At 37.3% G+C, this 144,179-nt stretch overlaps 1 protein-coding gene across 2 annotated transcripts; it reads right to left on the reverse strand.

Annotated features, from left to right (window-relative positions):
* Positions 1-5,277: 5,277 nt before the first annotated feature.
* On the reverse strand, positions 5,278-111,305 carry LOC131039801 (GDSL esterase/lipase At5g45910). Of its 2 annotated transcripts, XM_057972639.2 has the most exons (8): positions 110,861-111,297; positions 110,316-110,766; positions 109,940-110,190; positions 16,957-17,197; positions 16,660-16,872; positions 6,183-6,331; positions 5,735-5,999; positions 5,278-5,618 (listed from the first exon to the last, which is right to left on the reverse strand). In XM_057972639.2, the coding sequence occupies exons 1-8, from the start codon at positions 110,999-111,001 to the stop codon at positions 5,392-5,394; spliced, it is 1,938 nt and encodes a 645-aa protein (XP_057828622.2). In that variant the 5' UTR covers positions 111,002-111,297; the 3' UTR covers positions 5,278-5,391. The 2 variants fall into 2 exon arrangements, with proteins under 2 accessions (XP_057828622.2, XP_057828620.2); XM_057972637.2 differs by lacking the exons at positions 5,278-5,618; positions 5,735-5,999; positions 6,183-6,331; positions 16,660-16,872; positions 16,957-17,197 and adding an exon at positions 108,195-109,697 and having other exon boundaries at positions 110,861-111,305.
* Between the last annotated feature and the right edge of the window lie 32,874 nt (positions 111,306-144,179).

Below are 144,179 nucleotides of genomic sequence, written 5' to 3' on the forward strand. Positions count from 1 at the left end.
AACTTTGATGGGGCTGCACAAGTCAGTAGAAGCTTGGCAAGGGCAGGTTTTGTAATTAAGGATGAGAAAGGAGATTTAATTAAGTGTGGAGCTCAAAGGTTAAGGAGGAGCACAAATAATAAGGCTGAAGCTCATGCTGCACTTTTAGTTGTCAGATTGGCCAGGAGTTTAGGGATTAGGAATATGCATTTGGAGAGAGATTCTCTAATAATAATTCATGCCATTATGAATGGAGATATCAAAGCTTGGCATGTGTAGGGCTATATCTCTTTGATCATTGAAGATTTGAAATCTTTTGACAATTTTAAGGTGAGCCACATTCAAAGAGAAGGTAATCACACTGCAGACAAATTATCAAAATGGGCTCTATCCTTTGAATAGGAAGGGGACTCAAGGTTGGAATATTTACAAGGCACTCTTAATTTAGATGTGATGTAAGTGTCGTGAGTTAATTTTTTTTGACAAAATGTTTGTTTCGTGGTGCTCTTAAGATGATTCCCTCTTGAAGTGGTATATCATGCTTTTAATGTGAAAGCGTGGTAGCTGAATGGTGTACTTTTAATGATATGAAAAGGACATTTTATTGCGAATGTGCACTTATTCTTGAAGTGGCGGGTTTTTTGTTTATCCCTCTTTTTTAAATGATGGCGGGTGTACAAGGATTTTCAGGTCACTTCAATCCAATTTCATATTTCAGTAAGGCAATGAATTTCGAACGTGTGAAGGATGTTAGCAGCGCATGTTTTAAGTTATTAAGGACGATCTTATTTAAGATGACAGATTTTTTAGGCTCGACGGATAGATTCATAATCTTTCTTTTTAATGATATTTAAGTCCCTGATGTCCTTTCTTTTCAGACGAAGTTGCTTTGAAAAAAAAAATTGTCGCTCTCTCTAGTTTGAGCGAAGGTGAGTTGTTTGAGTTGTGTGTTTTTTAACCCATGGGAGTGAATTTTACAGTCAACACGAAGAAACAACATAAAGGTTTCAAGGGGCCAGTTAGCAAAGAAATAATGCAAGGACTTCTTCATTTCAAGGAAGATGAGGTGGTTAATGCAGCTCTAGGGGTTTTGAGGCCTTTGTTTATGAAAAATAGGACGTGGTGGAGAGTCAATCTTGATGTAATATCCATGATTATTGCCTGGGGTTTGAAATTGGGGGAAGACACTGAGGTTGTAAAGTGGGCTACCACATCAATATTTGAAGATGAGATGCTTGAAGGATTGGGTTCCATTCTGGAGTGGTTTGTTCCAGGAGTAGGGATGGATTATTCAGAAGGTTTCAAGGATGTTAAGGATGAAAATGAGTTTGGCATTGTTTCCTTTGCTAGGTGGGTATGAAAGGTTGACAAAGATGCATATGAGCTGGAAACAATACAAGCCTGGGAGAGGCTCAAGGAAGTGATTTGGCGTCATGAGAGAGAGGAGAATGACTTGACTCGAGCTTGGCCGCGAGAGGTTCACAAAAGAGGTCGATCCAAAAATTGGGGCAGGCGATGGGGAGGGGTTAGATATGTTGAAAGAGCTCGTGTTGTGAAGGATGCCAAGCAGCGGTTTTATGCAGGATAATAAGTTATGTCTGGCAACGGTCTTCTTTTTTGTCTTATGTAATAGATGTTTTTATATGCTAATTTGTAAGGAGTTGGCGTAGGTCTGTTCTTTTTAGATGGTCTATAGATTAAGTTTGTGATGGTTCTTATGTTGACGGCTGGTTTTTTGTAGCTTATCCTTTTTTCAGGGTGGTCCTATCATGGTTGTATAACAATGTTATAGGTTTGTTAAGGTTATGGTGGTTTCCTTTTGAAGGCGGTTGTTTGTTTTAGTTTCTTATATTGGGTTGTTTTGGAGATTTGGAAGCCCAGATTTCTACTATATGTAAACACTTACTTTATTTTTCTTAAATAAAATACAATATTATTATCGAAAAAAAAATTGCGAAAATAATAATATCAATATGGAATTTAAATATTTTGCAGAAATTATTTTTTTGATAAAAAAATAATCGTACCGTATGTCCAAATGGGTAGAAATTTTTCTCCAAGGTTCGAAAAATCACTTTTCACTCAAAATTCACGGAAATGACCTCCTAGACTCAATGGTGAGGTCAAAATCGTCATAGAATGCCCCAAAAATGTGTAACTCCCCAAATCTAAAAAATGAATGCTCCAAAATGTCTCCACAAAGACTACTCAATAAAGCCCCAATGGCTTTGATACCATGTAAGAATTTGTCAAATATAGCCAAGATGTAGAGCACAATGAATAGCACGAGAGAGACAATAGATTTGATAAGAATAAATTGTATTCTTATCGAGATACAAATGTATCAACTGGATCATTATATACAATGTAGATGAGTTTTCTTATAAAGGCAAGACCATATGGATATGTGAGCACACAATCGTGACATATGGCTCAATGAGAAACAAGGGTAGATAGAGGTAGGTAGGAGAAATAATAAAATATTCCACAAAAGGTGGATCACCCACCAAAGGTGGCATGTAACAACAAGATAAGACCACAAAAGGTGGAATTTCTCCTACATACATCATCTCTATGTGCACACTTCTCTAAGTATATCATATCCAAACTACTATGAAATGCATTACCTTAAATCAACTTAAGTGTAATTATGAGACATAATTTACACCAACACAACCTCTCCCAACACAAATATAACCTTCTTATCTTGAGGCAAGATACAAGCTAAGATGACATTTTTTCAAGACTAGAGAATTTCCATTGAGGGCACTTCTTGTTCAATCATAGAGCTAAAGTGTCTATCTCCTTTGCATTTAATCTCCATGCTATTAGCATTTAATTTAGGATTCAATAACCTTTAAGTATTATCATTAAATTAGTTTGGACTTATCATGCTAATGCGTAAGCATATTGTTGCATTAACCTAGGCAACACTTATTGAAAGAAAGTTTATTTTCCTTTACAGTATGATTGTTACATCGAGAAGCGTAACCTACTATGGCTCATGGGTTGGAGTGGAATGTAACCATGTTAACAAAAAAAAAAAAAAAATATAATATATTCTAACCAAAAAGATTTAGTTAATAAATTTAAATTTAGAAATTAAAAATAATTATATATTTTTAATTTTTTAAAATCCTAAATTCATATATTATTTATCACAATAAAGAACAATTTGTATCATATACCCAAGGGCGGGCCTTGATCCCATGAACAAAAAGAACTAGGCCATTACTATCCAAATAGAACCATCAAATAACACCAAAAACAACGAAAAAAATAGATTGGCCAAACAACTACTCAATCAACCTAATAACTAATTAACATAAAATGATAGGAACATAAACATTCCTGACTTATTCCAAAATATAGCCTAATAGTAGATATAACCATTGAGCCATGCAGACCATTATAATAAAAAACATAATTAAACCCATAGCTTAAGAAGTCCTCCATAAAGCCTCTAACAAAAAAAAACCACTTAGTCACGTTGGCCATAACAACAAAGGTATTTGAACCCTTAAACAAGAGAAACAACAGTGAATCTTGGGAGCAATGATCAAGTCCCAGTTCTCTTTCAACGTAGTGAGAAACTCCTTCCATCCAATTTTGGCCACCTTATTCTTGTTTTGTCTAGAAACCTTGTCCTCTAGGGCCTTTCCATTTTTCTTAAATTATTTTTTGATCTTAACCTGCCCAAACACAATGTCCATAATTACTTTTTTTCATAATGCCTGATGGTAATTATGGCATTCCTCATTTCTTTAAACTTGTGTTTCATATTAGCACCTTCGATCTTAGAATCCAAATCTACCATTCTGAAATGTAAATCAGTAATTTGAGTTTTTAGACGAGCAATAGTTTCACTAGTCGAATACAGAGCATTCAAAACATTTAAGTTCTCCTCTATTTTATTCCTTGCATCCTCAACCTGGCCCATTTCAGAACCATTTCCCATATCCTCTTTACCAACAATGTCTTCATCCTCAACAAAGTTATTACCCTCCACCTCAATCTCCTCCTCTTCCACCTCTTGTTCAATACACTCTTCAATGTAAGCTTCTTCACTGTTTTCGTTCTTCACAGTGATAAACTCTTCTTTCTCTTGAACAGTTATCTTGCCTTTGACATATTTCCCCTTCTCTTAGAGGCAGCCATAGCCAAATGGGCTGACCTGTAAGGCCTCGATTAGGAAGAACCAGAAATCCCCATACTTTTTCCAAACTCACCACCTTTATTCTCGCGCTCATGGTCATCAATAATGTTAATGGTGAAACCTTTACTTTTGGTTCCCTTAACATCTATTTTTCTCATTGTCGAAGAACCCGATAGAAAAGGAGAGGGTTTTTGTTTTCCAAGAGTAACTTTTGGTAATTCATTTTCAAGGGGAGCAGAAGCAACCACTGTTTCTTTTTGGTTTTTTTATTTTTATTTTTGTTCTTTTCTTTTTTTCCACATGAAGATTGAGCTCTATCCAAGGAATGGATCTTGCTATCTAAAAGCTCAATTCTAACAAAACTACGCTGAGGAGGCAGATGATTATCATGCATGATAATGGCAAGGTTTCCATGTGGTATAATGACGAGCATGCATTTATACAAAGCAATAATGAGGCCCTGGTGCAAAGGAGGGTAAGCACCTTTCTCAAGACTTGTTGAAGGGGCGAAAATAGATTAAAAGGAATATTAATTCTTTCATTGTTCCTAATATGATTAAAGATAGGGACTATTAAGAGTGAAATAGCACGACATGAGGACTCACCAGAGCATAAGGCAAGGTTAAATTGAGCTTGTCATAAGCATTCTAAAATTTTTCCAACCTCTCCCCATCTTCAAAAAACTTATCTATAAATTTCTAATATCGTCTAGAACTCTTTTCGACCACCCTTATTAGATTTTTATTTTTTTATTTATTTTAAAATAATTTAAAACAAACAATAATATAAATTAAAAATAAATTTTAAGTGATATATTCTCTATAAAAATAATATATCAAATTTTTGTACAACAAATATTTAAATTTTATTAACTAGCATAGATATCTTGAATACATCTATCTAAAATACGTCAAGAGATATTAGTCTCAAAGCACCTATATTGAAATTATTATTAAAAATAAATAAGCACCTTGGAACTGATATCTATCGTTGTATTTTAGATAGAGATGTATTTAAGATATCTATTCTGGTCTTTATATAAAGACATTTAGATTATTTTGGATAAATAACTGTCACAAAAAAAATTGCTTGACAAATCAACCATCAGTTTTAGACCCTAGATAAAATATCAAATAATTTTCATACTAAATTCAATAGTTTTATAAGAATTAAATAAATTAAAAATCTTGTTTGATATTGAGAAGCCTTTTAAAAAACCTGTGACAACTTTGTACATCGTACATTGAATAAAATAGCTAACAATTCTTAAAAACTGAATAAAATGGTGGGCTTGTGAATTCCCCATCTATGAATTTTGAAGCAATTTTTCCATATGCAGCCTCTGTTAAATGAATTCCATCCCAATTAAAATATCTTTGAGGATTAGGGCATGATCCTACTCCAACACCACACATGCGTAGTGGGCTGAAATTGTAGAGTCCACCATATCCACAACAAGTTTGGAGAACAGGTGATTGTAACCCTGCACAATTCAAATTCCCAGTTCAATTATTGAAGTAACATCAAAATACAAAGTTATGTGCAATGAGCAAGCCAAAGAACATGAATAGTTTGAATAAGAAATTCCATCTTCCTTACCATTAGACCATGGATCCTTCAAAATTGAAATGGCTGCATTATAATAATCTGCAAAGACTATTGAAACATCTGGATGCTTTCTTTGCAGTGCATCTACCATTTGTTTCAAGATCATGTTGCTTCTCTGTGAGAATTCATTGTAGTACTTCAAACATCCCATATCATCCAACTCATCATCTATTACAGAAAGATAGGAAGGTGAACAACCAATAGGTAAATTATTTTGAATTAAAATCTTCTTCGCACCCCCTTCAATGATCAATATCTGAAAATTAAAACATAAAATCCCATCACATCAATCAATTGAAATGAAGATCTTGTAACTGAAAATTGAAAAGCATATACTATATATTACATTTAAAAAAAATTGGTTTTAAATCAAAAACAGCACATACAAGAAAATTTAAAAGAAAAAATTTAACATTAACTGAACAAATTTTATTCTGACCTCGAGTGCTTTTCGAATTTTATTAATTACTGGAACAATGAAGGTTTGCACTTCAGCTATGGATCTTCCTTGTGAAAAAGGATAGTTATAATCGTTTCCACCAATCTCTCCCATTACAAACATTGCATTTGCAAAGTGTTTATCACATTCTGCATTCAAACAATAAAATAATTAAAACAAACTACTCTCTTACAATAAAAAAGAGAATTTTAATTGAGATTTAGAAATGTCTAGACTGAAGCTCTTCTACGAATCATGCTACCAATCAAGGGTACAGAAATATTGGTGTTAGTAAGACTAAACAAATAAACCAAAAAAGCTTAAAAGCTTAAAAAACACGAGTCATTGATAAATGACAAATTAGGCTGCATCATCTTAAATCAAATTTAGTAATCTATCTAACTCTGATAATAATCTACAGCTATTATTAAAGCATCTAAATCCCTCAATAAAAGTCTATAAATATGCACTAATGATTAAAAAACTTAAATCCTTTTGGTAAACCAGACAAATAGGCAAATGAATTATTAGCATTTTAAAATTTACTTATGTAATAGAATGTGTTCAATTATAATTATGTTAAATCCTGGTATGATTAGTAGTTGTGAAAACAATCAAAGTTTATTTAAATGAAATTTAATTAAAAGTTCTTTTTTTAATTTCTTAGTTTATAAGATCAAATATTTGATATATTTTATTTAGAGAAATAAGCAGTTCCATTATGGCTTGTTGTAGCCAGGCAAATGACTGGTTCAGCTGAGCCTTACTGCTCCTCTGACTGCTATAGTGGCTATTATGTTTTTTTAGTCTTTTTTATGCTAAAGCAAGTCTTTGGCTCTCAAGTCCTTGGTGTTCTGGTTTTTAGTCTCTACATTCTTTGCCTCTTCTCTTGGCAACGCTATATTTTTTGCAGCTTGCCTCTTCTCTTGGCAACGCTATATTTTCTGCAGCTTGCCTCTTCTCTCACTGCTTCTATGGCCCCTATTCCTATAGGGATGTTGCAGCAGTACAAAGCAATGGAACTGTGCCTTACTCAAGACAGGATTAACTCTGCTACAGCAGCTTGGTAAAGCTTTGATAGTTCTCGTGTGGTTAAACACTAGAATGATATCGCTTTGAATGAAATGTCCTATGAGGAATTGACAGAGCAAATTAATTTCTTTTTTATAAAGGGTAAAGGTGTGTTTCTGACAGGCCCTAAATCTTTTTACAAGTAAAGAATGGATAAAACCATTAAGCTCCAAAGTTTGTCAGATGCATTGGTGGGAAAGTTTACAAGCATTTAGCCCTCTTATCAGATCTACAGAAAATTGGGTAGACTGTGAATGGAAGCCAAAGGTTAAAGACTCAATGGACATCTCTTTATATGGGAGGGCTTCTTCCTCACAACTTTTTCTGACCCGAAGGATAAAAACTTAATTTTTCACTCTGGACCTTGGTTCATGGGATCATGTTGATTATATCTTGATCACCAGTCAGTTGATTTTGATCTAATAGAAGAAACTAATACTTGGATGTCAGTTTGAGTAAGAATGCCCTTCGTTTCTCAACTGAAAATAAACAAAGACCAGTAGAGTTAAGACAGCATGAAGCCATATTGTTTCAAAGAGCTATGACTACTTGCAATAGCCCTACCCATAAAATCATTAAGGTAAATTTTCTTCCTAGTTGTTCACCCTTTTTTGATTGCCAATCCCGGACGCGAGGTAATCATAGGACTTCTAGTACATGTCTCATCCAAACAATCTTCTTTTTATCCTTAACTTTGGAAGGCAAGTTGAGAAAATGCTAAATCCCACACATTGGGCTCAATACATCAGACAAGCCCTCACGAATGATATTCCACTCCCTACAAGCCTCCTCTCAAACCTTCCCATCTTCAATGGTCTCTAAATAAGGAACACTATTAAAATTTTCTCCAGATTTAATACTAAACAAACAAAATGCCACCTCAATCCCACTCACCAAGGGAAACTATTCATTGAGGATAACTGAGCTCCTTTTTTCTCTTTTTCTCCAAAACTTTTGCTTCCTTCTATTGCTTAGGCAAGCAGCAGCAAAGAGGCCAAATTTATGACACACTTGGTACACAAACATGGAATCCTTATAAACAATATGTTGCACCCAATCACCCAATTTAGAGGGCAACTTAATTTTAGAAGGAAGCTCCTTACCCACATATATATATTCACATAGAATCTAGAAAACAGTAGGAATTCTGTATATTTGGTCACCATATCAAAAGCTGAAATGAACAATAGAGTTAGCAATACCCAACAACATGTCCTACTCCCTATGTTCCAATAGCAAGCCCAAGATCCCTATATTCCAATAGAAAGCCCAAGAGCCTAACCCAAAGGAGGACCTTGTTAGAACATTCCTTCTTGGGATCAAAACCTGGTTTCCATTTTTTAAGAGTCTTGACTTACCCAAAAAGCCATGGGTCATCTAAGAGAGCACAATATTTATGGTTCAAAACAGAGATAAAAAAGAAGCCATTTATCATAGCCAATGTCCCAATTTCGCCAAATAGTTTCCATTTGTAAGCCCAAATTTTTTAGAACATCAATGTTTTCCTAGCTCCTATAAACTTTCCAATGAGAGAACTCTCTTTCTTAGAGGACGACCTTACTACAATTGAATCTAAAACCCTAAGAAAAAAGCCCTTGCCATCCCCAACAGTATCAAAGATGAGGAATGACCAAGAATGGAATACGAATTACCTCTAATAGTATCAAGCCATGATTTCCTCAAAGGTATACCATTAATAAGGTCTAGAGACACCTCAAAAAAAATTTGCCTTGACCATTCTTCTCGACCTCAATACACTAATTGCCAAAACTAAAAGAGCTTATATATTTTATGATTATTAAATATTATGCATGTATGTATAATTTTAATTATCAATTATCAATTTGGAATGTAAATAATTATCAAATTTAAGGGATTTGTTTTGACTGGCTTAAAGTGGGATTTCGAAAGGGATATCATTAAAGCCTAGAAAACAAAATAATAACATAGTTGTAAACCAATAGCAACATCCACAACAAGACCACCTCACAAGGGGGAAGAAAACCATCTAACACAAAAAGTACAATTAAAACAAAAGATATGCTCGCTCAAGACAGCTTGAAGCCATAACACTCTACAGAGCTCTAAACATTACCAACATCCCAACCCACAAAATCATTGGAGATAAATTACTTCATATCTATTCTTCCTTGTGTTGTGACGTTCTCACACATTGCCCCATTGCAAATGGGGCCTCTCACTTTTTCGCTTTCTAGGCTAGCTTAGCCGTTGGTAGTTGTCGAGTCTTTGCTATTAGCCTCTTACATATAGTCGCTCAAAGATCGATCAAGTCTCTCTCTTTAGGATGAAGTGAGGTAGAACACTATCTTTGCCCTCCAAAGCTTCTAATGGTTAGCATTCTAAGATTAGACTCCAAGGTGAAGATCCCTTTGTCCCTAAATGTAATGTCCCCACTCTAGCAGATTGACCAAGTATATGTGCGTTAGCCTAGCTCTACATGGTCCCGAGGGCTAACGAAGGGTTTAAAGGGATCCTGGAGTGTTTTGGCCTAGTCATTTCCAGTTTGGGCCAAAACGAAGTTGATTTACTTAGTTTCAGGCATACTTACTATTTTTAGTAAGTCAGCAGGACACAACGGGGGCTAGTTTTGGTGATTGGATTTGATACTCCTTGGCGAGAGCTTTCCGACCAGCTATCACTCACGCTATTCGGAGTCCGATTGCTAATATATTTTAATGCCTGAAGTTTTATTAAAGTAACATTTAATTTAATTGTAAAATATTAAAGTGTTACTTTAATATTTATTTTATGGAGATATGTGTAAATCAAAGGGGCAACCAAGGGAGACATAAGTGAATATTTTAATATGTTTTATATTGAACATGTTTTATCCCACATTGCTTGAGTGAGTTGGGTCGCCCCTTGGAGAAAGAATAAAAGGGAGCTTTTGTGGCTTCATTGGGCGTGTGGAATATGAGAAGAATTTGGTGTGTGAGTTGCAGATCCGTTCTTGGCATTAGAGGACGTCTATCCTCTCTTGTGACATTCTAGACGTCATTCCCTTGGGGTTTGACCTTTGGAATCCTTTGCTATCAGCTTCATTTACAGGCAGATTGGGTGCTTTTCCAGCTACAAGCAGCAGCATTATTTGGTTGCATTTCCAACTACAGGCCGCGACACTATTCATGCGAGTACTATTCACGCGACACTATTCACGCGGGCACTATTCACGCAGCACTATTCATGTTACTGTAGCAGCAGAATTAGAAACTTTGGTTGGAACATTATGTCAAAATGCTGGAGTATTTAGTGAGTTGAAAATAACCTGCTATGTATTTGATTTTTGTTAATTCTGGAAATAATATTATAACAGCAGTAGTTCAATTTCCAGCTTGCCTATTATTGTAAATTCTTTTTAGTTCATGTTATGTGGTTTCATACCTATGCAAAGACTTAAAAACAAAAAAAAACATTGAAACATTAAACGGAGGAATAAGGAGTTGGCTGCAAACTGTTTGACTAAATTCCTATCAGCAGTGGGGTTAGTTTTTGGGCATTCTAGGGTTTCCATTACACTAAACAATTCCAATCACCATGACTAAGGATGATACTCATGAGTTAAAAGGTATGTAGGAAAGATTGAAATTATCAAAATCTCTTGGCTTAGGTCAATTAGGGTTTGAAGAGAACATGAGAAATGTAAATGAAGGTTTGTCTCATGTGCATTGAACACTTAGTGCAAATAAACTTTTGGTGGCTGATTTGGTGAAAGGGGTTTTGACAATTAAAGATGAAGTTTTGAATCATGATTTGCCTTAAAAATGAAAACGTGATAAAATCTTGACAAAATTGGAAAACAAATGGATTGCAAAGGTCCCCTAATCTGGTCGATCATGCTTGCAAAGCCACCTAAATTAGCCAATCGAGTGGAGAGGTGCAAAAGGAGTTGATTTGGCCGATCAAATTCAAAAGTTGCAAAGACATTCAAATTGACCGATCATGGTGTAGAGTTGCAAAGGTGGCTTAGAAATCCGCTTGAGTGTTGGGTGGCAAAGCTCCCTTCAAAAACCGTCTTCTAGCAAATATGGCAAAGGTCATTCAAAAATCCGCCATCATGATCATGTGGCAAAGCTCACTCAAAATGCCGCCACTAGCAAATGTTGCAAAGATCCTTCAAATTGTCGCCAAGAGAAAGAGTAGCAAAGGTGCCTTTAAATGCCACCCAAGAGCAAAACTTGCAAAGGGGTCTCAAAAGGCCGCCATGATGTCAAGAAGTAAAGGTGCTCTAAAAATCCGCCTAAGTCATTGAATTGCAAAGAACTCCAAAAATCCGCCTAAGAGAAAAACTTGCAAAGGAGTTGTCAAAAGCCGCCATGATGAAGACTTGCAAAGGGGTCTCAAAAATCCGCCATGATGATCAAGTTGCAAAGCTCCCTTGAAAAGCCGCCCAAGTAAAGACTTGAAAAGGTCTCTTAAAAATCCAATCAAGTGTTGAGTTGCAAAGCTATCTCCGAAAGCCAATTCCAGACAAGACTTGCAAAGAGACCCCAAAATACCACCCAAGTCAAGGAGTGCAAAGCAACCTCATAATCTTGCCAAAGCTAGTTCAAAGCTAAGTGAATTTGCCATACATCGCATCAGACCTCACAAACGTAAAATCAGATCTAAGCCATAAAGTTAGACCTCAAAAGGTGGAATGAAATCTCCAAATATGTGACTCGAGGCCTTGGAGCACTTCAAAATCAGATATGGGAATGAAAGATAGAATCACCATTTTATCATCGTTTTGAAGATATACCAAATTGTAGATTTGTGAAATCTATCCATGTGTGTTTAATACCATCCTTGTTTATTTTGCAGGTGACAAAGGATGAAGATACGAACTGCAAACAACATCAAGAACAATTCAAAAGCATGGAAGAAGATTCAAGACATTGTAAAGATGAAAAAGACTTCAAACATACCAATCATCGCAACACGACGAAGTCAGGACCTTGGAGCTTGAAGAAAAGATAACATAGATAATGATGAAGGAAAGTTTTACAATCTTGAATTCCCTTCGAGAATCCAAGAACCAAAGTCAGTACAATGAGGAAGTCAAATCCAACCAGATGCATAATTCATCAAGTATATCATGAACAAGGGAGGATCAATCAAGGTCATCACATAGTCTACATCAAACATGATCAAGGAAACAGATAGTTTCAAAAGAGTTAATCAAAGTTTGTTAGATCATAATGATGCTTCTCATCATCATCACACTGAGCAAACTGGATAATGTTGATTATCAAGAGATATTGTTCAACATTCCTTCATGATGACATATCAAGTCTACAAGCAAGTTGAGATGGCATCCTAATCATCATTCCACGAATTAGAGGCATTCCACGTCACCATGTCTAGATGCAATGCACCAAGTTCATCCATGGGGACACAAACTCCAATGTACCTACCTTCACTGTCTATTGGTCAAATATTCAAGAGGAGACATGTGTCCAAATATTGTAATTATTTCATTGGCCAAAATAAGAGTTTGTTGTAACAAACCCTAATTAGGGTTTTCATTTTGTAATCTTGGCCATTGATTGTGGATCAATCTAAGCCTTTGAATTGTAATGAGCTCTCTATATAAGGCTCAAACTTCTCATTTGTGAATAGACAATAATAGAGGTTAATAGTGAATAGTAGTTAGCAATTTGAATAGAAGTTAGATTAGGAGAAAGCAAAGATTGTTGCTAAAATCTTGTTGTAAAGAGCATATGATTTCATTGAAGCTATGGTGAATTAATGTGTTATTTCAACAAGTTGCATGGTCTCTACTCAATTCATTTGTTTCCATGTTGATTCGATGAATGAAAGGAATTGTGAGTGATTAATGATGAAATTCATATATCCATACCACTAGCAATTTGCTGATTGTAAATTTGCCTTGTGTGGTCAACTAGAATATTTGAATGAGCTTAAGTTCAATTGTTATCCAATCATTGATATGCATTCAATTAATGGTGTCTATGCTTGATAATGATTTGAAAATCATCTAATTTCCTTAGAAGATTGCACTAAGCCTTGTAGAGTTGTTCGTTGATGGCGAAGCAAAGCTTAGTTGAATTTGACCTAATCATTCATCATCTCTTTCATTCTTAGGAGTAGCGTCGTCTTCCTAAACCCTATGTCTTTTGCCATTTTTTATTCTCCACGCAAGTAGATAGAATCTAAGTTCTGGCAGTTCAAGTATTCAATTATTCAACGTAAGGCCCCTTGATGAAACAACAATCACAATGACTAACTGTGCTTGTCTACACGTCGTGACCCAACATTTATGTACCTTGGAGTTATCTCAAGTGATCCTGGTGCCAATCTTTAGCATTTGAGAGACTTTGATCAAGAGAGGATAAGATACTTTTGGGTATTTTATTTTGTGTTCACATGTGCCTAAAAAACACATCAACACCTTGTTTAATTGTCAATTTTGAAACAAAAGAATACATAAGACTCCTAGTAAACTTCTAATTCAATTCTACCTTCCTTTTTCCTTGATTATAGAAGGTGAGACGGCAAGAATTTGAATTCCAAACAAGGGGATGATGACATAATCTTCCTAGATCTCACCAACCAAGCCCTCACTAAAAATTGTCCACTCCCTATAATCCTCCTCTAAAATTCTCACATCTAAATGAGACTTGCTAATGGTCTCAAAAACAGGAACATTATTAAAATTTTCTCTAGAATTAATCCTATCCAAAGGGGCAATTCTCATCATCATAACTCATCATGGGTGTTGTTTGTAATTAGGGCTGGCGGATTCCAATTGCCTTGGGCAACATTGGAATCCGCCTAAGGGGGCCAGCCCCTTCTCCAACATATAGGGTCAGGCCCCATACCTCTCAGCTCCACCTAAAAGGTCCCCACGCTACACCCAAACCCAACACGCCACCATGATAGGGCCGACCCTATCCATTTCGCTTAAAAGGAATTAAATAAATTAATATGTTTAAATTGCAAAGAAGGCCGACATGATTAGAAGTATTGCAACTCCTATAAATAAAGCATATACTTCACATAACATTCATCCATTCAGTTTTGCAAGAAGATGCGAAATATATTCTAAGGAAGCGAAATATATATTCAAGGCAGTTGATAACTGCGAACTACATTAATAGGAGACAGCGAACTTCATCAAAGGCAGCAGATCACCACCAAGATATAGAGAACTCCATTGAAGGCTCAAACAAACCCTATAGAAGGACTGGGAACTAGTTGAAAGGTGCAGCTACCCTTGTTACGCACAGCAAGTCAGATTAGAAGGACTGCAAATCATGATCTCCATCAGGAAACTAATTGTGTAGACTTCTATGTCATCTTCCTTGTGACTGCAACATCTATACTCCAGATAAGTGTGTAATTATCAGTTGAATTCAAAACCATAATCAGATCTAAGGATCTTTTCTGGCTGGGTTTTTCCTCCTAGGAGGTTTTCCCAGGGTAACTGTGCTTTGTCTTTATGCATTCATTTCCTTTACTATGCTTAAATCTGGAAAACAATAAATCTAATTAACCTAGTTAGAAACTAATTCTGATTTTCTGAGTTTTATCCAATCTGAAAGTACTAAAACTAACAATGGGCTCATTTGACTAAAGATGAAACGACTCCTCTTTTTCTTTTTTCCTTCAATAAATTTGCCTCCTATTGATTGGAATAGCAGCAGCAGCACAGCTAAAGTTATGGTACTTTAGGCACACAAAAGAAGAATCCATACAATCTATTGCACCCAATCTCCCAATTTAGAGTACAACAAGACCAACCAACAAAGGAAGCTCCTTATCTACATCAACATTCATATAAAGTTTGGAAAACAACAAACATTTTCTATATTTGCTTGCCACATCAAAAGTTATGAGATAACCAAAAATGTAAGCAATACCCATCAAGACCTCCTCCCTATATTCCAATGACAAGCCTAGAAGCCTAACCCAAACAAGGACCTTGTTAATGCTCTCCTTCTCAAGATCGAAACCTGATTTCCATTTCTTAAAGAAGAACCCTGATTTACCATAAAACCACAAACCATTCTAAAGGGTCACGACTCAGAACACAATCTTCATGGTTTGAAAAGGAGATAAAAAAGAAGCCATGCATGTCAAGACCTGTACTTAGCCATAGAGTTTCCATTTTCATTGAGCCCATTTTTTAAAAACATCAATGTTTAACCTAACTCCTAAAATTTTTCCAATAAGTGGGCTCTCCAATCTAAAAGACAACCTTTCAACAATTGAATAAGAACCCTAAAAATAATATTATTTTCGTTCCCATCTAAAACCAAAGCTACGGACTAAGTAGGTAAGAAGCAAGATTTACAATAATAGCATCAACCTAGGATTTTCTCAAAGGTCACCCACTCAAAAGACCAATTCTGTTGGAGAAGCCCCAAGACACCTAGCTTGAACCATTTAACCCAACCTCAACACTCCAAGCACTAGTGCTGCCAAAACCTTGCAATGCAACATCCCTTGCCTTCAAACAAGAGCATCAAAATTGCCACCTCTATCCTTGTTGGAGCACAGCATCTCTACCACCACGTAAGGGGAAAGAGGAACCCCACACCTTGTTGCATATCCAACACAACTTGCAACCCACAACCAAAGCTTGTGAAACAGCCAACAATAGATGAACGACTAGAAACACTCTTAAACACATGAGGGGGTAAGAAATCCACATCTCAACCCTTGTCTCACATCATCCAAGGCTACAAGTCCCTTCTAAACAAGAATGACAATGGAAGCCTTGACACTCGAGAGAGCACACCTTCTCAGCAAGCTCATCCTGACTTGAAAACAAATCTAAGTAGTTTTTACAAGCTTCCATCTCGAGATCGATAAATCTTTCTTCCCCGTCATCCAATGAACCTTTCCACTCATCTACATCCTTCTCATCTACATCTGCCTAGCCATTGCCTTGTTCTTCCTCTTTGACTACAACGTCTTGGTCATCCCCATTCAAAAGACCAGCACAAGGAAGCTTACCACTCAATGCCATTTTTAAAATCATTGTAAATTTGAAAGATTTTTTAAATGCACTTATTATTATAATTATTTCTCTTGATACAACTAAAAAAAATATGACCACTTTATTAAAAAAATATATAAAAGAAACTTAGAAACTAACTGTTCAATTTTTGACTAGGAAACTCATTTTTCTAATTTTAAATGAAAAAAAATTTTAAAAAAACTTATTGTATTTCTTAAGTAAATCCTTTACATGGCTTTAAAGTTTAAACTAATATTTGGTATAATTTTAAAAAAACTTTAGCTGTTGCCAATCTATGTGTCAACCTATAACTTGCTGCAGTTTTATGTCTTACCTAGCAGTTTGTATTCTGATGGTCTTTGACTGTTACCAGTATTTGGTAATCTTTTACGAAGCTTAATTGAATTAAAAAATGCATACCTTTAAAACGTGAACAATAAACTTTCTTGTAGTGCAAGAACCAATGTACTTGTGTATCCAAGGAAAATTGTGGGAAAAGTGCTCCAATTCTTCTTCTTTTAAAGAAAGATGGGCTTAGAGCTGTAGCTCCTGCAACTGCAAAATTTGCACCACCACTAAAATCTGCAGTGTTTCGTAGAAAAGGATTTAACCATGGTTGACCAAGAGCTTCAGCTGTAAAGCACCACGAAATTTAGCATTAGCAGATTTAGTTTGGAAATACAAACTAGTAGATTTGAGAAAAATCAAGTTGCATACCAATAAAGTCAATAATTAATCGCCCATCTGAACAACGACCAGTTGGATAACCCAATGTTTCACCATATGGAAAGCGGCCGATTAGTTGACCAGGTGCTGAAATCAACAGATTTCCTGTGTCTGCCAAGGAGTCTCCAAAACTATAAATTGCACACTTACAATCTCCCAATCGAATTTGTGAGGAGATCCACAAGACAAACAATATAAATCTTATTAACTTCATTCTTGCACCACTCTCAACCTGCAAGGTTCACCACTCTCAAATTGTAAATTTTTGTTTTGGAAAGATAGTACCACACAGTTAAAATTTTCATGTTTAATTGCTCTTGCTGCACCTAATTGTGTAATTGACTGTGTACTGGGTTATACACAATTTATATCTTTATTCTGTAACAAAAATTCTTTTTCAACGAAAGCTTCTTTTTCAATAAAAGCTTCTTTTTCATCAAAAAAAGATAGAAAAAAAGCAAATAGTTTGTCAACATAAAAATTTAACTCATAAAACATGTAATTGTTTTTATTCATCAAATATATATAACATAAAAATATACATATATAAATCTAATGGTTAAAATTGTAGTTCAAAAGCAAAATTTTATTTTTATGCATGTAGAGTTCCTCTTTTACATAATAAATAAATTTCTAATATAATATATATTTTTATTTTAAAGTTAACAAGTGGTTTAAAGAAGGGGATGACCCCACAACACAGCGGTTAGCTGCAAGCCTCCTACATGGGAGGTCTCGGGTTCAAGTTTTCTCGAGGCCCATGTGTCCCACACATAGGTAATGGAGAGATAAGGCGATGCCTGGGTGTGGAAGACAGAATGGCACAAGGAGATACAAGGGTGTTATTGCTGAACAAACATGAGGATGAGGCCCCTCAAAAATGTGGTCTCACTGGTTCATAGCTCCAGTCAAAAGCGAATACCGCTTCGGCTGTGATAGATCAAAAATAAAAACAAGTGGTTTAAAGAAGTGTGTTAAATTTATATCTTAATAAATTAAAAAAAATTAATTTAATACAAAAATTACAATTCACATTTTATTTCAAGATTACCTTTAATCAGTTAAATCCCCTTCCTAATTAAAAAATCATATTGAACAAGATCATTGTCCAATTGTAAAAACCATATCCAAACTATTAGAAGAACAATAAAAGCAGCATATAACTCCAACATAATGTACCATGCATAAAAAATTTAAGATTTTTTTTAAACAAAGATGACAATAACAAGTTAAATATAAAGGTGGTTTTAAATTATTCATTTGTTTTACCTCTCTCTTTGCTTTTATGCCATAAAATCTGTGTTGACTCTTGTGGATTTGCTATATAATTTTACTCTTGTAGCATTGCTGTCTGAAGTGATCAAATGTCAATATTATCATTGGTCAGACAACAAAAATTTTAGCATCCAAATTTTAAATTCAAAAAAGAAATGATAGGAATCATGCCACTGACATATGTGTGATCCACGTCTGAGGCATAATTTGAATGTAGCTAGTTACTATTTGTTCCAGCAATGCTTACTGGTTATATTTATAAAAGACTTTTAGTTTTCAATATCAGAAGGGGTTAAAGAAACAGACCTCAACACTACGTAAAAATATGAATTAGAAGACCAGAAATAGTCATTGCAATTGCAACAAATTGAGAACAGTAATCAAATCTCACAAATATTACTTTGAGTTCATTTTGCATGGATCTTAAAACCTATTCCAAATCAGGGTATCCTGGCCAAGACAAAAAGGGTTTGGCTTTATTTTCCTCCAATTTCTTTTACCATTAAGGCATAAATAGAAGTTAATTAGTTTAAATTTTAAATGCATTTCTATATTCTACATAAATTGAATACATATTAAAATCAAACTGTCGGACAAATGCAGAGTATTTGAAGTCCATATCCTGAAGGAGTGTGTGTTTACCATTGCACCAGTAGCAAACAAAATATTTTAGAAGTCATAAATGAGTCCTGATAAATAGAAATCCTAGGCAACTTCAAAATGCTCAAAACACAAACAAATTAATCTCTGCATATATTTGTGTTAAATTAAGTTGGAACTAAGTGCAAAATTCCAAGAGATGTGAATTAAAAATGTTGAGAAATGTAATGTCCCCACTTTGAAATAGAATTTAATAATAAATGATAATAATAAAATTAAAACATTAAAAATTAAATTAAAATATAAAATAATATAATTAAATATGATTAATTAAAAATTAATTAAGTTAATGAAAAGTCAAAAGTCATGAAAGGAAAAGTTGTGACTCCCTCAACATTGAGATATAAAAGGGAGAAGAGAACCTCATTTGAGAGGGGATAATTTGGAAATGAGAAGTGCAGATCTGATTTAAATAATAAGTGCACATCTGATTATGAAAGGCTGTGTCCCTTTCAAAGGGTAGAAATAATGAAGAGTTGCACTCTTTCCAAAGGGCATACATGATGAAGAGGTGTGACCTCTCCCAGAAATGGAGGGATATAAAGGGGAATAAATCGCTGAGGAAAAATCACGTCTGGACTTCAGTCTGAATATACACTGCTCTAATCACTAGCCATTGGTTGACATCCACTGCATACGAACAACCATAGCCACGTTGGAAGCAAAATCATGGAAGGAGGGAAGCATACCCAGCATATCCAGGATACACCACCAGCAAGTAATCGGTTCACCCTAAACCATAGTAAATACTTCATGAATAATGTCGTAGAATTCGAATCATACCGCAAGATAAATTTAAATAGAATAGCCGGTAAATAACAGAGATACATTCTAAATTAACAGAGATGCATTTATAATCAAAGTTGCAGAGATACATTCAGAATTAGCATAATAGAGATGCACCCAGAATTGTAATGACACTTCCAGAGACAGAGATACATTCAAGATTATATTATAATAGCGATATATTAGTGATGTTAAATAACAAATTACCATAAGATTGTAGAGATACACTCAGAATTAAAACAGAGGAAATAGAGATTGCTTCAGAGGAAATTTACAGAGCTAGGGATCATTGAGGCATTTCAGAGCAGAGTTGAATGCCAAGATTCCAAGAGGAATCCAGAGAGAGAGATTCATAGGGAATCTCTTAGAGACAATATATATATTGTAAAGATTAACCATATGCATATGTTAGAGCTAGAGAGGCTTGAGCAGGGGTGGGATCTCTGCCAAGCTTTGAGAGCATTAATGATTTCACTCATTAATAGAGATCCCAAATAGAGACCTTAGGAGGACGACATCTTGGATTGCTCCTAACTGAGAAGTGTTTCTCAATAGAGGGTTGGGTCAATCCAGGTAAAGGTCCAACTAAGTATTGTATCCTTTTTATAGATAACAATAAATTAGTTTAACATTATTTGTTAAATATGTAGAATAACGTATCGCATTCTTTCTTGTATAATTGCACAAATAAATATATATGTTTAATTACCTTTCATATTGTTTGTATACTAACGTTTGTTTGCAGGACTTGGATGCCAAATAATCCAATCGCCAACTGGGAACATTACAAGAAATGGTTTGCAATGGTTTATAATTAAAATAGTAAATAAGAGATGAGTGGGAACATGGTGTTGAATCATCAACGAGCAGAAACAGTCAGGAGGATGAAGATGGGGAAGACAACCATGAAGATGGAATTGATTTTGAGTAGGGAGAAGTGGAGGATGAGTAAAATGGTTCCTTGGATAAGGAGGAAGAGAAAAGACTTAGTGATCTCTGGTTTGAGGTCTCTATCAAAGAAACTCCGAGCATTTTCTGCAGTGGAGACATTGTCATATCCCCTAGGAACCATGTTAATAATTTTGCATGACCATAGTCCCGATGTAATTTGGGCTAGGGGAGGAGTTCTGGACCTTTTTATATGGACATGTGTGTCTGTGTGCCAATTGTGAACTTGATGCTAATATTATTGAATATAATTGTTGTCTTTGTTATGCTATATGTAATTTAATGCATTTATTTTGTTTAGACTAACTCGGACTAATAATGTGTGGGTGGACTTGTGTGAGGTTTGTCGTTGGTTGCAGGCCCAGGAGTGCAATATGAAATAGATTTTGTGGTTTTGTCATTGAAGGACAGGTAGTTCAGTGTCATCCTTGTATCAAGGTCTTTGGTTAACCCTTGCAATCATTCAGATTTTCACAATCCAGTTAAATTGAAACTTGCAATTTATTTAATAATCTCTTTAGGAAGATTAGCGAGTCTAGCAAGAATTGTTTGAGCTATTGTAAAATACTAAGACCCTAGACATTTATTTAATCACTATGGATTAGTCATTACTGATTATGTCTATAACGTCTTAACTATGTCTTTGTTAAATAAAGATGTTAAATAATAAATTTACCAAAGAATAATTCAATGAATTTAATATATAATAAATATATTAAGTGATGAATAACAATAAAATATAAATATAAACATAAATAAATAAATAGAAACATGTGTAAATAATTAAATATATAACTTGCCGGTAAAGGGTGTGAATAAAAATAATAGTTGATAAATGGTCAACTATTGAGTGCATAAGGGAAGGAAGAAATAAAGCAAGCAAAGGAAAAGATATTAAGGAAAATGCATGCACAGGTAGGAAGGGCACGAGAGAAAAATAAATTTTGGAGAAGCTATGCAAGACAGGAGAGTAAATAAGCATGGCTGAAGGCATGGGAGAGATGAATGGAGGACAAGAGGAGCACTTTGCCATTAAAAACGTTATGGCATTCATGCCTGTAAAGACTGGTATTGTCAGAAAAGGAAGAACTAAATTGTTAGGCAAGCTTAAAACTCTGCGACCTATTATGATTGAGATCATTAGTATCCATTTTGTGCTGGGAAGGAGAAAAACATGTGGGATTGCAGCCAAGGTGAAGAACCAAGAAGAAAGTTGCAGGTTTAGACACTGGGAAAAACCATAGGACTTCATTAATCCAGGTCATTTCTTTTAATTGAATTCCTATTTTCTATTATGGTTCAATGAACAAAATTTCAATATCAGTAATTAGGATTTTGTTGTGACTACCAAGTGTTGTGGGTTTGTGTATTCAACTTAAAAAAAAATCTTAGATTCCCTATTGTTGATGTGTTTTTCATGCACATGCGAACACAGAATAAAATACCAAGGTATCTTATCCTCTCTTGAACAAAGTTTCCCCGAATGCTGAAGATTTCGCCTAAGGATCAATCGAGGCAACTCTAAGGTTCTGGTATGTAGGTTCTCTACCTGTGGATAAGCTTTGTTGGTGTGATGTGATTATGCTGGAATCACAAGGGGACTTATGTTTGATGGCCTGAGTGTTTAATCTGTTGGAACTTGAATCCTATCTACTGGCTGGAAGATAAAGAAATATCAAAAGATACAGGGCTCAGAAAGTCTACTCTAAGACTAGAATGCGAGAAGATGGATGAATGACTAGTTGGAGTCCTATTGGGCTAGTTCTCACCATCAGGCTGAACAATTCAACACCAACTCAGTGCGATCTTCTAAGGGATGCTTCGAATATGTTCAAATCATACACTGATCACCATTCAAGATAATGCATGAACAATAGACGTGTAACGACTTGATATTAAGTTCATTCTATGCTAGTTGACCACGCAAGGCGCACTTACAATCAGCAAGGGGCTAGTGGTTTGGACTAGGCGGATTCCACGCGAGTGCATTCAATAACTTCCTTCATTCAATCTAATTATCTATCATCTAAAATGAAGATTTGACAAGAGACCATGCAAATTGCAAAGAAACAACACATTTCACCATATCTTCAATGAAAATGGAGTCTTTTTACAACCAAGGCAACAATTTCTTGCCTTCTCTTGCTAATCTACTCTATTGCTATTCTATTCACTATTCTAGCTACTAACTCTTAGCTCCTAGCTATTAACCCTTACAAATGAAGAGCCAGAGCCTTATATAGGGAGCTCTTTACAATTTGATGGCTCTGATTGATTGAGAATGAATGGCTAGGATTACAAGATAGAAACCCTAATTAGGGTTTGTTACAACAAACTCCTTTAGCCAATAAGAAAATTGCATTCCATGAATGTGAGCCAATAGATGTCACGGGTAGGTGCCTCAAAGTTTGTGCCATCACTGGTGAGTCAGGTACATTGAATCTGGTCATGCTGAGGTGGACTTATCTGACTAGAGGAATAGTGATTGGGATGCCACCTTGTCTTGCGTTTGTGCTTTGGTTGATCTTCCTTCATCCTTGTTGTACTTAATGAATGATGTAACCCCTTGGCTCCCATATGTTTGATGAAGCCTTTTTATGGTCAGATCACTCCTTAGTAGCCTACTTCGCCTTGAAATGCTTACAGGATCTTTCTTCTGATATCATGTGATCTCTTTGAGGATAGTTTGCTCTATTGCTTGCGACCCTTTGAACACTTGAAGTCTTCCAACGCTTTCCTTTGAACATATTTGGAAGTGGATTAGCATGTCTTTGCCTTTTGAAGTGATGGGATGTAAAAATGTGAAGGATTTTGTCCTAAAACTAGAATTTCGCTCCTGACCCTTTCAAAGGATCCAGAGCGAAATTCTTGATAAACCTCTTTTGCTTCCATGTTTAGGCTACAAACCTTGTTCCTTGAGCGAAGAGTGGTGTATTTTTACCTTGCAAAGAAGAGTGGAGTTGAAAAGATGAAGAGTCAAGCCTAGAGTTGAAATTTCGCTCCTGACTCTTCCAAAGGGTCCAGAGCGAAATTTCACAAAACTACTTTTTCTCTCAATTTTGTGCCAAGTCAAGTGTGGACCAAGATGAATTAGGATTGGAGATGTCTTTGGGCATAACTTTGGGTCGCTAAAAATCAACAAATGTGAAAGAATTAAGCAAAATCAAGGATTTTGCTCCTGACCCTTCCAAAGGGTCTAGAGCGAAAATCCTAAAACCTATTCCATCCTCCAAAGTTTGTGTCAAGACAAGCCTAGGCCAAGGTGAGAGAGGTTGGGAGATGCCCCTAGGATTGTCCTGGAATGGGTTTTGGCCATCGAAGATGAAGATTTTAGGCTAGGACAAGGATTTCGCTCCTGACCCTTCCAAAGGGTCTAGGGCGAAATCCTAAATAGGTCCTGTCCCTGGCCATGGTTTTTAGCGAAATTCTCCTTTTTAGCCATTTTGAAGTCAAGCAAGTGTTGTCATGTTGAGAGATAGATCCAAAGGTGAGAATCAAGTAAGAACAAAGTGAGAGGAATGGAGTTGAATGAGGGAAAACAAGCAAGAAATGAATTTCGCTTCTGACCCTTCCAAAGGGTCCAGGGCGAAATTCTTCAAACCACCTATTTTTCGCTTGATTGAAGCCAGAACTTTGATCCCTATGGCATGATTGGAAGAAAAGTGATGTATTATTGCCTTGCAAGATAGCCTTGCAAGATAGATTGGAGTGAGGGAAATGAAATATCAAGTGAAAAACTTGAATTTCGCTCCTGACCCTTCCAAAGGGTCCAAAGCGAAATTCTCAAAATGTCATTTTTCCTTCAAGTTTGTGCTAGGCCACGACAGTGATCAAGGTGAATTGGACTTAAAGATGGCCATAGGCATGTGTTTGAATAGGTTACAAGTCCAAGAGGTAAGGATTTTGAGCTAAAGAATGAATTTCGCTCCTGACCCTTCCAAAGGGTCCAGGGTGAAATCCTTTGAAAGTCCTATTTTTCACCTTGTTTGAGCTAGGCAAAGGGCTAGTTGTGAGATTATGATGAGAAGAGGTTTGAAGGCTAGACCTAAGATTATGAAATGATGAAATGAGGTCTAAATTGGCCAAGAATGCAAATTTCGCTCCTGAACCTTCCAAAGGGTCCAGAGCGAAATTCTTATAGGGCCTGTCCTTGGGGAGAATCTTGAGTAAACTCCATTTTGATGTCTTCTTGTTAATGATTTAAGGTAGAAAATGCTATGTTAGAATGAATTTATTATGTGTCCTTAATCATCTTATGGTTTGTTTTGCAGATGAAAGAAGACCAGGCTAGGACAAGGATGACCTCTTCCAGTCCATCATCATCAAGGACGTTCCACATGCAAAAAGGGAGGATTCAATGTGCTTTGAAGCGTTGGAATACTAGGGGTGTTCACGGAGTTCAAGTTAGCCTCAAGACCTCATTCTACCACAAGATGACAAAGAAAGGCTTCGCCAGCACTTCAAGGCAAGGTATGCTACCGGAGAAGGAAGACTTGACGATAAGAAAGCCTCATCAAGCACTTGGGAGTAAAAGAGGTACATCATTCATCAAATTGAGACAGAAAGGAGATCAACCAAGACAGACATCAGACAAGGTGGCATCCCAGTCATTGCTCCTCCAGTCGGATTGGTCCACCTCAGCGTGTCCAGATTTAATGTACCTGACTCATCGAGGACAGCACAAACTTCAAGGCACCTACCCCTGCTTCCTATTGGTCCTCGCTCCGGGAATGTAATTTTCTAATTGGCTAGAGGAAGTTTGTTGTAACAAACCCTAATTAGGGTTTCTATCTTGTGATCCTAGCCATTGGTTCTAAGTCAATCCGAGTCGTTCGTTTGTAAAGGGTTCTTTATATAAAGCCCTGGCTCCTCATTTGTAAAGGTTAATAGTTAATAGTTAGCTAATAGTGAATAGTCAGAGAGTAGGAAATAGTTAGAGTAGAGTAGAAAGAGAAGGCAAAGATTGTTGCCAAGATGTTGTTGCAAAAGACTTGTAAACTTCATTGAAGAAATGGTGAATTCTATGGGTTGATTCAACAATTTGCATGGTCTCTATACTTCTCAAATTTGATTTCAAGTTATTAGGTGAATGGAAGAAATTTGTATGATCAACGGTGAAATTCATATATCCATACTACTAGCGGTTTGTTGATTGCAGACTTGCCTTGCGTAGTCAACTGGAATCATTCAGCTTAAGCTTAACTTCAATTATCGCTTCTTCATTGATATAGATCAACCTGACGATGTCCATGCTTGTAGCGGTGATCTAAACATCATAAAGCTTTCCTTAGAAGATCGCACTAATCTTGTGGAGATGATCCTAGGATGTCAAAGCAAGACTTAGTTAGAATTTCATCAAAGGTCATTCATTGCTCTTACGTTCTTAGTGTTAGAAATAGATCCCGTTCCAACCCTTATCCTTTTTTCTTTTTTCAAAATCAAAGGCCAATGAAATTCCACGTTCCAATAATATCCAAAGCAAATCAGACGTTCAGGTCATCGAAAGTATGTCCCCTTGTGATTCCAGCAAAATCACATCGTACCGCAAAGAGCTTATCCTCACGTAGAGAACCTACATATCAGAACCTTGGAGTTACTCTGACTGACCCTTCGGTGAGATCTTCAGCAATCAGGAAACTTTGTTCAAGAGAGGATAAGATACTCAAGGTATTTTATTCTGTGTTCGCACGTGCATAAAAAACACATCAACACCTATGTGGGCCAATGTCTGTACCATCATTAGGGGGGTTCCTTTACTATGTAATATTCATTGATGACTTCTCCAGGAAGACCTGGATCTATTTTCTTAAACGTAAAGAATCGGAAGAGATTCTCAAGAGATTTAAGGAATTCAAATCTCTCTCTAAAAACTCTTCCGAAAGGAAAATAAAAACCTTAAGGACTGATAATGGGAGGGAATACACCTCAGACATTTTTAGAGAATTTTGTAAAGATGTTGGGATTAAGAGGGAGTTCACTGTCCCCTACAACCCCCAACAAAATGGGGTTGCTGAAAGGAAAAAATAGAACCATTGTAGAAGCAGCCAAAGCCATGCTTCTTGACCAAAACTTAGAAACTCATCTTTGGGCAGAAGCCTCCAACACTGTTGTATACATACAAAATAGATGCCCTCGTTCCCACATTGAAGATAAAACTCCTGAAGAAGTTTTCACAGGTATAAAACCTAATATCACTCACTTCAGGATATTCGAATGCCCTATTTATATTCATATACCTAAAGAGAAAAGAACAAAACTAGAACCTTCTGGAAGAAAAGGAATCTTTGTTGGGTATAGTGAAACTTCTAAAGCCTATAGGGTATTTGTACCTGGACATAGTAATATTGAACTTAGTAGAGATGTAATATTTGAAGAAGACATAGCTTTCAATAGGGGTAGATACTCTATTGAGTCAGAAACTTATGCTCCATCTTCAGACCTAGAAAAGGATCCTGTTCCTAAGGTTCAGAGGGAGTATTCAGAAGAGAATGAGAATGAAGTTCAAATTCCACACCAGGAAAACCCTAAGAAAAGAACACTATGGGTTCACAAAACAGTGGAAGATGCAAGGAACTTTGTAGCTCCTTCAGGGACCTTTAGAGAAAGTAAGAGGCCCCAAAGATTCACTAGCTATGTAGCCTTAATGAATGATCTCTCCAAATCAGAACCTTCTAATGTATCAGAAGCACTTAAACATCAAGTATGGAAAGATGCCATGTCAGAGGAATATCAATCCATCTTAAACAATGATGTTTGGGAAATTGTTCCTAGACCAAAAGGAAAATCCGTTGTTTCATCCAAGTGGCTATTCAAAATCAAACATGTTGTAGATGGTAGCATAGAGAAACATAAAGCCAGATTTGTAGCCAGAGGGTTCTCACAGAAAGAGGGAATAGACTATGATGAGACTTTCGCTCCAGTTGCTAGATACACCTCAGTCAGAGCAGTACTAGCCATTGCAGCAACCAAAGGATGGATGTAAAGACTGCTTTCTTGAATGGGAAAATTGAGGAGGAAGTCTATTTAGAGCAACCAGAAGGGTTTGAGATCCACAATGCAGAATCACGTGTGCAGATTAAAGAAAGCCCTATATGGACTGAAACAAGCCCCCAGGGCCTGGTATGAAAGAATTGACAGCTACCTCATGGGATTGGGATTCTCAAAGAATGATGCAAATCCAAATCTATACTTCAAACAAATCAAAGGTGATATGTTGATATTGATCTTGTATGTTGATGATCTTTTGATTATAGGAGAAGATCACCTTATTGATCAATGTAAGAAAGAGTAAGGCCTTGAGAAGGAGTTTGATATGAAGGACTTAGGCCTTCTACATTACTTCCTTGGATTAGAAGTTTGGCAAAACTCTGACAATATTGTGCTTAATCAAGGGAAGTACACCTTAGACATATTGAAGAGATTTGGCATGATGAACTGCAGACCGATGACTTCTCCCATGGAAACTAATCTTCACAAACTAAAGGAGGCAGCAGCAGATTCCCCATTGGTAGATCCTACGCTCTACAGATAGATGATTGGTTCATTAATGTATCTAGTCAATACTAGACCTGATATCTGTTATCCAGTAAATGCCTTGAGTCAATTCATATGTGAACCTAAGGAGATTCATCTTATGGCACTAAAACATATAATGAGATACCTTCAAGGCACTCTCAACTATGGACTCAAGTATGAGAATATTGATTTGAATCTTCACGCGTTCACTGATTCGGATTGGGCTGGAAGTGTGACTGACAGGAAAAGCACCTCAGGGTGCTGCTTCAGCTTGGGTTCAGCCATGATGTCTTGGATTGGCAGGAAACAGTCTTCAGTAGCTCAAAGCTCTACAGAAGCTGAATATATCGCAGCTTCCATGGTTGTACGAGAAGCTGTATGGCTACGGAAGTTACTTGTGGGATTATTCGGAGAACCAATGAAGCCTACTATAATTCATTGTGACAATCAGAGTTGCATAAAACTCTCTTTGAACCCTGTATTTCATGATCGATCCAAACACATTGAGATCCCTTATCACTATGTGAGAGATATGGTGGACAGGAATGTGATTCAGTTACAGTATATCAGTACAGGAGACCAGATAGCAGACATACTGACCAAACCTCTTGCCAGAGTAAAAGTTGAACACTTCAGAAAAGGTCTTGGTATGATTGAGTTATAATCAGTTTTTGTAATCTGTACTAATATATGAGATGTTTAATGTGTAAACTTCTTTTGTTGTGTTATGGCTTTATAGGCTTCACCCCTGTGTACAATTCTAAAAGGTGACGATCTTTTAGACTATTGTTGTGACCTTTTCACACATCGCCCCATTGCTTACGGGGACCCCCTCTTTGCCAGCTTCTTGCATTGTTAGGTTAGGGTTTTGGCTGCTTAGTGGGCAATTTTGCATTTTCTGTGCCCGAGTCTCGGAATTTTGATCATGCCTAGTTCCGTCTAGGGTTTTTGAAGTGTTAGGATCAATTTGCAAAAGATGATATTTTAATGATCCTAAGTTTTGTCTAAGTGTAGACCTATTTGAATGTTAACGTGTTTTTAAACACGCGCATCAAGTGATTTTAAAGTGTCAAGGTATTCACAGACCTTTTGGAGTTGTTTTCTCCGTCCTAAGGTATTATTTAAGTTGGTTTCGCACTTTATTCCAATATTTTCCTAGTGTTTTGCTCATATTTTTGGAAAATTAGTATAAGTCCAGTCAAATTTAAAGTCGTTGAGTGATCTTGAGTGGTTAAAATGATAAAATCCTAAGGGAAATCCTTATTCCAAGGGTTAAAGGGTCAAAATCCATGCTAGAGGTGTTTTTCCCCTCACATTCCAGACTACCCAACCCATTCCCCCACTCAAAATCCATACTACACATGGGTTTCCCCTGGAATCCATACTGGCTACTAATTTCCCCCACTGTTAATCCACACCTGGGTCGAATTTCCCTTGGAAGTGTTAAAATTTGGCTAAGTGTCAGGATTTATCCAGACTGCCATCGATTTTCCCCTGGGAGTGCGGACTGGAGTGCGGACTAGAGTGCAAGGATAATTCCATGCCTGGGTCGATTTTCCACCAAGATTTTTGTGACAACTAAGTGAGGATTTTTATCCAGACAGGGATCGATTTTCCCCAGAGCATCTTTTGTAAGGATTTTTGTTCGGATTTTCATCCAGACAGGGATCGATTTTCCACTAGGAACATTATGAAGAGTTTTGAGTCCGGATTTTCATCCAGACTGAGGTCGAATTTCCACTAGGGAGGTATTTTTCCAAGTTAAGTGAGTTTTGAGAGTGGATTTTTGTCCCCACACACATCAAATTTCCCCTGGGGGATGATTCTTGCAAAATGGCTGCATTTTTGTCTAGATTTTTGTCCAAACTCACATCGAATTTCCCTTGGGAGGGTTTTTATGTGCATTTTGACGAAATTGAGCATGGATTTTTATCCAAGCATGGGTCGAATTTCCCTTATGGGGCAAATTTTGACACAAGTGATTTTCGAAGGGATTTTTCAATCCCAGCTGATAGCGATTTTCCCCTGGAGGCTTATTTTGGATTTAATTTGTGATATTTTAATAAATAAAGCCCCATTTAAATGCTTTTAAATAATTATTAATGATTATTTAAAATTTAAAAGCAAAATTTAATAATTTGCAATAATTATTAAATGTTTGAACCTTCTAAAAGCAAGTTAGGGTTTCACCAAGCAAGTATTTATACAAGCGTTTTATCCCACATTGCTTGTGTGGTGAAAGAGAGAGGTGAAAGCAAGTATATGAGAGGAACTTCAGCATTATTTTATTATTATTTCTGCCAAGTGTCTCCATGAAAGCGATTTTTTTCTCCAAGTTGGGCAAATTTTTTAGCAAGGCATTTTTGTGAAGTGTGGGATTGAGGATTTATTTTCCTCCATTTTTTCCAACTTGCTGATCTATTCCTCTTGGCTGCCATTAAAGACCAGTTTCAGATTTTCGATTTTGCTAAGTCTGGCGATTTTTTCCAAATTTAGCATTTTTTGGTGAAAGTTGGCAATTTCATGTTTGGAGACTTGGGCGATTTTTCCTCCACCATTTTTGCTTGTTGTTCAGACCTTCATTGCTGCAGATTGCTGCCATTAACAACATTTTTCAGAATTCTGAAAATTTTGATTTTTTGTTAAGGCAGGCAAATTTTTGTGTTTGGGGTATCCAACCCCAACTTAGACGATTTTTTCCAAATTGCTGCCATCCTTCATTGTTGCAAATCAAGGCTGCCATTGACATCAATTTTCAGAATTCCATTTTGGCGCTAGACTTTGAAAAATTTCGATTTTCCCTGGAAGGTGTTTTGTGCCACATTTTGATGATTTTCATGCATGCTTGGTGGCTGCCATCATTTCCAGCCTGCTGATTCGCTTCAGATCTGAGGTTTGCTTCAAATTTTGACCTCCATTAATGGCTGCCATTAATTTTCAGACTTAAGTTTTTATTGCCCAGCCAATTTCAACTTAAACATTTAGCATTTGGAGATGTTTTATGGAGTTTTCTGTGGATTTTTTAGACCATTTTATCGCTGTTGCAAGTTTGAAACTCCATTGTTAGGCGATTGTCCTCAGAAATTTTCATTTCCAGACACCTAACCAATTTTGGCGAATTTGCTTGGGGCTGTATCCTTAGCAATTTTTCATCATTTTCAGGGATTTAAACCACTTTGCAAGGTTCTGGTAAGAAGTATCCGATTTTTAGACTTGTCCTCAGAAAACTAATTTTTACCAGCCATACTTACATTTCAGAAAATGATTGTTTTCATCAATAAAACTGATTTTTATTGATTTTATGCACATTTTGAAGATTGCAACATGTTTTGAAAGTTTGATTTTCAGGTTGTCTTCAGAATTTTTTGACCTCCATTGTTGACTGCGGAAGGTGTCTTCAGACATTCATTGTGTGAAAACACAATCTTTCACACCTTTCCTAAGTCATCATCAATCCGGTATACTCCTTTGCATTTTACCTTGCATATTTTCTAAGCATAAGGAGGTATAAATGAATTTTATGGAAGGCTTCCATGCCTTAGTGTTGTCACACTTTGAACGTAATTGCTAAAATTTACCAAGTGTATGGATTAGTTTCCCGACTCCATGCTCTAAATTAGCTAAATCTTTAGAAAGTTAGGAATTTTATTACAAGTATTATTTATTTTCCTGAGTCTAACTTCGAGCTTCGTAAAGGTACGATGTCAAAGTCAGGATACAAGGAAAGAAAAGAACTGTTGAAGACGCTGGAGACTGGATTTTATCCAGAGTTTAAGATTTCATCCAGATGGAAGGAGATCGTTGATACAAACATGCATTTCCTGGACTTCGACCAGATGCAGCGTCGGATGTTCGGAGTCAGAGATCAGGTTCCTTCTCCAGCATATGCGAATATTATGAAGAGTGGCATTTTCCATGCCGCTGGATTTCCACAATCCATACAGTGCAGTGAGTTTATCCTGGAATGTGCATGATGTTACGATCCGCTCACGAGAATGATTAAGAGTCCTAAGGGCGTTGTCATCGCCTACCTTGCTGAGGATGCCATGGCTGAGATGTTCGGAATTCCATGCGGAACAGACATGAAGGATGTGACCAAGGAGGACTATGCAGACAGATACACGAAGAAGATGGGTGTATGTAAGAATTTGATTAACAAAGAGTGGATGATTGAGCCTAGGTCTCATCATTCCAAGGCTCCCAAGACACTTATGTGCATAGATTTTAAGGAGGAATATAGTGATTTGATATTCCTACTCAACAAAGTGATGGGGATGCCGCAGGGAGCAATATTTCATGGATGAATGTTCTACTTCATCCAGGATTGTCTTAGAGGAACACTAGTGAATTCGTGCAAGATCATAAGTGACAACCTAGATTTCCAGCTGAAAAATGTAGAGCGGTCCAAGTCATTCGCCATGACTTCTTACCTGGTGTACCTGCTTGCACGATTTGTTTCATACAAAGGATTAATATTCAAAGGTGAAGTCGGGAATGGGCAAGGACAATTTAAGAGTTATGAATGCTACCCCTAGCTGAACATGCATAGAATTGAAGATTATAAGAGAGTGAATGATGCATTCACTATGTACATCACACGGATGCTGCAAGGCGAAATCCACAGAAGATTGTCCAAGGAGGCAACAGAGTTAATAGAAAGATATGGATCGTGGTATATACAATTCCCCACTTTCACATACCTCAGGATTCATGGGTTTCAATCTGAACCCACAGACTTCCTAGGTATCCAACCCACAGAATGATATTGTTGGAAGTGGTAAGACAGCTTCTAGAGTTCGATGTTATCCAGAGCGAAAAGCACAGGACAGGAATGAAATTCCCTATTTCAGTTGGAAAGACGTCGGAGGTTTGCCAATCCGCCATAGCCGTCAGCACTGCAGGTGAGGAGATTGCATTCTACAAATTTGCAACATACAAGAAAAGAGAAAGATTCGATCCAGAAAGGTGGTCGGAAGGATCAAGGGAGAGAAGTTCACTCATAAGGTTGACATAGAGGATTATTGGGCTAACTTGATGGACGAACAAGCAGTGAAGAGAAGAATGTGGTCAAGAATGTCAGTGGATTTCATAAGGAAGTGTGGACTTTTCCTCATTCCTAATCAGGTATTAGATGATAGAGATCATACACACCCACATTATGAGAATGAAATGAAGAAGCCAATCCTATTGCCAAATTGGTCAGAGTCAGAAGCGATTGACCTGAATGTATTGATGAGAGAGGTCTTGAATTTCTCCCGCACATGGGTGGATATGCAGATGAACAGATTAGTTGACACGGGTGTTCCCTTCACTTATGAAAGGATGAAGCCGAAAGAATGTACTTCTGAGGATGATCAGAGGACTGTCAGTGATATCAGGATTCATGCAAACGAAGAGAATCAAGCTCCCAAGAGAAGGAAGAACACGCCTGGAGAAGTCAAGGCCAGAGGGAAGAAGATTGAGGAGGTGAAGAAGAAACAGAAGACTATCACTCCACTTATCATTCCTTCACCCCCTCCCAGTGTCTCATCAATCGAAGTGATTAAGTAACATAACAGAATAAGGAGACTCAGCAGTGTTCCAACACAGTGATACTACCAGAGAATATTCAAGAGTTCCATGCCACAGCGACATCTGCACCTCCTGATGAGAATAATGATCAGCCGGAATCCCCTACTGTCCTTTTGGAAGTTAGCTTGGGAAATGAAGTATATGATTGGACTAGGAATAATCCTGATGATAATGATGATGTTATTTCGGCATTGAAAGGACTTGATCGAGAAGTATGTCTTGATGATGGTATGGAAATGGCCGCTATTCCTGAATGGCTGAGGAGAAGCATGGAGAAAAGTAAACAAATGATAGAGGTACAGCCTATTGATGATATAGATGACTACCTAGCTAGGAGTGCTAAGAAGAAGGAGCCCAAGAGAGCGGAGATTTTATCACACATAGCTAGAGATGAGACAGGAATGCGGATTGCACAGATTGTTGTTCCTAGAGCCAGCAGACATTGCTACTCCTATGGATTTCCAGATCACTTCAGTCGCCCTTGGTCGTCCATCCGCAGGGCAGGAATTTCAGGAGATTGGTGACAACCTCCAAGCAATCAATGCGAGGTTAGACACAGCGCTTGCGGAGAATGAAAGGTACAGAGAAGAAAATATTAGACTCGGAGAGTATACTGCAGGGACAAGGCGTGGAGATCCCACCCTTATTTCCCCTATTGCAGTTGACCATGGAATACATTCACACTGCGAGGTAGCGAGACGTACACACTCAGAGGTGGAAAAGTGGATTGAGAGCACAAGAAAGCAGGCAGATGATTTCCTTACTCAATTTGTCCATACATATGATAAGACAACACTCGTATTCAGAATCCAGTATTTGGAGGGATTTGGGAAGAATTCTGGCCTATTCAAGACAAGACTATTCCACGCCTCTTGGCATTGAAGAAGGTTCCTAATTCCACCTTGGTCAACGAGAACATTGTGCACAGTGGAGACATATATGATTTCCATGGCTGGTATTGTGCGTTAGCCTTGAAGAAATCAGCTTATGAGAACGCCCAATCGAGTTGTATGGAGATGGAAGGATTAATTTAGGACATTCAGATGAAGATCCTTGCCTCGATTGAGGAATTATTGGGTGTTGATGTTAGTGATGCTAGTGGTTTACACTTAGCCGAATTAAGAGACAAGATGAAATTTATGTATTTTTGTCAGTTGGACTCTTTGAAGAAGAGTCAGATTGATGACTTGGTCTTTTTGTTGATTCATGTTCATAATTCGCAAAAGCTCATGCCTGAATGGTAGAACACTTTGAATGCTTGCTCGAATTCATTGGATGTGATTGACTTACAGCAGAATACCTTGCCTAGCATTTCAATGGAGGAGTTAGATTCAGTATTGGCTAGATTCTTGGAGTATGCTAGGAGAGAGAGAGATGCAAGGAGGAATCTTCTAGAAGATTCCCTATTTGATGTCTAGGTATCTTTTCATTGGGCCATATGTTGGTGGCGCCATTTTTTATGTAACCCTAATTAGGGCAATTCTAAGGTTTTGTTGGCATGATCTCGACCGTTGATCTTAGATCAATCTGGGCCATCCATTTTAGTAAGAGACTCTATATATGCCCCCTTGTCTCTCATTTGTAAGAGAGAGTCTTTGTAGAATTGTTGGTATATGCTACAGCTATTTGAATCCTAATCATTGTTCAATTGTTGGTGATTTTGCTCTTCAAATGTTGTATTTGCATTCATGGTTCTCAATTCCTCCAAGTTATATTAGAATTTAGATTAGAATTTATTTTCATGTATGTTAGATTGAGTGAAAGATTTGTTGAATTCATTTGTGTGGAATCCTTAATCCATACCACTAGCCTCTTGCCGCTGGTAAGTGTGCCTTGTGCGGTCAACTGGAATTTGAGTAAGCATAACTTCAACTATTATGCGTCCGTTGACAATCATCAACTTGGATGGTGTCTACATTTGATGGTAATAGTCTGAAAATCATTAAGTATACCTTAGATGATTGCACTAAGCTTGTGTCAATACCTGATTGTGAGACCTTGCCTGGTTTGATTCCACTAGATCCATTCATCATTTCCTACATTCCTAGGATTAGAATAGATTTCTTGAACCCTATTCTTTTTCCCCCTTTTTTAGTAAGAAGTAAATCAAGAGCCACATTGATAAATCTTAAGTTGTCAGCACACCTATTCCGCATCACTCATGATAATCCAAACATTTGTGTAAGCCCCCAAGTGAAACACAGCAATTCACATCAACCACTGAACTTACCCACTTGTCAAGACCTGACATGTAGAAACCTTGGAATCATTTTAGTTGATCTCATTCTTAGCATCTGAGGTGATTTTGTTCAAGAGAGGGTAAATTACCTTGGTAATTTATTCTGTATTGTTATGTGCATAAAAAACACATCAACTATGAACACTTGTATTAAACATTATGAGGTGACGATCTTGTAATGTTGATATCATGCTGACTTGATATCACTCTAACTCATGGATGTGCCAAGATGTGTTATGGTAGACATTATGTGACGTAATGTCGGTGCACATGCCATAACCTGGATATAAGGGAATTCAACATTCTTAAGTATTTTATATCCAAGGTATCACATGTTATGTGATACTGATATCACGTGTTATGCAATACTAATATCGCGGGTTACATGATATCTATATCACGAGATGATGTGATATATTCCTGTGTCACTCATTATGTGATGTTTCATGTCACGGGCATATGTGATATGATCCTTTGTATTATGTAGTCATATAATACATTTTATTATGAGAAATATGATGCTTATTTTCATAGGTCTATAGTTATCTTCCCTAGCTAAGAGGGAGTGTTGAAACTTAGTAGCTTCGGTAAGATAAATGATTGAATGAGAGACTTCATTTATCTCTCATTCAATCATCTACCTTATCGATATAACTACAATATAAGTATAGACCTCATGATTAAATAAATGAACTTGTTATAATCATCTTATATGCATAATCGATAATATTACTCATGTTGTGATCAGACCAGAATTATAACTACCATAGCTATCATATGATAGCATCAATTGATGCTATCATATGATAACTATAATAGTTATCATTCTAAAACACATGTTAATACCGAATCATTTAATTCATTGATTATGTTTGATTTATCCCGATCACTTATCGGGTAACTATATGTTGCCCCGATTATTAATAATAATCGGCATAAACATGTTAATTGGTGTGACCAATAGTTATCGGTGTAACACACGATAAACAGAAAAGACGTGACCGATGGTTATCAGCACAACACATGGTAATGTGTTTACATTAAACTGAAGCGGTGTCTATGCACCGATCAAGACATGTCTTGATCGGGCATGTCTAAAAGACATGTCCGATCAAGGCATGCCTTGATCAGTGAAGCATAGACTATAAGTATATGCAAATGAAGTGCTGAAGTGATATCGAAATTATTAATGTTATCCTCAGCAACCTATGACATAAGAAGCACAAAATATCAGTAAAGAGAATAATAATATATATAACTTCAGACTTGAACATAAATTTGAATATCATTTACACATCTCCTCTGCTAATAATTTCCAACAAATCAGACTCAACATCATCAAATTCGGATACTTTTACTTTTTACTCTGCAACAATCACTTCTCCCCTAGCCACTGGGGATTCTGAATCTTCAATCACAACAATATCTTTTCTCTCTGATCCTTCTTTTGCTTCTTAGATTCCAAAGTACTAGTACGCACAGTCTCTTTCCTTTTTCTCTTTCTAAAGGAAGAACCCTCCTTAGTTGAATCGGTAGCCGAGGATACTGAACCAATACTCCACATATCCATAAATCATTTGAAATAAGCATTACAAGCATCTTCTCTTTTATCCAATCCATTAAGATATCGAAAGATTTTCCTAGCAATCGGGACTCAGATTCCTGTATCATATTCTCCTTAGTCGGAAGGGATCCCAAACAATACATAGCCAAACACACAAGCAACGAACCAAACTGGCAGCGGTAACCTTACTCTTTTGTCATTCTGATATTTTCTGAGAGTTGATTCTTTAACAATTCACACAAATCGAACACAGCATCTTCCTTAGAAATCATGTGTGCAACATAAACTGCAATTGCCAAAATAGAACCTTCCCTATTACTCAAATAAATCTTATAGGATATTCCATATGCAACACACCTCACAATAGGATTAATTATTTTGTCGATCAACACTCTCTAATCACCCGTCACACTGGTTAGGGTTTCAACCTCCTTGTTCTTTACTCTCTTCTTAACCGGTACACTCCCACTGTCCCACAGGCCAGTAATAGCCGAAATAATGTCCTTTGTGATTGGATGGGGTTTATCCAACACAATACATTCATTCCACACATGACTCAAAATTAACCTGATTACATCCTCATTGTCAAACCACGGAAACTCAATCCATAAATCCATTCCTTTGTGATTTAACTCTTTTGACCTTCTGCAAATCTGCTTCACTTAGACTCCTTTCTATTTTTCTAATCTTCTTTGTGTCAAATTCATCTAGCCGTACCTTTTCCATCAACCGAAAGCTTTCGCTACTTGATTCTCTGACAATCATCTTCGATTCCATGCTTGCTCTACTTTTCTACTCTTCACTCTTTAATAGCTGCTCCTTCTCTTCAAACAATTCTTCTTCACATAATGATGAAAATGATCTCAAATTCCTAGATTTTACTTACCAATTCCTTCTAGGGTTTTACCGCCAAAAAGTGTCTTATCGATGACGTCAGCACAAACCTTGAATTACCAAATAGCATCTCTAAAACAGTCATGTTGGATCGACAACATGAACCAACTCAGGAGAGGGGACCAAAAGATTTTTCTTCAAAAACTCCCCCTGAACCAAAGCAATAAGCTCAGTTACCGAAGGAAGAGGTGCAGGCTCAAGATTCCGACACACCAGGCTTGCTCTCATTATTCACCTCCTTTCTCTAAACCATGACATCCTTCTTCTTTGATTCATTAGTCTTCACCGCATTCTTTTCAGTAGACTTCTTCATACCACCTTCATTTCTGCATTGATTAGCATAATGTCCGGATTTCTTGCACTTGTAACTATTGATGTTCCTTTATACTGAATTTGTTGAATGTGTTCTAGATCTGTAGTAATTAGCCTTGTGACCATAACAATTGCATGTATAACAATATCCATGAAAGTTACTATTCACCTTATTTGCTCCAACCAGATTATGATTCTGACTCATACCATGATTTCTACAGTAATTTTCTTTGTGACCAAAATTTTTGCAATTGTAACATTGAATGCTTCTACAGTTTGCAGCCTTATGACCAAATTTATTGATGTAGACGTATAAAAATGGCCATATTCCTAAATGAATATTTTATGTTCATTCCTCTATTTAATTAAATCCAATTTAATTAAATCACCCACATTCCTCTATTTAATTAAATCACCCACATTCCTCTATTTAATTAAATAAATTATTCTATTTATTTATTTAAATTCACTCAACCCCTTTTACCATTTAATGGGATAAATCATTTTATTCAATTAAATCCCTTTTCTCCCATTTTAATTAAATTCACATTTAATAGTTTACCCCAAATTGAATAAATCTAATTTATTCAATTTCCCAATTTGCAACCAAATTGAAATAAATTAACTTTATTTTAATTAAATTCTTTTTTCCTCATCCACTTGCAAAATCCTACATCTCCCACTTGCATACTAAACCCTATTCCTAATTTCTTCTAGAATTCATCTAATCCAAATCAATTAACCCTAAACCCATTCATTATCCCTTTTCCCTAAATTTGAGAAGGTCACTTCTCAAATTTGGAGTAAAGTCTTCAAAAGGCATTAAAGCCTTTATCCATTCAACAAGCCAACTTGTTAAATCGCCCCCCCCCAAATTTGGAAGGACTCTTACAAATTTGTCCCCAAAGTCTTTAAAACCATTAATGGTTAACTAACCCTTAGTGGCATGGTTAGAGACTCTTTGACTAACTTAACCTCCATCTAACCCAAGGGTCTCATCAAGCATTTATTGCTTTGACCATGGTTATTCCTTTATCCTTTGCACAAGAGTTTACCTCTTGGGTAAAAGCTTTATCCAATGGATAACCTTAACCTAACCTTAACCCTTACCCCCTAAGGTAACCATGAGGTCTTCTCAAGCATTTAATGCTTCTTACATCTCCTCTCAACCAACCTTATGTTGCCAATTGTCACCATTTCATTGGTGAAAATTGTAAACATGGATTGATCAACTTTCAAACTTGACCCTTGATTAGCTCTTTCAATCCTGGCCATCCATTGCCCTATTTTTGCTATAAATAGAGCTCTCATTTCTCCATTTTAAGATCCATGCAAGCTCTTAGTATCACACTTATGCTCAATTTTAACACATCTAGTCTCTCTTTGCAATAGGAATTAGCCTAATAAACATTTTAGACTACTTCTTTTATCATTAGACTAAATCATATAACTAGTATATCATGTTAGGATAGTATTACTACTAATCTTGTCATCTTATAATCTAGTTTATTGCATTTGTAGAATCATGCATAGATAGGATGCATTCTCATGGTGAAATCAATCAAAAGCATCCCTCGTTCTTGCATTTGTCATCCCTAAACCACTTTGCTCAGTGATCTGAGAGCAAAGACATTGGTTTGAGGGCCTTGTGAGATAGAGAACCATGGAACCAACCTTGGGAAGTTGAGTCATCCTTCATGACTCCATAGCTTGCACCAAGAAGTCCTGTGGGTGTGTGGACAAGTCTCTTTGGGCTTCACGTTTCGCATTTTACGTTTCATTGACCCGCTTTTCTCGCATACATTTCTAACACCCACCGTAGAGCTTTACCCCATTAATCAAATCGGTTTTCAAAAATAAACACTTTTGCAGGTACGCGGGAAACAGGAATCAACGCATGGGGAACATCCCTTAGCGCATCTGGTCAACATTCTAGCGCATCCCGTACACTGTTTAGCGCGTGAGGGTTATACTCTAGCGCGTGAAGTCCTTAACTTAGCGCATCACCATCACTAATCTTTTCCTGTAGGTTTCGGCGCCGAAGAAAAACAGAGCAACGCATCCGGAAAACAGCTTAGCGCATCGGGTCTGTCTGATAGCGCATCACAGTCATACTGTAGCGCGTGCAGTCTGTTCCGTAGCGCATCACAGAGGGAAAACAAAAATAAAATTGTAACTGAACTTAAATTTAGACTTGTAGAAGTCCACAAAATCCAAGATTTTTCTAACTGTCTGATTGATATTTTGCAGGATTTTGACAATTTCTTGCAGGTGGAACTTAGTTTTATTTGTAAAATTACAAGCAGTTTAAATTTTTACTTAGTTAAGTTAGTTAAAATTTAGAGTCTTTTTAATTCTGGTTGGATAAAATTGAACACACCTTATTTTGGGCTATAAAAAGAACCACAAAAACAATCTTTTATTTTTGCAAGCAAGGACTAAAAAGAACCTGACCATCCTTTGGTGCATAAAAGGATCAATTTTAATTTTTTTTTTTACAAGGAAAAAGAACCACACTTAAAATTTTTGTTCGCAAATCAAAAAGAGAAGATCTTCCCCTTTTGATCGATTTCTTTTGTTGACCAAGCATCGAAGTTTTGCTTTGTTGACCAAATTCTTTTCCTAAGTTAGAAAATCATTGTTGTGAAGGAAATAAAAGGAACACCATGTTTTTCGTGGAGCAACATCTCCATGTAGATCTTAGAAAATCATTGACTTGAAAAGTAAAAAGAACTTTGTTTGCCTTGTCTCGGAAGTAGAAGGTATATGCTCTCCCCTTAACAAGGTGATCAAAAAGCCAAACTACTCTTATGCTTTCAGTCATACAGCATTTAAATCCTTTAGCAGGCCTGCCTTCCCGAGGGGTTGAAAAACTCTTAAAGCCATTTTTGGCCGGTGTGAAGGGAACGACCTAAGTGGGAAACAACTTTGAAGCCAAGTGTTCCAACCCACTATAATTAAATGTGTAAAGCGACGAAAGTCCTTTTCAACGGTTGCGCGCAGTGATTAGCCTTCCCCCAGTATCCTTGAGATACGTAAAGCCTTTGTTCTAAAGGTTGGGAATCCTCCTGAGGGAGTTTATCACTGATGGCCGAATAAGAAGCTTGATTAAGAATGTTAGCATAGAAACTTTGAGCCGAGTCAGTAACCAAACATTTGTAATATCATAGTGCAAGGGTGGGGAAGAATCCGCCCCCAAGATCGCTCACCATATATCTCCCAAGATAACTACTCAATTGTGAAGCAATTCACTTTGAGTTAATTTCTGGCAAAAGGCAAAAAAACGGGCGCCCTCTAGGGGTGACACGGCTGTTTGAGCTGACGGAGTATCGAGACTAGTGGGCTATGATATTGCTTATGACCTTTGAATAAAGAGTCTTTTTGAAATGCATGTTGTATCTAAACCTGTTGAAACATTGGGGATTTGAACACACCCTCGCCAAACATACACTTATTGTTTAGATTAGGCAAAACAGTTGTCTCTTTGGTGCTGTGCTTTCATTGGTTACTTCAGAAAATCATCTATCAGCATTTAAAACTTAAGGCAAAACACCAAAAATTGCAGAAACAATCAAGTCAGGGCAGTTCAGCGTGTAAGAGCAACATCTTAGCGCGTGGCAACCATATTTTAGCGCATCAAAACTTATCCTTAGCACGTAAAGTATTAACAGTGGCGCTTCACCGAAATTTAAAATCAGCAGTAACAGTTAGCGCGTTCTGAAAACATCTTAGCGCGTCAAAGCATCAGCTTAGCACGTGGAAGTCAACCTTTAGCACGTAGAGTATAAAAATTGGCGCATCAGTGGCTCATATTAGCGCATGATATTTTGAAACCAAAGCTAAAACAAATTAACTATCAGTAGCAGTTAGCATGTAGAATGGGGCAGCATAGCGCGTGGGGTCTTTTCCTTAGCGCTTTGAGAAAATTTTGTAGCGCATAGAGTCTCTATCTCAGCACGTGGTCAAAACCAGAAAAACAAGGGGCAAAACAGAGGTAAATTTGGAAAATTTTGAAAACACTTTCAGAAACCTCCTTTCATCAGCCTAAACTTCGTCAAATCAAAATACCAAAAACAGAGTATAAAAAGCTATTTCCAAAGCAAGTTTCCCATCAAACAAAAGTTGTCCAACATCTAAAAATTGGTCACACGATAAACATATCCTATCAAAATCAGGAAGCATCATCACAAGTGGCAAATAGGTCCTTTTTATCTCACGGATTTTTTACCCCAAAACACACTTGTTTAAAACTCCAAGTTGTCAAATCAAGTTTCCATATCGGGAAAGCTCTATTCCATATCATTTGACGCACTTTGTCGTGAGGGGACATCTAAACCTTCACTTTGATAAAGTAAAACTTAAGTTTCCAAAACAAGATAACTGAATCCAAAACAACTCAAAGGAAACCATTGATCGCTTGTGCATGACTAATCCTCGTATTCTGAGAAGAAAGAATATTTATCGTAACACTAAGTTGAAGAAACAACAACCGAGTTCTTCGAAAATTGCGAAAAGAAATAAATTTTTATACATCAATCGTCAACTCTTCATATCTCATTGAACATTCCTTCGTCATGTACGATTATATATTCAGAACAAATCAAACGAATTTGACAAGGAACCTTTGAAGACTAGAGCATTCTGTCAAAAATCTGCGTTCAACCAACAAATAAATCGTGGAGGAAAGATCAATCCAGCATTCTTTCCCGACGAATGCATCACTTACAACATCCCCCAATTTGAACCAACAACTCCTGAACAAAACATTGAAGAAGAGTTCATTCCTTTTGTCACAGAAAGCTTCTACTAAATGTCTGTTGTTACTCGCTCTCAACAAAACAAACAAAGCAGAAATGCAATCAGAATCCAGCATGAATCAGAGATTATCAAATCCTTTCGAGCATCTGAATCTAGAGGATGCCGAAATTTCTGAAGAACTTCTTCAAGAATGTCAAGAAAGTGCTTCATTTCAAAAACTTGTGGAAAGACTCATGGAAAATGACAAGGAAAAATACTTGCTCGTGCTCACAAGCAAAGGGGTTAAACTTCCTGAAGACTTTGACACAAACATGTTTAGAACAAAATCTCAACATTACAAATATCAAGAACAGCAATGAGAAGGAGAAGCACGTGACCCTAAGCAAGACATCCCTGAGCAAAACATACCTGAACAAAATACACCAGGACAAAACATCCCTAAGCAACACATCCCCGAGCAAAACATGTCGTTCCATACACCATTTCAACCTAGGATTAATGCAAGGGAAGAAATCTTCCCTCGGCAAAATAATGCGCCTTTGATTGCCCTTACTCAACAAATGCAAATGTTACAAAGACAAATGCAAGACATGCAACAAGGGACACCAATACGGTATTCATTAAATGAAATTTGTCCTTATCCGTTTGACAAAAGATTGAACATGATGCCTTTTCCTCCAAACTCAGACGTTCCCAAATTTGACAAGTACGATGGGAAAAGCAATCCCCGTGATCATGTTCGAGAATTCTGCACTATGAGTCTTGAATTTTCTCATGATGACACCTATTTGATGAGGTTATTCCCAAGAAGCTTAGGAGGACAAACAATGGAATGGTTATCCAAAATCACACCTTCTGTCAAATCATTTGATGAACTAGTCAACAAATTCATAACTCAATATTCCTATAACATTCAACATGTTATCACCATGCTAGACGTCTGTAACACCAAACAGAAAAACAATGAAACATTCATGGTATTCCTTCAACGTTGGCGGCGTATGGTTTCACGATATCCTCGAGATATCCCTGAAAAAGAGAAAATGGAAATTTTCATTGACAACTTGAATGGTGAGATGAGTTACAGGCTCAAACTCCAATGCATACCAACTTTCGCTAAATTGATTGAGAATGGCATTCAAGTAGAAGAAGCATGTGTCAAGAAAGGAATGCTAAAATTCTTCAAAGAAGGAACAAGTTCATCAAATTACAATAACCAAAACAACAACAACTTGGAGAAATCCAGATTCTGGACCAGAAACAAAAACAATGGAAACGAAGGAGGTAATGAATCACATGATCCAAAATCTAAGCAGCCTGTGCTCGCATTATCAAGAAATCCTCAAACTACAAAGAATCCCAAAGGTGCTAACCCAGACACTAACACTTACGCACCGAATACCAATCAAGGTCAACCCAACACCAACAACACCAACAATGTTCAAAACAATCACACAAATCGAGGACCTAATAACAATTCACGAGGTAACACCAACAATTTTCAAAAACGTGTCTACACACCACTGGGACAATCACTGGAGTCAGCATTCAGAGAACTCCTGGCAAACAAAATTATCTCTTTACCAACAATCAGCAACTATGAACCACAAATCAAACCACCTTAGTGGAATGACTCGCACTTTTGTGATTTTCATCGCAACAAAGGTCATCAAACAAATGATTGCATGAGACTGAAAAACATTGTTCAGGACATGATTGATAGAGCTGATTTAACGATGGATGGTCTCAAGACAAATGGTGACCATGGAGCCTTTAAGAATCCTCTTCCAAACTACAACAAAGATGGAACTTCAACCTTAAGCGATACACATGGGGCTCGTATCAATCACATCTACAATAACACCATCAATCATATCAACTTGTAATACAACTCAAGTTTTAAATCATATCAACTTGTAATACAACTCAAGTTTCAAATCATATCAACTTGTAACACAACTCAAGTTCCATATCAGCTTGTAACACAACTCAATCTCCACAATTCATATCCAACACATTCATATCCAAAACTTGAAAACTTTGAACAAATTTAAATCAAGTTCCACATCATATCAAAATCACATCAAATCTATATCAACTTGAAACATCGCAAGTCAAATCAAGTTATCTCAGAACTCATATTGGAAACACTCATCACATCAATGACAGCAGACACAAAGACTAGCAAAAATACACTTATCCTAGCAGACTTGACATCAACCTACAAACTTTTCTCATTCACAAATCCCACTTTACCAACAAGTTTTTCTATATGCGCTAAATCATCCTATCTGCGCGCTAAACTGCTTTTCATGCGCTAACTTGTTTTCTCCACGCGCCACCCGATCAACCCTATGCGCTAGAAAAACCCTACGCACTATCCTTTTCTTTGAATGCACCCTATAAAATACCCTCCATGCTAAGAACCCCTATGCGCTAATCTATCTCCTCCACGCGCTACGAACTTAACCCTATGCGCTAGGTCACACTTACGCGCTATCTTGACCTACCCATGCGACCCCCTAGAAGCCCTATGCGCTAGGTTTATTCTATGCGCTACCCGTTTTGCCCTCTGTGCTACCCTGTACACCCGGTGCGCTAACCTAATCTGACGTGCTACCCTAACCTAACTATGCACTAGCCTAAAATTTTCGGATGCTACCCTATTCGCTAAACCCTGCGCGCTACGAAATTTTTTCGTATGCGCTATGTTTTTGACCCAGCGCACTAAAACGTAAAACCCGCACGAAAATTTCAAAAAATTACCCAAAACAACAAAATCAAAAATCAAAAAAAGGTCAAAAAGGTTGACTTACCGGTGGTCCATATGCAGCAGGCCTCCGATACCTCCGCACGCGCTTGAATCGATGAGTAGAATACGGAATCGACATGTTGACTTCCCTCCAAATGTCACTCTCTCCAAAGTCCACAAGCACAAATGAAACAAAAAGGAATTACTTTTTCCTTTTTATAGGGTAAATTGAAATTAGGGTTCCGTGGAGGAATGAGAAAATCGCTCGTGGTGTCTCATGCAAACCTACCCAACATCATTATCAGGAGATAAATCAAATTAATGCATTTCACATAAGACCAAAATTTAAAATGCTATTATCCAAATCAAATCAAATTTTCAAAAAATTTTGATTCATCTCCCGAGGGGGGCATTATCAACATCATTTCTATCGAATCTGGGGCATCGAGTATCAAAACTGGGGCATAACATATCTCAAAACGACATAAAAATTGATCATAACTAAATCACGACGACACATCATTTTCTTTGAATCAACATGTGCACACACGTCACTTCGAAGAGGGGCAAAATGTAGACATATAAAAATGACCATATTCCTAAATGAATATTTTATGTTCATTCCTCTATTTAATTAAATCCAATTTAATTAAATCACCCACATTCCTCTATTTAATTAAATAAATTATTCTATTTATTTATTTAAATTCACTCAACCCTTTTTACCATTTAATGGGATAAATCATTTTATTCAATTAAATCCCTTTTCTCCCATTTTAATTAAATTCACATTTAATAGTTTACCCCAAATTGAATAAATCTAATTTATTCAATTTCCCAATTTGCAACCAAATTGAAATAAATTAACTTTATTTTAATTAAATTCTTTTTTCCTCATCCACTTGCAAAATCCTACATCTCCCACTTGCATACTAAACCCTATTCCTAATTTCTTCTAGAATTCATCTAATCCAAATCAATTAAACCTAAACCCATTCATTATCCCTTTTCCCTAAATTTGAGAAGGTCACTTCTCAAATTTGGAGTAAAGTCTTCAAAAGGCATTAAAGCCTTTATCCATTCAACAAGCCAACTTGTTAAAACCCCCCCCCCAAAATTTGGAAGGACTCTTACAAATTTGTCCCCAAAGTCTTTAAAACCATTAATGGTTAACTAACCCTTAGTGGCATGGTTAGAGACTTTTTGACTAACTTAACCTCCATCTAACCCAAGGGTCTCATCAAGCATTTATTGCTTTGACCATGGTTATTCCTTTATCCTTTGCACAAGAGTTTATCTCTTGGGTAAAAGCTTTATCCAATGGATAACCTTAACCTAACCTTAACCCTTAACCCTTACCCCTTAAGGTAACCATGAAGTCTTCTCAAGCATTTAATGCTTCTTACATCTCCTCTCAACCAACCTTATGTTGCCAATTGTCACCATTTCATTAGTGAAAATTGTAAACATGGATTGATCAACTTTCAAACTTGACCCTTGATTAACTCTTTCAATCCTGACCATCCATTGCCCTATTTTTGCTATAAATAGAGCTCTCATTTCTCCATTTTAGGATCCATGCAAGCTCTTAGTATCACACTTATGCTCAATTTTAACACATCTAGTCTCTCTTTGCAATAGGAATTAGCCTAATAAACATTTTAGACTACTTTTATCATTAGACTAAATCATATAACTAGTATATCATGTTAGGATAGTATTACTACTAATCTTGTCATCTTATAATCTAGTTTATTGCATTTGTAGAATCATACATAGATAGGATGCATTCTCATGGTGAAATCAATCAAAAGCATCCCTTGTTCTTGCATTTGTCATCCCTAAACCACTTTGCTCAATGATCTGAGAGCAAAGACATTGGTTTGAGGGACCTTGTGAGATAGAGAACCATGGAACCAACCTTGGGAAGTTGAGTCATCCTTCATGATTCCATAGCTTGCACCAAGAAGTCCTGTGGGTGTGTGGACAAGTCTCTTTGGGCTTCACGTTTCACATTTTAAGTTTCATTGACCCGCTTTTCCTGCATACAATTGCATTGAAAACAATAACCATTAAATGATGGATGTCTTTGTGTATTTGGTTGACGAACCGATAGTCTCCTTGCAATAGATCTATGATTTCGGGTTTTGCTTGCATCTTCTGATTTCTTCTTTGCTTCCACCTTAACTTCTTTGCTTTTGTCTTTGTCATTCTGATTTGAACATTCATCGGTCTAAAATCCATGTCCAATCTTGTCTAAATGAGCTTTCTGCATGTTAATTAAATCTTCCAAAAGTTTGCTACTTTCAAGAACTTTACTTTCTATCTTCAACTTCTTCACTTCTTGTTCCAGCTTCTCACTCTTTTGTCTTCAGCATAATTGATACTTTCAGGGTTTCCTCTATCTTGTGCTTCTCCTCAATCTTCTGCATCAAATCTTTAACGGTTTCATTCATCTGCTTCAACTAATTATTAACTTCCTTATGTCTCAACTTGAACTTCCAAATCTATTCTCTCAGCTTCTGCACACATTCATTCGCTACCTTCACATTCTCTTTCAATTCTTCATTCTTAGATTCCACACTTTCTAGATCTTCAAGAGCTATCTTCAATTCCTCATCTAGATGGTATTTTTCAATCATATACTCATCGGTGCCATGATTCAACCAACAAGGATCGCCCTCAAGCAGTTAAGCTATCAAGCAAGGGACCAAGCTCTGATGGCAATTGAGGAATTGGTTAAATGGACCAGAATACAGAGATGGGGGGTGAATTAGTATTCCATACTTTCAGAACTTTTACAGATATATTAACCTTAACAATTAACCTCATCAACATGAAATAGCAAATGCTGAATAAACAAATAACACAACCACAAATTGAACACTAAAATTTATAAATGGAAAACTCAAATGGGAAAAACCACGGAGAGTGTTAGTTGTCAAGATAATATAAGTAGTTATATGGTATTTACAAAATGGGGTGGCTCGCTATCAGATTACAAGCAACTCACTGTCGGAATGCTCACTGCAATAGAAATAATTGAACTGAGGAAAATTGCATCTTCTAATGCATGACGTCAGTTCCAAATTAAGCTCAAATAACAACTCAAAAACTCACAACAGATCATAAGGGATCACTGTACCACTATCCACAATCGCCTGCAGCAAGTCCGGTAAGGGATCACTACACCACTGTGTCTGCAGTCTGCTAACCAACTACTTGCAGCAAGTCCAGTAAAGGATTATTGCAATACACCGAGATAATATGTCGGCCAAGCACAAATGCTTTACACAATAATATGTTATTTGGATCAACATGTTATCCACGACATGCCTCGACCAAAAATAGGATGAACAAGTCAGCCTTCACCAATCTTCTACACGTTTCCTTCATATACTTCATTTATCGAAACGTACGCCTTAATAACTGAAACAAAACAAGGATCTACCAAACCCATAGACTCGAACCCATAAGCACAACAATTCTCAACTCCAAAATAAAGCATGATGCAATATAATCATTCTGATAACAATACAAACCGATTCATGATACAACCAATACAACTAATATAACTGCTATGATTGATATAACTGATACTGGAACTCACATAGCTGAAACCGGAATTGGATAAAAACCAAAATAAGCACAACATAGAATTCCGAGGATGAGGATCTTCTGGAAATGATTCCAGTAGATCATGTACGCCTTATTGTTGCATATCACATACATACCTATCTTCAATTGATGCTCAACCTGCAATACCAAAATTACTTCCAACAGCATACCACATCCGGTCCTACCCAAATTACCGGGTTTGACATCAATGACAACATTGACATAAATCCAACAACATTCACCATTAGCCCTCCATTGATCTTGTGATGTAATCAATTTGTAAATTGTAAATTATTTATAGCATATATTATGGTTTATGTTTTAGGATAATTACAAAGTTAGTGAATATTATTACATTGTTACCTTGACCGTTCATTACACTTCTGTTATTGTCCCTTAAAAAAAAAAAATTGTGCAGATTTACGGTCCTACCCAGGTTTGTCATTACATACATGCCATTTGGAGTGGGTTGTTGTTGGCTTTCAATGGCAGGTTTGGATGCTCACTTTGCAGAGTAGGATTGCCTTCCTGTGAAGACTGCTGATCTAGTTGGTAACGGGTGGGACTGTTCTGCTTCTGATAGCTTGAAACTGGTTATGCAGCATGGTTTTCTCCTAAAGGAATCTGTGTTCCTTTGTTTCTCCTTGGGATGATTCCATCAACAATAATGGCAGAGACCTATTTGTTACACATGCTATAGTGGAGCATGGCTTGTGCAACAAAGATGGAATTGTTGCTTTAGATCTGTGATGTCCCCAAACAAGACTCCGTCAAGTATTGTTGATATTGAGAAAGCTCCTTGTATTATATTTATATGAGATCATAAGTCTGTAAGACTTTAAAAATGGTTCAGCCTGCACAGCGATTCACTGGAGATAGTGGCAAGACAATTCTATTGGCAAAGTATATATTGAAATTTAAATAAAACATTTAAATTTATTTGTTTTGGCCAACTCCCATGACAGCAATCAACAGCAAACCTCATCCAAACATGGACAGCAATATATGGATATATAATTAATATTAGAAGCAGCATATTATATGATTAATATCAGCCACCATACAAAATTAATTTGTATAAAATCAATATCAGCATCACCCAAATAAAGCAGCACCAGAGATAGGATTGGATTTCGATTTGTTTATATTAATCAGCAAGTTCATTATGAGAAGTGATTAGTCAATGAGATATTAATTATTAAAGTGCAGCGGCGATTAATATAAGTGATCAATATTTCTCATTAACAAAGGGCAGCAATTCATTCTGAAAAGGTAGCGATTATCAAAGGTTGTGATTACGTTTTCAAAGGCAGCTAATATATAGAAAGAGTGTGAACCTTTCAACATAATTGGCATAAAGAATAAGACACTTATGAAATGAGTAAAGGTGGAGTTTGGAGGAGATAAAATGAAGTGAGGAAGATGTAGACACAAATCGGGTAAAGAACTCCAACAGCGACTTCATATTAAATATAGCAAGTACCCAGGAAGATTCATGGTGATGTGAGTACTACAGGAACAGTTTGTATATCATTGATAAGCAGTAATTAAAGACCATGCACATTATATAGGCAATCATCGTATGCAGCGAATCTTATAATGATTAAAAAATGATAATTGAGAAGGTTGTAATATCCTTAACAGCAATTCATATTAAGGAGCAGGCCCAATAGAATAAAGAAGAGTGCAACTTGATCAACCAAGTGATCCCATGAGCAGCGATTATACTTTGATGATAAGCCTTTACATAGCCGACTTCAGTGAGAATAAAACAAACAATGAGAATAAAACAAACCACGCAGTTCTTAGTCAACTCCCTAAATTATTGGTGAATGTAAGAACAAGTAGTTAATATGCACTAATTATTAATACATCTAGCAGTGAAGAAGGGAAACAACTATCGAATGGCTTGGAGCAGCGATTAAGATAATTAAGATTATCTTTGACATCAATTTATGAAAAAGGGTGCAAATGCTAAGGAGAGGCAAGTTAGCAATTAAAGGATAATAAACAGTAACAAAGATGTGTATGAGTTAACAATTATGTTTATTAATAAACAAAGAGATATGACTCCTCAAATGAAGTGAGGCGACTCTTATGGAAATTAAAGATATAGAATAGAATGAGAGATATGTGCAAAGGGAAAGGATATATTTTTCTTATCAAGGTCTGAGTGCTCAAGTAGGGTCGGAGAAATCCCAAGCCTAGATGCATGAGGAAAAACTGAAAAAGAATATATTTAGGAGAGTGGGTTGTATGTGCATTAGAAGAAGATAGTTGGAATACATTCACCAAGGGAATATTCATTATATAAAAGATTAATTCAGAAGCGTATATGAATTTGATAAGCAGATTATAAGGAAGAGATTGTGATCTATTTAAATCAGACTTGTGACCATATCTACAGCAGTTTAAGGTGATATAAAGAACTTCATTGTGAAGAGAATTGATTGGCAGACTTATAGTCATTTAATAGCATTGGAAGATCAAGTTGAAAGGGAGAACTATAGCATAAGTTGTTGAGAATCTATTTTATTATGACTCTAATCTGAAGGCTCAGTTGAGCAGCAGTAATGTATAACATTGAGGCATATATCTCAAGTATACAAATCAGAGAAAGTTATCAAGATAGGTTCTATCCTCCGAACTATTCTTAGAATTTTAAGTTAAATATTATAGTGAAATGTATTCAGTTTTGATAAAATTATGTTTATTAATATATTACAACTCTCACCTTAAGTTAGAATTGTTGTCTCGGGACTAAATTAAGGTAAATCCCAAATGGGGACATTATAGTGGTATCAAAGCATAATCCTGCCATCCTGCGGTATACAATACGTAAGTGCCATACAAACAAAAGTCACAAGTCTAATCTCAACCATTGCAACAGGAACAAAAGAATCAACAAGACATTATTATCACTGGTATTATGTATCATTTCAATGCTATTTACATTTACAAAATGTGGAGATTTTGTTAGAAACAATATCACATTAAAGATATGACAAACTCATATAGACTCAGCGAGTAATTAGTTTAACAATAGTTCTCGAAGTAGTACTTAGCTAATAATGGAAATTTTGTCTAACCCTAACAATACATTGGAAAATACAAAGGCACTTCTTGTGGATTAGTTGCTCCAGGAGATGGATCAAAACCTAGATGGACGTTCCTACCTCTTGTGGGACAAGTGAACTATGAATACTTCGTGTATGCTCCGTGTCTTCATGCATTCAAGTGTATGCTTCATGGATGCTTCGTGTTTGATCTAGACTATGAGAACAATAAGAGTTGGACAAAACTATGGTTAAGTTAATGTTCCTAACCCTAAGTCTAAAATTTATGCTTTAATTATTATGATGTACTTAGAAGAGATTATAATTGTCATATTATAATGATTCATGATCAATTTATCCTAGTTATGCCACATTCATTCTAATAAGAAAGATGTTTCTCTAGATAATGATTATGTATGTCTGCATCATAAGTGCACGTTATGGATGTGATGAAGGGGTAACGAGGGGCTTGTAAGTAAGCCACCCTTGGATGGCCAAAGTCGCATTGAAGCTTGGATGGCCCTTACACAGAGGAGTCAAGGAAGTTGGTTGCATTCCCTACCCATTCCCCCACAAGACATGATAAATAAGAGAAGTAGATAAGAGAGTATAAGATTGCCATCTAAGTAGGATACATTGGGTGGATGTCAAAATTCTGCCACCAAAGCCAACAGGGTCAAAGTCCTACTATTGAACTTAGATTGGACAAGCCAAGAACCCCACTATGATCTCCATACCATTTCCCCACAAGACATGATAAATAAGATAAGTAGATAAGAGGTTATAAGGTTGCCATCTAAGTCCTTGGGTGGATGTCAAAGTCCTACCACCAAGGCCACGAGGATCAAAGTCCTGCTCTTGGGCTTATAGATTGGACAAGCCAAGAACCCCACTAGGATCTCCATACCATTCCTACCATGATGAGTTATTAACTATAACAGATAAGGCATGGATAGGGAAGCAAGACAAGTACCCTACTAAGTAGGATATCTCGAGCGGATGTCTAAGTCCTGCCACCAGGTCACAAGTGCCAAAGATTTGCTCTTGGGCTTAGTATGGGTTGGCTTGGTCAAACCTATCATGTCCCTATCTCTATGCTCAAAATGTATTTTAGTAATAGTAATATAGTAGATATTTATATACTTTAGCTAACTATAACAATATCATTAGTTTTATATGTATGCACTTGTGTTTTCTATGTGATGGTTCTAGGATTCATATTCAGGAGCATAATGAAGAAATAACTACTTCTAAGTCATTTCCCTAACCCTAAGTTTGGGATCAGTGATTTTTAAGAATGTGTGTGGGCAAGCATTTTCCAAGAGGGGGACACTATGAAGTCCCCAAACAAGACTTTGTCAACTATTGTTGATATTGAGAAAGCTCCTTGTATTATCTTTATATGTGATTATAAGTAACAATGTTTCAGCCTTACACAGTGATTCATTGGAGATAGTAGCAAGACAACTCTATTGCCAAAGTATACATTGAAATTTAAATTTATTTGTTTTGGCCAACTCCCATGACAGTGATCAATAGCAAACCTCATCCAAACATGGATAGCAATATATGCATATATAATTAATATTAGAAGCAGCATATTATATGATTAATATCAGCTGCCTGTTGACGTGTATTTTGTACACAATCATACACAGAATAAAATACCCAAGGGTACCTTATCCTCTCTTGAATAAAATCTCTAACTGCTGAAGATATCGCAAGAAGGATCAGTTAGGGTGACTTCAATGTTCTTTTAAGTAGGTCTCTACGTGTGGATAAGCACCAGTGGTCGTTGTGATTGCTGTTTCATCAAGGGGTCTTACGTCAAATCCGAACTGCAGGAATAGGATCTCCTAATACTAACAAGTTCTCAAAAAGATCAAAAGAGTAGGGCTTGCAAGAGATAAAGTCTAATCTAATCCTAAGAATGACTCAATGTGGACGAGACTTGGCAAGATTCTACCAACTTCAATATTGCCATAAAGTAACAACTCAATTGAAATTGATGCGATCTTCTAAGGTAACAAATGATTTTTCAATTCATCAAGGATCATAAACACTACCACAAAGGCACATGTCCAAGATACAACAATGATTGAAAGTTTAAGTGATTCAAGTTGATCAAGTTGACCACGCAAGGCGTTCCTACAATCAGCAAGAAGCTAGTGGTTTGGAAAGTGAACCTCACCAACGATCAAGTCCAACACTTTGTCCTTCAAATTAAAACACTACTTTGATTGAGAATGATTCAAGAAAACACCATAACTTCAATATTTTATTGATCTCAAAGCCATCATGAACAACAATTGTTTGAAATTCCTTCTTCAAAGCTCAATCTTGCTACAAAATACTTGCTTCTATCAAATTGCTAATCTCTAATCACTAATTTCTTCTCTCTCTCTATCTATCTATCTATCAAAATGAAAAGAAATGAGGGTATAAATAGCATCCTCAATTACAATGAACGGTCCAGATCAAAAAGGAAGATCAATGGCCAAGATTATGACACCTAAACCCTATTTAGGGTTTATTACAACCATTACATAACATTTAATGCTTGACCAATGATAAAATTGTATTGCTTGGACACATGTCCTCTCTGGAAAATTCCACCAATGAATAGCCGGAGTAGGTACATTGAAGTTTGTGCCACCTTCCATGAGTTAGGTACATTGAATCTGGACATGCTGAGGTGGACCACACTGACTGGATGAGCGATGACTAGGATACCACCTCATTTGACACTTGGAACTTGGTAGATATCCAACTTGATGTTGTTGAGAAGCTAGCTTTAATTAATTCTTCTGGAACTATCTGCTTCTTCAACGAACCCTTTGCTTTGACTTCTTGTGTCCTTGATTTGCAGGATGATGATGTACCTCGCCTTGGAACGCTGGATTGGGGAAGTCGCCCTTGATGACGTTAGTCCAAAGAAGGCCGTCCTTGTTGATGCTAGGCTGGATTGAAGAAGGTTGTCCTTGTCCTTGCTTGATCGTCCTTGATCTGGCTTGATTTTCCTTGAGGAGAGTCTTCCGACTTGTAGATCTTTCGAGCTTTGGGAGTCGCCATCTTGATACCTACACAACATTTCATAATAAGAAATAGATTTTGCAATATAAAAATATAGATTAGAGATTAATTTTAGGAAACTTCATGATAAGTCTTTGAGTTATCATTTCCTAAATACGATTGAGCTACTTGAAATTCAAAATTTCAAAATTCAAAATTTAAGGCTATGACGATCAACATTCAAAACAAGAGAAGATTTCGCCATACCTCTCTTGAGAGCTAACTCTAAAATGCAAAATTAAGAAATTCGCCAAGGCAAAAAAAAAAAATCGATGTTTGATGACTTTAACGCGATCCTCTCAAGCGAACGTCCTCCTTAGCAACTTCGCCACCTTTGGGGGGTCTTCAATGTCTTGATGGCAAGTTCGCTCAACTCCAACCAAACTCGCACTCCTTTTGATGATGTTCGCACCTTGTATCCTTGATGAAATTCGCACTCTTCTCTAATGATAATTTCGCACTTCCTTGTCTTCTCCAAATCGCATGCAAATGAAGGTTGAATGATGATTTGAAAATGAAATAATTTACCTCCCCTTTATAGGCGCTTGCCCTTTCAATTACCTCCAGGCCGACTTGGTAAAATAAGGCAATTTAAAACAAATTTTAAATAAAAATCAAGGGCCGACTTTGTAAAATAAGGCAAAATAAAACCCAAGCGCCCCAAATTTAATTTTTATTTAAATTAATAATTAATTAATTAATGCCTTTATAATTAATTTTTTTTTCGATTTTCCAAAAGGCAAAATTAATTAATAAATGTTCATGCGTAATTTTAAATGCCAATAAATATTTCAAATTTCATCGATCTTAGCATTTAATATAATTTTGAAAAATGTCATTAGCGCCAAAATTTGGGAGATGAAGAAATACAAACCATATCGCTCTGGTCCCTGGGAGAGGGACAGGAGCGAATTAGCATTTTAGCCTTGATTCTCTTGCCTTTTACATTCAAAACCACCTTCTCCACGTGGAAACTGGCATCTTCGTTGGGTATCTCGAGCTTGATCGATTCAACTTTGTGGATAAATGCCTCTTAAGGTCAATATCGCCCTGGTCCCTTAGTGAGGGACAGGAGCGAACCTTGTGTTCTCCTTGATCCTTGTTTCTTTGATCGCCAATCTATATCACAAGGCAAATAATAACGTTATCCCTTCACTTCAAGCATATTTTACTCATCTTTAACAAGGCACATTTGATGTTTGAATGATTTTTGCCCTGGTCCCTTGGTGAGGGACAGGAGCGATTTTGTCTCCTTGCTCAAGTTGATCACTTTTTGACGTTTGATTTCTCGCATATCACCTTCTCAAGAACACCTTTGACCTTGTGCAACCTTGTACATCCTTGCCTTGACGTGATTTTTTGAAAGAACTGGCTAGTGTAGTGAATATCGCCCTAGTCCTTGCCTGAAGGACAGGAGCGATCCTTGGTGCCTTGGGCTCATCCTTGTTCCTATCAACTCACAATTGCCTTCACAATGTAAAACAATGTTCTTTGATCCCTCTTGAACACTTGAAACGAACGTGGTCTTCAAAATTTAAACATACTTAGAGATTTCGCTCTGGTCCCTGACTGAGGGACAGGAGCGAACTTGGGCATATAGTGCAAATCCTTCATCTTTGGCGGTCTTTGTAACTTCATTCTTTGTCGAGGCGTTCCAAACATCATTGCTTCCTTGTACCCTGACTTGGAGTGACCTAAAACTTGGAGGAAAGGCCACATAACTAATATTTCGCCCTGGTCCCTGGCTGAGGGACAGGAGCGAATTTATACTTGTAGGCTCAATCGTGCTTTGCTAACTTCCAAATTTGTCTTCAATGGACTCGTTGTGCCCCCTTTCACTTATCCTTGGCATGGCATTCATTTTATCTTGGCGAGAAATTGGTCTAAGGAAGAAATCGCTCTGGTCCCTGACTGAGGGACAGGAGCGCCTAAGCAAATATGAGCCTCGCTTTGGTGTCTTGCAATCTTCAATTTGTCTTCAATGGGTCCGTTACACCTTCTTTGCTTGCCTCAAGCCTAAAACTTACTTGATTTTCGACCAAATTTTGCCCTATAAGGAAATTCGCTCTGGTCCCTGGGAGAGGGATGGGAGCTAACATCAAATTTCGCCCTGGTCTCTGGCTGAGGGACAAGAGCGATTTTGCTTCTAGAGTCCATTTTCCTTACGTTGGCAATTTCAAGTTATATTCAACTGATAAGATGTACTTCCTTGGTTCTCCTCAAATCGCGAAATTGTTGAAATCTTGCAAGGACAAGGCAATGTTGGATTTTAAGCTCCGGTCCTTCAGTGAGGGACAGGAGCGATTTTTGCTCCTGGCACATTTCCATGTTCGCGAAATTCTTCAAATTATATTCAACGGAAAGGACATGCCTCCCTCTATCTCCTCCAATCCAAAGATCGTCTTGATCCTGCAAGGACAGTAAAATTTTGAGAAACAAGCTCCAGTCCTTCAGTGAGGGACAGGAGCGATTTGTCCTAAAACTCCAAAAATTCGCCATTTTAAGCTTCAAAAATCTTCCAATTCTTTCAATTTGCGTTCAAACGCATCTCCTGGTGACCCTGCACAAGACAAATGAATCAAATTAACAATCAAGACGCATAAAACATCATTTTCGCCCTGGTCCCTGGCTGAGAGACAGGAGCGATTTTGCTTCCACAGGCCAAAATATCACGATTTCAAGGGTTTAATCACTTGACAAGGCAACAATAAGACCTTTCCAATACCCAGAATCAAATATCAAAATTTTCAAAATTATTCAATCAGACAAAATTCCATAATCCATCACTTAACACTTAGACAAAATTTGGACTTTGCATTCAAAATTCCAACTGAAACTAGATAGATTCACTTGACCACCTGACGAATTCACCTTATTCAAAATTGCATCCTACGGGAGGAAGCTCAATAGCTCTCAAGATTGACTGGACTCTGGCCTGAAAACACTAAAACGGGAACCCTAAGGCCTGACCCTAATCCAGACACCTTAACATACTAAACAAAACCCTAAAAAGCAGGGAGAAAGGCGAGCAAAAACGAGCAAAAAGAGGGGGTCCCCATTTTAATCGGGCGATGTGTGAAATGGTCACAACACCGCCATACAAACTTAATTTGTATAAAATCAATATCAGCATCACCCAAATAAAGCAGTGCCTGATATAAGATTGGATTTTGATTTGTTTATATTAATCAGCGAGTTCATTATTAAAAGTGATTAGTCAATGAGATATTAATACAATTATTAAAGGACAGTGGCGATTAATATGTCATCAGTATTTCTCATTAACAAAGGGCAGCAATTCATTCTGAAAAGGTAGCTATTATCAAAGGTTGTGATTACATTTTCAAAGGCAGCGACTATATAGAAAGAGTGTGAACCTTTCAACATAATTGGCATAAAGAATAAGACACTTATGAAATGAGTAAGGGTGGAGTTTGGAGGAGATAAACTGAAATGAGGAAGATGTAGATACAGATTGGGTAAAGATCTCTAATAGTGACTTCATATAAAATGTAGCAAGTACCCAGGAAGGTTCATGGTGATGTGACTACAACAGGAACAGTTTGAATATCATTAATAATCAGTAATTAAAGACCACTGCACATTATATAAGCCATCAGCATATGCAGCGAATCTTATAATGATTAAAAAATGATCATTGAGAAGGTTGCAATATCGTTAACAGCAACTCATATTAAGGAGCAAGCCCGATAGAATAAAGAATAGTGCGACTTGATCAACCAAGTGATCCCGTGAGCAGCAATTATACTTTGATGATCAGCCTTTGCATAGCTGACTTCAGCGAGAATAAAACAAACAACGCAGTTCTTAGTCAACTCCCTAGATTATTGGTGAATGTAAGAACAAGAAGTTAGTATGCAGTAATTATTAATACATCTAGCTGTGAGGAAGGGAAACAACTATCGAATGGCTTGGAGCAGCGATCAAGATAATTAAGATTATCTTTGACATTGATTTATGAAAAAGCGTGCAAATGCTAACAAGAGGCAAGTCAGCAATTAAAGGATGATAGACAGTAACAAAGATGTGTTTGAGTTAACAATTATGTTTATATCTAAACAAAGAGATATGACTCCTCAAATGAACTGAGGCAACTCTTATGGAAATTAAAGATTTAAAATAGAATGAGAGATATGTGGAAAGGGAAAGGATATATTTTTCCTAACCATGTCTGAGTGCTCAAGTAGAGTGGGAGAAATACCAAGCTTGGATGCATGAGGAAAAATTAAAAAAGAACATATTTAGGAGAGTGGGTTGTATGTGTATTAGAAGAAGATAGTTGGAATACATTCACCAAGGGAATAATTCATTATATAAAAGATTAATTTCAGAAGTGTATATGAATTTGATAAGCAGATTATAAGGAAGAGATTGTGATCTCTTTGTATCAGACTTGTGACCAGATCTATAGCAGTTTCAAAGGTGATATAAACAACTTCACTGTGAAGAGATTTGTGTGGAAGACTTAGTCATTTCATAGCATTCGAAGATCAAGTTGCAAGGGAGAACTATAGCATAAGTTGTAAAGAATCTATTTTATTATGACTCTAATTTGAAGGCTCAGTTGAGCAGCAGCAATGTATAACATTGAGGCATATATTTCAAGTATACAAATCAAAGAAAGTTATCAAGATAAGTTATATCCTCCATAACTATTCTTAGAATTTTAAGTTAAATATTATAATGAAATGTATTCAATTTTGAAAAGATTATGTTTATTAATATATAAGAACTCACTTTAAGTTAGAATTGTTGTCTTGTGACTAAATTAAGGTATATCCCAAACAGGGACATTAGAAGATCCTTTCGAACATAGAATAAAATACCAAAGTATTTCACCCTCTCTTGAACAAAATCACCTCAAAAGCTAAATATTTGATCAAGACAAACAATTCAAATGTTTCGACGATCAATTCTTGACATGTGGGTGGTGTGACCATTTCACACATTGCCCCATCAAAATGGGGACCCCCCTTTTCTTTTGCTCGAGTCCTAGTCTATTAGTCTAATATCCCTCTCGCAAGTGAAACGAGTGAGTTTGTTAGCCTTCAGTAACGTCTAGCTCACATGAGAAGTGAAGCCTATCATGAATTCAACCAAAAGAATGAATGAGAGATTGCTAATAAGGGATGCTTCAAGTGCTCCCTAGTGAGAGCGAAATTCACTTCAAGTGCCTGTCTCTCAGAGCGAATTTCACTCTTATTGCCTCAGGTTGAAGGTGAATTCATATTCAAGGTGAGTTTTGAAGACTTTTGGTGTATAGAGGCATAAACTAAGGCATAAAGTAAAAAGATTCAACTCAAAAGTGCATTTTCAAGTAACTTCAAGTGCTCCCTAGTGAGAGCAAAATTCACTTCAAGTGCTCCCTAGTGAGAGCAAAATTCACTTCAAGTGCCCTTAGTTGAGAGCGAAATTGTTCCCAGAATGCACATTAAGCCTAGTTTCAACAAACTCGAATGGATGGAATAAAGGAGAGTAAGCAAGAAATCACTAAGTGTCAAGTTTCAATCCACTTCAGGTGCACCACTTTTGGAGTGAACTTCAGGTGCACCCCTTGTGGAGCGAACTTCATGTGCTCGAGTCTCAAAGCGAGATTCCTCCTAAGACCTCATGTTGAGCATGGTATGACGTATTGGAGTTGAGAAAGTGAGTGTAAGTGAGCGAAGGAGAGTTAAAGTGTTTACTTGAAAGTAACTTCAAGTGCTCCTCTTTTGGAGCGAATTTCACTTCAGGTGCTCTTTGATAGGAGTGAAATTTCCTTTTAGGCCTTCCATGAGGTGAGTTTGACATGTTTTCATGAATGAATGTTTGAAAGACCTAAGGTTTGAGTCGATGAAGCAAAGAAAGTGATTGAGAGTGATTTTAGTTTTGATATGAAATTCACTTCAAGTGCATGAACTTTGGAGCGAATTTCAAGTGCATCATGAACTTTGGAGCGAACTTCAAGTGCATGAACTTTGGAGCGAATTCCACTTCGAGTGCTCCTAATTGAGAGCAAATTTGCCTCATTTGCCCACTATAAGATGTGAAATTTCTTATAGATCATTGCCTTGAGCCGATTTGATGTGTCTCCATATGCTTAGAAAAGAACATTTTTGAGTTTGAGATGATGAAAGGCAAGTTTGAGAGTCACTTCATGTGCTCCTTATTCAAAGTGAACTTCAAGTGCACCCCATTCCAAGCGAACTTCAAGTGCTCCCCTTTGAAAGAGAACTTCAAGTGCCCCTCTTTTGGCCATGGCTAGTAGTTCAAACACCATTTTGGCACCAAAAGTATATTTCAAAAGGGAAAATCTTTTTCAAAGTGGTGAGTCGGCCCAGGTTGGCCTACCTAGGGAGAGACACAACCTTTCCTTTAAGCGCCTATAAGAAGAGAATCAAGATCATTCATTTCAAACATCAAATCAAAACAATTTTGTCCTCTCTAATAAGCGAATTTTAGCAGCAGGCAGCGAATTTCATTAAGATTGGAGAATTCAATCAACATCAAAAGCAAATTTAAGCATTAAGATTGCATATTCAAGAGCGAACTTCATCATTGAACAACAAAATTCATCAAAGGATAAGCGAATTCCATCTGCAAGAAGGAATATCACCAGCAAATTTGTCCTAAGGAGCGACGAATTCATCACTACAACAGCGAATTTGTTCACTCACACTCGGCAACAGCAGGTTCCTCAATCACATCATTTGATCAATAGCACCCATATCAGGTTGAATCATCAAAAATTAGGGGTAAGTGCATCATATTGATTGATAGAAGATCAGGTACAGGTCTGATTGGAGTCAAATATTGATCTTTTTATTAAATTAGACCTCTCTTATTACTGCTAATCCACTAGAAAGTGCAGATAGGTGCAAGGAATCAGTCTTATTTAGCATCTAATTTCAGATCCATTTGAATTTAAGATTGATTTAAATCAATATGGTAGGTTATCTACTATCATTCTCATTAGCAAATAGGCTTAATCATATTAATATTTTGCATATCTTTCACCATTCTCCTAATTTGCACCTAAGCCTAGTGGAACTGTGAACCGTCAAACACTCATCAAAGAAGATTCGAGGAGCGGTACATTAGAAACCAAAATCACATCTCATTGGAGCAGAATAAGAGACACCAATCTTGGGAAATTCAACACCAAGAAGTTCTGGAGCCCATCGTATACAAGCAAACCTACTGCTACAACAAAGAAAAAGATGGATAGCAGGATAGTAAAGGCAGCTGGCTTCCCTCTTGCGGTGCAATGCTATGAGTTAATTGTTGAATGTGCCCAACACTATGATTCTCGCTCAAGAAGAATAGTGGGGAAGGATGGAAGAGTACTTGCTTACCTTTCACAGACAGCCATTAGTGAAGCATTTCATCTACCTGAGCCTAAAGACATGATCTACGTGATTGTAGACGGAGCTAAGTCAGCCTATGATGATGATCCAAAAGCTTGTTTAAGGATCATCAACAAGTTTTAGTTATCAAAGAGTAGAGGTGGTAAGAGCAGAATGCCCAGCAAATTACATAGAGTGGACTTCAAAGATGAATTCAGAGACTTCATTACTCTACTCCATCATGTGGTGGGTGCACCTGAGGCTTCATATTTGGAGGACTGGATGTTTTTCTTCATAGAGACAATCACTCATGGCAAGAATGCAATCAATTGGGCGAGACTCATCAGCAACAATATCGATGTGCAGCTAAGAAGACTTATGCGCACTAGGACATTCTACATGAGTTCCTATGTTATATACTCTCTTGCAAGGAACTACGAGTACCCTGGACTAGTGTGTAGAGGCGTAGTCGGAAGAGGACCAGGAGAAATAAAAGTGCATGAGTGTTATACACAGCTTCATCATCCGACTATGCACCACTATAGGAGAGTAAATGATGCATTCACTATGCACACCACGAGGTCACTTCAAGGTGGAATTCATCAAAGACTCTCTCCAAGAGCACAGGCATCGGTTCAACAGTATGTGGCATGGTTCATCCAATTCTCAAAGTTCACTTATATCAGAGTTCAAGGATGTCCTTCTCCTCCCGACATGTTGCCACGCTACCCGATAGACAGAATAGTGCTACTTGAGGTGGTAAGACAATTAGTGGCGTATGTCAAGGCATATAGGCATAAGCACGAAGCCAGTATCTCTTTTCCTATTTCACTTGAAGACTCTATGGAAGTGTGTCCTTCCCTTCAAGCAGTTGAGAACGTCGAAGAGGAGTTAGCTCTGTATCACTCAAGCCATTCAATCCTAGAGACCACTTTGATCCATATGACAATATAAACGGAATGATGGGAAAGAAGTATGAACACCAGTGGCAGTTAGAAGACTATTGTATGAATGTTCAAGATGATTTAGAAGTGAAGAAAAAGATGTATTCTAGGCTACCTCTTGAGTTCATCAAGAAGTGTAAGTTGTTTAGCATTGCTGATCAAGCATAGGATAGTGGCAAATATCTCCAATCCACCTATGCCAGAGAAAGCAAGGAGATCAAGATCAATTGGGTTGACATGGAGGTCGTAGATTTGAAGGAGTTGATGAAACAAGTCTTAGAATACACTCGCATATGGATAGACATCCAGCATCAGAAATTGAAAGAGCAGAATAGAACAATGACCTTTGACTCAAAAGCAAGGAAAAACAATGAAGATGATGCAAATGCAAGTGGAAGTGCTTCCCAATCATCTCACTCAAGAGGTTCAAAGAGAAAAGATAATCGTGCAGAAAAGGAATCATCAAGGAAGAAACATAAATCATATTCCAGTCATCCTTCTAGTACTTCTTCCAGGTGTGAAGAAGAGTTGAATCTAGATGAAAGACATGAAGAACAAAAGATAGATAAAGAATTGAGTCAAGGAGTAAATGAATCAATGGAATCTACAGTTCAGAATGATAAAGACAAAGAAAAGTTATCACAAGAACAAAAGGATCTCACTCCTCACATTCAAGAGATTGATGAAGATGAAGAAGAAGACAGTGATGAGACCACTTCCCCACCTAGAGATGAGCAATTGCCCAAAGGAACACAAGTTGAAGAAGGGAGATCATCTATTCCTGAATGGCTTAAGGAAAGGTTTGCCAAGGAAGTGATAGCAGCTGATGAAGAACCAATATATGACTTAGATAGCCTTCTAAGTTGGACTCAAGAGGTCACCGAGAAAAGGAAAGCTACGAAGATGTCTAAGGTGATCAGAGATGATTCAGTTTCTCGGAAGTTACAAATAGATACTCCAATGGTTGACAAGTACGAAGATGAAATCACAGCAGATGAATATGATATGGAGACTATTGATTTGGTTCCACTCACCTCCAAGCAAGCCACAGGTGATGCGAGTGATTCATTAAAGATAGTCAATGATATGCTTAGAATGGAAGTAGAGAAGAATAAAAGGTTAGAAAAAGAGATAAGTGCGTGGAGAAACTACTTCCACCAGTTCAAAAAATCATTGAGACAGCATAATCCAGCAGTTACACCACCACCTTTGCTTCCTTCGGAATCAATTGATCATATGGAGAAGATGATAAATTCAGCACAACTGATGGACACATGGATAGAAGACTCTTATACCAAAGTTAGCAAGTTTATGAGAGATATAATGAAGACACTTGATATAGTCATAAAAGACCTTGGAAGGACTCTTGTCCTCGTAGAAGCTTTTGAAGCATTTGCTCATACTAGAGATGTTATCATCCCAATCTTGCAAGTAATAAGGAAAATACCCAGGGAAGTCTTAACAAGAGAAAATAAGAAGAGAAGGACCTACGCCTAGTTTTCTACATTGGACTAGTCTACTTCACACAAAAAAGATTGTTTTTGAAGATATTGGAAACGGATGCAGTCAAGTTCAAGACGATATGCATTTTATTCATGATAAGATAGTGGAAGTAGCACAGATCGTCTTGGAGAAGAAGATTGATCCTGGAATGATTATAGAAGCCAAAGAATTGGAGGAAAGAATAAAAGTTAACTTTCATGGAACTAATAGAATGATCACCAAAAAGCAATTGGATGACATGCTTGCACTCGTAATATTAGCTCACAAAACACAAGAGCTTGAACCTGGATGGGAGAATGCTATCGTCAAAGCCTTTGAGGAAGTCATGCACATGGAAGAACAATTGAAGACTCTACCAGAAGTTCCGATGATTGAGATAGAGGGCATGACGACCAGATTCATTGAATATGCCGAAAGGGAAAGGGAGAAAGAGAACAAAATTCTAGAAGACGGTTTGTTATGATCCTACTTGGCAACACATTTTCTCATTGGAGGATGCTCTCTCGATTTCTATGCCAGCTCATATCATTTTCTCATTGGTTGATTTCATGACAATGTTTATCTAGATAGGGTTCTATTTGTATCAAACCTAATTGGGGTTTAGGTAGCAAAATCTTGGCCCTTGATCTTCATTTGATCTTGGCCCTTCATTGTATTTGGGAGTGCTACATAAACTCCACTCATTTCATTTGTAATTATTAGACATTAGACAATAGACATTAGCTATAAGAGATAGATATTACAATTCAAGAGAGATAAGAGGACTTGAAGAATTGTTGTTACTTTGCTATTGGATTAATAAAACATTGAAGTTATGGTGTTTCTATTCAATCCTTGAAGCTTCTCACATGGTTTTTCATCCTCTCAAGTCAATCTTTGATATTGATTTAAGTAGTTAGCTTGAATGTTGGAACATTGTACTTGATATATTGTGAATCTCACAATCCATACCACTAGCCTCTTACTGATTGTAAGCGTGCCTTGTGTGGTCAACTAGAATTATTGAAAGTGCTTGCATTCAATTGTTGCTTAATCATGGATATGCATTCAAGTGATGGTGTCTATGTTTAGTAACAATTTGAAAATCTTTGAATGTCCTTAGAAGATTGCACTATTTGGTGGAGTTGTTCTTGTATGGCAATACTAAGACTAGTAGAGTTTCACTTAAAATCATCTTTTACCCATCCATTCCTAGAAATAGCTTAGTATCTCTCAACCCTCATCTTTTCCTTTTTTTTGATAAACATCTAGTAGTAATAGGAAAGAACTTCATTGCATATCATCCGTAAAGCACTTCATAAAGTCTTCTCATACGTAAGGCCCCTTGATGAAACAGCAATTATAACAACCATTGAGCTTATCCACACGTTGTGACCCGACATACAAGAACCTTGGAGTTATCTCAAGTGATCCTTAAGCTAATCTTCAGCATTTGAGTAACTTTGTTCAAGAGAGGATAAGATACCTTTGGGTATTTTATTATGTGTTCCCATGTGTATGAAAACACATCAACAGTGTGTAACTCAATGCCTAATGTGATTTGTTGTTTTCACTTAGGGACTTACACAATTGTTCCTTATCAAACTCAAGATTATCATGAATCAAAATAGATTTTGCCATTGACTTATGATTTTGCAATTCTAGCTCTTGATCTATTCTAACAAAGATGTCAAATAAAATGCAAAAGGATGAGGGTTAAGGAGTTCTATTCTAATCCTATCTAACCTCGAATGCAAGAGGTTATGAACGATTTAATGAAATTCAACTTGGCAAGGTTTCACCATTAAAGAACAATTCAACACAAGCTTAGTGCAATCATCTAAGGTAAGGCTAGAGATGTTCAAATTATCACCATCAACATCAATACCATCAAGGGAATGCATATCAATGGACGAGCAACAATTGAAATTAAGTCCAATTCAAATTCCAGTTGACCACACAAAGCAAACTTACAATCAGCAAGAAGCTAGTGGTACGGATTAAATGAATTTCATTCAAATGCATTCAACAATTATTTCATTCAATCTAAAATACTTGAAAGCAAAATCTGATCTAAATTTGAGGGCAATAATAACCACAAATGCATACAAAATCTAAACAAAACTATCAAACATCAATGATTATATTCAAACTTGCAACATATAGGCGACAATTCTCAAAAATCTCTCTTACAAATGAGAGGCAAATGGGTTGATATAGAGTCTCCAATGAAATAAAGGGCCAAGATTCATTTAGAATCAAGGGCCAAGATCTTCCAACATTGCCCTAAAATAGGGTTTACATCAAAAATGGAATCAAAAAAGGTTCAATGAGATGACGCCTAGTCATCAAGAAGGGAATCTTATAGAAGATTCCGGCATGCATCCCTCTCTCTAGCTGCATACTCCATGAATCTAGCCAAGACTAAGTTGAGTTCCTCCACCATAACACCGGATAAACCTTCTTGTTGTGCATCAATCACATCCAAGGCATCTGAGCAAGCATCAAAGACACTTTCCCAATCTGGCATAAGCTTCTGCAAGTTGTTGATGTGAACCACGAGAGAAACCAAATCATCTATCTAGTTCTTCTTCAAAGATTCTAATTGATTGAAGTAGATAAACTTCATCTTTTCTTTCAATTCTTTCAAGTTCAAACTGTTGGAAGCATGGACATCGAGTTCCAGTAACTCTTCAATGGATGTAAGGATCTTGGATTGTATTTGGATCGATCCTTCCATCGTTGTGCAATCTTGTCTTGCATGATCATAAGCCGACCTCCACATGGACAAAGAACAATACCATCCATGAAAATCATAAACATCTCCCGCTTGAATAACTCCCTCATGGATCAATGTAGGCATAGGGATTCACTTCAATACTCTAAAATGAGGAATAGTATTTTCCTACACTTGTTGGGAGTCATCCCAAACTCCTTTCAAGTATTGTATCCTGAATATGAGCATTGATGTCTTATCAAATGCTTGGACAAACTGACCTAGGAAATCATCTGCTTGCTTTGATACGTTCTCTATCCATTTTCCAACCTCCTTTATATGTATTCCTTGCTGCCTCATGATCAAAGAGGAATCTGCGGTCAATAGCAATGGGTGAGACAAAAGTAGGATCCTCACACCTTTGGGAATTCATCTCTTCAATATACTTCTTGAGTCTCTTGTTCTCACTCTCGGGAGTCTCTTTCTTCTCAATAGTCTTGTTCAATCGCGCCTCAATTGCCTTGACCATATCATTTAACTCCTAGAATTTGTGCTTCTTTGTAGTAGGTCCAAGGTCAATTGTGGTGATCTGATAATCCATGGGAGTAACCGCATCTTTAGTCTTATTGCCAAAATATCATCAATATCCTCTACAGGCTGCGCCTCTATCATCTTTTTATTCTCCATACTTTGTAGCAACCAGTCAGGAATAGTAGAGATTTCCATCCCATCTTTGAGGCTCAAACTTGATCAGGTCCTCTCAAGGTTGAAATAACATCATCATCCATATCCTTATCCTTGGTTAAATCTACCACATTGTTGCCCAAGTCGACCTCTAACTGGATTGTCGAAATCTTGCTTGGACTCATTGTCCTTCTCTATCATATCATTCTCCTTCACGGATGAGGAGCTCATGGTGGATGGAGAAGTGTTAGAATTATGCTTCTTTTGCCTTGAATTTTGGCTAACAATCTTCATGCCCTTTCCTTGTGATCCCCTAGGCATACCCTTCCTTCTTTTGGGAGCCTAACTCTCCTCATCATTATGTGTTCTTGCATTGTTGATCGTCCTTTCATCATCATTGAGAGAGGACTCCTCATTTCTCATCTTCTCATAGGTAAAGGTGACCTTCAACTTTCTTAACTCATTGAGATACTTGTCCACCCATTCCCTAGAGTAATCATTTACTTCTCTCATCAAAACATTCAAGTCCACCAACTCAAGTTGCATACAAATGAGCAACATCATAGGCTTGTCTTTCTCATTCACATATTGCAGATGGACATGCTCACCATCATCCCGAACCTGATCTAGAATGGAGAAGAGATTACAATTCCTCATGAAGTCCACTGACATGTGAGACCACATCTTCCTTCTAACCAAGAGCTCATCCATGAGATTAGCCCAATAGTCCTAGATGTCATTTTTGTGTATAAATCTTCCTCCTCTGATTGTTACAATTCTCAAAAATGGATCAAATCAATCCCTACTCTTATAAGTTCCAAGATGATAAAACTCCAACTCCTCACAGATTGAATTTGTTGTGGTCACAGTGTGGCATACCTCCATGGTCTTTCCAAGTGCAATAGGAAGAGTTATCCCTATTTTGTGCTTCTCTTTTTGGAGGAAATCATACTCCAAAAGTTGTCTCACTACCTCAAGTAAAACCATCTTGTTTGTCGGATACCTAGGAAGCTTGTATGGTTTTGATCTGAATCCCTGAATCCTTCGATATGTAAAGGTAGGAAACTGGATATACCACGATCTGTACTTCTCAATAAGTGTAGTTTCCTCATGTTGGTGTACGTTTTATCATATACCGAACATTAGAATAAAATATCCAAGGATACTCTATCATCTCCTGAACAAAATCACTACCTGTGCCAAGATTGCGAGAAAGACCACAAGGCGACTCCAAGGTCTATATGTGCGAACAGGCGACTTTATGTTGGATAGCTTCCTTGGTTATGTATGCTGAAATACAAGGGGGACTTATGCTCCAAAGATGTCATTCACAAGCTAGGACTTAGATGAATATGGCAATGAATGCTCTCTCTTTCTTTTGTTTTTTTTGTGTTTTTGGATTTTTGAATTTTGTACTGCCTCAAAAAAAGGATAAAAGGATAAAGGTTCAAAAGTCCTATGCTACTTCTAAGTTATTCCTATGAACTCAAGAGACGGTAAAGAATGGATGAAACCAATAACAACACTTTGTTTCGCCACACTACGACAACTACGCAAAGCGAGTGCAATCTTCTAAGGTTGTGCTTAAGATTTTTATACTTGTGAATAATACCATCAATCGAACAATATTTACTCCAAGCAAAAGTTAAACCACATCATAAGCTCAGGCTAACTTTACACATTGAACAAAAATCATCCATCCAAAGAAAGTATGAGCAAGAGTTTCACCAATCTAAACTATCAAATCCTTCATTCAACTAACAATTTTGAAAGCAAATCTACTCTATTCTATTCTACTATTGAAGAAAGTATGCAACCATGCAACCACTTAATAACAATAAGATCTCAACGCAAACACTTGCAAATGAACTTTTATTATTCAAATAGCTCTAAGCAACAATTTAAGAAATCTCTCCACAACAATGAAAATGAGAGAATGAGGGCTTATATAGAGTTTTCTGAAAACAAATGAATGGTCGAGATTGATCTAAGATCAACGGCTGAGATCACAACACCATAACCCTAATTAGGGTTTCACAAAATAAAATCAGAGACAAATGTAAGCTAGACAAGTGGTGCAAGAAGCTATCTTCTAGGAGGGCACATCCTTATCTTTTTGAGCAGCAGAATGTTCAATGAACCTAGACACAATCAGGTCGACCTCCTCCATGGTGAAATGTGGTAACACATTGATCTTGAATTCCAATCCATCCAAATCATTTACACATACAGCAAAAGCAACTTCCCACTCCAGTTCTTGTCTTTGGAAGGCATCCCGAATGGACAAGAGGTTGGACGCCTTAGTCAAATTCTGCTTTAGGATGGGTCCAGTGATGGTGAAGAGAATTTCCTGAGCCCTGAGCTTTAAACTTTCCAGCTATATATCCTTTTCTCGAATTGTTTCTTTTTCAAGCACATCCGCAGCTACAAGGAGGATCTTATTCTGAATTTCTTTTATCTACTCCTCAGCTTTGACACTATCAACCTTTACATTCTCCAAAATTTCACTTCTTGCAACCAATGTCCAATGCCAACTGTTGAAGTCGTATGTAGCTCCGGCTGCAATCATATTTCCATCTTCTAATCCCTACTTCGGAATTCCTTTCAATACTCCAAGGCATGGAACAATTCTGCCTTCAATGTCTTGGAGATCAACCCATGCTTCTACCATATTTGCAATCCTGGAAAGCAACGAAGAAGTTTGTCCATAGGCCAATGCTAATCCTTCCACAAATATGGCTGCCTCCTCTCTTATTCTCTCCATCCATTCCTTAATTTCTCTGGCCGTTATCATTTCTTCCCTAGAATCTTTGATTGTCTCCTGTGAAGAATTCAAAAGTGGAGGAGTTGTTGGATTAGTTTGGCTGAGTGGCTTAGTCAAGTATTGAATGTATTCCCTCAGGTGCTCAACTTCTCTTTTGTATTCCCTTTTCTTTCCTACTTCTTTGTCCAATCTTGCATTCATGGAAGTGACTGAATTATTCAAGTCTTCAACTTCCTGACTCTTAGTAGTTGGTCCCAAATTGATTGTAGTGATTGCATATTCATGAGGAGTAGTATCTTCTTTTGCCTTGTCTACTTTTGGCACAGCAATCTGCATCGTGCGACAGCCGGCTTCATCCCTCTGGATCGTGGAAAGCCTTTTGGCTGGCTTCTTTACAGCAACCTGTTCTAATGTGGCCAAGAAGTCGACCATATCATCTTCTTCTTGAACTTTTATTACTTGTATCTTTACTTTCAATCTTTCCTTCAGACAATCAGGAATAGTGGGTTGTTCAATGCCTTCCTCTTCTTGATTGCCTTCCTTACATGAGACATCCTGGACTCCTCGAAGAGCGGAAATTATTCCCTCTTGAAATTCATCGTACAAAACATTCATTTCATCATCTGACTCCAATATTTCTATGCCTGTAGGAGACGGGGGCTCTTCATCTTCTTGATGGACTGACTCTACATTTCCTCCATGAACTGGGGAAGGAATCTCCATATCTACCAATGACTCGTCAATAGCCAATGTATCAATTATGTTCCCTAATGCGGCAGAACGAGATGGTTCTATCCTTTGTTTCTCTAGAGCAGGTCCTTCATTTACAACTGTCTTCCCTTTTGTTCTTGAAGAGCTTCCTACTTCTCCTTTCTTTTTAGCACTTTCAATTGGTCTAGCACTTTGAGATGCTTCCGCATTTGAAGAACATTCTTCTGCTTCACCCATCAGGTCATAAGTCAAAGTCAAATTTCTCTGTCTTAGTCCATGAATTTGTTGATCGACCCACCAACGAGAATACTTCACAACTGGCCGCATCAAAGTAGCCAAGTTTGCATGCTCAAATTCTGACCATCTAACAGGTGGAAGAGGTGTATTCTCGTCAAAGCGTGGCTAAGTGTATTTTGCATTATCTTCCAACTGATCAAGCACATGGAAAAGTTCAGTTATTCTGATCAAGCTTACTGTAGTCTAGACCATAGTCTCTTCCTGATGTCAAATTCATCTGCAGCATTTGCCCAAAAATATTCTAAGTCCACTCTATGCATGTATCTCTCTCCATTTACTATCCCAATATTGTTGTGAGGATCAGAGTTAGCTCTGAACCGATAGAATGTGAAGGGATACCATTGCATCTCTAGCTTGACACTTTCAGCTGCCTGTGTCATTGGACAAGACTCCAACATATTTCCAATAAAGAATGGGAAGGAAATAGCTGCCTTCTGCCTTATTCTTTTGAGGCCCTAATATGTCTCCAGTTGTCTAAGAACTTCTAGTAGGACCATCCTATTGGTGGGATAGATCAGAAGTCGGTAAGGATAGCCAGCAAAAACTTGAACTCTTATGTACGTGAATTTCGAAAACTAGATAAACCAAGATCCATATTTTTTGATTAAACTCTTAGCTTCAGGAGATAGCCTTTGATGAGTTCCCCCTTGTGGTGTCCTTGTGATATACATCAAGAATGCATCATTTACTCGATTGAAATGGCTCTTCTCACTAAGCTGCAACTACGGATAACAGTCATAAAACCTGAATTCATTTTCACCATTGCCACCCATGCCTATGCAAATCAGTCCAGAATCTATAATTTTTGACCAACAGGTAGACAATGTAAGAGTTCATGTAAAATGACTTTGTCATTTCTAAATTTGTCAATTGTTCATGAAGATTGTTACTGATTATGCGGGACCAATTGAACATCTTGACTCCTGAGGTGATTTCATCAATGAAGTAGTACATCCATGTTTCAAATGATGCACCCTAAGGGCTGCCCATTACTCTATTCAGCAGTAAGATAATATCACCATATTCCTCTTTGAAGTATGGGCGTAGCAGCTTCTTTGGCACTTTCTTTTGGGAAGGTCTTGTCTTTTCTAACCATGACTTGTTGATATTTGCCACACAGAGTTCAGACTAGTCATCATAGATCTCTTGGGTATCTTCTTTAGTTTTATATGAGGTTTTATTGTAGTTTGGTATTCCACATACTTCTTGAATGGCTAACTCTGAAAGATTAGCCAGTACCCTTCCATCAGGTGCAATGATCGCTCTTTCTTGTGCATCATAGTGCATAGCAAATTCAACCATTAGCTCAGAACATTCTTTAGCTGGTGGAAATCCAACTGCTTGGACGATGCCATTCCTCATCATCCAGCGAGCAATGCACGTTGGCAAGTATCCATCATGGCCATACATTCTCTTTTTGAAGTCTTCAAAATCCACATGCCCCAGGTCAGTATTTGTGACATTCTTCCACTTGGATTTGATCTTTGATTCCAGCTGCAATCCTTTGCTGGCGAACTTCATCTTGAGCTTTCCTAGAAGGAAATCTTTTGATGGTCTTTAACCTGCAAAACACATGAAAATTTTATTTTATTTTCAAGAAAACTTGAAGATTTTAACTCTGATTTTAGACCCTTTTATTTGAAAATTTCTCTTTCAGCTTGTTGAAAAGTTAAATTTCTGCAAAAAAGCAAACTGAAAGTGAAGACTTTGGCCAAGAAATCGATAAATTTGTGAGAAATAAGACAGAAAGGTAAAAGAATTCAGTCAAATTTAGATTTTGGGTCTTCGAAATTGCTCTTGTGACTGAAATCTACCTTCAATTCTGAAAGTTGTCTTAAACTCAGAAAAAAGCACTTCGTTTTTTACTTCCAACACTTAGAAAAATTTTAATTCTTCAAAATTCCTTCTTGAAAATCAATTTTCCACAAAATCTAAGAGAGAAAACTTTTTCTCAATTGCACTCCAATCTTCCAGCTTGATAATGAATTTGAAAGTGACTAGTTGAAAATATATAGAGTTAAGAATTTTAATTTTAGGAGCTCCATGTTTTGGTTTTTTTGTTTTTTTTAATTATTTTTTTGTATTTTAATGTTTTAAATATTTTCCAAAATTGAAAGTTTTCTTTTTCTCTCAAGAATCGATCATTAGCTTAAAAAAACAAAGAATCTTCTAGATCTTTCTCTCAAATTGAATTTTTCTTGAATTTTCGAAAATAATTCTGTGTTGAAAATATTTTCCCTTCGAAAATAATTCCAAGTGTTGGAAAATATTTTAAAATATTCCTATGTGTCAAGCTCAATTTTTACAACCCGTTCATTTGATTGGCCCTTAATTTTATGCGCTATTTTGTCAAATTTGTTATTCCTCTAGCTATTTTTCTTTCCTTGTCATGGCAAGTTGATCATCTTCAAATCATGGGCGAATTTTTCATCTTGTTTAGGCATCTTCACATATTCAATTTATGCCTAGGCAAACTTGGAAGGTCCATGTGTTGCCAACTTCCAAACCTTGTGTAATTCATCTTGCCAACTTGTGTTTGTGCAATTTGCCTTGGCAAATTTTATTATCTTTATGTCTAAGCCAATCCCATAGGCAAACTTGGCTAGCTTGGACAATTCTTTTCATTTCAACCTTACCATCTTGATCTCTCTCTCAAGTTAGGCGGAATTGGAAGTTCATTAGATAGTCCTAGGCGGACTTCACTAGTTCCTATGCCATCCCAACTTTATGCCTTCCAACTTTGGGCAGACTTTGTGTATGCTTAGGCCATGTTTTGCTTTATACTTTATCTTGCTTTAATATTTTCCCTATGCCAAGCAAACTTTACCCCTTCACTGGACATGCTTCTTAGCCTTGGCAGACTTCAAGCATGTCTGGACATCCTCCACTTAAGTTGGGCGGACTTTGAAGGTTTTTAGGCATGCTTTTGTTTTGTTTGCTTTCATCCCTTGTAACTTTGTCTACATGGTGGACTTGAAGTGCTTTAAGCCATGTTGCTTTATGAGGGCGGACTTTGGAGGTCTCAGCCAATGTCGAACTTGGCATGCTTTATGCCATTCTTTTTGCTTTTATCTCCTTTATCTTTGCCAACTTTATTCAGCATGGGCAGACTTTGAAGGTCTTTAGACATGTTTTTTCTTTGTTTTCTTGGCCTAGGCGGACTTTGCCAATGTCTTGCCATTCTTGAATGTGCTTGGGCGGAGTTCAAGTTGTGTTTGCCATGTTTTCATATGCTTGGTGGACTTGAAGTTTACTTTGCCACTTCTCCAAGGTGAGATCTAGGCTGTCCTTGCCATGCTAGCAATCCTTGTCATGTCTTAGGCGGACTTTGGTGTGCATTGGCCATGCTTTTATACTTTCTTGGCGGACTTTGGAGGTCTCTTGGACATCCTTTCCTAACTCATGAGCGGAGTTTGCTTGACCTTAGGATATTCCTCTTAACTACAAATGGGAGTTTGACATTGCTTGGACATCTTTCCTTTGGCTAAGTCGAACTTCATGTGTCTTTGGCCATGTTGCTTCATGCCTAGGCGGAGTTTGGGGCTTCTTGGACATGGGCGAACTTTGATAGTGTTAGAACCTTGCTTGCTTCAAGGCGGACTTCATGGAGTCTGTGCCATCTCCTTTATACCTTGGCGGACTTTTCTTGGTCCTTGCCATTTTCATGCTTCCATTCTTGGCTTGGGCAAACTTGGATGATATCCTACCATTGGCCATGTCTTGCTTGAGCGAATTTTATTTTTAATGGATTCCAAATCATATTCATTTGAGCTGCCATGTTCAAATTGGATCTATTATGTTGATGTTGGACCTTCTGGAACAGAACCCTAGATTAGGATTTATACCTTGCTTTTTACACTTGGAGGCATAATTTTTCAATTCTGAAGACATGGGCACTGATCACATGACCTGAGGGACAAAACCCTAATTCTACTTTCAAAAAAGCAGAAAAAAAAAAGCAAAAAACAAGCCAAAAATGCTGCTTCCCGGATTGGGCCCAAAGTGCCAAAAAAAAACTTTCTAAATTTAGAAAAAAGCAAAAATTCCTAAAACTAGAAAGTTGTCAGAAATGACTCAAAGCAATTGTGATCCTCGTCCTTCGGACCTTCTAAGCACTTTGACAACATTCAAACACTATTTTGAGCATGAACTCTCTACTTGTCTCGGGATGACTTCTCAAAAACTCTCAAAGAAAATGAATTTACGAAATTGTAGAGCTAGGACAAAACCCTAAAAAGCAAACTACTGGGGGGTCTCCATCTGCAATGGGGCGATGTGTGAAATAGGTCACAACACCTCCTTGGACAACCGTTTGTGTATCCCGCCTTGCAACAATCTCGTAATGTACATGGTGAAAGCATCGTTCACCGTTCTATAATGCTCAATCTTGTGCAAATGGAGTTGCGAATAGCACCCATAAACTCTGAATTGTCCTGGTCCATTCCTAACTTCGCCCTTGCATATCAATCCTTTGTACACAACAAATCAGGCAAGTATGTATAAAAGGTAGGAAGTCATATTGAATGTCCACGTCTTTTCCAAACCTCTCAACTAGAAGTCAAGGTTATCACTGATTATCTTCACCCAGTTGATCATTGTTCCTTTTGATATTTCTTCAATAAAATAGTACATCCAATTCTCAAATAGTGACCCTTGGGGCACTCCCATGACTCGGTTGAGCAAAAATACCAAATCTGCGTACTCCTCCTTGAAGTCCGAACATCAAAGTCTCTTGGGTAACCTAGAGTGGTGACGCCTTGTCTCAAAGACCCACTCATTGTTGACAACTATCATACCCGCTTCTGCTCTTTTTTCAAATTTTGCTAAGGCCTCTTCCTTAGTCATCTCTTGCATGTTCATACATCTAGGGATTGCAAACACTTCTCCTATGGATTCCTCAACTAGGTATGCAAGCATTGCCCCCTTGGATAATCTGATCATTCTAGTTAGCGGATCATAATGCTTTGCACGATCAACAATGAGCTCACTACATTGGATGGATGGTGGAAAGTCAGCTGCATTGTAGATTCCACTCTTCATGATATTAGCCAATTGGGTAGAAGGAAGAAGATCCTTTGTTACAAACATCCTCCGCCTCATCTGCTTCATGTCCAAGTACTCCATGTTCATGTTTGTGACCTTCTTCCAATGGGATGATATCCGCTACTCCAAATAGAAGCCCTCTTGGACAACCTCAAATTGATTTTTCATCATTGATATTCCCACCTTAGACATGGCACCTATACAAAGCTCGAAGTTAATATTATGGTAAAACAATTCTAATAATTTGTTTTCAGAATTCTCTAAGTTCTAATTTTTAATAATTTCGTCATATTTAAAGGCTCAAAATCAGAAATTTTAATAATAAGTAACATGAATTCTGAAAACAAAATGAATTTTGATCAAAATGGGGCACAAAACCCCTCCATAAACCTGATTTTCAGACTTTATTGAGCTCTGATCACAAAAGATAAGTCTGAGGACACCCTGGTATACTCAGGAAATGAAGTATTTGCAGCTCAAAAGTGTATATCAGGTCTGAATTCTGAATTTGAAGATCTGAATAGACTCAGAAGATGACTGATTTTTAGATTTCAAAGTCATATCGAGTCTGATTTTCTGAAGACAATGTCTGAATATGCCCCCCAAAGGTCTGAAAATGTCATTTGCAAGGTCTGAGAACACAAGAATAAGCTTCACTTCAATGGCTGGAAGTGGTCATAGCCATGGTGCACCTCCACACACAAGTTGATTTGCCTCTTTAGACCCCAAAATGACCATGCCCTGGCACAGCCTAGTGGCTGGGAATGATGTTTCAACCTGAGAACAATGCTGGTAATAAAGCTTCAGGTTAGACCAGGAACGGCGTCTTACACAATGTCTCAAACCCTTCAATAATGGCGCCCAAAACAATCTAAGGCAAAGTCACCCCTTCATAAACAATGGCGCCACATGTGAATAAACCAAAATCGGCGCACAGACCGTAGCTCCCAAGGGGGGGGCTAGGTAGTCGGTATATAGTTGTTGTTGGGTGGGCGGGGGAAGGGTTAAAAGGTGCAAAGCAAAAGGGGGGGGCCGCATGGGAGAGCGTCACCATTATATATCAGCGAATGTGTCCTGCTTTCATAAGGTTCCGCTACAATTCCCACCCAACTAGAGTCCCTCCCAAAACAGCAAATGGCATTCACATGAAATGCTTGGAGATCCTTCTCCAACTATGGCACAATCCCTCACTTGGATAAATTCGAACCTACTAACCAGCAATGGCGCCTCCAATCAGCTTGCAAACTGTCAAATCATTGGCCTTATAATATTATTTTAATGTGGGCTGGGTCCCTTTATTCATGTTTTCACCTTGCAAGTTCACCACACAAGCAATGTGGGATAAAAATTTACCTTATATCAGCTTGGTGGAAAATTGATCAGCATTGGGATTCCACATTTGACTTTAAATGTAATTTGCTTCATCATTAAATGTTTGAAGCATGGCAAAAATAACATCATTTGGGTCACACTTATCATTTAAAACTTTACTTGAAATCAATTCCAGCCACCTAGGGGAAAATCGAAATTACATCAGTTCATGCAAAGGCGTATACCCCAGTGGAAAAACGTCTTTCATCTGGACTCAAAAACTTGTCAATTTCATCAAAATACCTTCTAGGGGAAATTCGAACTCCATCTGGACAATAAATTTCCATCAAAACTTCATTAATTCATCCAGTGATAAAACACACCTCATTGAGACAACACAAATTTGTCCACACTTCACTTTGTCACGCTTGGTTTCCAGCCTGGTGGAGATTCGAACCTCATCTAGACTCTTGAATTCACTCAACATAGGCATTCTTACTCTTCGTGGAAAATCGTGGGTCATCTGGACACACTTTCCTTGTTCATTTTTGCTCATTAAGGCCTAGTGGAAAAATGTCCTCCATCAAGACAACTACGGTGGAGAATCTAGATGCATCGGGATTTTCCCCAAAACACTTGCAACTCAGTGGAAAAATGCCTCCCATTGGGGCAAAGTTCATTTTGCTTTTAAAACTTAGTGGAAAAACACCCCCCATCTGGACAGTTTGCTTTTTTGCCTTAATTTCATGGGGCAGAAATGTTTCCCATCGAGACTATGGTGATTTTCACACTATAAAAGCCCAAACTTATCAAATTTTATCGTTTCGCATCAGGACTTTCATCATTTTAACTAGATTTGGGTGGGGAAAAACGGGAATCCATTGTGATTTTGTGCATCTTTGACATATTTAACTTCCTAGGAGTGGAAAAACGACTCCTATAGGGACTCCTAACGCTTTACCACAAAATAACACCGATTTGCAACATCTTAAAATACATTTGCGTTCACATTTAAAACTTGTTGCAACCTCAAAACTTAGCGAAATTTAGGATCACTCTAACATTTTGACATTTAAAAACATATGATCCTATTGATTTCAAAAATCCAAAATTCAAAACCCTAATTGTGTTGGTGTTGGAAATAAGCCACACCCGGACCGACGATGGACTGGTCCAAGAGGGGCCAATAGCTCATTGGTAGAGCACTCCAGCAGCGTATGGAAGATCCTAGGTTCGAGTCCTAGCTGGTCCATGTCTCAACATGGTATCAGAGCCAGGTCCAGGCTAGGAGCCCCAAGCACACGAGAGGTGTGGCTTAAGGGGGGGTGTTGGTGTTGGAAATAAGCCACACTCGGAGCGATGATGGACTGGTCCAAGAGGGGCCAGTAGCTCAATGGTAGAGCACTCCAGCAACGTATGGAAGCTCCTAGGTTCGAGCCCTAGCTGGTCCATGTCTCAACAAATTGCACATGGGAAACCTCTAGGCATGATCATTTCAAATACAAGACTCGGGCAATAAAAATCTCAAAATTGCCTCCTCATTGCCAAAACCCTAAACTAACAAATCGCGGAAAGCAAGAAAGAGAGGTCCCTGTTTGCAATGGGGCAATGTGTGAAAAGGTCACAACACCTCGCAGCCAATCAATAATTTGAGTTGGACAGCCAGTATTGAAAATAACTATCTGGGCAGTTGCAGCATACAGGTTGTTCAACTGATTGCAGATGTATGGAGCATAGTCTATCGATTATTTGCAGATCCATGGAGTTTGTAAGTTGTTGGATAACATTCCAAGCACATATTTTGTTCGTATCAATTTCTATTTATTTGCATATACCTACAGGCTATATGTTTATCATGGAACAATCCAATATTGTGTTGTACTTTCAATTAAGAAAATTCCCATAAAATACATAGATCATCCATACCATTTTCCCCTGAATTGATGTAACTTGTAAGCATACCGTACCTATTCCTATTTCTAGACCTTCAATCTGCAAACTTACAATATCAACTGAAGGGTTTATGTCAGTGATCTATATATTAGGAGTAGATACCAGTTAGGTTTAGTTTCACTATTTGTTCATAACCAAAAAATACAAAAACATTCAAATATATCAAAAACGTGTCATCAAGGCCATTACATCCTTGCACACCAATATACACATGATTCTCACCCAAAGTATGTGTAATATCCCAGTAATTGTTTTTTGGTTTTTTAAGGCCAACAATAACATCAACAAGAATTAACCCGTTAAGGTTAGAAATCATAAACTGAAACCATACTGGAAAGTAACCCTTCCACTTTCTGATCACCAAGTGCCCAATGTGGGAAGGTGAGAGCATACGGTGTTGAGGGGATCACTAGCATAAGAAAACTGAAACATAATGCAATGCTTGGGCAGCAAGCCAGCCCCTTCCGCTTATCCAGCGGGAGAACAAGGAAACTTGGCGGTAAACCAGCCAAGTGAGATACACAAAATAAGAATCACTCAACTGCAATATTTCAGCGAGAGGACTGCAATTACATAATAACCTCAACTCGACCGCTTATGCAGCGGGAGGACCATTACACAAGCTATCACTCGACCACTTATTCAATGGGAGGACTGAAAATTACAAAGTTGTTGAATATTAGGCGGCAAGCCAACCTCTTCCACTTATTCAGTGGGATGAGAGTTACAAAAATAGAACTGGTTAGTAGTAGTACTACCTAACCTTACAATAATAGAGATGAGAGAAGGAGAGTAATGCGGATTTCCACAATAAGAACATAAATTTCTGTTACAACCAATCTGCAGGCTGAAATTACAAATCAGCAGACTATGGAAATGCCAAAATGCTTATAACTCCCTCATACATCTGAATCAATTCAAACCAGTCCCAAACCCACAATATATCACTCACAACAACAACCAATCAAAACTACAACTCAAACAACCCCTTATTTATTTTGCACGCATCCCAATGCAAAAACAGAAACCCACGCCATACCTATGAATTTCGATTTTGCATAATAAATTCAAAACTCAATCAAACAAGTTGTAAACTCACAAAATTTATCGCCAATGCTGGGAAGAAAGGAGGAGATGATACCCATAATCGTCTGTCGCTCCAGCAGAGAGATATGAATGAAAAGGTACTTCAGCCACAGGCAAACCAGCAAGTCTCCAGAATCACTCCAACACCAAAAATGTCTATGGCAAGCTCTGAAAATGTAGAAGAATACAACGCACAGCTACGTACTGTATTTCAAGTGCGAAACCGGGAAGCACTAGGGAGACGCACTCCGAAGCCTTAGGTTCTATCGCCAAACCGGCAACAAAACATTATAATTTTTTCAAGATGATGTCAATGGGAGCCTGTTGTGACCTTTTCACACATCGCCCCATTGCTAACGGGGACCCCCTCTTTGTCGGCTTTCTGCGTTGTTAGGTTAGGGTTTTGGCTGCTTAGTGGGCAATTTTGCGTTTCCCATGCCCGAGTCTCAGAGTTTTGATCATGCCTAGTGTCGTCTAGGGTTTTTGAAGTTATAGGATCAAGTTGTAAAACGTTGATATTTTAAGGATCCTAAGTTTTGTCTAAGTGTAGACCTTTTTGAGCGTTAACATGTTTTTAAACACGCGCATCAGTGATTTTAAAGTGCCAAGATATTCACAGATCTTTTGGAGTTGTTTTCTCACTCCTAAGGTATTATTTAAGTTGGTTTTGCACTTTATTCCAATATTTTCCTAGCATTTCGATCATATTTTTGGAAAATTTGTCTAAGTCCAGTCAAATTTAAATGTTTCTAAGTGATTTTGAGTGGATAAAATGATAAAATCCTAAGGGAAATTCATGTTCCAAGGGTTAAAAGGTCAAATTTAATGCTAGAGGTGCTTTTCCCCTCACATTCCAGACTACCCAACCCATTCCCCCACTCAAAATCCACACTACACATGGGTTTCCCCTGAAATCCATACTGGCTACTATTTTCCCCCACTGTTTATCCATACTTGGGTCGAATTTCCCCTGGAAGTGCTAAAATTTGGCTAAGTGTCAGGATTTATCCAGACTGCCATCGATTTTCCACCGAGAGTGCAGACAACGTTAAGGATAATTCCATGCGTGGGTCGATTTTCCACCAAGATTTTTGTGACAACTAAGTGAGGATTTTTGTCCGGATTTCCATCCAGACTGGGATCAAATTTCCCCTGAGAGCATTTGTAAGGATTTTTGTCCGGATTTTCATCCAGATAGGGATCGATTTTCCACTCGGAATATTTTTGAAGAGTTTTGAGTCCCGATTTTCATCCAGACTGAGGTCGAAATTCCACCAGGGAGGTTTTTTCCAAGTTAAGTGAGTTTGGAGTGGATTTTTCAATCCAGACAGGGATCGAATTTCCCCTGGGGGTGATTTTTTGCAAAAAGAGTGGATTTTGTCTAGATTTTTGTCCAAACTCATATCGATTTTCCCCTGGGAGGATTTTTGTGTGCATTTTGATGAAATTGAGCATAGATTTTTATCCAAGCATGGGTCAAATTTCCCTTATGGGGTAAATTTTGACATTTTAATGATTTTTGAAGGGATTTTTCAATCCCAACCTATATCGATTTTCCCCTGAAGGCTTATTTTGGATTTAATTTGCAATATTTTAATAAATAAGCCCCATTTTAATTGCTTTTAAATAATTATTAATGATTATTTAAAATTTAAAAGCAAAATTTAATAACTTGCAATAATCATTTAATATTTGAACCTTCTAGAAGCAAGTTAGGTTTTCACCAAGCAAGTATTTATACTAGTATTTTATCCCACATTGCTTGTGTGGTGAAAGTGAGAGGTGAAAGCAAGTATATGAGAGAAGACTTAGTATTATTTTATTATTAAATCTGCCAGGTGTCTCCATGAAAGCGATTTTTCTCCAAGTTGGGCAAATTTTTAGCAAGGCGTTTTTTGTGAAGTGTGGGATTGAGGATTTATCTTCCTCCATTTTTTTCCAGCTTGCTGATCTATTCCCCTTGGCTGCCATTAAAGACCAGTTTCAGAATTTCGATTTTGCTAAGTTTGGCGATTTTTTCAAACTTTAGCATTTTTTGGTGAAAATTGGCAATTTCATGTTTGGAGACTTTGGCGATTTTTCCTCCACCATTTTTGCTTGTTGTTCAGACTTTTATTGCTGCAGATTGCAGCCATTAACAACATTTTTCAGAATTCTGAAAATTTCGATTTTTGCTGAGGGCAAATTTTTGTGTTTGGGGTATCCAATCCCAACTTGGGCGATTTTTTCAGATTGCTGCCATCCTTGCTACTGCAGATCAAAGCTGCCATTGACATCACTCTTCAGATTTCAGTTTGGCGCCATAGTTGGGAAAATTCGATTTTGCTTGGGAGGTGATTTGGTGCCACATTTTGATGATTTTCGTGCATTCTTGTTGGCTGCCATCATTTCCAGCCTGCTGATTCGCTTCAGATCTGAGGTTTGCTTCAGATTTTGACCTCCATTAATGGCTGCCATTAATTTTCAAACTTAAGTTTTTATTGCCCAGCGAATTCCAACTTAGACATTTAGCGTTTGGAGGTGTTTTATGGAGTTTTTTGTGCATTTTTTAGACCATTTTATCGTTGTTGCAGGTCCGAAACTCCATTGTTAGGCGGTTGTCTTCAGAAATTTTTATTTCCAGCCACCTAACCAATTTTGGCGAATTTGCTTGGGGCTGTTTCCTTAGCCATTTTTCATCATTTTTAGGGATTTAAACCACTTTGCAAAGTGTTGGTTGTCTTCAGAATTGTTGACCTCCATTGTTGACTGCGGAAGGTGTCTTCAGACATTCATTGTGTGAAAACACAAACCTTTCACACCTTTCCTTAGTCATCATCAATCCGGTATACTCCTTTGCATTCTAGCTTGCATATTTTCTAAGCGTAAGGAGGTATTCAATGAATTTTATGGAAGGCTTCCATGCCTTAGTGTTGTCACTCTTTGAACGTAATTGCTAAAAATTACCAAGTGTATGGATTAGTTTCCTGACTCCATGCTCTAAATTAGCTAAATCTTTAGAAAGTCAAGAATTTTATTACGAATATTTTCCTAACTCTAACTTCGAGCTTCGTATAGGTGCGATGTCAAAGTCAGGATACAAGGAAAGAAAAGAACTATTGAAGACGCTGGAGACTGGATTTTATCCAGAGTTTAAGATTTCATCCAAATGGAAGGAGGTCGCTGATACAAACATGCATTTCCTGGACTTCGACCAGATGCAGCGTCGGATGTTTGGAGTCAGAGATCAGGTTCCTTCCCCAGCATATGCGAATATTATGAAAAGTGGCATTTTCCATGCCGCTGGATTTCCACAGTCCATACAGTGCAGTGAGTTTATCCTGGAATGTGCATGATGTTACGATCCGCTCACGAGAATGATCAAGAGTCCTAAAGTCGTTGTCATCGCCTACCTTGCCGAGGAAGCAATTGTTGAGGTGTTCGGAATTCCACGCGGAACAGACATGAAGGATGTGACCAAGGAGGATTATGCAGAAAGATACACGAAGAAGATGGGTGTATGCAAGAATTTAATTAACAAAGAGTGGATGATTGAGCCTAGGTCTCATCATTCCAAGGCTCTCAAGACACTTATGTGCATAGATTTTAAGGAGGAATACAGTGATTTGATATTCCTACTCAACAGAGTGATGGGGATGCCGCAGAGAGCAATATTTGATGGATGGATGTTCTACCTCATCCAAGATTGTCTTAGAGGAACACTAGTGAATTGGTCCAAGATTATAAGTGACAATCTGGATTTTCAGCTGAGGAATGTAGAGCGGTCCAAGTCATTCACCATGACTTCTTACCTGGTGTACCTGCTTGCACGATTTGTTTCATACAGAGGATTAACATGCAAAGGTGAAGTCGGGAATGGGCAAGGACAGTTCAAGAGTTATGAATGCTACCCCCAGCTGAGCATGCATAGAATTGAAGACTATAAGAGAGTGAATGATGCATTCACTATGTACATCACACAGATGCTGCAAGGCGGAATCCACATAAGATTGTCCAAGGAGGCAATAGAGTTAATAGAAAAATATGGATTGTGGTATATACAGTTTCCCACTTTCACATACCTCAGGATTCATGGGTTTCAATCTGAACCCTACAGACTTCCTAGGTATCCAACTGACAGAATAATATTGTTGGAAGTGGTAAGACAGCTTCTAGAGTTCGATGTTATCCAGAGAGAGAAGCACAGGACAGGAATGACATTCCCTATTTCAATTGGGAAGACGTCAAAGGTTTGCCAATCACTGCGAGTGAGGAGCTTGCATTCTATCAATTTGCTACATATAAGAAGAGAGAAAGATTCGATCCAGACAAGAAGGTTGGAAGGGTCAAAGGAGAAAAGTTCTCTCATAAGATTGACATAGAAGATTATTGAGCTAACCTGATGGACGAGCAGGCGGTAAAGAGAAGAATGTGGTCCAGAATGTCAGTGGATTTCATGAGGAAGTGTGGACTTTTCCTCATTCCTGATCAGGTATTAGATGATAGAGATCATACACATCCACAGTATGAGAGTGAAATGAAGAAGGCAATCCTATTGCCTAATTGGTTAGAGTCAGAAGAGATTGACCTGAATATATTGATGAGAGAGGTCTTGAATTTCTCCCGCCTATGGGTGAATATACAGATGAATAAGTTAGTTGACATGGGTGTTCCCTTCACTTATGAAAGGATGAAGCCGGAACAGTCTACTTCCGAGGATGATCAAAGGATTGTCAGTGATGTTAGGATTCATGCAGACGAAGAGAGTCAAGCTCCCAAGAGAAGGAAGAACACGCAAGGAGAAGTCAAGGCCAGAGGGAAGAAGATTGAGGATGTGAAGAAAAAACAGAAGACTATCATTCCTCCACTTATCATTTCTTCACCCCCTCCCAGTGTCTCATCAATTGAAGTGATTAAAGTAACAGAACAGAACAAGGAGACTCACCAGTGTTCGAACACAGTGATACTACCAGAGAATATTCAGGAGTTCCATGCCACAGCGACATCTGCACCTCCTAATGAGAATAATGATCAGCCAGAATCCCTTACTGTCCTTTTGGAAGTTAGCTTGGGGAATGAGGTATATGATTGGACCAGGAGTAATCCTGATGATAATGACGATGTTATTTCGGCATTAAAAGGACTTGATCGAGAAATATGTCTCGATGATGGTATGGAAATGGCTGCTATTCCTGAATGGCTGAGGAGAAGTATGGAGAAAAGTAAACAAATGATAGAGGTACGGCCTATTGATGATATTGATGACTACCTAGCTAGGAGTGCCAAGGAGAAGGAGCCCAAGAGAGTGGAGATTTTGTCGCACATAGCTAGAGATGAGACAAGAATGCGGATTGCGCAGATTGTTGTTCCTATTGCAAGAGTGACAACGGACATTGCTACTCATATGGATTTCTAGATCACTTCAGTTGCCCTTGGTCGTACATCCAAAGAACAGGAATTTCAGGAGATTGGTGACAACCTCCAGGCAATCAATGCAAGGTTAGACAGAGCGGTTGCGGAGAATGAAAGGTACAGAGAAGACAATATTAGTCTCAGAGAGTATATTGCAGGGACAAGGCGTGGATATCCCACCCTTATTTCTCCTATTGCAGTTGACCATGGAATACATTCACACTATGAGGTAGCGAGAGGTACACACTCGAAGGTGGAAAAGTGGATTGAAAGCAAAAGAAAGCAGGCAGATGATTTCCTCACTCAGTTTGTTCATGCATATGATAGGACAACAGGGCTTATATTCAAAATCCAGTATTTGGAGGGAGTTTGGGAAGAATTCCGGCCTATTCAAGACAAGACTATTCCACACCTCCAGGCATTGAAGAAGGTTCCTAATTCCACCTTGGTTAGAGAGAACATTGTACACAGTGGAGACAGATACGATTTCCATGTCTGGTATTGGGGATTAGCCGTGAAGAAATCAACTTATGAGAGCGCCCAGTCGAGTTGTATGGAGATGGAAAGATTAATTCAAGATATCCAGATGAAGATCCTTGCCTCAATTGAGGAATTATTGGGCGTTGATGTTAGTGATGCTAGTGGTTTACACTTAGCCCAATTAAGAAACAAGATGAAATTTATGTATTTTTGCCAGTTGGACTCCTTGAAAAAGAGTCAGATAGATGACTTGGTCTCTTTGTTGATTCATGTTCATAGTTCGCAAAAGCTCATGCCAAAATGGGAAAACACTTTGAATGCTTGCTCGGATTCATTGGATGTGATTGATTTACAGCAGGATACCTTGCCTAGCATTTCCATGGAGGAGTTAGATTCAGTATTGGCCGGATTCTTGGAGTATGCCAGGAGAGAGAGAGATGCAGAGAGGAATCTTCTAGAAGATTCCCTATTTGATGACTAGGTATCTTTTCATTGGGCCATATGTTGGTGGCGCCATTTTTTATGTAACCCTAATTAGGACAATTCTAGGGTTTTGTTGTCATGATCTTGACCGTTGATCTTAGATTAATCTGGGCCATCCATTTTGTAAGAGACTCTATATATGCCCCCTTCTCTCTCATTTGTAACAAAGAGTTTTTGTAGAATTGTTGGTATATGTTGCAGCTATTTGAATCCTAATCATTGTTCAATTGTTGGTGATTTTGCTCTTCAAGTGTTGTATTTGCATTCATGGTTCTCAATTCCTCCAAGTTAGAATTTAGATTAGAATTTATTTTCATGTATGTTAGATTGAGTGGAAGATTTGTTGAATTTGTTTGTGTGGAATCCTTAATCCATAACACTAGCCTCTTGCCGCTAGTAAGTGTGCCCTATGTGGTCAACTGGAATTTGAGTAAGCATAACTTCAACTATTACGCGTCCGTTGAAAAAAAAAATTGGATGGTGTCTACGTTTGATGGTGATAACTTGAAAATCTTTAAGTATACCTTAGACGATTGCACTAAGCTTGTGTCAATACCTGATTGTGAGACCTTGCCTAGTTTGATTCCACTAAATCCATTTATCATTTCCTACATTCCTAGTTTTAGAATAGATTTCCTGAACCCTATTCTTTTTCCCCATTTTTTAGTAAGAAGTAAATCCAGAGCCATATTGATAAATCTTAAGTTGTTAGCACACCTATTCCGTATCATTCATGATAATCCAAACATTTGCGTAAGCCCCCAAGTGAAACACAGCAATTCACATCAACCACTGAACTTACCCACTCATCAAGACCTAACATGTAGAAACCTTGGAATCATTTTAGTTGATCTCATTCTTAGCATCTGAGGTGATTTTGTTCAAGAGAGGGTAAATTACCTTGCTACTTTATTCTGAAATGTTTTGTGCATAAAAAAAACATCAACAGAGCCCAAGTCTCATATTTATAACTTCACACCCTCAAATCCAAATGCAAATTCACTTCTCTCATTTGCCTTTCATTCCACTCTACGTGGACCCCAAGAGTGGCGCCATATCCTCAGCACAACCCTCACGCCAAAAAGGCATGGGCCCATGAACTTCACTTGGCACATTAGAGATAAGTCATAAAATAATATCTCCTCCAATAATTTCGATATCTCTTTATTTAACATGAAATTTGCCAAATACTTAGGAAAAAATAGACATTAATCCCAAATTCAATAATCAACAACCAATAATCAAATTAATTAAATATTAAACCTTAGGATAAGGAAATAATATTTAATCGTGTCACATAAGACCCCCGTACTGATTATTATCACAACCAGGATGAAACTGAGCCAGGAAGACCACTGTACTGTTGCAGAATCAAGACCCTGTCCACTGCCAAAAATAGAATTATGTCGCACTGTCACTTACTAAAAATAGTAAGTCAAGAACTAATGCTCCGAAAAGCATGGTCTTCGCACTCAAAGACAGAGCATGGAGAGCTCAGTAGGACAGTATCACCAGAATAGCCATTCCTTGACTTACTAAAAATGGTAAGTCCTTGTTTCATCAATGTTGGACCCCTCATTCTTCATTCCACCTAGCCTACGGGTCTCAGGGATAGGCTAATGGACCACTGGAAGGTCATCAATGAGAAGGGGACATTACAGTCTGCTCTCCCCAAAATTGCTTGTCCTCAAGCAACTGTAAGGCTGGATGCAGTAAAATCTCCTCATTTTCCCATGTAGCATCCTCTGCTGGTAGGTTCTTCCATTTGATCAAGTACTCCCTGATCACTCTTCTCCTCAAAGACCGCTCCCTGAATTCAAGGATAGCTTCGAGAACCAAAACCAACTCACCCTCCTCATCAAGCGGAGGTAACTCAGCTGAAGCAACAACATTATGTCCCAGAGCCTTCTTAAGGCGAGACACATGAAATACATTATGGATCCTGCTGCTTGCTAGCAATTCCAGCTCATACGCCACTTCTTCAACCCTTCTGCTGACTCTGAAAGGTCCATAGAATCGTGGCTTCAACTTCTCAACCCCACTCTTCTTGAGAGTAGACTGTCTGTAGGGCTGGAGCCTCAAATAAACCATGTCGCCCACCTCAAAGGTGCGCTCAATTAGCTACTGATCAGCATACAACTTTTGTCGATTCTGTGCATGCTGGAGATTGTCCCTCGAAATCCTCAAAATATCCTGACTCTGCTGCATCACATCCTTTGCCTGAGGGGTTCTGCTATCACCAGATACCAAGTCCGCGAAGCTAGGAGCCTCATAACCATATAGTGCCATGAATGGTGACATCCAGATGGACATGTGATAGGAGGAATTGTAACAATATTCCCCTAGGTGAAGCCATCTCACCCATGTATTCTACTGCTCCGAGACATAGTTTCTAAGATAGCCTTCCAACCACTTATTCACTATCTCGGTCTGCCCATCAGTTTGAGGGTGATAACTGGTGCTTGGAGTGAGCACAGTACCACACAATCTGAAAATCTCCTGCCAAAAAGCACTTAGGAACTTGTTGTCCCTATCACTTACAATGTTCTTCGGTAAACCATGTAATCTGAACACCTCCCGGAAGAACACTTCAGCAACTTGTGTTGCTGTAAAAGAGCTGGTGATGGCGAAGAAATGAGCAAACTTGTAAGTCTATCTACCACCACATAGATACTATCTTTCCCTTGAGCCCGAGGCAACCCCGTGATGAAATCCATGGAGATACTCTCCCATTTTTGACCGGGAATAGGCGAGGGTTGTAACAAACCAACTAGTAGAGTGTGCTCATCTTTGTTCCTTTGACATGTATGACACTCTTTAATGTACTTCAAAACATCACTTTTAAGTCCCTTCCAAGAGAATCTCTCCCGGATCTGCCTGTATGTTTTGAAATAACCTTGGCAACCAGCAAGGGGGATGTCATGGAAAGTCTTCAAAATCTTCTCTTTTAACTTAGATTCAGCTACCATGAAGATTCTTCCCTTGTACAGGATCAATCCCTCAACCAATTTGTACCTTTCATCATGAAAAGTATCTTCTATAAGGCTGGTTGCAAACTGATTTTTGGCATAATCAGCAAGCAACAACTCTTTCCAATCAGCAGTAAGCTCGCAAAGTGAGCTTAAATGGGGTCTTCTGGATAAGGCATCTACCACAACATTGTTTTTTCCCTTAACATATCAATATCGAAATCGTAAGCCTGCAGCTTACTCACCCATTTCTGTTGTCTCTCATTCAGATCTTTCTGATGTATGAAGTGTTTAAGACTATTCTGATGAGTCTTAACAATGAATTTACTCCCCACCAGATACTGTTTGAACTTTGCAAGGGCATGCATTATGGCAAGCATTTCCTTGTCATAAATTGAATACAGTCTCTCAAGACCTCTCAACTTTCTACTCTCAAAGACTATAGGATGCTTATCCTGCATGAGGACCGCATCAACCCCTTCTCCAGAGGCATCACACTGTAGCTCAAATGGTTTGGTGAAATCAGGCAACGCTAAAATAGGGCAGGAACTCATGATCCTTTTAAACTGCTCAAAAACTGTCTGTGCCTTTTTGGACCATTCAAAAGCTCCTTTCTTTGTAAGATCTGTAAGGGGGGCAGCCAACTGAGAATATCCCTTCACAAACCTCCGATAGAATCCACACAACCCCAAAAATCCCCTCAAATGTGTTATGTTTTCGGGAGTAGGCCAATCAATGATGGCTCTAATCTTTTCAGGATCCACCTTCACACCACCTGCACTGATAATGTGACCAAGGTAGAGCAACTCTTCCATTCCAAACTCACATTTGGACTCCTTGGCAAACAAGGATTTAGATTCCAATATGCTCAACACTTCGTCCAACTGCTGTAAATGTTCTTTCCAAGATTTGTTGAATATAAGTATGTCATCAAAGAATATCAAAACAAACTTCCTTAGCTGTTCTTGGAAGATTTTGTTCATGCATGATTGAAATGTAGCGGGTGCATTAGTCAAGCCAAAGGGCATGACTAGGAACTCAAAATGCCCAAAGTGGCATCTAAAAGCAGTCTTCTCCACATCTGATGCTCTCATTCTAATCTGATGGTACCCCGACCTGAGGTCAATCTTGGAAAAGAACACTGCCCCATGTAGCTCGTCAATGAGCTCATCAATCCTCGGAATAGGATACCGATTCTTGATGGTTTTCTGATTCAGGGCTCTGTAATCCACACACATGCGCATGGTTCCATCCTTCTTTCTCACCAAAACAACAGCCGAAGCAAAGGGGCTTTTGCTAGGCCGTATGTAACCCATGTCAAGCAATTCCTGAATTGCTTTCTCAATCTCATCCTTCTGCTTCTTAGGATATCGGTAAGGAGTAGTCATGACTGGCTTAGCTCCTTCTTCAAGCTCAATAATGTGTTCGGCACCTCTTTCAGGAGGCCTGTCAGGAGGTGGATTTTCGAACACCTTGCTTCTCTTGGTTATCAAAAGCTTGAATGTCTTCAGGATAATTCATGTGCTCCTTTTGTGGTTCTGAAGGCATGACCATGATCTTGCTTCTATCCTTGATCATTGTTGAAATATCTGAGGAATAGCTGCCCTTATCTACCAATGGATTGGAAGGCATTATCAAACACTCTGCTGCCCAGTCCACCTGATTATGGCAGATCAGCCTTTCCATTCTTTTCAAGGATACCACTTTAAGTCCCCCATGCGACATTCCTCTCAACACTACCTTCTTCCCTTTAGACATGAATTTCAGCTCCATGGTTTGTAGGTTTAGTGTGATCTCACCAAGAGATCTCAGCCATTGAATCCCGAGGACTGCATCATCAATCCCTCCAATGCTCACCACAAAGAAATCATCTCTAATTTCATGATTCCCCAACTTCAGAGACATGTTGGAAATCATTCGATTACAGGATATAGTGGAGCCATCTGCTACCATGACTTTGAAGCCCTCAACTTCCTCTGCCGCTAGTCCCTTTTTTGCAACAATCCTCTCATCAATGAAGTTGTGTTGCACCTGTGTCAATGAGAGCAATGACACGATGCTCTCCAATCACACCCCGAACTCTAAAGGATTCATTTTTGTGAATACTCAAGAGTTGAGCAACCACTCTTCTATCTTCTGACCCAAATTCAGGCCCTTCAGGAGCCTCTTCATACTCGTTGTCCTCAACTTTAGTTTGTTGTTTTGAAATTTCAGAATCTGATCCATCTTCTAAATAGCACTCCATCTGATGCAAATTCCCTTTTCCATGGCACTTATGTCCGGGAACCCAAGGTTCTCTGCAAGAATAACAAAGATTCTTTCTCCGGAGCCCATCATCCATACGCAAAGGGAACCTCTTGGTCTGATTCGTGAACTTCTTCTTATCCTTTCTGAAAGGGAAAGGCTTGGACTGAATTTTACTCTTTGGGGCAGCCAACTCCATACTTCTAGATTTTTTAATAGCGTCTGCCAGGGTGGGCGGATCAAAGCTTTGACCCATCCTCTCAAAGGTTCTTCAAGTCCTTCAGTGAAAAGGACAACCAACAGCTTCTCTGAGATGCTACTCACCATGACTGACAAGTTTTGGAATTCAGTCACATAAGTGTCCAATGAACCTTGTTGCCTAAGTTGTGCAAGTTCTCTAAACTTCACCTCTGGATCCCTAGTGTCGAATCTCTCAATCAGCTTGTTGGTAAAATCAGCATAGGTGGTGATTAAGTTATGACCAAGGGTGACCAACCCATGGTACCACCATTCGTGGGCCACTCCATCCAAGTGCAAGGTAGCAAACTTGATGGCATCCTCCTCCGGCATAGGCCTCAAGGACAAGTAATTGTCCAACTTTTGTACCCATGCTCTAGTTGTACTCTTAGCACTTCCATCAAAGTGTGCTAAGGTCACTCTTCCAACAACTTGTTGATAATCTCTTAGGGCAGCAGACTTATAGTCATTCATCCTTCCTCTCTTCATTTTTTGATTCATAAACTGATCCAGAGTTAGGATATCTCAGATCTCGCTAGGAAGAGAAGCATACTCCATGTAGTTGTTCCTTATTTCATCAGCTGTGGGTATCTCTGTTTCACTTGTTGTACTTCTCTTGGCAGAAATACAAGTTGTATAGGCCTTGGGGTTGAACCTCCATTGTTTACTCTCGTTGTTACTCCCATTTCCATTGCCTACAGGAGCGTTAGAACTACTGGCTTCCGGTCCATTATTGGGCTGATTAGGGACCCCAACAACGTTCTGGTTGAGCTTGGCCAGCAATAGAGACATCATGTCCATCATGGCATTGAATTGTCTCTCTGCCTTCTTAGTGGGTGCCTCATTTGGTTTTGTAGTGTTATCTGCCATTGAATCCACTGAATCTGAGGTATCTAGATCCTTCCCTCTGTTTCTCAATACTTCTAAAAATGTGTCCTTTTCGTGCACTATAGGAATCTGAAACTGATGTCTCTTCTGCTCTCTGTTGTAGTATCTGACGTCTCTGTCACTCATGGAAACTTCTGAACCCACTGACTCTCACAAGCTAGCAGGAAAACCAGCTCTGATACCACTGTAATATCCCAGTAATTTTTTTTTTGGTTTTTTAAGGCCAACAATAACATCAACAAGAATTAACCCGTTAAGGTTAGAAATCATAAACTAAAACCATACTGGAAAGTAACCCTTCCACTTTCTGATCACCAAGTGCCCAATGTGGGAAGGTGAGAGCATACGGTGCTGAGGGGATCATTAGCATAAGAAAACTGAAACATAACGCAATGCTTGGGCGGCAAGCCAGCCCCTTCCGCTTATCCAACAGGAGAACAAGGAAACTTGGCGGTAAACCAGCCAAGTGAAATACATAAAATAAGAATCACTCAACCGCAATATTTCAGCGGGAGGACTGCAATTACATAATAACCTCAACTCGACCACTTATGCAGCGGGAGGACCATTACACAAGCTATCACTCAACCACTTATTCAGTGGGAGGACTGAAAATTACAAAGTTGCTGAATATTAGGCAGCAAGCCAGCCTCTTCCACTTATTCAGTGGGATGAGAGTTACAAAAATAGAACTGGTTAGTTACTACTACCTAACCTTACAATAATAGAGATGAGAGAAGGAGAGTAATGCAGATTTCCACAATAAGAACATAAATTACTGTTACAACCAATCTGCAGGCTGAAATTACAAATCAGCAGCCTATGGAAATGCCAAAATGCTTATAACTCCCTCATTATACATCCGAATCAATTCAAACCAGTCCCAAACCCACAATATATCACTCACAACAGCAACCAATCAAAACTACAACTCAAACAACCCCTTCTTTATTTTGCACGCATCCCAATGCAAAAACAAAAACCCACACCATACCTAGGAATTTCGATTTTGCATAATAAATTCAAAACTCAATCAAACAAGTTGTAAACTCACAAAGTTTATCGCCAATGCTAGGAAGAAAGAAGGAGATGATACCCATAATCGTCCGTCGCTTCAGCAGAGAGATATGAATGAAAAGGTACTTCAGCCATAGACAAACCAGCAAGTCTCCAGAATCACTCCAACACCAAAAATGTCTATGGCAAGCTCTAAAAATGTAGAAGAATACAACGCACAGCTAGGTACTGTATTTCAAGTACAAAACCGGGAAGCACTAGGGAGACGCACTCCGAAGCCTTAGGTTCTGTCGCCAAACCGGCAGCATAACATTACATTGCAAATGGGGACCCCTACTTTTTTGCTTTCTAGGGTTTGTTTTCTAGATCTTTTAGGGTTTTGTCTGTTAGCCTTTGCATGATGAGTGCTATCAGGGGGATCATTGGATAGCAGGCTTTGCTTAAGTCAGGGTGAGTCCACGATGCTCTAGAATTAGGGTTTCTTTGAAAGTCTCCCTTAAGCTTAGTTTTTGCTCTTGTTGCTTATGGTGTCAGGAGGTCATTGAATCTTGATTGGGGAATTTTGTCTTTTGAGGGTCTGAGTTGGGCAAATTTGGCTAGGACATGGAAGGAAATGGATCAAGGATCTAGCCTAGGGCAAAGTCAAGTGGAAAAGGAGGTGAATTAGGCCTAAAAGAGGAATTTCGCTCCTGACCCTTCCAAAGGGTCCAGAGCGAATTTCTCCACAGGACACTCCACCTTAACCCAGGCTCTGAGCTAACCTTTTCCTAGGTTTGAATGAAGGTAAAAACACTTGTGTAAATGAAGAAAGGTGAAAATGAAGCCAGGACTTGAGCTCAAAGAGGAATTCCGCTCCTGACCCTTCCAAAGGGTCCACAACGAAATTCATGTAAAACCCTATTTTCTACAAAAACTGGAGCTATATGTCGACCTGAAGGATAAATTTGCATGATCATGATGGAAGGAAGCCTAACAAAGTGTGTTCAAGGTGTGAAAAGGAGGAAGCAAGTGAAAGATTAACTCAAAATGAGAATTTCGCCCCTGACCCTTCCAAAGGGTCCAGAGCGAAATTCTTGAAGGACACCTTTTTTTCCTTGGGGATGGTCGAATTCTTGGTTTTTATGGTATAGATAGGTATGGGGTGACATATCCTTGCCTTTTGAGGTGGATTGGAATTGAAAGAATGGAGAAATGTGCTCAAAATTAGAATTTCGCTCCTGACCCTTCCAAAGGGTCCAGAGCGAAATTCATATTTCCTCTATTTTGCTCCTTAGCTTGACCAAGTTTGGAACTTCTAAGGCATGGTTTGGTAGGTTTTGATGCATGTTTGCCTTAGAAACGAGGTTTTTGGACTTTGAGATGATGAAAGCTAGCCTGGGAGGAGAATTTCGCTCTTGACCCTTCCAAAGGGTCCAGAGCGAAATCCTCCATTTTGCCTTCCTTTGGCCTTAAAAACCTAGTTTGACCTTGCCTAAACCCAGTTGGATGATGGATTGTTTGGATTGCGATGGAAGGAAGTTGAATTGATCAAGTTTGGAGGAGAATGAAGTGAACCTAGGTGAGAAACTAGCCAAGGATAGGGATTTCGCTCCTGACCTCTCCAAAGGGTCCAGAGCGAAAATCCCCTTAAACCTCAATTTCTCACTTATCAAGGCCAAGTTCATAGTTCCTAAGGCATGTATGGAAGCGTTTTGACATGTTCTAGTCTTAGGGAGTAACTTGAGGTGGAGGATATGAAGGATTTGGCTTGAAAATTGAATTTCGCTCCTGACCCTTCCAAAGGGTCCAGAGCGAAATTCTTGAAAACACTCCTTTTCCCTTTTGCCAAACTCAGGACCAAGATGGAGATGCAAGAAAAATAGTCTATGTTGGACTCCCAAAGAGGATTGAAGTTGGAAGAATCAAGAATCAAGCTCAAAACATGATTTTCGCTCCTAACCCTTCCAAAGGGTCCAGAGCGAAAAATCCTTATAGCTCTTATTTTCTTCCTTGTTTTGGCTAGGCGTTGGCATGATAGAGGATGAATTGGTATGTTCTTGCCTTGAGAGGGAGTTGGATGCTTTGGAAGATCAAGATTTTAGCCTAAAAGGTCAATTTCGCTCCTAACCCTTCCAAAGGGTCCAGAGCGAAATTCATTATAAACCTCATTTGCTACCTTGTTTGGGCTTCAAACCTTGTTCCTTAGGTGGGAAATGATCTATGTTTGCCTCCCAGAGAAGATTGAAGTTGGAAAAATGAACAATCAAGCCTAAATCAAGATTTTTGCTCCCGACCCTTCCAAAGGGTCCAGAGCGAAAATCCATCTAGAACTCATTTCCTTCTTTGTTTGACCAAATTTTGATATCCAAGGCATGTTGAAAGGAAGAATGGACATGTTGTTGCCTTTGGGAATGTTTGAAAGCAATGAAAGGTAGAGATTTTGTCCTAGAAATGGAAATTCGCTCCTGACCCTTCCAAAGGGTCCAGGGCAAAATTTCACTAAAACCACCTTTTTTCCCAATTTTATGCCAAGGCAATTGCAGACTAAAGTGAATTGCCAAGAGTCATCAAATATGAATAAATGAGCTCAAAAAGAGAATTTCGCTCCTGACCCTTCCAAAGGGTCCAAAGCGAAAAAACCTAAAACCCATCCTTTTCTCCAAATTTTGAGTGAAGTCAGGCCTAGACTAGGGTGAGAGAAGCCATTTGGAATGCCTTGGAAAGATTTTTGATCATTAAAAATGCAAATTTTGAGCTAAAAAGAGAATTTCGCTCCTGACCCTTCCAAAGGGTCCAGAGCGAAATTCTTCAATCTACCTATTTCCTCCTTGTGCCAAGTCAGGACTTTGAGTCCTAAGGCGTGGTTGAGGTTGAAATGTTGTTACTTTGCCCTACAAGATGAATTGAAGTGAGGGAAATGGAGAATTGAGACCTAAAACTTGAATTTCGCTCCTGACCCTTCCAAAGGGTCCAGGGCGAAATTCACAAAATGTCATTTTTTCCTTCAAGTTTGAGCTAAGCCAAGATAGTGGTCAAGGAGGATTGGACTTGGAGATTGCCACAATCATGTGTTTGAGTTGATTTTGAGTCCAAGAGGTAAGGATTTAGAGCTAAAGAGTGAATTTTGCTCCTGACCCTTCCAAAGGGTCCAGAGCGAAATTCCCAATTTCACCTAAATTGCTCATGATGAAGATCAGGAGATGGATTCCCAGACCTTGGTGGAGAGAAGACTAGTGTATGCTTGCCTTGGAGGGCATTTTGGAGTAGAGCCATGATAGATTTTGTCCTAAAATGTAAATTTCGCTCCTGACCCTTCCAAAGGGTCCAGAGCGAAATTCTTAAAACCTCTCTTTTGCCCCAAATTTACATCAAGCTTGGTGTTGGTTGAGAAGGAGGGCATCCTTGGGCATGTATCTAAGCAAGTACGGACGCAAAGTGAGAAGAATTTGAGCCAAGAATGCAAAATTCGCTCCTGACCCTTCCAAAGGGTCCAGGGCGAAATTCTTATAGGGCTTGTCCCTGGGGAGAATCTTGAGCAAGCTTCATTTTAATATCTTTTTGTTGATGATTTAAGGTGGAAAATGCTATGTTAAAATGAATTTTATTATGTGTCCTTAATCATCTTTTGGTTTGTTTTGCAGATGAAAGAAGACCAGGCCAGGACAAGGACGACCTCTTCCAGTCCAGCACCATCAAGGACATTCCATAGACAGAAGGGAAGACTCAAGGTGTTCAAGGAATTGCTAGCTACCTCCAGAACCTTCACTTTGCCACACTAAGGAACCACAAGATGACAATGAAGGGCGTTGCCAACATTTCAAGGAAAGGTACACCACCCATCCATCACGTCAAAGACAGAGGAGAATCAAATAAGGTCAATGCAGGGGTCCATTGAAGAAGCAGATAGTTTCGGAAGAGTTAATTAAAGTTAGCTTCTCAGCCTCATCAAATTGAACATCAACCAAGTTACAAGTGTCAGACAAGGTGGCATCCCAGTCATCATTCCTCCAGTCGGATTGGTCCACCTCAGCATGTCCAGTTTCAATGTACCTAATTTACCGGAGGCAACACAAACTTCGAGGCACCTACCCCTGCTTCCTATTGGTCCTCACTCCTGGAATGTAATTTTCTAATTGGCTAAGGAAGTTTGTTGTAACAAACCCTAATTAGGGTTTCTATCTCGTAATCCTAGCCATTGATTCTAAATCAATCAGAGCTGTCTGTTTGTAAAGGGTTCTCTATATAAAGTCGTGGCTCCTCATTTGTAAAGGATAATAGCTAGCTAATAGTTAATAGTGGGTGAATAGTTAGAAATAGTGAATAGTCAGTTGATAGAATAGCAATTAGAGTAGATTAGGAGGACAAGGCAAGAAATTGTTGCCATTGATTGTAAATAAACTCCATTTTCATTGAAGTTATGGTGAAGTGTGTTGTTTCTTTGCAATATGCATGGTCTCTTGCTGAATCTTCATTTTAGATGATAGATAATTAAATTGAATGAAAGAAGTTATTGAATGCACTCGTATGGAATCCACCTAGTCCAAACCACTAGCCTCTTGCTGACTGTAAGAGCGCCTTGCGTGGTCAAATGGCATAGAACGAGCTTAATCCCGAGTCATAACACCTCTGTTGTTCACGCATTATCTTGAATGGTGATCAGTATCTAATGGTGTACGATTTGGACATATTTGAAACATCCCTTAGAAGATCGCACTGAGTTGGTGTTGAATTGTTCAACCTGATGGTGAGACCCAGCCCAGTAGGACTCCACCTAGTCATTCATCCATCTTCTCGCATTCTAGGTCTTAGAGTAGACTTCCTGAACCCTATGTCTTTTGCCATTTCTTTATCTTCCAATTAGTAAATAGGACTTGTGATTCCAATAAATTAAATGCTCAGGCAGTCAAATGTAAGTCCCCTCGTGATTCCAGCAAAATCACATCGTACCGCAAAGAGCTTATCCACACATAGAGACCCTACATACAAGAACCTTGGAGTTGACTCGATTGACCCTTCGACGAAATCTTCAGCAGTCAGGAAACTTTGTTCAAGAGAGGATAAGGTACCTTTGGGTATTTTATTCTGTGTTTGGTCGTGTACAAAAAACACATCAACAGAGCCCAAGTCTCATATTTATAACTTCACACCCTCAAATACAAATGCAAATGCAAATTCACTTCTCTCATTTGCCTTTCATTCCACTCTACTGGACCCCAAGAGTGGCACCATATCCTCAACACAACCCTCACGCCAAAAAGGCATGGGCCCACGAACTTCACTAGGCACATTAGAGATAAGTAATAAAATAATATCTCCTCCAATAATTTCGACATCTCTTTATTTAACATGAAATTTGCCAAATAATTAGGAAAAAATAGACATTAATCCCAAATTCAATAATCAGCAACCAATAATCAGATTAATTAAATATTAGACCTTAGGATAAGGAAATAATATTTAATCGTGTCACATAAGACTCCCGTACTAATTATTATCACAACCAGGATGAAACTGAGCCAGGAAGACCATTGTACTACTGCAGAATCAAGACCCTGTCCACTGCCAAAAATAGAATTATGCCACACTATCACTCACTAAAAATAGTAAGTCAAGAACTAATGCTCCGAAAAGCATGATCTTCGCGCTCAGAGACAGAGCATGGAGAGCTCAGTAGGACAATATCACCAGAATAGCCATTCCTTGACTTACTAAAAATGGTAAGTCCTTGTTTCATCAATGCTGGACCCCTCATTCTTCATTCCACCTAGCCTACGGGTCTCAGGGATAAGGCTAATGGACCACTGGAAGGTCATCAATGAGAAGGGGACATTACAGTATGCTAGGGTTTAAAACTTTCATTGGTAACAAGGAAAATGAAAATATAAATAGAAGTTGCAAACAAACATTATAAAATATGATTTCCATTCATTCATATTAAACATTGACTTGCAATCTTTTGTGCTCATTTTCATCATATAAATAGAAGTTGCAAACAAACATTGACTTGCAAGCTTTTGTGCTCATTTTCATCCTTTGATTCATTCAATTAAAGCCAAGTACAAGAACTCAGTATTATAAACAAAGACAATTTGGACATGACAGCATGCGATTTTATAGGAAATTTGCCCCAGTGCTAATTTAGGGCGTTAGCCATGAAAAGCAATTACAACTTACGACTTTTTATTATTCAGTAATCACTTACATTTGCTCACTCACAACTGATTCCACACAACAGATTCAAAAAAAATTACATTTGTACTTGCTAACTAATTTGCACAAATCATAGGAATGACCTCTTTGGTGCCAGCAAATATTAAGACATAGGCAACAGAGTTTATTATACTTATTTGTTCAACAACAATCATTCTATGCTGGCCATCTAATGAATTTATTCAATAATACAGAGAAAGGACATAGAGCACATTAAAGTATATAGATAACACGATGTATATTAAAGTTTCCTAGTGTAGAATATTATTTTAAATTTTCTATTACTCAAACTCTTGTATAAATTTCATATTAGATAATTCAAATGGAGAGAATACCACTCTAATTATCACTCCACCTGCAAGGATACCACTCCCACTAATTCTGCTTCCCCTATAGGGATGCCATGCTCCACATATTCCTTTGCCTACAATTGCTTCAACTACCCTTCACCTTTAGAAAACCACACTCTTATCATTTGCTTTGTTTTTAGTGCCACCCACTCCTTCACCTACGCACCATTTCAAGTTTCAACTGCTCCATCTCCTTTTCACCTACAAGGATACTGTTGCCGGGAATAATCATTATGTTATGTTGGTATATTATGTTTATGTTGTCGTCGGTAATAATGAGTTACGGCGGTCAGTTAGTTAGCCGACGGGTAGGTAGTTGGAGTCGCGACGGTTGTGTCGCACCCCTTCGGCTGTCATATATTGTACCACCTCCGGGTGTTGGAGGACATGTAATGTTGACGACAGATTATAACATGAACATCTTTTGACATTAATGGAAAGCTTATTCTGGTACTTCCTTTGTGATTGCAATGTGCATTGCTGTTCGGTTTCTGTATTCTTCCTGTTTACCCAATGAGGTAAACAGATACCACACTCCACCTACGTCATTTTCAACTATACTCCCTCTACACACCACTTCACCTACAAGGATACCACTCTCAACACCCACACCACCTATGAGACACCAAATTATTATGCGGCATGCCCACCAACACTTGGATGTCATTTGGGGAGTTTTAACCAGGTCTACAACATGATACCCTTCGGGCTTTGCAATTTGACACGATCCCTTTGATTTCCTTTTGTTGTGAGGTCAATTACACAAAGACAAAGACTTGCCAAAAAGCATATTAAGGAGAATAGGTAATAATTCTATTTTTTTCTCCTGCAATTACTACTTTATGTCAATCATCTAATGAATTCATTTAATTACAAAGAGAAATGCCAAAAACACATGAAGGCATATAGGCAATATAATGTATACTAATATTATTTTTAATAATAAACCCCTTATATGAGCCAAAGAACAAATTCAATATATGAGGGATATGTTGAATTGTGTTGATAGAAAAGTACATGTGCACTAACTTGAATTCGTCTAATAGAGTTATTTACATAGGATCTACTGGATTTGTCCAGTAACAAAGTGTCTATGAGCATTTGATAGATGCAATGCTCCTTGAGGATGCATCCCCCACCCGTTTTGCCCCCATCCCCTATAGGAGGCATTTCAAGGACGCGAGGGTGCCTAGGAAATGCCCCCCTCATCCCCTTTAAAAAAGAATTGTGAAACATTTCCAAAACATTCCAATTGGACAAGGGACAGTCAATTGTCCCCTACGGCCCAACATTGTCTTAAATCAATTTAAAAAGAAAATACAGTTTTGAATAAAAAAGGGATGGATAGGCCCAAATGGACCTCACCACACCTTTAAACAACATCTAAACCTAATTCAACCCTTGAGACAACCAAAAAGAAAAAAACCATCTCATTTTAACATTTGCAGACTTGCATAGAAAAGCAGCAAGAGAAGAGCAACAATGAAAATGGAAAGAAGGCAACTAAATCAACTACATTTAAAGTAAGTTCTTCAGCTTACGTTTGTTTTTTCAATTTGTTTTGCAATTTTTTAAGTTTATCTCAATTTTTTTAAATCATAGGGAGGGCATTTTAATATTCTTTTTTCTTTTATTTGAGCTTGCAGCACTCTTTTAAATTCTTAACCAAAAAAAACCATGAGCAGCAATGAGAGTAGTGATAGTGAAGAGGTTAAAGTTCAAATGCAAGAAAGAAGTAGAGCTAGAACTCATTAAAGTATGGTTGCCACTAGGAAATATTTAAAGGAGTGGGAGTGTATTAGGGCCAGCAAGTACAAACCCATATAAATGTCCTTCCAAACTCCTTAAAACCTATGCAAAAGGCCCATTTTACTCCAATAAACCCATCTTACAATTACACAAATAAACAAAGACAAAAAAAAATCAGGGTGGAGTGGAGTAAAGTGTGGTTATGCCATTTGTACAAAAAAACCTATAAAGGAAGCTACACTAGAGTTTTATGTCATCTTTTGTGGATATGCGGTCAAAGGGTGAAAGGTGTGAAACTATAACTCCAATTGAGAAGGCTGGGACAACTAGATAGCATATGGAGGCAAGAAAGACAAAAATTCTGTTGCAGTGTTTGCAATCTAGTGTCATTGCCTACAAAATCTATGGATGTTGGAATTCATGAGGGAGAGGTCTACTTCTACCAAGGGAAAGAAGAGAACTACTAGTGTTGCAAATATGTAACAATCACAAGATGTGGTTAAGTCTTCTATTGCTAGGCTTTTTTATGCTCATGTCATATCATTTCATGTGGCACGTGCACCTTATTTTAAACAGATGTTCAAAGATGTGATAGTTGTTGATCCCTCATTTGTTCTACTTGGAGAACGTAAGCTACGCACCACCCCCTTGATAGAGAATATTCCAAGATGAGTGTGTTGATGGAAGAGATGAGACAAACTTGCATAAGGGACGGATGCTCAATCACCATAGATGGCTGGACTGATATCGAACATCAGCCACTCATCAGTATTATTGTCACAAGTTCAACTGGATCTTATTTTCTTAGACCTATTGATTGTTCAAAGAAGAGGAAGGATGCAAACTTCCAATTTCAGCCCATGTGCTTGAGTTAGTTAGGTTGAAAATGGAAGGTGCTTACAAGCACATATTTTAGACCCCATATTGTGTTCATACATTAAACAATACCTTGAAGGACATTGTCATGTTGCTTCTTGTTAAAAATTGGTTTTTGGTCAATATTAACCGAATTTATTCTTCTATGGGTTAATTGGAAAAGATTAAGGGGAATTATTAATTTAATATTTATGAATGTCCAAATATTTTAAATATCAGAAGGGCATTCAAATATTAAATTAATATTTGGAAACACTTAGTGAGGAGCTGGATTTTGTGCCATAATGGGAAGTTCGAAATATCTCTAAATATGACTTTCCCACCAAGAGTGGAGTGGGAAATTCAAATATTTCTAATTAATGATTTTTGCACCAAGAGCAAATTCGGAAAGCAAGAGTGGAGTGGGAAATTCAAATATTTATGATTAATGATTTTCCCACCAAATTGGCAAAAGACGAGATAAACACAATGCATATTTGGGAAAATTGATCTTTATGCTATTTCTACTTCTCAATTTCTCATTGTATGAACTTCATGTTCTACAAAATTCTTCAGTGGACGGAAACCCATTGAAGATTGGAAGCTTGTGGACGGAAACCCATAAGTTTCAAGTGGATAGTGGAAAAAAAACCCATTGTTCACATAGAGCAACTTCATCCAAAGGTTGCATTGGAGCTTCATTTAAAGGTTGCATTGGAGCTTCACGATTTCAGCAATTTTCCATTGTTTGTATTTAGGGCTCTATTGATGTTGTTGCAGTGATTCTAGATATCTCTTGAGCGGTTTGTTGCTGTTTTTAATTTCGTATCAGATCATATGTATGTTTTTTCATTTGGAAATCAAGCAGTATCAGTTTGTGGTGTTTACAGTGACATTAATGGTATTTAGTTGTAATAGTTTTTATGGGTTTTGCTTATAAATTGGAGTTTGAAGATATTTAAATTGCTGCTATTGTAAATTAGGTTTCTGACCTGACAATATGCTTTTGGATATCATAAAATACACGTCAGTGGTGTTTTATGAAGTTGCATTCAATTTAATGTCCTTTTATGCAAGCCTTGCAAGCTAGTTTTAGTGTTTTCCGTGAAATTTGGTATAATATTTGTTAATCTATTTTCCAAATTTGAAAGTAATATTAAATTTTGGGTTGACAACGTTACAAACAGTGGAAAGATAGATTAGATCACAATAGTGGTGTTATAGGCTAGAGATGTGCAGATGTTCATCTGCAACCACCACACTTCACTTGCTTTGTTTAAGACTTTTTCGAGGAAAGAATTCCACAAGCTCATGTATGTCAGCTACTTTATTTTGTTAGATAAAATGCTTGAGGTCCAAGAGGCTTTACAATAAATGGTTGTCAATTCAAAGTGGGTAGATGATTGAAGGCAAGCACACCTAAAGGAAGAAGTGAGAAACAAAAAATCCTTGATGATGATTGGTGGTCCACAATGAGATAAGAAATATGCTGGTTTAATTATTAAATTTTTAAATTGATTTTATTACTGTTTCTAACTCGTAAAAAAATTTCATTCTTTTTTGAGATTTTAATTTTTGTAACTTGGTTGCACTCACAAATATGTTTGCTCCTCCATTGAGCATGTTGTGCCAATAACAAGATATGTTATATTGACTCTCCCAGCCTTAAAAATATTTATGAGACCTTTGTGGGTAGATGAAACAAGCAATTCATAGCAAGGATCCTATTTTGGGTATTTCATGAAGACATCTTAGGCCCATAGTAACGCAATAATGGAACACTATGAACATCCCACTTCATATGGCAACCTATGCTCTAACTCCCAAATGGTATGTTGCTAAGCCTAGAAGAGTGCCTCCATCTCATGATGAAGAGGTGAAAAAAGGGCTCATGAAGGCCCTTCAAAAAATGTATATAAAAGAGGAATATGCTTTGCTTTGCATACAGTGGTTTGCATTTGTCAATCTTTGTTGTCCAACCTTCAACAAACTAGAGGCGAGAACAAATAGAGCTATTTGCCACTCATCTTCTTTCACAGGCTGTTAGTTCCTTAGCTGCAAAAGGAATTGATCCAAATATAACTTCATCGAGACAATCAAAAGGAACAACCCTCACTCTAGATGATTGAAGAAGTTGGTAGCCGTACGTAGTGCCTTGTGGCTACAAGATCAACAAACCCTTCAATATAGCCAAAGTCCAACCCCACATTGGAACGTTAACCTCAAAGATGCTATACAGATTGATCAGGAGTAGACATGGGAGGGATTGGTAGGGGTTTCATTGCTTAAGCTGATAAAATTGCTTCTACAATCCTTTAGTGGGTATCTAACTAATGATATAGCCCACTTAAATGATATTACCTCTATTCCTCTCCCAAACTAGTCAAAATTTTAAAGCTCATTTGATAGACAATGCCACAAATTGTTTTCCAACTATTAAAAATGTTAAGACAAACAAAGGCGAGAGGCAGAAAGAATTAATACATGTGGCAACTAACCTACGACCCTATTACTTCAGAATTATCCCAAGATCGAATCAGGAGATCGTGTTAACAACTCACCAAAGTTTCTTACCAAATACATAAATCATATGAAATGAATTCATCATACTAATTCATTATAGACAGCAAGGCAAATACAAGAGATGCATAAAGATTATTCACTCATATAAATAGATGCATCATACAATATCCTCATCTTGTAAACCTAGATCATAGAGAGAATCTCTACCCATGAGGAGATATATCACGTATTAGAAGGTATATCTCTAAATTTCTATCTTAACTTAAAACACTTTTTTCAATGACTAGCTTATTGATTAATTGATGATCTACGAGAATCCCCTGCTTTGCTAAAAATGATTGAAACCCTTTCATGTAAGCAAGTATGACTTTCTTTAAAGCAAATTATTCAACTTTTAGGAGATACTGTGTTAAACAATTGCACAAATAAATTCAGTTATTCTAGAAACTCTAAGAATGGAAAGTAAGCCCACTGGATTTAACTAGTGAAGAAACTGCTTTGGCTTATAAAGATGTGCACAACTAATTTTTTGATTGACCCTAATCAATTTACTTCTCAATGTGTATAAAGCACAGAAGCAGTTGATTCAGGTTACAGTATCAAACTGTCGATAAGCTTTTACCATCTTTCTTCATTCATTTCCTAGATTATGGAATTAGTGTACATGCTCTCTATCAGTAAGTTCCAATATAATTATAACTTGAGTCTCTAGAGATATTGTTCTGTAAGCAAGAACAATGCAGTCCATGCTAACCTAAATATACTTTTCCTTCAGGTAATTTCAGGAAACCCAACTCAGAACCGTACACCAAGTTCGGTTCTGCCTTCATATCAATTAAATTTATAGAAGTGGGCACTTATGGTAACCATGTCACTAAACATACTACTCAGGTTTCTAAATTCAATTCTCTAAATATATCAACAGGATCATGTCACGATACTATATGACCCCCCACTCATATTGCTCATCTGTGCGAGAATCCAATTTGCCTCACCAATCAGATCAACCAGAGAAATGACTTCTTCTGGTAACTTGTACACAAACTTCGGCATCAGGATTCAATGCTGGAATTATGGAAGTTGTCATCAAAGGACCCTCATGTATGCTACTTCCAAGAAGATACAAAAACCCCTTGCTATAAAGCACTGTATCTAGACAAGGAGTTGCTGTCCCAAATAATCATCAAATCATCTTCTTCTCCGTTCACATCAGCTACACAAGTGATCATTTTTGGCAGCACCTTTGTGTCCTTGGCAATTGATTTGTGTCCATTTACAGAAGGTTCTTGGTGTAACAACTTTTTCTGTGGACACGGTACCTTATTACAGATTTGAGCTAATCGTGGGCTACGTCTACAGCCTGTTTTCCTCTCTGAAATGGCTTGTATACATTTTGAATTGACCAGTTTAGAACGATTGTCTACATTGCTAGTCTTCTCTTTCTTCGCTTGTATGACTCCTTGCTTTGCATTTTTCCCCTGTTCAGGTTCAGATGCTTTTCCTGACAAATTGGTGACAAGGTCTTCTTGCAAGAATTTCATGTTCTTAGAGTGATTTCTAGGTGCCGAATTGCTATCATTTGTTTTCTTCACTTGTTCAGCATCTTTTCCATCAGGTTCGAATGCTTTTACTGACATATCGATGGCAAGATATTCATTGGAGACTTTCATTTTCTTAGAGTGATTTGTGGGCAAAGTAATGCTATTCCCCGTAATTTTACCTAACATCCTCTTGTATGGAGTAATCTTCTTGACAATCCGGAAAATATGGACTCTAAGCTTGATTTTGTGTATACTATGATCTACGCGCTCAAAGATGCAAACATCTCCTTCCTCGAGATTGTTAGAAAATGAAAAAGGTCTCCACCCTTTGCTCAGGTTAGCCCTAGAACCATTCCACCGGTATCGCACTTGCCATTCCTTACTGTTAGCATCCACAAGAATCATATCAAAGTTTTCGCTCGGTAATTGGAGAGTACGTATACATTGTTTTGGCACACCCTGCACGCCCAAACCATCACAAACCACATTACAGTGACCTGTTAAACCCTAATCAAATATACAGAAACCCAAATCATCCCGCAAACTACATTGCACACACATGTTAAACCTCTCTATAACCCTCCTCCTGGGCTAATACAGAAGAAACTAAAGAATGTAGTGAGGGGAAAGTTGCTTGAATATCACCACACACGAAATCAATGTCCTTAGTACATAAACATAAAGATGGATAAGGATCTTACCATCCAGAACCCGTGGTATACATGAGATGGCATCATAAGTACTGAAGAAAACGGTTTATCTGATTTGAAAGATTTAGCCTCCTTAAGGGTCTTGTTCCTTTCTGCTTCAGTTACAGGACGTCTGCGAGAAATGTAATAAGTTCCAAGATAACTTCTATTTTCAGTCTCTATCTCTGCAGAGGATTTCTCTAGATTGCGCTTCTCTCCAGCAAGAGACGGGTGGCAATGCATAGGATTCTTGGGAGGGCAACCTACATTGAAACTGAAACTATGAGACTCGCAATGTAATTAAAATTTTAAACAGAACGAAAAACTAATATATTGCCTGAAATAAAAGTGAGGCAGATTTCTATCATTTAGAAAGGACAGTACTTACAAGGAGACGAAGAAGAGGATTTGGGTACTTTCCCTTGATTTTCAGCCACTTCATTTTTATCTTCTTCATCAGAAACCAAATCAATTAGTAAATGACTGTCCGTGGGTTGGGCAGAATTTCTGGTAACAGCACTCGCTATGATACTATTAGGACATATCTTCTGTAAATCATAATGGGTCTCCTCAGATTCAAAAACAGTGCTGTTTTTCTCACACCCACTTTTTCCAAATATCCAAACTTTAAACTTCGACCTGCAGATATACTTAAACACCAAAAAATCTCCCAACTCTAATCTCTGATCATGTACAAAATTCTCCCAGCCCTGTCCAAACTCCAACCCAGTACTTGTACCACATAACTTTACAACCCACTGACGCCCACTTGGTACATGCAGAACTGTAATCAAATCAGCCTCCTGTATGAGCTTTGGAACAAAAGCAGGAGGAATGCTCTGCAGTAAAGTAAACCATAATAACAAATGAGCGTTCAACAATAGATGAAACAAAATAATTAAGGAGGACGCACGCATTGCACATTGGTGTTACCAGTTTTTGAGAAAAATCTCCCAACAACACTTTGAAGAAATATGAACACCCATCAGAAATCTTTTCTTCATTAAATTTTTGTTTGGCATGAATTGTATCGGCTGATGACCATTTCTTGCAGTCTCGATTTTCGTTCTTCATGACGAATCCAACAACACTCTTGCACACTGCAAAACGCAGTCACTGTTGGAGGGTCGGGAAAAGATAGTGACTGAAGATAAATATGCATAGAAATTATCGTGCATTATAAACGGTACGAGTAAATAAAAGAAAGAATTCTTCTTGCTCCAGTTTTGGCGGCGTATTCCGTAATTTTCGCCGTTTTCGAAGCCAATGTTCTCTTGCTCCATCGGACATACCGTTCTGTATTTTCTTGAAAAATAAATCCCATTCAGGTATACCGTTCTGTAGGTTGATATTTTTTAGCAGAATATGATCAATCTCAATCAAGAGATTGGGGTGCGTGCGGACATTTAAAGCGTAAACTAGATTTTTGTATGATCTCAGCATTATTTAGATGTTTCGTACACGGATTTTGTTATTAGATCAGAATAAGTGGAAATGGGAGACGGTCAGGGGATGTTCGTTATCGTTATCCAACTTCGTCTATTACTGGGTATAAAGGGAAATAAACATTCGGGGGGATTAAGGAAAATTAATTTAACGTATTAAAAATTAAAAGTATTTAATTTTCAAAAACGAGAACTTAATTGATGTGATGTGATGTGACGTGACACTTAAATGTATGAAAAATTTAAAAGATCAATTTATTATTAATTAATCAATCAATTTTTTGTATTTCTATCATACAATCATTTAACTTTGTAATTATTTCAAATCATTTTATTTTATGAAATCTTCTATCAATCTCTACCATTGATCAAATATGATATGTTTAGTGTACTTTACCTATTTTAATCAATTCATCTCATCAAATTTTCTATCAATCTCTACCATTGATCTAAGTAATAATATAATAATTTTTAAGTGGAATAATGAACAAATATGATATGTGCATACTTATATTCTTCTAAGTATGCTAGTAATAATGGTAGGTTACTATGATGATTTTTTAATTTGATTTCTATTAGTTTTAGAAGTGGGATGTTTTTATCAAAAGATTAGATTAAGTGTATGTTCTTAAGATTTTCTTTTATCCTTTTTTTTGTATTAAAGAATTTTAGGAAAATTATATTTAGTATTATTATTGAAAAATGTAGGTTATTATGATAATTTTTATATATATTAAGTATAAAACGAAAACGTCATACATCAAGGATTGATGCCTTTTCCAATCAATGTCATTGATTATCATACTAAGTTCATAGTATTATACTACATGATTGCATTCAACATAAACAACTTTACAAGACTTATACAAAAAAATTGTTATTACATCTAATGACTATACAAAAAGGAACTCTATCAAAGCATATGATCTTCCAATTGATAACATATGTTCTACTAGTCTGACTAGTCCTCCATCAATGTTGTCCAACCCAATGGCTCTTTTATCCACTTCATGCTCGTGTTCCAATTCTCCAAGTTTTCTATTGAGGGTGGTCCAACAGGTCCCTCCATTTTCTCCTATGCCTCGACTACATAAGTCTCTTGTTGAATTTTGTTCAGTTTCCTTCCTTCATTGAGTTTTTGCAAGAAGGTCTCTAGAGCTCTCACAAAAGGAGTTTGTTCCTCCTTGTACCATGACCATGTGTACCCATGCAATAACTCTGAGATATAAACTCTTGTGGTTCTCATCTTGAACAAATCTCTCAAATTTCTTCTTAGACAACCTCATAACTATGGTAACCTACATATCAATATTATAAGAAATGAGTCTTCACAAAAACTCAATAAGAAACCTACCCTTACCTTGATACTTTTCCTCATTTCTAAGAGACCAAATTTGCCACAAAATTTCACAAGATAATAAAAATGAGAAGAGATTATTGTCCATTTAAAGACCTTTTATGAAGTCATAAACAATATCATGATAGAAAATAATATCAGAGAATTTAACACCAAATATGTCCCATAATTCTTTAGCCATAATGCATTCAAAGAATATATGAGCAGTGGATTCAAAGATCCTACAAATGCTACAAATATCAGTGCCTTGTTGATTGTTTTTAATAGGTGATCTCTACAAAAGAAGTAACCATTTAAATCATTTCTTCTTGAGCATAACATTACTGCCCCATAAAATAGTAAAAACATTTTGCCACTCCTTGTCAGAGCAATTAACTTTTCACATAGTATTAAGGTCAAAAATTAATTCCTTATTGCAACATAATGATTCATGAACAAATTTAGCCTTAATGTTCAGCATTTGAATAGTTTGAATCTATCCTCTACTAAGGAACAGACCTTGGGGAGTAAGAGACCAAAGCACACCTCCTTCAAGACAATATATGTTATCTAATTGGAAGGGGGAGATGATATTGTTGGCTAAGAGAGCTCCAAGACATTAAATGTTCATCAATGATAATATCTTTAAATTAACTAATATCTTTTAGATTCCAACTCTTAGTCGAGCACCCTTGAAGTAGGGCAAGAGGCCTTCCTTTGTGGGTAAGGTTCCACCAAATGGATCTCTCCCCATATTAGTTGTTATTGTCTTGATACTGATGTCATTGTGAGAAATCAAGTTCCTAATGAACTCCCAAACCTTCTATATAGCCTTGAAGACATTAGAGCCTATAGGGGGAACATGAAATTTTCCAGTGATTTGGTCACTAAAAGGGAGCAACTTCTAGGTTTTGGCTCGTTTGGGAACAACTCACTTGATGTTATTCTTTATGAGAACCTTCCATGGCTCATTTCCATCTAAGGAATGAAAAATCCACTTAGCAACAAGGGAAATCCCTTGTGGCTTGAGATCTTTAAGTCCCAAGCCCCCCACATTCTTCCCTAAGTAGCACCGCTACCATTTGATAGAGTTCCATTTCTTGTAACCTTTGTTGTCAGACCATAAAAACCTCCTCATTTATTTTTGAATGTCATCGATTTGGTAATTACTGAACAACCAAATTGAAGCATAATAAAGATTGCAAGATGATAAAATTTTCTGACAAACTTGCAACTTGTTGACCATAGATAAGTACTATTTATTCCATTTACTAAGCATGAGGTCAAATTTACCTTTGATCCATAGCCACATGTCCTTGCTCGAAACAAGGCAGCAAACTGAGAAGGGGGGGTGAATCAGTTTGCACAAAAACTTAACTTAAACACAACTTCAAATCCAATAAATAACAGTGAGCACAAATCAAACCCATATCAATAACACACATAACACCAATATTTTTGACATGGAAAAGTTGGTTAAGAGAAAAACCATGGTGGGAACCTACCCGCAATACGATGATACCCTGTTAGAAGTATATGAAATATTACAATGGAGAATGCACATGCATTCAAGCACACTGCCTAGAGCTCACTACTCAAACAAAACAGTAAGGGCTACAACCTTGAGGAAGACTCACTGTCTTACAAAAATATTCGAATTACATCCAGAAGATCATGAACTAATAAAATAACATCTCCTAATGCCCAGTTACAGTTCTGGTTAAGCTCATATACTACTCTACAACACTTATTCGCACTTGTTCTTTGCTACTAAAGGATCAAAGCATTATTCGCACATTACACATTCTCACAGATACCGCATATACATCCATAACTAGATATTACATCAATTTATACACATCATCAACCTATATTTCAAGGTCGGCTCAACCCATAACACAAATTACAAAATATAACCACACACACTACAAAACAATATGTGGACCAAAACAATGTCAGCTATGACATAGTTTGGACCCAAATCAACTCCTCAAACACGCAACTCCTCCAAGAATCATACCACAAACATCCACAACATGCTACAATCATCTGGTCACCAAGAATATTGCATAACATGAACATACCAAAGAAATCACCAACATCGAGCATAACGATCAATGCGGACCAAAAACACAAATAGGACACAATCTAGAAACATCCACAAGCATCATGAATTACCACAGCAACAACTGCAACATCACCACATACTAGAATCTCCATCATCATTATACCAAAACTCAATAACATCAACTCATTTGACTACCAAACTAAAAGATACACTTGCGGACCTCCAAATCACGAACCATCTGAATTGAGGACACGCTAGAATGTCCCAAACACTCTGCCAAATCCGTAAACCAAGATATTGCAGTTCTAAAGCAATGCGAAGAAAAATCAAGAGCATCGAACAAGTGAACAACTAAAAACCAACCTCAATATCAGACCTCACAACTCGGTCAAAATACCATGCAGAACACATAAACTTTAGCTGAATCAACTAGAGATACTTATCTCAAAACCATTTAATCTGCAACAACTCAATTGCAACACACTAACTAAACCAACTTACACATTTTGACTGCAACACTGAAGCACACAGAAGAATATGTTGACATCAATGACAACACACACTCCAGTAAACTTGTCAATGATATCCAACAATCTCCCCCTTTGGTAGTGATGGCAACGTATGATGTAAAAAACAGTCAATGCAAAGATAGAAAACTCCCCCTTTGATCATGCATATGATATGATATTTTTTCACATGACTCTCTCTCCCCCTTTGAGAGAAATGCCAAAGACACAAACAACACAAAACTCTCTCTCCACAACTGAACATCGAATCTAAAACTCTAAACCACAACATTGACTACTCCCCCTGAGTAGCAGCCACCACACATAAATTTGGAGCAAAAAATGTCTCTGTGAATCCACCGGACTGATGCAAATCCATGCATCTTATTTCTCACCCGGAGGGGCAATCATCCCTATCTTCCCTTTGAGATACTCAAAAGTATCTTTAGGCAAAGGCTTCATGAAGATGTTTGCAGTCTGTTCCATTGTAGATACATACTCCAATCTGATTTCCTTCTTATTCACCTTCTCTCTTAAGAAATTAAAATTGATTTATATATACTTAATCTTGGAATGCAACACCGAATTCTTAGAAATGTTGATAGCACTTGAATTATCACATTATATAGCAGTAGGCACATCATAAACAACTATGATATCCTTCAACATCTACTTCATCCATATTAACTGAGTACAATTGTTGGTAGAAGCAATGTATTTAGCTTTTGCAGTAGATAAAGAGGTATCACTCTGCTTCTTACTTACCCATGAAACCAATTTATTACCCAAGAAAAATGCACCAACACTAGTACTCTTCCAGTCATCAACATCACCTACCCAATCAACATTTGTAAAAGCACTCAAAGTAAAGTCATCATCTCTAGGGTACCACAAACAAAAGTCAATTGTCCCTTTCAAATATCTGAAGATCCTTTTCATAGCAACAACATGAGATTCCTTGGGATCAACTTAAAATCTAGCAACAAGACATACAACATGAATAATATCTGGTCTAGTCTAAGTCAAATACAACAATCCACCAATCATAGATCTATATCTAGCCTGATTTGCTTTCGGAGAACATCATCCTTTGTCATCTTACATCCAGTTGACATAGGAGTACCAACAAGCTTAACATCATCCAAACTTCTTCAAGAATCCCTTCACATACTTAGACTGGGATATAAAAATACCTTTACCCATTTGAGTAATTTACAATCCTAAAAATAATTTCATCTCAGCAATCATAGACATTTCAAATTAATTATGCATATCATCAGCAAACTTCTTGCACAAACTATCATTTCCACCAAAAATAATGTCATCAACAAATACCTCAACAATCAATATGTTATCATGATCAAATATTGAAATACAAATTACTGTTAGCAGTACCTTTATTGAATTCAATCTTCATCAAATACCTATCCAATCTGGCATACCAAGCTCTAGGGGCTTCCTTGAGTCCATAGAGTGCTTTCTTCAATCTACAAACCATGTCTTTTTTATCTGTCAACTAAAATCCATCTAGTTGCTCAATGTAGACTTCTTCCAAATCTCCATTTAGAAAAGTTGACTTGACATCCATCTGATAAAATTTGAAATCTTTTTAAGCAGCATAAGCAAGAAATAATCTAACAACTTCAATTCTAGCTACTGGAACAAAATTCTCCTCAAAATCAATACCTTCCATCTGAGAGTTTTCCTTACAAACAAGTCTATCTTTATTCCTAACAACTTCACCTTGTCCATTCAATTTATTCCTGAAGACCCATTTAGTTCCAAATGCATTTTTATCCTTAGGTCTGGGAACAAGAATCCATGTATTATTCTTTTCGATCCGGTTCAACTCTTCTTCCATTACTTTAACCCAATTTTCATCTTTACATGCTTCATCAGCATCTTTAGGTTCAATTTTAGAGATCAAGCAATATTCTTCAACAATTCTTCTCCTAGTCATTACACCTTTATTCTTATCACCTATGATTTGGTTTTCAAAATGATTCAACCTTACATACCTAGGAGTCTTATAATTTTTTTTATTTTCAAGCTCTTGAACTCTTACTTTTGCACTAGCATTTGCACCTTCTCCTTCATTCACAGGCGTTTCTGGAATAATCTGAATTTGATTATGGGTCTGCACTTGCTTTCCTTTATCTAAACTGACATCCCGATCATTTGAATCATATCTGAAAGCTCTGATTTGATTCACATTGCTTTCATCAACTTTCACATTAGCACTCTCAACTATTTTTCTCAATCTCTTGTTATAACATCGATAGGCCTTACTCTTAGTAGAATAACCAAGAATAAATCCTTCATCACATCTAGCATCAAACTTCTTTGAATATTCATCTCTTCTAATATAACATTTACTTCCAAAAAATCTAAAATATCTAGTTGTAGGAACATGACCAAACCATAATTCATAAGGAGTCTTATCGGTATCATCTTTGATGTGCACCCGGTTAAGGGTATATACATTAGTACTCATAGCTTCTCTCCAGTAGATATGTGGAACATTTCCTTCAATCATCACAGTTCTAGCAGCTTCCTGAACTGTCCAATTCTTCATTTCCACAATACCATTATGTTGAGGGGTCCATGGAGCAGATAACTATCTCTTCATCCCATGCTCTTCACAAAATGCATTAAACTCACGAGAAGAAAATTCACCACCTCTATTAGATCTCAGACACTTTAGCTTTAGTCCAGTCTCAACCGTAGCTTTGAAAATCTTGAACTTCTCCAACACTTCAGATTTCTCCCTTAAGAAAGTAACCCACATCATCCTTGAATAGTCATAAATCAACAACATGAAATAAATACATATCTCCCTACAAGATTCTCACTCTAGAAGGACCACACAAATCAATATGCAGAAGATTCAATAATCCATTAGAACTATACTGTTTATTTTTTAAATTAACTCTTGTCTATTTCCCTAATTGACATTCTTTACATACCAAATTAGTAGGCTTTACCAACTTAGGCAGATCTCTTACTGCTTGAGTAGAAATTATCTTAACCATGCAATCAAAATTTACAACACATCCTTCTATGCCACAACCAACTTTCATCAACTTGAGCAATCAAGCAACTTTTACCAGCATTCAATTGAAAGATATTACTTTAATATGTGTACCTGATGCAATCTCAATTCTGGAACTACTTAAGATCTTACATTTGTCATTATTGAATTTCAATTCATATCCCTTACGAACCATTTGTCTAACACTCAAAATGTTGTGCTTTAGACCTTCTACATATAAAACATCATCAGTATTATGCTTACCATCAAGAGAAATAGAACCTCTACCATGGATTATACCATCTTTATCATCACCAAATCTTACTACACAATCATCATAATTTTCCATCCTCACAAACTTACTCTTATCACCTATCATATGATGAGAGCAACCATTTTCAATAACGCATTCATCTTTCTCCTCAACTTTAGCAACCAAAGCTTTCTCCTCATTGATGCAACTAGTAGAATTCGTAGACACTGAATCATCTTCCTTGATAGCAATAAATACCCATTCATCACCTGAATTTCCCTTATCAGATTCATCATTTTTCACACCTTTATCAGAAACATAATAACATTTCTTCTGATACTTAGACTTGTATGGCTTAAATGGCTTCTTAGGAACTCTTTTTGAACACCTTGAGGCAAAATGTCCTATCTTATTCCATGAAAAACATTTAAGAGGTAATTTTCCTTCATACTTACCGACACCTTTAGGCAATCTTCTGGAAATAAGCTCCTCAATCTCTTTTTCTTCTTCTTCAAGCTCTTTCATCTCCTTCTCATATATGGACACCCTTGTAGAACTTTCTCCCGGATCATATTTCTGCTTCTCTAAAATAGTATCTTTGAATGCAGATTATGACTTAGGAAGAGATTCACCAAATTTTCTCAACTCAAAGGCAATAGGCTTTTCAATCAACATGTCCCTAGTCACATCACTCACAGTCCAAATCTCCTCAATAGAAGCAACTTTATGCTTGTAAGCAAGAGGCAAGGATCTCAACACCTTAGCTACAATATTTGAAGCTTCCAACACTCCACTAGCACATTTGATATTCAACACAAGCTCATTCACTTTTTGCTTAAAAGAGGTAATATTATCATCTTCACCCATCTTCAGAATCTCATACTTCCCTTTCAAGTTCTGCAACTTAGCAACTTTTGCATGGCTGTCACCTTCGTACAAAGTCTCTAGCTTCTTCCAGATCTCATGAGAAGTATGCAAATCCATCACATTAGTCATCTCAGAATAAGTCAAGGAACTCAACAAAGCTTCCTTAGCTCTAATATTGAATTCAACTTCCTTTATCTCTTCTGGAGATGACGAACCATTCAAAGGAACATTATACACATTCTTAGTAATCTTCCAATAGTCTTCACTGATGCATCATAAATGACACTCCAATCGGTTCTTCCAAAGAGAGTAATTCATTATGGAATCAAATCTCAGGCTATCCTTCTTGAAAGCATAGGTTGACATCCTGGATCACCTCAAGCGGTCAAGCTTCTTTTGGAGGATCTAGCTCTGAAATGTTTCTCTTACAATGAGATAGGACATTTTGCTTCTAGGTGCCCAAAGAGAATGGCTAAACGTGATAGGCATGATAAATATGATAAGCATGATAGGAATTATAGATATGAGAAGCATGAGAAGTATGATAAGCCTTACAATTCTAACCGAAAGTATAAGCATCAGGAGAACTATTGCTATGTTGTTGATGAAGGTGTTATAGATGAAGAATCAGAAGGAGATGAAGTTGTGTTTATTTCCATTAAGGAAGATGTGGTACTTGTTTATTCCGCAAGCTACACTATTGAGGAGAAAACTTTAGATGCTAAATTTGAAGAGAAAGATGAATGGGTGATTGGCAGCGGTTGTTCACATCATATGACCCATGATAAAAAAAAATGTGTGAGTATGGAAAGGTATGATGATGGAATAGTGAGATTTGGAGATGACAAAGCCTGTGTGATTTGTGGTAGAGGTTCTATTTCCTTTGATGGTAAGCATAACATTGATGATTTCATATATGTTAAAGGTTTGAAGCATAATCTTTCAAGTGTTGGACAAATGGTAGACAAAGGTTATGATTTACAATTCAAGAATGGTAAATGCAAGATCCTAAATGCCTCTGGTATAGAGATTTCATTTGGAACTAAGACTGGAGGTAATATCTATCATTTGAATGCTATTGAGAAAAGTTGTTTGATTGCTCAGATTCGTGAAAGTTGGTTGTGGCATAGGAGAACGTGTCATGTTAACTTTGATTATATGATTAAGATCAGCTATATTCAAGCTATTAGAGATTTCCCTAAGATTGTTAAGCGTGCTAATCCAATATGTAATGAATGTCAATTGGGTAAGAAAACAAGAATTTCTTTCAAAAGTAAGCAGTATACATCTGATGGATTGCTAGATATTGTGCATATGTACCTATGTGGACCTACAAATGTTAGAAGTGTACAAGGAGATATATATTTTATGTTACTAATTGATGATTATTCCAGGATGATGTGGGTTGTCTTTTTGAAGGAGAAATCTGAAGCATTAGACAAATTCAAGATATTCAAAACAAAAGTTGAGATAGAGACATGAGTGAAGGTGAAATGTCTGAGATCTGACAAAGGAGGAAAATTTTCTTCTTTTGAGTTTGATTCATTTTGTGAGAAGCATTGGATTAGAAGACAATTATTTGCTCCTAGAACCCCACAACAGAATGGAGTTGTTAAAAGAAATAATAGAACTGTCTTGGATGTTGCAAGGACTATGTTGATTGAAGGGAATGTTCCAAAAGATCTATTGGAGAGAAGCTATTAGCACTATTATTTACACATTCAACCGAGTTCATATAAAAGGTGATACCGGTAAGACTCCTTATGAACTATGGTTTGGTCATATTCCTACTATGAGATATTTCATAATATTTGGTAGCAAATGTTATATCAGGAAGGATGACGATATAAGAAAGTTTGATGCAAGAAGTGATGAAGGAATTTTCTTGGGATATTCAACAAAGAGAAAAGCCTACCGGTGCTACAATAAGAGATTGAGAAAGTGGAAAGTGAAAATGTGAAGGTGGATGAGAACCTTGGAAAAGAGATAAGAGCATGTGGATATGATGATGATCAACACATTGTTCTAAATCATATTCAGACTTAAGAATTGAAGCAAAATGATTTGGTAGAGATAGTTAATCTGGATGTTTCTGTTGCTGGTAGAGAGGTAGAGGAACCTGAAAAATCAGAATAATCAGAAGACTCTGAGGTATGTAAGATTGAATCATTTTAACAATCAAATTATTGGTGATAAAAATAAAGGTGTGATGACTAGAAGAAGGCTAGCTGCTGAAGAGGTACGTTTGATATCTAAAATTGAACCTAAAGATTTTGTTGAAGCTTGCAAAGATGAAAATTAGACAAGGGCTAGGGAAGAAGAATTGAATCAAATTGAAAAGAATAACACATGGGAACTTGTGCCTAGACCTAAGGATAAAAATGTCATTGGTACTAAATGGGTATTCAAGAATAAATTGAATGAAGTTGGTGAAGTTGTCAGAAATAAAGCAAGATTGGTATGCAAAGGATATTGGCAGAAAGAAGGGATTGGTTATGAGGAGACTTTTGCTCTGGTAGCTAGACTTGAAGTTGTTAGACTATTGCCTGCATATGTTGCCTATAAAGATTTCAAGGTGTATCAGATAGATGTCAAATCAACTTTTCTGAATGGTGATCTTGGGGAAGAAGTCTACATTGAGCAACCTAATGGATTTTCATTATCAGATGATGAAGACATGGTATGTAAACTGAAGAAATATCTTTATGGATTGAAACAAGCCCCTAGAGCCTGGTATGCTAGATTGGATAAGTGCTTGTTGAAATTAGGATTTAATAAAGATATCACTAACAGTAATCTATATTTTAAGATTGAAAATGATAACATCTTGATTGTTGAAGTCTTTGTTGATAATATTTTTGGAGGAGATGATGACTTGAGCATGAAGTTTGTTGGTGATATGCAAAAAGAATTTGAGATGTCTATGATAGGAGAGATGATTTTTTTCTTAGGTTTGCAGATTTCATAGACTAGAAAAGGTATTTTTATATCTCAAACTAATTATGTGAAGGAACTACTAAAGAAGTTTGGGTTGGAAGACTCTAAACCGGTTGGAACTCCTATGGTGATTTGCTGCAAATTATCTAAAAATGATGAATCTGCAAAAGCTAATCAGTCTTTATACAGATCTATGGTTGGTGGACTGCTATATCTTACTCAAACTAGGCTGGACATTATGCATGTTGTTTGCATGGCTGCTAGATATCAAGTTGATCTGAAAGAGAGTCATGTCACTATTGTAAAGAGGATATTCAGATACTTGAAGGGAACTGTGGATTATGGTTTGTGGTATTCAAGGAATGATGATTTCATGTTATGTGCTTACACTAATGCAGATTGGGCTAGTGATGTTGATGACCAGAAGAGTACCTCTGGTGGTGCATTCTTTTTGGGGAATAAATTGGTTTCATGGGCTAGTAATGAAACAAGACTTAGTGTCCTTATCTACTGTTGAAGCTAAGTACATTGCTACTGCTGGTAGCTGCACTCAGGTAGTCTGGATGAAGAAAATGCTAAAGGATATCAGAGTTATTTATGATGATCTTACTATCATATATTGTGATAATTCTAGTGCTATTAATAGGTCAAAGAATCTGGTGCAACATTCAAAGACTAAACATGTGTCAATCAAATAACATTACTCGAGAGAAAAAGTCAGTGAAGATAGAGTATGTGTCTACAAAGGAACAAATTGCTGATATTTTCACTAAACCTTTGCCTGCAAATACATTTGTCTACTTGAGAGACAAGTTAGGGGTATCTACCCCTCTTGATGAGAACTAGATGCATTGAGTTGCATCGATCCGGTGGACTTCATTGTCTTATCCTTCTTTCCTGGATTGATGAGTTGGTGCTACTCCTCTGGTTGAGTATTCTATTGGATTGGTTATATGTTTATGATAGAGAGAATCATGATTTGATTATCTAAGGGGGGAAGTTTGGTTTTCTGTTTTGAGATCTTTGGCATTGTTGTCAAAGGGGGAGAGAAGCATGTGAAAAAATGTTTGATCTTCTTGATCTTAGGGGGAGTCTGTTGGAGTTGTTTTCTTTCTTTGCATTGATTGTTTTTCACATTAATATGTTGCCATCAATGTAAAATGGGGAGATTGTTGGACATTGTTGCTGCTAGGATATGTTTTTGTCATTGATGTCAACATATTCCTATGATTTATTGCTCTGGTGATTGCAGATTGTGATAGGGAGGATCTCACAAAAGAGTTCCACCTTGATTAGTAGGTTGGTAAAATATGTTATAGTGGGCTTCCATACTTGTTCACACCCTGATCTTGCCTAGTATTAAGTCAAACAACGAAACTCCTTTGGAATCCTTCCTAACAACTTGTTTGCTCCTATTACTCAAAAATCATGATTGGGATTCACTAGAGAAAATCCAACCATCAAGTTGTCAAAATCTCCCACATTCACTTGCAAGGCTCTAATATTATGTTGAGAAGGTGTTTCAGTTCCCTTCATGTGGTTATGTGACCGGTTTCTCGTGTTCCTATTTTCTAGGCCTAGTAGCCCTAAGAGCCCCTTTTAGCCCTACCTTCTTGGTTTTTGCCTAATTACTCAAAAAACTTCCAAAGGACCCCCTAAGATAGTTTGTGATTTGAACACCCTTTTGGAAACTCTTTGAGAATCAGGAGGTAAGGTTGTCTGATATGACCGTACCGGTACGAACCCCAAAATGGCTCTTTTTGAGGGTTTACGGGTTTAAGAGTCTTGTCCAGTGGGGTTTGTTGATTTCCACACCCTATCACACCTTCTTGCTTCTATTGAGACTCCATTAGACTTCCTTCTTCCCTAAAAAACACTTGGCACAACCACATTTGATCTTCCCCGCAAGCAATGATAAAAATAACAGTCATAATCCCTAGTCGGGCTATGGCAGAGCTCGCCTAGGATATGACAGAAAATGACTTCAAAGAAACTTACGAGACATTAAAAAGAATATGTACACTATACAAAGGCTCCGTGACTTTAATCCCAAGGGCCATTAAGAAAACACAATATGATTTCAAGTTGGAGCCATAGCTAGGGTCATAATCCCTTGCTCAGACCAAGAGCAGTGCAGTTGAAGAAAATTTGTAAACAAGCACTAAAAAAGCACTAAGAAATAGTAAAATAACTTCCTAAGAACCACCACAATATAATAAACCAACATGAAAGGAAAATACCAAGATCAAACCATCTGGTATGGACTGCTATAACCAAAATTACAAATCTTATGCAAAATTTTGAAAATTGCCTTGAAGTATTATTCAAATTTTTCTCATGGATCTTCCAACCCATTTATAATGATTTGAAAAGTATTTTATATTCCTCCTTGATCATAACCAACCACCCATCAGTTTCTTATCCACCGATTTGATCAATTTTGAAAAGTTGCTCCAAAAGTTGCAAAAAGTTGTCAAACAACAATGACAACTTTTGCTCCATTTTGCATTTTTGCAACTTATGCATTTTTCCTCTCTCTAAACCCCCTAGGATGGTTACCTAACATCCAGCTAACATTTCCAAAAGCCTTATGAGGCCTTACAAGGGGTTTTAACCAATTTTGCTAAATGATGTCATTTTTGGCTTACAAAGGCACTTTGGCCAAAATTGAGCAAATAAGCTAAAATAAGAGACAACAAAACTACAAATAACCTTAAACCACACACTTGGACTTTTCAATAGTCCTTTATTCACTCATTGACCCCAAATATGATCGATCACTCCAAAATTTTAAAAATGCAACACTAAAACTAGGTGCTCCTGCACCATACTCCCTCAATGAGAAAGAAGTCAAGTGACTCCTTTAGGCAACAAAGAGAGGAAAATTCCAAGCTTAGGAAAGTCTAATTCAGGTACCCAAGTGGCCTCAGATTCTGGAAGATGTTTCCACTTGACCAAATGTTCCATATAGGCGGCATGCCTAGTCTTCTTGAGGGTTCTTGAATCCAATATCTTCTCGGCTTGTAGCATAGGTGTAGGGGGGAAGGGCAAGTCTGAAAGTGAATGAGAGACCTCTAAGATTCTACTGCATTCCTATGTAAGTGTGTCTTTGTACTGCACCAAGTCTGCAACATTAGAAATAGGAGATAAAGCCATGTCCCTGGGTAGATCAAGTTTGTAGGCATTTTACCCATACTTAGCCAGGACCTTACAAGGTCCAATCCTCCTCATTTGAAGCTTTCTAGGGACACCTTTCTGAATAATTTCTTTTCTCAAATACACCATTACTAAGTCACCAACATCAAATTGAACATCCCTCCTCTTTTCATCCACTTTGCCCTTGATTCTTTGAGAGTTGTCTAGTAAAGCCTGCCTAACCTGCTCATGAATCTCTGTCATGGACTAAGCCATGTCAACATCATGTCCACTCCTTTTCTCCATACTCCCAATTTTTCTAAGCTCCAACACACCTCTTAGATGAAGGCCATAAACTATTTCAAAAGGACTCTTACCGATTGATCTATTCACAATGTCATTGAAAGCAAATTTTGCTTGATGGATGATTTGATCCCAAGCTTGTCCATACTCCTTTGTCAAACATTTGAGAAGGTTCCCAAGTGTCCTATTTACCACCTTTGTTTGCCCATCCGTTTGAGGATGGTAGGCTGAGCTAAAAGACAAGTTAGTACCCAATCTCTGCCATAAAGTTTTCCAAAAATGACCAATGAATTTGGTATCTCTATCTAACACTATATTGATTGGTAAGCCATGAATCCTAATGACTTCCTTGAATAAAAAATGAGCAATATGAATAGCATAATGAGTCACCTTACATGGAATGAAATGGGCCATTTTTCTAAATCTATCTACCACAACATAGATGCTATCAAATCCAGATTTGGTCTTGGGTAAACCAACAACAAAATCCATACTTACACACTCCCATGGTAGATTTGGAATAGGCAATGACTGATAGAGTCTAGCATTAGAAGAGGTTCCCTTTGCCCTTTAACAAACAACACATTGCTTCACATATTTTCTGATATCCCTTTTCATCTTTGGCCAATAATAGATTCTTTGAACAAGTTCCAAAGTCTTATTCAATCCAAAATGACCACTTAAGCAACCATTGTGCTTCTCTTGTATCAAATTTTCTCTCATGGAACCTCTTGGCACACAAAGTTGTCCTTTAAATAAAAGACCATCTTGTAAGGTAAAAGCTACATATTCACCAAGAAAGTTATTCCTAAACTCTTGACAAGCCTTGCAGATGGCAGCAAAATCTTCATCATCTTGATATAGCCCTTTGAAACTATCCACCCCAATTCTCTTGAGCTTCACTTCTTGTACTATTAGAAACCTTCTACTTAATACATCAAAAACCTTATTACATTGACCTTTCTTATGTTTAATGGTAAAAGTATACGATTGTAAATATTCTACCCATTTGATATGCCTATGATTCAACTTTTCTTAAGAGCTGAGAAAACTAAGACCTTGGTTATCCGTATAAACGACAAATTGTTTAGGTAATAAATAATGCCTCCACTTTGTAAGTGATTCAACAAGTGCATATAACTACAAATCATAGGAAGAATAACTTTTCTTGGCTTCATTGAGCTTTTCACTGAAAAATGCAACCGGTCTATTGTCTTGACTTAGAACCGCTCCAACTGCTATGTTGCTTGCATCACATTCTATGGTGAAGATCTTGTCAAAGCTTAGAAGAACAAGGAAAGGTTGAGTAGCCACCTTTCTCTTCAAGAGATCAAGTCCTTTTTGTGCTTCTTTTGTCCATTGAAACTTAGTCTTTACACCTCCTTTGATTGTATCAAGCATAGGTACACATATCTCACTGAACCCTCTGATGAACTTCCTATAAAATTGTGCCAAACCATGAAAACTCCTCACTTCACTTGTTGTTTTAGGTGTAGGACAACTGATTATGGCTTCCACCTTTGAGGTATCCATCTTCAATCACCACTTGAGATTACAAACCCAAGATATACCAACTCTTGTTTCATGAACTCACATTTCTCCAAATTTATAGTTAGTTGCTCATCACATAATTGCTTCAATGAAATCTCAATATGCTTAAGATGTTCATCTTTAAACTTACTAAAAATCAAGATGTCATCTAAATAAACAACAACAAATTTACCAATGTAATCTTTGAGTACTTCATTCACGAGTCTCATCAATGTACTAGGGGCATTTGTGAGTCCAAATGACATAGCAAGCCATTTATAAAGTCCTTCTGTGGTTTTGAATGTTGTCTTCCATTCATCTACCTCCTTGATTCTGATTTGGTGGTAGCCACTCTTGAGGTCTATCTTGGTAAAATACTTAGCACCCCTTAAACAATCCATCAAATCTTCAATTCTTGGAATGGGAAACCTATACCTGATTGTAATCTGGTTGATGGATCTTGAATTAGTGCAAAGTCTCCAAGTAGCTGCCTCATTTGGTGCCAAAACAGTGGGAACTACACATAGGCTGATGCTCTTTCTTATCAGACCATTGTCCAATAGTTCTTGGATTTGTTTAGCTACTTCCTTATTCTGCTTCGATGTCATTTTGTAGGCTTCTTTATTAGGCACTGAGGCTCCGGGTATGAATTCGATTTGATGACTTATGGCACGTTGAGGAGGAAAAGTGGTAGGTGTTCCATCACTTATGATCTCCTTGAACTGATTGAGTATCTATTGCACTTCAACCGAGATACAAACCTTCTTGTCCTTCTTTTTCTCTTTTGGTTTCACAACAAGTACAAACCCCACTCCTTCTCCTTCTTTGAGAGTGTTTAGAAACTCCTTCTCACCAACTAGTAGCACATTGGAACCTTTAGATATGCTCTCTTCTTCATCTCCTAAGGACTGAATTTTATAGGTAACTCCATCTTTTTTAAAGGTATAAGAATTATTTTCTCCATGGTGTAATGCTTTTCTATCAAATTGCCAAGGCCTACCTAGGAGTAGGTGACATGCATCCATTGGCAAGATATCACACAAGATCTTATCTTTGTAGCCTCCTATAGTGAACTCTACGCAAGTTTGTTCATTCACAAAAACATGTTTCCCTTTTTTGAGCCAAGTAACCCTATAAGGATCACTATGTGGAATTATTTGTAATTTGAGTTTGCTTACTGCTTCTTCTAACACTATGTTGTCAGTGGAATTTGAATCCACCACCATTCTACATACTTTACCCATGATCTTACATTTTATCCTAAATAAGGATCTTCTTTGACTAGGTTCCTCCTTAATCGGTTCTTTGATCAAAATTCTTCTCCAACCTTTGAATCTAATCTTACTTCTGATGTCTTCACATTTGTTGCATCTTCTTGAACATAAATTACTCTCCTTTCACCTCCTTGGGATGAAGAAGTCTTCTCAGGACATCTATAGGTCGGGTGTCCAAGTTGATGGAAGTTGTAGCACTTCATTGTGGCGAAATAGGACCCTCTTCCTGATCCACTAGACCTTCCTCTACTAGAGTTGCTAGATCCCCTTCCTCTATAGTTGCTCTTGCTATTGGAATCCCCACTTTTCTCTACCAACTTGGATTCCCCTTGGGATCTCCGGTCTACACTTCTTCCACCATAGCTACCTCTATGACCTCTGTCATCTCTTCCCCTACCTCTGCCTCTATTTCTTTGCTCTTGTTTCTTTTTACTCTTCTCTTCCACCTTGAGTGCCAATTGATAGCACTTGTGGAAATTATTGGGACACAACAAGCTTAGCTCTTCTTGGATATTCCACTGCAAACCATTCAAGTACCGAGCTACCTTGATTATTTCATCTTCCACCACCTTGGATCTCAAACACAACTTCTAAAATTCTTCAGTGTAGCTGCTCACATCTAGTTCTCTTTGTCTCAAATTTTGTCTCCTCTTGTGTAATTAAATTTAATAGTCTTTAGGGATATAGGCTTCTCTCACCTTGGCTAGTATTCCTTTCCAAGTGGAAATTGCGTTCTTACCCTCCTTTTTCCTCTCCTCTTGGATGAACTTCCACCAAGTCAAGGTTGCTCCTCTCAATATAGATTTGGCTACCTTCACCTTTTTTACTTCACTAATTCCATCACATTCAAAGTGATTCTCTAACCCTTCAATCCATTCCATGACCACTTCTGGTTCCATTTTTCCACAAAAAAGTGGCACTCCTAGGGACTTACCTCCTAAGGATTTGATGGCTCTAAGGAAAGGTTCTTCAGGCATAATAGGATATGGTTCAGGTGTGCCATCCTCTTCTACCACTTCTTTACCCTTTTATTCATTGATTTTGATAGTTACCTCCTCATTTTTGTCTTCTGCTTCACCTAGTTTGTTCTCCAATTGTTGCAATCTTACCCTGGGGAGTCTATTCTCTTCCTCTTGGTCTTGTACCTTTTTGGCCAACTCTTTATTGGTCATCATCCTGAGGCTATTTTCACCTACTTATTCAGTCTCTGACATCAACTGGTTTCTTCCCAAATCTTAGCTTGCTCTGATACAAACTTTGATAGGGAGGATCTCACAAAAGAGTTGCACCTTGATTAGTAGGTTGGTAAAAGATGTTATAGTGGGATTCAATACTTGTTCACACCCTGCTCTTGCCTAGTATCAATTCAAACAACTAAACTCCTTTGGAATGCTCCCTAACAACTTGTTTGCTCCTATTACTCAAAATCATGGTTGGGATTCACTAGAGTAAATCCAACCACCAAGTTGTCAAAATCTCCCACATTCACTTGTAGGGGTCTAAGATTATGTCAAGAAGGTGTTTCAATTCCCTTCATGTGGTTGTGTGACCGTTTTCTCTCCATTTCTCCATCACTTTCTTTTGTTCCTATTTTCTAGGCCTAGTAGCACTAAGAGCCCCTTTTAGCCCTACCTTCCCAATTTTTGCCCAATTAATAAAAAATATTCTAAAGGACCCCCTAATATCTTTTGTGATTCTAAAACCCTTTTGGACACTCTTTTGAAAATCAGGGGGTAAGGTTGTCTAACACGACCGCACTGATACAGACCCCAAAATGGCTCTTTTTGAGGGCTTAAGGGTTTAAGAGTCTTGTCCAGTAGGGTTTTTTGATTTCCACACCCTGTCACACCTCCTTTCTTCTACTAAGACTCAATTAGGCTTCATTCTTCCCTTCCAAACACTTGGAACAACTGCATTTTATCTTCCCTGCAAGCAATGATAAAAATAACAACCACAATCCCTAACCAGGCTATGGCAAAGCTTGCCTAGGATATGATGGAAAATGACTTCAAAGAAAATTATGGGACATTAAAAAGAATATGTACACTGTACACAATATCCATGACTTGAATCCCAAGGGCCATTAAGAAAACACAATGGTATTTCAAGTTGGAGCCATAACTAGGGTCATAATCCCTTGCTCAGACCAAGAGCAGTGCAGTTGAAGAAAATTTGTAAACAAGCACTAAACCGACACTAAGAAAGAGTAAAATCACTTCCTTAGCACCACAAAAATATGTAATAAACCACCATGAAAGGACAATACCAAGATCAAATCATCTGGTATGAACTGCCATAACCAAAATTATAAATCTTATGCAAAAATTTGAAAATTGTCTTCAAGTATCATTCAAAATTTTCTCATGGATATTCCAACCCATTTACAATGATTTGAAAAGAATTTTATATGCCTCCTTTATCATAACCATCCACCCATCGATTTCTTAACCACTAATTTGATCAATTTTTGAAAAGTTGCACCAAAAGTTGCAAAAAGTTGTCAAGCAATAATGACAACTTTTGCCCCATTTTGCATTTTTGCAACTTATGCATTTTTTACTCTCTCTAAACCCCCTAGGATGGTTCCCTAACATCCAAATAACTTGTCCAAAAGCCTTATGAGGCCTTACAAGGGGTTTCAACCAATTTTGCAAAATGAGGCCATTTTTGGCTCACAAGGGCACTTTGGCCAAAATTGAGCAAATAAGCTAAAACAAGAGACAAAAAAATTACAAATAACCTTAAACCACACACTTAGACTTTTCAATAGTCCTTTATTCACTCATTGACCCCAAACATGATGAATCACTCCAAAATTTTGAAAATGCAATACTAAAATTAGGTGCTCCTACACCAGACTGGTTTATTGGGATTATGGTTTGGTGTATGGAGTATTTTTGGTGTCATTATATCTTTTTGTATTGGTTTTGGTAATCTGGGAAGCTTAACTGATCATATTATATGATCCAATTTGCAGTTTATTTTTTTTATCAATGCTTTGGAGAGTTCAATATTTCCTCCAGTATATTCCGGTGTGATCAAATTTTGAGTTGAGTTTTTGGGAGAATATTTGGGATGGTCTTGTGTATTTTCATTTGAGATGGTTCATGATTTGGTGCTCTGAAGGTTATCTTTCTTCATGATAGTTGTTGTTGTTTGAGTGTTCTTGAGGTTTAGATGTTGATCGATGAAGCTTTGATAAGTTGTGTTGGTGCAACTGTTTCTGATGATTCTAACGTGCTTGTTGGTGTTTCCTAATTATGTCCTATTTATTTTGATGATCCACATTGATCGTTGTGTGAGTTGTTGGTGATTTTGTTGGTCCGGTGATGTTCTTTGTGTTATGCGGTTTTCCTGGTGGTGTAGCGTGTTATGGCTAATCTTGGCATGATTTCTAGTGGTGTTGTGTGTTTAGAAATTTGAATTAGGTCCATGTTATGTCATTTATATCATTATATTGGTCCGGTAGTCGATCTTTTTATTGTGTGATATAATTTTTTAATTGTGAGTTGAGGGTTTGGTCGACCTTGTTGTCAAGGTTGATGAATTGTATAAATAGGTGATATTGTCATGTTATTTCAATGTCGAGGTTGTGTCTACATTATCAAATAGTGGTGTATGTGCAAACAAGGATTCGTCTTTTGGTGTGGTGTATTGAGCAAAGATTGGTGTTGCAGAGTAGACAATTGTGCTTAATCAGAACTATCATCAGGCATTAGCAGATGCTATTATTGTAGTTTATTCCTTCCAGATTGTAGTCTGAATCTTGTTGTGAGTTAGTGAGACTTCCCTAAGGGTTGTATCCTTCCAGGTTATTGTATTTTGAGTGAGTGAGCTCTAGGGAGTGTACCCAAATGTTGGTGAATTTCCCATTGTAATATTTATACATACTACTGCATAGTATCATCTTATTGTGGGTAGGTTCCCACCGTGGTTTTTCCTTTAACCGAGTTTTCAACTTCAAAATATTGGTGTTGTATTATCAATTTGCCTATCTCTATTATTGATGCAGTTTATTAGATTTAAATTTGTGCTTAAATTTTTAGATCTGATGAAAACTGATTCACCCCCCTTCTTAGTTTTCCTTCATTGTTGTTGCCAACAGAACCTTATTTGGAGATATTCATTGCAGCCCTAAAGCTATCAAAACACTTGGGTATGTCCTTGTTACTGTCCTTCTTCTTTGGTAGGGGAAACATATTGCATTTAGGTCTTCCTCTCTTCTTCTTAATCACTGAGAATTACCATTTTTGATAGGGATTAACTTGTCGGAGTTCTCCTTTTTAAAGGGATTACTATTTCTTTAGCTAAGAAGTTGATCCTCCACAGTGATAAAATCACTGGAACTTAAATAAAATTTTTTAGTCAAACTCTATAAGGTGGGACTCTTTCATATCTATGTTGAATCCCACATTTTAATCATCATAAGGGACTATGGCTAGGTCAAGATGCCCTTTTGTAGCCTTATGACTCAAAATGGGATCAACTTTGGGCATGCTAGGAATAGATTCATCCTCAACATCCCCAATCCTTGAGGGGACCAAAGGGGTAGACTCTTGTTGTCTATAGTTATGGACATTATTCTTAAGGGTCATAATACTAAGAGTTTGTAGAGGAGGGGTAACCTGATTCTCCTCGAGGGGATGAGAAGGAGTAACCTTAGTGGGAGATGAATTGCAATCACCACTCTCATTATCATGGAGCCCCTTGGTAGGAGATTTTGCAAGGACACTAAAGTTGTTGGACAAACTAAATAAGGAGTTTCTCCCCTCAGGGTCAATTAGATTATCAAACCCATTCAACCGTCAATTAGATTATCAAACCCATTCAACCCCTTAATATTATGACTCTTTTTCTCAAAATCCCTAATATCAAACTTAATAAAGGAGTCATTGCCACTCTCAGGCACACTATTCATATATGCTTGAAGGTGAGGGACAACATCCAATTGGGTGGTAACAAGATTGGTAGGGAAAATATCAACATTGACATTATATGGTTGAGTCACATCCATCATAATAACCATGTTCTTCCTTATATTATCCAATTAAAGTTGTTGAGTATTTCTTCTCTTGACCTTATTAGGTTTAGACTGAACAAAATGGCTGAAATTATCTATTGGGGTCTCCCTAATTTGGGATAGAGAGGCAAAGATGATCGAACAAGGAGGCAAGTTAGCTTTAAATTTCCTAACCTACAAGAAACTATCAAAGGTGGGAAGATTAGCAGGAGGGTCCATGGATGCAACTTGACTGTCATCTTGTAATGATTTAAGTTGTGTGATGAGGGGCCCTTGATTATTGTTGGAGGTATGAGTACCTGAAGATGAGGGTAAGGGTTGATTTGCCTGACTAGGTGGGGAAATCTTAGTATTATCTGTGACAATGGGATTAGGGTTAGAACATTTTATAGGTTTGGCAAGTAGTTTGCATCGTGCAAGGATAGGGCAGTTTCTTTGGATATGGCCTTCACGATGACATAGAAAAAACACATTAATTCCTCCAAAAACTTCAATAAGGTAAGCCACAGGTTCACCATCAATGATAATTTCAATGAACCTGGGAAGGTCGTTGCCAGGGTTGATCAAAACAAGCACTCTAGTGTCCATATGTGGTAGGATGAATTAGGTATTATCTACCCTAAGAAATTTCCCAATTGACTCCAACAATTGCGAGAATAAATCCCAAAGCAAAGGGTGGAGTTTTTTTACAACAACCCAATGTGGGCATGATAGAGCTAAGATTTCATCATTAACAACCTCAGGCAACCATTTAAGCTCCCTAAACATACAACTACCAACAAACCATTATTGTCTCTCAATCACAACTTTCTACGGATTAGAATCCTTGAAAAAGATGAGGAAAAGCTCTTTTTGTATCATTCTACAAAATGAGAATTGAAACCCTAGTTTTTTAATCCACACATTCTTTAACAATTCATCCAAAAATATTTGAGCTAAGATCTTACTAACATCCACAATTACTAAAAAAATCTCAACACTTTTTTAAATGAATTTTTTCTTTAGTAATAACATTGTTCATTTCAGAATTAGAGAGGATACAAAGCTTGGAAACAATGGTTGTAGGTTGCTTACCTCCTCCTCCGTTCAATTGGACCCATTATCTTCGGTTAGGGTAACAAGATTGGTTTTGAATTTTGTAGACTCTAGAATGACTACCAGGGCATCAATCAATGCATGCGCGAATGATTTGATACCAAAAGACTATTGTGTCTCATATGATGGCCTCTTACAAGGAATGTAGATCAAATTCCCTTATTAAACCCTTGAGTGGTTTGGATAGGCCCTCTATAAAAATAAATATGAGACCATTTTTTCACATTTGGAACCATCATTGGTAAATTTTGAAATTACACCACATAGTGTCCATCTTGCCTCAATTATGCTAATTCCCTAAAGTGAATCTCTAGATCCTTCCTATCAAACCTCTCCATCAATATTTTTTGAACTCCTCTAGGGTAGTGATTACTCTATGCCCTTAGTGATTACTCCATGCCATTGGGTCACCATACCATGATACCACCACTCATGAGCCATACCCTCTAGGTATAAATTGGAAAATTAACGGCTCATTTAAACACAAGGTTTAAAGAGAAATATGTATCCAAATTTGAAAACCATGCTTTAGCTTAACAAATTCCTAGTCCACTATATGTGGGTATATTAATCTTTACCAAATCTTGTTGAATGTCCCTATGGAGCCACTCCTCATACCTTCTCTTCCCATGCACATTTACTTTCTTTGTCTCATAGTACTCAACAAAAGACATGACATAGTGGATGGTAGGATCCAAGGCATTTATTTTGCATAGTACCTAACAATTTTATCCTCTTATTGTGGGTGTATATATTTTTCTTCTCTGAAGAGTTTTGTCTCATCTCTTTCCAAAAAATGGCCTTGAATATATTTAGGTATTGATTAATTGAAATCCTATTCATCGAATTACTTCCTTATACACCATTTGAAGTAGATCTCCAAATACTCAATGATTTATTTATTCCTTTCAAAGTCCTAAAAAAAAAATTCATACACACCCTTAGAGTTGAATATAGTTCTCTAGCTAGATCTTTGTTTTCAGTCTTAAAGACCTCCCATAAGTGCCCAATTCCTCATTTTTATCATCCTTAGATTCTTTATTTCTCTTTTGCCTTTGCAAGTACCCAATTTCCCTTGCTTTTTTGCTTGAACCTACATCACCATACAAATAAAAGTTGGCATAATAAGTGGATTTGATAGTACTATAATGTCCCAACTCAAAATTCTCAATGATATTAACAAATTTATTCACATCAATGATAAGTTTTGGTAAATTACACTAAACAACACAAATAAATTAACATAGACAATTTGGATAAATGAATAAATTTTTTTCCACCTCTTATACTAATTTAATTATAATTACTATAATAAATAAGATTGTTGGGATAGTCATTACAATATAACAAACAAAAATTATAAATTTGTAATAATTAATGCTCACCTTGAATATTGAACTATCTTACAAATCCTTGAAGCTTCGATACACTCCCTAAGTGAGAATTCTCCTAGGAATCATTTTTTTTTCATCATCTGACTCCAACAACCAATGGGTTTTCTTCCACTGATCACAATCTTCTATGGGGTTTCATCCACGAAAGAAATCTCAAACACAAAATGATCTAGAAGATAAAAATGGTGTAATAATGGATTACTTGAATTTTTTTTTTCAAGCTTTCTATGTTGCACACTTGAAAGATAAAAAAAGTTGGCTTAACCCTACAATTGTACCAATGGCCAAATTTGTATTTTACACATTACATATGAGGTTGGCCATAAAGGCCTTATAGAATTTTGATTTTTGGGTTTTCGCCTTCCTTGATACCAAGTTGATTCATCTTCCTTCATTAGCCCTGATCTAAAAAAAATTGATGAAATCCTTGTGTAATTACACTAACATATCCCCAATCTCGATAATTAAGAACATACCATGGAATTATGATATAACATCTCCTCAAAGAAGATCATATGCTCCAACAAATATATCATGCTCCCATGAGAACCTATATCCCACCGACACTTTAGTTGATAATCAATTATACACCATGACACAAGACTAACATCCTCTCAACCAATGATCACCTGTCAAACTTAAAAATTCATAAATTGACAACTTAACCAAAGACTCAAGAGTCCTCCATGTCTTACCAAGATGTCAACATATCTAATCAAATTAAGTAACCATCTCCTAACATTGAAATTGAAATGTCAAATAATGAGCTCATTGTAGCAACAAGATCTAAGAGCTCCTCCATGACACCAACCATTGTAGAAGATCATCCATCATGAAGTGATGATTCTACATTATTTACAAAGCTCCCATTGAAATATGATATCAAGCTCTACATGAAATATTGATTACCATATTCTAAATGAAGATCACCCATGATCTACACATACTCTAATACAATCCCAAAAAATATAGAGAAGAAAGTAGAACCAAGATCTCTAAGAAAAAAATACACAATCACTACCTAAAAATCACTATCAAAAGCTCTCATTGAATAGTGTAACTAGCTATCCATGAAATTATGATAAAAAAAATTATGATTCAAGTCCCCATAACTGACTTACCAACCACTCTATTCATTATCCATCCTTTAATCTCAATGCCACATACTAGGGCATAAATGACTATATGATGCAGAGGAAGGTTTGAAAAATAACATGAGACAAAGATTCACCAAGATACCATTGACTCCAACCAAATCTATCTAGACACACACCCTTGGCACTTAGCCACTAGGCTTAATAGGAACACATTGTTGACATATTGCCCCAACTTACTCAACATTATTTGTATAGGCCTCTTAAAATACATAAGAAGATTCCTAAAACATTCCTTCCATTCCAATAGTGCAAACAAAACATCGATTCAAACACAAACCCTTTGGTTAAATTTAAGATTATGGTTGACTTTGCTGTCCTAATGTAAACATCTTCATCATCTTGATGATCTCATGCATTTTAAACTTATCAAGACCTACATGATATTCTTAGGGGTCTATGGTATGTATTCTCCCCTCAAGTCCAAACAAACATTTATTTGATGAAACTCGGATTGTCCCTTAGTCTTTTGTCTGTTACACAACAAATGTGACATACTGTCACTTATTTCCACCTACAAATGAAAGATTTACACATTACTCTTTGGAGGAATTGAGGACCTTATCAAAACAGACCTTTCTAGTACTTTTCACAAATTTGAAATGGTGGAAGGTTGATTTAAGATTTTTTTGTCATTGGAAATCCCTAGTTCTAAATAGGGCTATTAGAAAGATTGACTTATTAGACCAATCAGATGATGTTTTTTTAGGACCAGTAAGAACAAAAAACATCTACAATGAGATAAAGGATAAAGATGTTGTCAAGAAGGTCTTAAGATCTTTTCCATCCAGGTATGACTCAAAGATATCTGCAATAGAAGAAGAAAAGGATATAAATAATTATACAATGGATGGCTTACAAGGTGCATTTACAACATATTAAATCAAAACTTGTAAAGAAGAGTCTTCAAATAGAGAGGCAACATTCAAATTTGAGAAAAATGATAAAGAAGCTTCTTCAAACTTTGAATACATAGAAGTAATAGAATCTTATCTTGCAAGAAAACTAAAGAAAGGATCAGGGAAGTATAAAGGTAAACTTCCTTTCAAATGTTTTAACTGTGGGAAAATATGACACTTCATGACCAAATGTCCTTATGGTGAATCTCATGAAGATGAAGACAATTGTGAAAGACAAGGTAAGAATAAGTTCTTCAATGTCAGAATAAAGTTCTCCTCTAAAAATAAAAAGAGTTTATATGTCAATGTTTTTTATAGTAACACTTAAGACACTGACAATGAAGTGGGAGGAGTTTTATTTATGGCAATAGAAAGTTCAAATACAGATCAAGAAATTGATTATGAGATGGATAGTGAATCAAAATTGATAGATCTTGACCTTGAGGGTGAATTAATTTACTCTCTTAAGGAAATAAAGAGATTAAAGAATGAGGCTTGCATACAAAAAGATCTAGCTATGAAAGAGAAATTAACTTTGATCAATAAAGCTAGAGTCACATATCAACTAGTTACTGATCTGAAAACACAACTTGAGGAGAAAGTGAGAATTAAGGATGTGACTAAGGTAGATTTGTCTTCTAAAATAAATGAATGTCAAAGATTGGAAGTAGAAATTGTTATACTAAGAAAGAATATTGCAGGTTATGAGAATAACAACAAACTAAAAGGACTTGATATTATTGAATAATCAAATGAATTAGAAGCAAGTTGCAATAGTCAAGCACAATCTCTTTCAAAATTTGTTTTGAAAAGTACAGTCAAGAATTCAAATACTAATCATCATGCCAAGAGAAGAAATAACATGTTCAACAACTCATATGGAAGATTTCCATTTAGGTCTAATTCTCATTTTCTTGGTTTTTGTTTCTATTATCACTAGTATAGTCATAAGATGAGTGATTGTAAAGTTGTTTTACAAAGAGGATCAAGTTTTCTTGATAGAAGCTCTTTCAATTTGATGAATATGATAAGATACTATAACTTTCATGAGCTTGGTCACATAGCCAAGTATTATATTTTCAATGTTGATCAGCAAAATAAGACAAACAATGCCTATGTTGAGAAGAAGAACAAGTTATCTTTAGTTTGGAGACCAAAGGTGATGAGTAATGTTGAAAAATATGTGTTTGTCCAAGATTATTTTCATACTGAAAAGAATGATTTATGGGTTAATGGTAGTGGTTGTTCAAACCTCATGACTAGCTACAAGAAGAATTTTACTAAACTTGAAGACTATGATGGAGGACTTATAAGTTTTGGTGATGATACTTCTACACAAATCAAAGGATTAGGAACTTTGTTGTTAAATGATAAAATGACTATTCATGATGTCTACTTTGTGGAAGGTTTAAAACATGATGTAATCCCTCAAGATTTTTTCCACTTGACCCATTCATATGCTCACAAAATCACATCCTAAATCTCAAGCTCTTATAAGTATTCAACTAAGTACAAGTTCCTCTCTTTTCTCATTCAAGTGTAAAATCACTTGGTGCACTATGCTAGACTGAAAATGCTCTCCATTGACTATTCAAAATTAAAAAATGCAATTCTATACTTGAAATTTATGACCAAATAAATGTTCTAGAGCAATACTTAGCTTCACGACACTTAAAACTAACAAACACAACAAAATATGACAATTAAAACTATAGGATTATGTAGTGCTTGAAAAGATATTTTTATGACTATTTAAAAATTGGATACTATGGGTTAAAGTTATGCCCTTTGAAATAAAAGTTCTTGAATAGGATATAGGGGTCAAACAAGGTTGATCATACATGCTAATCTCAATAATGATGCAATGGCGACTCCCTAGTGGTGAACTAGCACAATTTTGGTGGTAGAATTTAAACTTTATAAAAAGCATTAAAAATTTTAGTTTTCAAATCTCTCTAATGCGAAATTGATAAGATGATACATTTTGGTATAATTTTTATTTAAAATCCCACAATGTATGTTGGGGGGTTGGGGGGAAAGGGGGTGGGGGGTGGAGAGGGATCTCTCTAGGTGATAGAGGGCTTAATGCCAAGTTAGCATTGATGACCTAATTTTGATGGTTGAAGAGCCTAGTACGTTGTATGGTACTATCACCATTATGCTAACAAAAGTACATAGGGCACAAGGGGCCTATGAACTCCCCTTGTAAATAATATATTTCTAAGTTTTTTAGAGATTTTTTTTAGCTTTGAAAATTTGGTGGTTGTATGATTCAGGGGCTAATTTTTTTAGCAACCAAAATAAAATGAATTTTATTTCAATCTTCATCTCTTGAGCTTCCTAGATCCAATCATGAGATCCACTTTGTTCTTGAAGGATCATCCATAAAACCTCTCATTCAAAACCCTCATAATGATCACCCAAAAAAACCTTTTTTGAACTCAAATTCAAACCTCAAATCTATAAAAAAACTCAACAAATTTGTAAATACAAAAACCACAAATATACAAATAACAACCTACAAAACATGTCTCATACCTTAAATTGTCTCTGTAGACGTATAAGTCTGACCACCTTCCTAAATAAATATTTAATATTTATTTTAACCATATCCCCTTATTAATTAAATCTTATTTAATTAATTTCTTCATTTTCATCTATTTGATTAAATAAATTATTCAATTTATTTAATTAAATTCATATAAACCTTTTCTAGCCTTTAATTAAATAAATCACTTTATTTAATTAATTCCCCTTTCTCCCTTTTTAATTAAATTTACATTTAATTAAATTTATCATTGCAAATAAATAAATCTAATTTATTTATAAAATCCCCCCACTTGTATTTATGCAAGTTGCATCTATTTTAGTTGAAATAAAGTAATTTTATTTTAATTAAAATCCTTTTTCCTCACCCACTTGCATTTTCCTACATCTCCCACTTGCCTCCTAAACCCCTTCTAGATTCTTCTAATCACTTCCAATTTAGCCTAATTCATCTCTTTATTATTGTCACATTCTTAAGCAAAGGGAAGTCACTTCTCAAAGCCTCCAAAGTCTTCAATAACCATTAAAGGCTTTGTGTCTTCAAATGGTTAACCTCTAAATTAAGTCTTCCAAACCATTAAAGGCTCTTACAAAACCATTTATGGTTAACTCACCTTTGACCTTTGGTTAGAGACTTTCCTCTAACTTAACCATCCTTCTAACTAAAGGGTCTCATCAAACACTTATGGCTTTGACCATAGTTATTCTATTAACCCTTGCACAAGAGTTTACCCCTTGGGTAAAAAGCTTTATCCATTGGATAACCCTAACTTAACCTTAACCCTTACCTCCTAGGGTAACCTTCATGTCTTCTCAAGCATTTAATGCTTCTTGCATCTCCTCTCAAGCAACCTCTTGTTGACAATTGTCACCATTTCATTGGTGAGAATTGTAAACATGGATTGATTAACTTTCAATCCTAGCCCTTATTAAGATTTTTCAATTTTAACCATCCATTGCCCTATTTTCCCTATAAATAGAGTTCTCATTCTTCATTTTCCATATCTCCAAGTTTTTATGCATCTACATTATAGCCTAATTTACTAAGCATCTTAGTCTCTCTTTGTTAAAACATCATCATAACATTTAGAATCATAAAATAGTCATGCTAGGCTAGTATATCATGTTAGGATAATTGGTTAATCCTTTATCATATCATTATCTTCATCTTAACTTAATCACCATAGTTTTAACACATCATATAGATCTTAGAATGCATTCATGCATGTAGATCAAATATCACTCGTTCTTGGAGTTGTCAGTCCTAAGTCACTTGCTTAATGATCTAAGAGCAAAACATTGGCTTTAGGGATCCTGTGAGATAGATAACAATGGGACACCCCTTGGGAAGTTAAACTAATTCAATTAGTTCATATACTTGCACCAAGAGTCTCATTGGTATGTGGGTCTTTTGATCTTGATTTATTCGTTTTGGTCATTGCATTTTCCCACGTATATTTCTGGCGCCCACCGTGGGGCTCAACCCCAAAAGTAACATTGTTTTTTTTTGTGTAGGAGAAGGATTGCAAACACGCTGGAACACTCCTTTAGTGCATCTGGAACATACTATAGCGAATTTGTGGAAAAATTTAGCACATTCGTCGTACTGTTTAGCATATAGGAACCATCTCTCAGCGCGTTTAAACTTCTTTTTAGTGCATAACCTTTTTTGATATCTCATTGTATAGGAGTATCAGTATAGCGCATTTGGGCATCAGAGTAGCATGCAGGGGTTTTCTTTTAGCGATTTTACACCATTCTGTAGTGCATTTGTGCGGAAGTTTAGCACGTGGCTCTGACAGAGAAGAAAAAGTAGTAACAAAATAAAATAAAATTTAGGCTTGTGAAGCCCACCATATGATTTTTGATTTTCTAATTTATGTTTTCTTGTAGGTTAACAATTTGATGCAGGATTGAAGGAGTTAAAGTAGGATTTGATTTTAATTTTTCTAGCTTTTTCAAAGTTAGGTTAAAATTAAATCATTTTCTTTTCAAGCTAAAAAGAATCTCATTAAGTTTCAATTGGTGAAATAAACTCACATTTCAATTTGGGGGTCTAAAAAGAATCAAATTTTCAAGGTTAAAAAGAACAACAACTTCGCATTTTCCTTCTTGCAAGTTAGGCTCACACTTCAAATTTTGGGTTATAAAAATAACAACAACACTCTTTTATTTTCTTGAAAACTTTAAAAATCACAATCAATAGTTGTTTGCAAGATTAAAAAGAACAATCTACATTTTGTTTTGCAATGAAATTTTCATCTCAAAGCAACGTGCGTTATTTTTAAGTTGACCAGGATTTCATTTCCTAGATTAAACAAACAAATTGCTTTGTGGGACTAAAAAGAACACCATTCTTTTTGGAGCAACATCTCCAAATAGGTATTAGCTAATCATTACATTGAAAAGATAAAAAGAACATTGTTTTTCTTGTCTTGAAAGTGGTAGGTATATGCTCTCCCCTTAATTAGGTGATAAAAAAACCAAACAACTCTTTTATGCTTTCTTTTGCTTCAAGCAATTAAATCCTTTAGAAGTTCTGCCCTTCGAGTTGCCCTCAGAGTGCCATTAAGGCCAGTGAGAGGAGAACGACCTAGGTGGGAAACAACTTTATCACCAAGTGTTCCAACCCACTATAATCAAATGTGGAGGTTGGCAAAAGTCCCCTCCAACGATTTTTCTCAGTGATTAACCTTCCCCAAGTATCTTTAAGATATGTAGAGCCTTTGTTCTAAAGGTTGGGAATCCTCCTGAGGGAGTTTATCACTGAAGAATGAATGAAAGCCTGATTAAAAACCATAGAATTAGAAGCTTTGAGTTGAGTCAGTTACCAAACATTGGAAATATCATAGTGCAAGGGTAGGGAAGAATCCACCCCCAAGATCACTCACCATATATCTCACAAGATAACTACCCAATTGTGAAGCAATTCACTTTGGGTTAAATTTATGGGAAAATGCAAAAAAAAGGGTGCCCCCTAGGGGGTGACAAGGATGTTTCAGCTGACAGAGTATCGAGACTAGTGGGCTATGATTTTGTCAATGACCCTTGAATAAAGAGTTTGCTTGATCTATCTTTTGTAATTGATAGGGAGCTAGTGCAAGTGGGTTGCCCAATAGGCTTGTATGTTTGCTAAGTGATAGGTCCTTACTGGTCACAAGGTGTAGTCACCAAAATCAGAGTGCAAGAGGTTTATAAACAACCTAGCAACTCTCCTTGAACCACCTCCCCAAATCCAACTTATCTTGTTTGCTCAAGGGCTTCAACACCATAGCTTTAGGCTTTGTGGTCTGACACCTTAATCTCTCATTTGAGATTCATTTACTCTATCACTAACCTATTCTCTGACTCCACAAAGTCTCCTTTTGTTGGTTTACAAGTTGATGTTAAGTTTTGCTCCCAATGGGTGACTTTAGTCTTCTACGTTTTGGGGTGTAGAGGTCCTTCACAAGTGCTAC

Source organism: Cryptomeria japonica, chromosome 7, assembly GCF_030272615.1.
Source record: "Cryptomeria japonica chromosome 7, Sugi_1.0, whole genome shotgun sequence".
Classification (NCBI taxonomy): Eukaryota; Viridiplantae; Streptophyta; class Pinopsida; order Cupressales; family Cupressaceae; genus Cryptomeria; species Cryptomeria japonica.

What these genes read in the sequence shown, in the direction of transcription:
- LOC131039801 (XM_057972639.2), bottom strand. Translation starts at nt 111,001, where the DNA reads ATGAAGAACGAAAATCGAGACTGCAAGAAATGGTCATCAGCCGATACA. An exon ending in ATCCTCTTCTTCGTCTCCTT is followed by an intron (nt 110,191 to 110,315) that starts GTAAGTACTGTC and finishes GTTTCAATGTAG; the next exon opens with GTTGCCCTCCCAAGAATCCT. An exon ending in TATACCACGGGTTCTGGATG is followed by an intron (nt 17,198 to 109,939) that starts GTAAGATCCTTA and finishes TGAACCTTGCAG; the next exon opens with GTTGAGAGTGGTGCAAGAAT.